The 107,372-nt window shown below is 39.0% G+C and overlaps 1 protein-coding gene across 3 annotated transcripts; it reads right to left on the bottom strand.

Moving 5' to 3' along the window:
- Window positions 1-614: 614 nt before the first annotated feature.
- Window positions 615-99,240, bottom strand: LOC149822073 (putative acyl-activating enzyme 19). 3 transcript variants are annotated; one of them, XM_089981536.1, is made up of 11 exons: window positions 98,861-99,240; window positions 97,804-98,268; window positions 74,635-74,831; window positions 71,326-71,529; window positions 68,061-68,834; window positions 44,051-44,126; window positions 43,815-43,901; window positions 40,350-40,393; window positions 35,613-35,721; window positions 26,573-26,643; window positions 615-764 (listed from the first exon to the last, which is right to left on the bottom strand). In XM_089981536.1, the coding sequence occupies exons 1-6, from the start codon at window positions 99,189-99,191 to the stop codon at window positions 44,064-44,066; spliced, it is 2,034 nt and encodes a 677-aa protein (XP_089837662.1). In that variant the 5' UTR covers window positions 99,192-99,240; the 3' UTR covers window positions 615-764; window positions 26,573-26,643; window positions 35,613-35,721; window positions 40,350-40,393; window positions 43,815-43,901; window positions 44,051-44,063. The 3 variants fall into 3 exon arrangements, with proteins under 3 accessions (XP_089837662.1, XP_089837661.1, XP_089837663.1); XM_089981535.1 differs by lacking the exon at window positions 615-764 and adding an exon at window positions 899-976 and having other exon boundaries at window positions 26,573-26,632; XM_089981537.1 differs by lacking the exon at window positions 615-764 and adding an exon at window positions 941-976.
- Window positions 99,241-107,372: the final 8,132 nt, after the last annotated feature.

Raw genomic sequence — 107,372 nt, 5'->3', positions numbered from 1 at the left:
TTTATCAATTTATATTGTCTATTTTAAGCTCTTTATCTTAGTTTTCTTTCATTTTTCTATTTTTGTATTTTTAGTTATTTTTTAGAATTTCTATTTTATTTTTACTAACATAGAATATCTAAGGTATTTTACTAACTTAGATATTCCCGAGATTTATCAACTTTTGAAAATCTCTCCGAGAAATACCCTCTCCAAGAAATTACCTTTAATACAGGTGACTATGATATATATACATATGTATATATAATGACTATACAATTTAACAATTTGTATGTGTTTCTTAGGTAATTAGGATGAGTTTCTTAAACATTTGATACTTCTATGGTTTTGAAAACAAGTTTCATACCGGTATCTAGTACTAGCACGCTTGATACACAATATGCTAGGGAACCAATACAACTATGCTATCAGCACTAAGTTACAACATGATTACCTTTGACATCCCCCGTCAATGCCACATCCACTGCTCTTGGAGATCAGTTGCATCTATATACATAGAGGTGCAGTGCTAAACACAAGCATAGAAATGTCTAAACTTTTTTCTGAAATAACTTCATGTTTCAAATAATAATATTGTGGACCACATAATTCACAAGTCGATCAGCAAAGAACTGTTCAAATGTTAAGCTAAAGAAAAGCAAGTTCACTACATGTAACTGGTGCATGACTTACCTTCCACACAATGGCTCCAGTTGAATCCAGTGCAATAATGTTTCCATTCACCAAGCAAAAAATAACTGAATAAAGCATGCCAGACCAGCATACTGACATAAGTTATTTGGTAAGCAATAATCATATATAGAAAAAAATATCTAATAAATTAAAAAAAAAATCTCCAATTGTAACATTAATTTAGCAACCAAATTATCTTTGTTAAATTTATTGTTTGAATACCATTTCCATTCAGAGAGTTGATAGAAGAACCAAAAATTGGTGCTCCTGATTCGTAATGCCATTTTGTATGGAATGGCAAGCCCTGCATCAGTTAAAATGCACCAATAAATGAAAGGAAGGACTAACTGGACCAATCAGAAAAATTATAATCATGATAACAAGATCTATCATCTTTAGTATTATGTATTATTAGGGTTCTGGCCTATCAAAACAACATGCCATTAACTAATGTTACTTTTGTAATACCCAACAAATTTTCAGAGCTTTTTGTTTGAATATAAATATCTAAGGTAATGAATATTTTTGGCAACCTATTTTATGGTTTTTTAATACATTGTTGTGACCGCATCGAAATTCTGAAAAGAACGCAAGTGATTTCGTCGAAATCGGAGCTCGTAAGCTCGCAAAACATGCCCGACAACCTCAAGGGCAAAATCATAATTTTGAAGGTCGATTTTATGAGTTTTGAACACTTGGTTGCATTCGTATCGAAAATCCAAGAAGAACGGTTTTGATTTCATCAAAATCGGAGTTAAAACGCATTCGAAACTTGCTCGGCAAGTTCAAGGGTAAAATTATCATTTTATAAATGTCGCAGTGATATTTATGACCATAAGGTCATTCTTGCTCATCTCCTGGTTGACTAGGCCAGTCAACTATAATTTTATAAATGAAAACATATATATATATATATATATAAGCATGCTTAAGGTATAAACAGTTACCTTAACTAAGTTAAAGTAACTAAGTGGCTGACCAACCAGTTCAGCCAACTGAACTGGTTGGGCCAGCTGGACCTAGGGTTGGATCACCAAGGTCCAACCCAAAGACTTAGGCCCATTTAAACAAGAGGGGGGCGCCCATGGTAGGGAAGCCTCTTCACAAGTGTTGGGTGTACCCAACACTTTTGAGATGGGATTCAACCATGTGGCTCATTGTGTTAGAACTTGAGTTTTGATCTAACCTGATCTGCAACAAGAAGAAAAGGTAGAAGAAGAAGAATACGCTGAGTCGATTTGGGGCTGCACAGGCTTACGTCTAACCCAATGCTTACGTGACCTGATTTCTTATATTTATGTATTACGTTACAAAGGAATTTGTTTATGGACATGACTGTCCTATAACAAAGGTAATATTACAAGTGTGCCCTAGTAAGCACGTCAATCACGCAATCCCAGTTTGGGTCTGGATCAGACCCAAACTGATCCAGCCCATTTCACGACACTTAATACCCTCCCTCAAGCTGTGCATGGTCTTGTACCATGGACAACTTGTTTTTCAATAACCAGAATCTGCTTTTCGTCAAACCCTTTGTAAATAAATCTGTCACCTGGTCTTCCGTAAGGATGAAATGAGGCTCAATCTCTTTGTCTTCAACCTTCTGTCGAATGATCTATCTCAATATGTTTTGTCTTACTGTGAAAAATAGGATTAAAGGATATTTTAATGGCACTTTGATTATCACACAATAAGATAGATTTTGAGATCTGTTCTTCCAATTCATTCAGCAAATGCCTTGTCCAATTGGCTTCAGCAGTTGCAGCAGCCATTGATCGGTATTTAGCCTTAGTACTTGATCTAGCTATTGCCTTTTGTTTTCTACTGCTCCACGATACTATGTTTTCCCCAAGAAACATGCAATACCTGGAAACCGACCTCCTTTCATCAAGATCTCCTGCCCAGTCCGCATCACTGTAGACCGTGACATCATGCATGCCTCCTCTTTTCCAAATTTTCTTATATACCAACCCATCTCCAATGGTGCCTTTAAATACCTCAACACTCTCTTAATTGCATCCATGCGACCTGTTCGCGGTTCATGAATAAACTGCGACACTTGATTAATAGAATAAACGATGTCAGGGCGAGTAAAAGTAAGATATTGAAGCATGCCAACTACACATCGATATCTTGTAGGATCTAGGTACAAATCTCCATCGTGTGAGCTAAGCTTTTGATGTAAGACACTCGGTATAGACAAAGGCTTGCATTCTTGCATACCAAATTTCTTCAACAAATCTAGTGTGTATTTATGTTATGTCAACGTCAGGAGACCATCCTTCCTGTCTACCTCGACTCCAAGGAAATAACGCAAATCTCTTAAGTCTTTCATCTTAAACCTTTGACTTAAGAGTCTCTTTGTTTCTTCAATGTGGCTCATCGAGTTTCCTATAACAATAATATCATCAACATATATCAACAACAGGGTGGTAATGCCTTTACCCTTGAATATAAACAATGAGTGGTCCAAGAGAGATCGACAGAATTCATGTTTTTGTATGTCTAAGAAGAAACTTTCAAACCACGAGCGTGAGGCCTGCTTCAAACCATATATGGCTCTTTTTAGTCTACATACATGTGTGCTTGGGTCTCCCTCAGCATATCCTAGAGGTTGTTCCATGTAAACTTCTTCCTTCAAGTCTCCATGAAGGAATGCATTTTTGACATCTAACTGACTTAATGTCCATTCATGCTTGACAGCTAAAGACAGTATAATTCTTATTGTCCCCATTTTGACCACAGGACTAAAAGTCTCATCATAATCCTGGCCATACTCCTGTGTAAAACCCATTGCAACAAGTATTGTTTTGTATCGTTCTATGGTGCCATCGGGTTTGTACTTAATTTTATAAACTCACTTGGAATCAACAACATTTTTGTTAGGAGGTCTGGAAACAATTTCCTACGTCTGGCATTCATGAAGCGCTTTCACTTCTTCATTCATGGCCTCAATCCATTTGTTTGATTTCACAGCTTGATGAAACCCCACGGGTTCATCGTGCTTATCAACCTGAGATAAAAAGAGTTGAAGATCCATAGAAAAATTGTTGTAACTGACCCACCTGTCAATAGGGTGTCTGATTCTATTTGAACTCCTCAGAAGTCCATCAGGCACATAAGTGTCTGGTTCAATGTGAGGAACAGGAGGAGCACCTTTTTCTTTTCGCACATACACATACCCTTTAAATTTATCAATAGGATGAGGTTGTGAATATGCCCCTTCTTCAGCATATGAATCTCTACTAGCCTGATCTCCAGATTGAGGTAAGCATGTTTGGCCTGAGTCAATGTCATCTTGGTCAACCGACTGTGTTTCCTGAGTACACTGAGGTGAGCAATCACCATAAACACTTGCAAATAATTTTGCACTCATCCATGGATGATAAACCTCTTCTCTGGGAATTCTTTGACAGGTATTAAATGATACATCTCCAAAATTATTCTCATCAAACACAACATTCCTAGAAATTTTAACATGTTTAGTCATAGGGTCATAACACCGATAACCTTTGTAATCATCGGCATATCCCACGAATCTACACTTGGAAGCCTTTGGTTGAAATTTATTCCTGAGAGAATCATCAATATGAACATAGCAAGCGCATCCAAACACAAGCAGAGCATCATAATCAGGTTGAATGCCGAAAAGAGAAAAATATGGTGAACTATTTTGTAAAACTGTCATAGGCAGACGATTTATAATATAAACTGCCAAATGGAATGCTTCTGTCCACAGACTAATGGGAAGATTACTATCATGCATCATGCATCATGCATCATGCTCATGGACATTTCAACAATATGCCTATGCTTTCTCTCAGCAATCCCATTTTGTTGTGGTATATGTGAACAAGACACTCTATGCTTTATTCCGTTACTTTGGAGAAAATCAATAAAATCCTTCGATGTATACTCACCACCTCCATTACAATGAAAATGCAGAATATTGGTAGATAAATGGTTTCAAACAAAAGCATGAAAGTTGCGAAATATGTGAAAAGTTTCAGATTTATGCTTCATAAAGAATATCCAAGTATAACAAGAATAATTGTCAATAAAGACGAGATGATATTTGCTGCCAGAAGAAGAACAGACAGGTGCAGGACCCCAAACATCTGAATGAATAATTTCAAAAGGTCTTGAAGCTCTTTTATTTATAGAATCAAAAGGAAGAACATGACTATTACGCATTTGACAACTGGAGCACTTTTTATTATTTTCCTCAAGAGTCAAACTTGATTTAAGAATTAATTTACTTGATACAAGTTTCTCAAGAAAAGAATAACTGTAGTGACCAAGACGATCATGCCAAAGACTTGGCTTATTACATTTAGAAATACTAAAAATAGACTCAGGACCTGACATAGATAACTCAGACTGAAAAAACTTAGACTTCAATAAGGGCTTCAAGACGGAACTAGTATGCGCAAATGGATCTTCCTTGAAGATGTACATATTTCATTTTCGTTCCCCTTCAGCGAATGTCTCCCTCGTTTGAAGATCCTTGACATATACAGAAGAGAGAGTGAATTCAACATAAGAATGTGTATCATCAACAAGTTTAGAGACAGAAATAATGTTCTTTTTATGTTAGGAGCATGAATGACATTTGACAAATTGAGAAATGATTTTGACAAAGGAATGATTGCATCACCGATGTGAGAAATATGATGGTGAGATCCATCTCCAGTAACAATACTATTTTTACCAAAGGAACCGAGCTCGAGAGCTTACCAACATCTCCCGTAACATGGGTCGCTGCTCCTGAATCAACATACCATAATCCTTGATCATTCTGCTTTAAGTGCAACCCAGACAATGCTGCCAGCAAAAGTTGTTTCACCTCCCCATCAGTTTTGGTAACATTATCTTCCTTCTTGCTCTTAGTGTTTTGCAACCTTCCTTTATTTTGAAGATTAAACCGACAATTTGCCTTAATATGCCCCTTTTTATTGCACATGTAACATGTAACATGTCGGGACCGCTCTTTGATTTTGATTCTTCACATTGGAGTTGAACGGCATATTGAGTGTGGGAAGCAAACCTGGACCTGCAAATCTACCACGACCTCTTCCTCCTCTGAAGCTACTTCCTTCACGACCACGACCGAAGGAGAACTCAGTAGCTAAAACATCTTGGGAATCAGATTGAGCACCAGAATCTTCAGTAATGCCTTTCAACAACATTTTGTATTGTAGAAGTTTTGCCTGGAGGTCCGCAAATGAGGTAAGCATGGGCAAGCACAACAATGATGTTACCAATACATGGTAATCTGGTCACAAACCATTCAATGTCTGTTGCACTTTATCCTTGTCTGGCACTTCACATCCAATAATGGCAAGTTGATCTGTAATAGTCTTCACCTTATTCAAATAATCCATGATAGATGGGTTGCCTTTCTTGGGAAGCTGAAATTCACGCTTGAGGAACAAAACTCTGGCTTCAGATATCTGAGAGTATGTTTGTGTTAACCTGCTCCACAATTCCATCATTGTGCAGTCGTCGGAAATAGCAACTAGAACTTCCTGAGACAAGGTAGATGTGATGTAGGCAACTAATGCCTGATCTTTTCTCATCCAAGAGACATAATCCGAGTTTCGAACAAGCTTAGTAGATGCAGCCCTTTGTGTGTCTGTTTTCTCCTTTGCAATGAACTCTGGTGGAGCTGGAATTGATCCATCCAGATGACCAAAGAGATCTTGGCTCCTGATAAAAGGAACTATCTGTCTCTTCCAAGTTAGGAAATTGAAATTATATAATTTCTCATAAACAAGTTGGTTAAGGAAGTTTAATGATAGACTGGTCTGAGTTGAAGAAGAATCCATGATTATGAGATACGCGAATATAAAGTGGAAAATATTCTAAGAAAGGAGCAATCGAATGACTAATCAATCTTCGAAATAATGTGACATCAATCCAGAAGTGAACTGGTTATAAGTTATAACAGAATTCGGATCTGCTGCCTTTTTTTTTAACAGATATCAGATCACGAGAATAGTCAAAATAACTATTCAATATTCATGAATCAAGTCACCTGAACATGCCGTGTTCGAATAGCATTAATAGGCTAAAAAAAATTTTGTTGTACAAAGATTACGATGAATCGTGTTTTCAGATTAATCAAGGATCAGTTTTCATATAAGAGAATAAGAAAACAGATTCTAGGATAAAACAAAAAATCACAAGTTTTGCTTGGAATATAGTAGTGATTCAAGAAGGGTTTCAAGAAAGGATTTTGGTGAGTGACGATCTCTGTCACACGGACTCTGCTCCAAGGTCGACGCACCCGCGTCGACACGCACCGACACGGGTGCGGCACGGACTCGGTCAACTCGACCCTGGGTGCGGTCAATGCACCCAAGGTCATTTTGGTCCATTTTTTGGAAAAAAATAAAAATCTAGGCTACAGAATTTAAAAAAAAAATCTTGGGGGGGGGGGGGGGGGGGCTGCTGAAAGTTTTCCTTTGCACCTGTATTGAGAAAGAGAAGAGAGAGAGAGAGAGATTGCGGCTGTCACGATTTCAGTAATACGAAATCGTGACCTAAACTTGTGTATTTAAGTTTACATTATAGTATGGGTCCAGGTCTGGTGTATCCAGACCCGATAAATGCAAATGGGTACATGGTCTTTACATGGATCGGTTACATGGATTGGGTCGGATCCTTTGCACCTTTTTCACCCCCCCCCCCTCAAGTTAATCATGGTTTTGGACCATGAACAACTTGCTTTTAAGCATCCAAAAGTGATCCTTGGTTAACCCTTTGGTAAATATGTCTGCAACCTGTCTTTCAGTGCTGACAAACACAGGCTCAATCTCTTTTTCTTCAACCTTCTGTCTCACAAAGTGTTGGTCGATCTCAATGTGCTTGGCACGACTGTGATGTACTGGATTGAGTGACATGTTGATAGCACTTTGATTGTCACAGAGCAAGGTAGTGTGGGAGATCTTTTCTCCTACTTCAGTTAGAAGATGCCTGATCCATGTGACTTCGGTAGTGGCAGCAGCCATGGATCTATATTCAGCCTCAATGCTTGATCTAGCAATAGCTTTTTGTTTTCTACTGCTCCAAGAGACTAAATGTCTTCCAATGAAGGCACAATATCCTGATGTAGATCTTCGTTCAGGATCTCCTGCCCAGTCTGCATCACAATATACATTAATTTTGTGCTCGTCTTAGCCATATGACTGTGGTAAATATATCAATTCACCCCCAATAATCCCTTTCAGATATCTAAGGATCCTCTTGATCGCTTCCATATGTCCAGTACGTGACGCATGCATAAATTGAGACACTTGATTGACTGAATAAACAATATCAACTCTAGTGAATGTGAGGTATTGTAACATTCTGTGAACACCCCAAATTTTTCAAAGTTTTGTAAAAATAACCTTTTTGCCACTGACCCCATTTTCTGAGAAAATCAAAGCTAATTTTCAGTTGTTCTTCGGATTTTCTGGATCAATTTCCTTTCAAAATCGATTTCGGAGCCAAACCCGGTGTTTAAGGTCAAATTTGAGCCTCGTTACTTAATTTACAAATCGAAATTATAAAATACCAAAAACATTTTCTGAATGGTTCAAACAGCTCATTCGACACCCATTTGGATCCACTATTTCATATTTTCTCGATTCAAGGTCCAAACCTCGAATATCACCCCAAATTTCGGGTCCAAATTCGCTTTCTGAAGAATTTTTCAGAGAAATAGCTTTGAATTTTCAGAAGAACTCTCTTTTGTAAATATTTTTGCAAAAATACAAAAAAATCAATTTTAAATCTTTATTTCCTCGCAAATCTTAGGATTTTATTCTAAAAATACAAAAAAAATTAAAAAATAACACAAAAACCAAAAAAATTGGAAAAACTACGAGAAAAACAAATGGTTTTAAAGCTTTTTTTAGATAATTCTTCTGAAAACCTCATTTCTTAACCATTTTACAAAAAGATTTTTTTAAGAGAATCCTCTTTTTGGAAAAGAGGAAAAATTCCAACGGACTCCTCCCACGGGTTTCCCTCTCCTCTCTCCATCGTTGATCTCAAACAACCCATCTTCACACCATCCATCTTCAACGAACGAGCTCCTGAAGCTTCTTTCCCTTCTTTAAAAGAGGCTTAAAGGAGAAGGGCTCGGCATCCATTACAATCCACCAGCATCAAGTTTTCCCATCATCTTCATTCTTTCCTTTTCCCTTCCTGAGTTCTCTCCTCTGCAAGACACCGAAGAAACAATCTCCCCAAAGCATTTCTTCTATAAGAAGCCGCAATAGAAGGAGTCTTGATCCCCCTCTCAAATCAAGTAAGTGCTCTTTTCCTCTTTTGTAACTCTTTTTTTTCCTTTCTTTCTTTTCTTTAATTTTTTTTCTGTTTTCAGTCTCCTCTATGCATTAGTGGTGGTGTTGAATTGTTTACGCAATATCCACCCGCCTTCATGCATCAACGATGGGAATCTTCAGATTCCAACACTACCATTCCCGGTTATAAGATTTTCTTCAATTTCCGATTTCTCCTTTTCATTACATAATATCTTCTCCATTGTGCTTTCCTTTTTGTTATTTTTTTTTTCTTTTTTTGATTCTCACCCATTTGAAGCACCGTTGGTAACATTGATTTGTCTATGGTAAATCAACGAACCTCTGTGCAATATCCACGAAACGGGTAGTTCCAACATTCTGTTTCTTTTCAATTTTATAATTCATTTCGTCAAATTCCTTTGGCTTATGCAAGTGCAAGTGCTCGTCGGTGTTAGATTTAACATTCCTTTTGCGGTTTATCTTGTCATTTTTTTTTTCTTTCCCAGTATCCATTATTATGGTTGGATTAGGCAATAGATCTACAAATTCCCTAATTTTAGATCTGCATCGAATCAGCATTCAACTTCTTTGATTGAATCTGAACGATGATTAGTTTGATATCCCCTCCCCTGTATTTGTATCTTGTTTCTCTCCTTATTTTAACTTTGATTTCCATGTTTGCATCGGATTACTTTGTTTACGTTCCATCTTCAGTCTTGTTAATTGATCGCATTTTGTTCAATATATATTTGAACTGCAATTTTTTTTTATCTCTGAGCATTTGGCTGATTCATGGCGTTCAGTTTCTTCTAAATTTTTTTTTTTTATTTTACTGTCTTTATTTGATCGGGATTTCCCTGTCAGTTCATTTGCTCATTTGCAACAGTATTGATCATTGGAATGTCATCTATTCATTTGCAATGATATAATCCATTGCTTTTGAATCTGTGTCGAACAACCTATCAGCGCATATGCCTCTACTTTCCATCTTTGCATATCAATAATAGATACTATCAGGTTCAGTAGAACATTTCGCACTCGAATGCATGTTCTGTGTTACATTCTTGCATATCAATTCACGTCATCTTGATCCCCATTGACACCCAATTTCATCTGGTGCCAATATACAAAATAGCAAACTCGACCTCCTGCAATTTCGTAGGGTTCGAAGTGTAGGAGTCGAGTGTCAGTCTCCTGCAAAATTTCATACCTAGAGCAATACATTTCACATCAAGTCTTGCTTCTGAGTGTGTCGCTTTGATGTGGTTTCCAGCCAAGCTCTGAAAAACTAGTTTATTTCCCATGTTTGCTTTTTCCAATTCTTTTAGTCTGCTCGTTGATATCATTCTTTTAAATCACCAACCTCATGTGTTGGTTTCCCCTGTTCAGCATCATTGTGTTAACCTATAACACTGGGTTTCATTCATCGATCCATTTGGGATCAAGCTTGCATCACCTTATATATGCGTCAATTCACTCAAAACGTTAAACTTAACAATTATCTGTTGTTTTGAAGATTGGAATACATGTCTGGGTGAGTTTCAGAGGCTCACTGCCTCACCTGCAAAAGAAAGACCTATGCTGCAATGAGCAATCGTTTTGTGAGCTTATGTACGGGAACAAGCTCACACATATTATCATAAGCAGTTTGCAGTGATGAGAACTAAGACCAAAAGTGTGTGTAATTGAATCTGACCACGAGGATCCTGTTTCTTCAGAGGACTCTGTCACAAGAATTGCATTTTTCTTCTTGCATAATTGCTTATTTTAGTATCTTGAGATTCCATTTGTGGAATCTGTCAAGAGTTTCCTTGGCAACTGTTGGAACAGGTATGTTTTTTTTTTACTGGGAGTGAGGTTTTTATCATTGAACATTTATGAGAGGCTTCTTTACGGATATTTCTATTCTTATGTCAAGTAAATGCCATTCTGAGAATTCTTTCTCAGAGACAAGGAGCTGTGTGGAAATGGATGTGTCCTGTCACTAGTTCTAGCACTTTTTTTTCTGTGAAACAGGAAGTTGAGGTTGCCAATTCCTCAAGGAATAGGCATTTAGCAGAAATCTATCACCTCAAAGGTGTTTTAGAAGACTGCATTTGATAATAAACAGTTCAATGATTCCATCATGAATCAGAAATTGAAGGGTTTCATGTCTCTCAAAACCAATGTCATTTATGTCGATCCAAGTAATAGTTTGTTGTTTCTGTCCATTACATCAAGTTCATACTTAAATCTAAAATGAGTTGGCTCATTGATCAAACCTGGTGATTCACCCTTCATGGAAGAAATCAGGAATTCCCCTAATGAGTTCCTTACCCTTTTTCTTTCTCTCCTGTTTATTCTTTTTTTTAGTTTTACTTTATTGCAGTCTGGTCTCATTGCATTATCCTATCATTTGCATTTTTTTTTAGCATCCCATGCACGTCAGCATACACATTCCTCCTTCTTTGTTCATTATCAACCATGGATCGATATATTTCCACTGTAAATTTGCCCCGTTGTTTCTGAATTCAAGAGGCCCACCTGAGGTTGCAGTCAATCCTGCGTGGATTCATGGACTTTCAATGGTCTTGCCAGGTCAAGGAATCATGGCCTTGCAGGGAATTTTAGTAATGCCTAGAAACATGTCCTGTAGTTACACCCATACAAAAAAATTGGTGGATGCTGCCTCTTCATTTAGGAGATTAGGACCTAAGAGCCTGCTGTCATTATTCAGGATTGAGTCTTCTTGTTCTGGGCCATCGTTTGGTTTCTGGACTCCTGCTGATGATGCCCAGGGCTGTGATGCAGCATTTGTTAGTCAATCTTGCAAGAATGGTAATCCTTTAGTGAGGCAGGCCTCAAGCGCAGGGAGGTTCCTGGTTTGTAATGCCTCCCAATTTGTTGATTAGAGAGTCAAACTCAGGGTAGCCAACTGTGGCTATACCCACCCTTCAGTCACCAAAGTGCTTACAGCAAAAAGAAAAAAAATCTGTGTTGTTGTAAATACTTACGGTAAATGCATTGTGTTGCTGTAAACACGTGGTGTTGCTAAAAATACTTACAGCAAACATTTTATGTTGTCGTAAGTACATACCTTTTCGTCGCCTTAGCAGCACCTTGCTGCAACTTCACCTTCCAGCATTTACCTTGCCACAACATCTTATGTTGTCTTATCCCCATCCCTTCATTTGCACAACGATCCCTTCATTAGCCTTCATTCTCATCTACCTATACTAAGTGCATGATATATATACGTATATATATACATATATATACATATCCGTATATATGTATACATATGTACCCATATATATGTAAGTACATGTATATATGTATACATATATATACATATCAGATCCAATTCCCATTTAGAATTCTAAATCCAGAATTCAATCTCATCTTGGATTTCAACTCTATTTAGAATCCAAACTTATTGATTCAAATTCCATTCTGAACTCCAAAATTTCAAATCAAATTCTATCTCCAAATCTAAATTTCATTCCAAGTTTATCTTGAATCCAAAAACCAATTCTATTTTGATTTCTCAAATCTTATTTTGATTTCAAGCTTTACAACTGAAATTCAAATTACATCCCAACATTTCCATCTTTATCCTGATTCAAAATTCTAAATTCAAAATACATTCATAACTTTGAAATTTCCTTTTCTCCTTCTTTTATCTCAAAATCATTCCTTTCAAAGTCCAGATTTATTTTCTCAAGCTCTGATTATTCCAAAACTTAGAACTTCATATCTTAAAGTTCTAAGTTAGAAATCATTTCTTCACTCAATTTTTATCAGAAACACTTGGAGATTTCCAAAATCAATTTTTTTCAAAAAGAGCATACATCTCTGCATTGCACAAGCATGATTCTTTGTGCATTTAGACTTAGAATAAATTCTTAGATAATTTCTTAGCAAAACAAAATGCATGAATTCGACCCTTGGTTCGATTACCCCCGGTAAAGGCGCCAGGAACGGTCGAACCTCGTACCGACGAGCGGATCCCGTCTCCTAGTTTTCTCGCAAATATTTCAAAACGGAGGAGAGTTATTTTCTAAATATTTTTCAAAATTAAGGTCAAGTGAGACCCCGCAAAAGAATTCGTCTTTCTCTTCTTTCTTTTCTTTTCTCTTCTATCTCCTTTTCTGTCTTTTATCTTCTCCCTTCAAAAAGGAGGAAATAAAGGATAGAAAGGAAAATAGAAGGAAGAGAGAGAAAACACGAGAGGAAAATTTTTGCGATGTTCACACATTCCTATTATGCTGCGATACCTGGTGGGGTCATCACACAGATCTCCATCATGAGAGCTAAGTTTTTGATGAAGTACACTCAGAGTTCCTAGAGGTTTGCAGTCTTTCATGCCTGCCTTGCTGAGAACATCTATAGTGTACTTGTGTTGAGTGAGTGTCAAGCCATGAGCCTGGTTATCAACTTCTACATCAAGGAAATAACGTAGAACTCCAAGATCTTTCATTTTGAACCTTTGACCTAATAAGTCTTTTATTTCTTGGATGTGGTCCGCAGAGTTTCCTGTGATGATAATATCATCGACATAAATTAATAATAGAGTGGTCACAGGCGGGCTTTTAAAAATAAATAATGAGTGGTCCAGCATGGAACGTGAAAATCCATGTTTCTAAATCTCTAGCGAGAAGCTATCAAACCAAGAGTGAGATGCTTGCTTCACGCCGTAGATGGCTCTTTTTAGCTTGCATACATGGGTTTTACAATTTTGTTCTTGATATCCAGGGGGTTGTTCCATGTATACTTCCTCCTTCAAATTCCCATGTAAGAATGCATTTTTTACATCAAGCTGACTTAACTTCCATCCATGTTCAACAGCCAGGGAAATGATAATTCGAATCGTTCTCATTCATACAACCGAACTAAAAGTCTCATCATAGTCTTGCCCTGCTTCTTGAGTGAATCATTTTGCTACAAGCCTTGCCTTATATCGTTCAATGGTTCCATCTAGCTTGTACTTGATTTTATAGACCCATTTGCATCCGACAACATTTTTGGCAGGTGGTCTGGGAACAACTTCCCATGTTCCACATTCATGCAAGGCTTGCATTTCATCATTCATGGCTTCTACCCATTTCATAGAAGCGGTTGCCTGATAATACATGATGGGCTCTTCGTCCTTATTGATGGCAGTTAAAAACAGTTGAAGATCTAAGGAGAAGTTGTTATAACTAACCCACTTGTCAATAGGATGTCGTATGCGGTTTGATTTTCTGGCTGCAAGAGTATGAGAAGGAGCAGGATTGGCGACTGAGACATGATCTGAATGGCTTGATGTTGTCGGTCTCTGTCTAGAATAGACAATGCTTTTGTATCTGCCTAGTACTTCCTCTGCATTTTGTGACCCCGACGTCTCAGTGTTCTCAAACACCTCTTCTTCTTGTTGCATGCAATCTGAGGAACATGCTTCATTGGAGCCAGCAAAAAGTTCTGAGCTCAGCCAAGGATAGTAAATTTCAGTTGGCATATTCGTTGTGTCAGCTCCGTGATCAAAATTTTGTTCATCAAAGACAACATTTCTTGAGGTTCTGATGCGTTTGTTGGTGGGATCATAACACCTATATCCTTTGTAGTCATTTGCATATCCCACAAATCTGCACTTTTGGGCCTTGTCTTGAAACTTGTTTCTCAGGGACTGATCGATATGCACATAGCAGACACATCCAAAAACACGCAGATCATAATAACTAGGATGAGTTCCAAAAAGACAGTGATAAGGAGACTTATTTTCCAGAATAACCATAGGCAGTCTATTTATCACATGCACGGCAGAATGGAAAGCTTTTGTCCATAGGTTGATGGGATGATTGCTGTCATGAAGCATACTCATAGCACTTTCAACGATATGCATGTGTTTTCGTTCAGTAATTCCATTTTGTTGAGGGGTGTGAGGACAGGACACCCTTCTTCCTATTCTGTTATTTTGAAAAAAAGAAATAAAATCACGGGATGAGAATTCCCCACCTCCATCACATTGAAAAAATTCAATGAACTCATAAAATTGATTTTTGACAAGGGAAAGAAAATTTTGAAACAAAGAGAAGACTTCCGACTTATTTTTTATGAAATATATCCAAGTGTATCGAGAATAGTTATCAACAAATATTAGATAGTATTTGCTCCCAAATCTAGAGGCAATTGAAGTGGGTCCCCATACATCAGAAGAGATTATCTCAAAAAGTTTTGAAGCTCTCTTATTAATGGAATGAAAAGGCAATACATGACTCTTGCAGGAAAGACAACTGGAACATTTGTGACTGTTCTCATCCCTATTGAAACTTTCTTTTGGAATGAGATTATTATATACAAGTTTCTCAATAAAATGACTCCCACAATGTGCTAATTGACTATGCCATAAGAATGACTTATTACATTCAGAAATACTAAAAACATTAGCAGAAGAGGATGAACACGACTCTAATGAGGGCTTAGCAGAAGGATGAACACGACTCTAATGAGGGCTTTGAATTCAGGTGGAAAGGGTGAACAGCATGACAATGAGCTTCTTCAAAGACATACATATTGCCTCGTCTCTTCCCTTCAGCGAATGTTTCCCTCGTGCGTAGGTCCTTGACCTGCACAGAGAAGGGAGTGAATTCAACTGAAGCATTATTATCATCAATAAGTTTGGAAACAAAGACAATATTTTTCTTAATGTCAGGAGCATAAAGAACGTCAGAAAGAGTAAGAGTGGAATATGACATGGGAATGACAGTTTTTCCAACATGAGAAACAGGATGGTGGGATCCATCTCCAGTGACAATCTTACTTTTTTCAAAAATAAGGAATGAGATTAGAAATCTTACCTGCATCACCTGTCACATGAGTCCCTGCCCCTGAGTCGACAAACCAAGTGTCTTCATCTCTCTGCTTCAATTTCAACTCTGACAAGGCAGATATCAGCAGATCTTTAATCTCTCCACTATTTGAGAACTTCCTTTTGTTTTCTGTCTGTGGACCCTTTCCTTTATTCTCTGGATTATGCCAACAATTCGCCTTGATATGCCCCTTTTTGTTACAAAGGAAGCAAGTAGGAATGGATCTTGATCTCTGCGCATGAGCTAACATATTTGGAGTGGGAAGCAGACCATGCCCTCCGTGTCCACTTCGCCCTTGTCCTCCTCGTCCTCTACCATAAGTCACTCATGTGGCAAAAACTTCCTAAGAATTTGTGTGAATGGTTGATTCCTCAGAGAACCCTTTCAGAGTCATCTCATACTGAATCAATTTTGCTTGCAACTCATCAAAGGTAGGAAGGGCAGGGAGACACAATAGTGAAGTGACGATCAGTGTTGTGAGAGGCGTACGCCTCAGTACCTGAAGCGTACGCCTCAGAGGCGAGGCGCACGCTCAAGGTACTGAGGCGTGCTGTGATGCGCAAATTGCCGGTGGATCCACCTACTGAAGCCTTCCTTCATCCCCAAGTCTTCCTCCTCCGCCCGATTTGTCGGTTGTGCTAACCCCAAGTGCCGGTGGATCCACCGCCAGGTGCCGGCCAGCTGCTCCACCACCGCTCCCTGCCTCCCATCCCACCGCTTCACTTTCATACCAGTTGTGAGAGGCGTACGCCTCAGTACCTGAGGCGTACGCCTCAGAGGCGAGGCGCAGGCTCAACGCCTCGCTTCGCCTCATCGCATTTAACAACCTTGGTGACGATCATATTGTAGTCGGATCCCAATCCACTCAGAGTCTGTTGTACCATATCACTGTCACTCACCGCGCATCCTATAACTGCAAGTTGGTCGGTGATAGTCTTCATCTTGTTCAAATATTCCATGATGGTTATGGAATCTTTTCTCAACATCTGAAATTCCCTCTTGAGAAAAACCATTCTTGCCTGCGAAACTTGTGAATATGTTTGAACCAATTTTTCCCAAAGTTGCAGAGCAGTACAATAGTCGGGAATTGCAACAAGGACCTCTTGGGACAAGGTAGAAGTGATATATGCAACCACTGACTGATCTTTCATTTCCCAATTGAGGTACTCTACATTCTTGACATACACAATTGAACTTACTCCTTTGTCGTCTTTTTCCTCTCTCGTAACAAATTCGAGTGGAGCGGGAGTGGTTCCATAAAGGTGACCTAAGAGACCTTGACTCCTTATAAAAGGAATGATTTGTCTCTTCCAAATCAAGAACTTTTCATAAACGAGTTGAGTGAGAAAACTTGAAGAAAGATTGGATGAAGAGGAATGAAGATCCATGAAGAAAAGAGTTTTAACAAGAAAGGGAACCTTTTTTTTTTGTTACCAGAGTATTCACAGAGTGCTCAGTCTGCAGCCAGAGAGAGGTTATATTTAAGCAACGAAAAAAAAATCATATTGTATTTTCAATGTGGATCCCACTCGTAACAGTCAAAAGAAATATGATATGAGAAAGGACAAATGAGAGCAAAAGGAATGAGAGTCGAATCAAATAAGAGGATGTCACACAGCAGGCTGGACAGCAAAAAGGTTTAGAATCCCATATTTGATGTCGCAGGTCTGCCCGAAATGCACGATCAGACCTGGAAATCCAGCCCAGTAGAAGAAGGGATACGCAGAAAAAAAAATTTGAATAAAGAATGAAGTGTAGGTTGGGTTATAATTTGATCTTAGTGTTTCACGTGGAACAGGAGATTCACGTGAAACGAGCTTTTCGCTTTCTTTGATGTACAGAGTTATCGTGAACCAGGATTCACGTGAACTCTTCGTGAACAACTTAGGGATTCACGTGAGACGTGAATCCACCAAAAAGAAAAGAAAAGACTGGGAAAACAGAAAAGGGAGAAACGAGAGATGAAGATTGGGAATGGAGGTAGAGAAAGAAGAAATCTGAAGGAGAAAAGAAGATGGGAGATAAACGAATCCTCAAACCTTTGATCTGTCGCACCTTTGGAATCCTCTTCAACCCCTAGATGGATTTATGCTCTGATACCATAAAAGTTTTCCTCTGCACCTGTATTGAGAAAGAGAAGAGAGAGAGAGAGAGAGATCGATTGCGGCTGTCACGATTTCAGTAATACGAAATCGTGACCTAAACTTGTGTATTTAAGTTTACATTACAGTATGGGTCCGGGTCTGGTGTATCCAGACCCGATAAATGCAAAAGGGTACATGGTCTTTACATGGATCGGTTACATGGATCGGGTCGGATCCTTTGCACCTTTTTCAGCTGCCCCCCCTATAACCCCCAGCCAGAGGCGGCCCCCCCTGGACCCCCGCCCGCTGACCGCTCAGTGGGGAACACCCCCCCCCCTCTTGTAAGGAAAAAAAACCCTGAATCAGGCTTCGTAACTCATCACTTGTCCCCTAATGGGCACAACTTTGACTGTGTCTTTTATATATATATATATATAGCCAAGTCCCCGTGTCCAAAATTTTTTAAATTGCGCCGCACCCATGTCGTACCCGCACCCATGTGACATAGGTGACGATTAAAATTTAAAACCAGAATTTACGAGTTTCAAGAAAAGGGTTTCAACAAGATGAGAATGCAATAGATAACAGGATTTTAAGAAGAAGGGACGTGTTTATGATGGAAACACGAAAATACTTTCAAGAAAAGAAGAAGACGTGAAGAAGGAATCGTATTTTTGGGAGAAAATACGATAGCACAGATTGTGGGAGAGGAGAAAGATCAAGAAACAGAGAAAGAAGAATATTTTCTTGACCGAAAACAGATATTCTCAATGGTCATACCTTTTTGGAAGCAATATCGAGCCCTAGAACCAACCTTGCTCTGATACCATGTTAGAACTTGAGTTTTGATCTAACCTGATCTGCAACAAGAAGAAAAGGTAGAAGAAGAAGAATACGCTGAGTCGATTTGGGGCTGCATAGGCTCACGTCTAACCCAATGCTTACGTGACCTGATTTCTTATATTTATGTATTAGGTTACAAAGGAATTTTTTATGGACATGATTGTAATGAAATAAGCGGAAGAAACCAAGAATGCTAAAGCATTCACTATGTCCCACACGGACAAATGCAACAAGCACAAGAGAGAAAATCCACTAAGGGATATACAAAGGGCCTTATAAAAAGGCTACACACATGAAAAATAATATCACTATTATTGAAGAGGAGCTCTCAAGAGCAATACAACATACATGGGGGGTTCCCCCTATTTATAAGAAGAGGAGACCAAAGGGGCTCCCAATAGAGTCGTTGGGAGCCCCCAACGGTCACATATGTGACCGTTGGGGGCCCCAACGACTCCATTGTGGGGCCCCTTTTTGGTATCCAAAAAATACAAAAATAAAAATAAAAAGAAAAAGAAAAAATAGTGAAATACGAGAAACAAAATAAGTACCCCTATGGGGTACTTTGTGAAATGACCATAATACCCCTATCGGGTATTATGGTATTATTACATATGTTTTAACACCCCCCCTCAAACTTTACGGGGGAATGACCGAAAGTTTGCCAAGGAGGAACAAGAAGCGAGGAGCAGGCAGGGCTTTGGTGAAGAAATCAGCAAGTTGATATTCTGAAGTGACATATGGCAGTGTTACTGTCCCACGAAGATATTCATCACGTACATAATGACAGTCCATTTCAATATGTTTCGTCCTCTCATGGAAAGTGTGGTTGCTGGCAAAGTAGATAGCACTTTTGTTGTCGCAACAAAGCTTCGAAGCCCCGGTAATTTCGACTCCCATATCTTGAAGAAGACTTCGAAGCCACATCAGCTCCATTGTAGTGGTTGCCATAGCCCTGTATTCTGCTTCAGTAGAAGACAATGAGACTTTCTGTTGTTTCTTGCACCTCCAAGCAATTAGCGAATCTCCTAGGAACACACAAAAGCTAGTAGTTGAGATTCGATCATTTGGGTTTCCTCCCAAGTCAGCATCAGTATAAGCTAGTAAATCTAAGGAAGAGATTGAGGATAGGAATAGCCCTTTAGTCAAAGTATTTTTAATATATCGAATGATCCGGAGCACAGCACTCATATGCACAGATGTAGGAGCATGCTGAAATTGGCTTGCAGAGTGCACAGCATGAGCAATATCGGGCCTGGTGATAGCCAATGAGTTGCCTGTAGGGCGTAGGATCGTCCAGCAGAACTCCATCCTCCAGTCGTAGTTTAGCATTGATAACCTCGGGAGTCTCCACCTTTTTATCATCTGAAATCCCAGATTTGGAACATATGTCTGCAGCAAGCTTCATTTGTGACAGTATATACCCTCGAGGAGAGTATGCAACTTCTATACCAAGGAAGTACCTGAGAAAACCCAGATCAGACATATCAAAATTATGTTTTAACATATTTTTAACTTTAAGAATACCGCTTTCATCATTGTCAGTGATGATCATATCATCAACATAAAGCAGAAGGATGATGATACTATTACCTGCATTTTTAACAAAAAGAGCAGTGTCAGTATAACATGAGCGAAATCCCAATTGTAACATGATAGCACTAAATCTATCATACCAAGCCTTAGGGGCTTGTTTAAGACCATATAAGGCTTTTAATAACCGAAGGGTTTGACCTTGGTTAACACTGATTCCCGGCGGAGGATCCATATATACTTCTTCATTCAACTGTCCATTAAGAAAGGCATTTTTAACATCTAATTGGAATATAGGTCATTTCTTAGATGATGCTACCGCAATTAAAGTTCTAACGCTTGTCATGCGAGCCACGGGAGCAAAAGTCTCCTCATAATCGATGCCATATTCTTGTGAGTATCCCTTAGCAACTAATCTAGCTTTATAGCGCTCTAGGGAACCATCACTTTTTGTTTTGACTTTGTAGACCCATCGACATCCTATAGCTTTCTTATTTGGAGGAAGGTGAACTATTTCCCAAGTTTTAGCTTTATTTAAAGCATCTAGTTCAACTTTCATTGCTTCAACCCAATGAGGTATACTTTTTGCTTGATTATAATGGGAGGGTTCATAGTAAGAATGCAAGGCTATTAGACAAGCTCTATATTTAGGTGAAAGAGTTTCATATGAGACAAACCTATTAGGTGGAATTGATTCTCTAGAAGAACGCCTAAGAGAGGTTTCTTCTAGGGGTTCATTAAGCCGCAAGAATTTTTCTAAAGCACTAATAGGTTGGGCTTCCTCGCGCCGAGTGTATACTTGGAGATTGTCACCATTAGTTGGTGATACATCATCATCATGAGAATCATGAGTATTTTCTAAAATTTCCGAATGACTCAAAGAGTCATCATTTGAATCTTCTAAAAGATCATTGATAAACATATAATCAATTTCATTTGATTTTTCCAATATGTCAAATCCATTTTCATCTTCTAAAAAGGTTACATCTTTGGAGACAAATAACTTATTGTTTTTATGATCAAAGCATCTATAGCCTTTTTGATTTTCACCATATCCTAAAAATACACATTCTATTGCTTTAGGTGACAATTTATCTCTTTTATGTAAAAGAACAAAGCATTTACACCCAAAAATCCGAAGACGATTGTAGTCGGGTGTCATATTAAAAAGTTTTTCATAAGGAGAGATATTATTCAATTTTGAAGATGGCATCCTATTGATTAAATAGGTGGAGGTTAACACGGCTTCGGCCCAAAAATTTTTAGGAATATTTTTAGAAATGAGTAAGGATCTAATGGTTTCCAAAATATGCCTATGTTTTCTTTCCGCTAGACCGTTTTGTTGAGGAGTTCTTGGGCAAGATTTTTGATGACAAATGCCATGTTGTTTTAGATATGCTTGAAAATCATTTGATAAGTATTCTCCACCCGAATCGGATCTAAGAATGGATATTTGACTTTGAAATTGATTTTGAATTTTTGCATGGAATTCTTTAAAGAAGTTAAAAACTTCCGATTTAAAGTTAAGAAAATAAATCCATACATATCTAGTATAATCATCAATAAAAGTAACATAATATGAATAACCACCTTTAGATAGAACCGGAGATGGCCCCCAAACATCGGAATGCACCAATTCAAAAGGTCTTGTTGTCACAAATGATCTAATAGGAAAAGGAGTAGACTTCATTTTCCCAAAAATGCAATCTTTGCAATTAATATCTTTTTCTTTACAAAACTTGTGTCCAAAAGGAAAAAGATACATTTTAGAGTAACTTGGATGTCCAAGCCTTTTATGCCAAGTTTCAATATTTTTGTCTTGGACATAAGTACAAAATGAGGTATTTGGAAGCATTAAATTATCCATAAAATAAAAGTCTCCCTTCCTATGGCCTTGCCCAATCCGCTTCCCGGACCGGAGATCCTGCACAAAGCACCCTTGGGATGAGAAAGATATTTCACATCCATGGTCGGCTATTTGAGAAACAGAAAAGAGGTTAAGATTTAATTTTGGAACTATTCTAACTTTTGGAACAAGGAAATTTTGAACATTTTTAGAATCAAGAGTTCCAACACCATTTATTTTGAGAAAAGTTCCATCGGCCGTAGAGACACAAGACATTTTTGAATTGGTGTGCACATTGGTTAATGCATTTTCATGAGGGGTCATGTGAAAAGAAGCTCCGGAATCTAAAATCCAAGAGTACGTACCGGGAGGTGATGATGAGGCAATGGCGGCACCGGAGGTGGAAGAAGTGACCTTTAAGATTTGTTGAAGAGCCAAGGAGATTTGTCCAAGAGTGTCTTTGAGATCCCCGTTCTTGCCGTCATCTTCTTTGGTGGTGGATTCTTCAACGGAAGCCACCTTTGGCTTGAATGCCCCATTTAGCTTTGGGCAAACGGGTTTAATATGTCCCGGCTCATAACAATGGTGACATATAATCATTTTTCTTCCACCACTCCCTTGCTTACCAAAATGAGGTGGTTTGTATGTTTTAACATGATTGTCGGGTTTAGATACGGCAAGAACTTCCTCTATGCTTTTACCCATGCTATGCCTAGTCTCTTCTTGAGTAATCTCGGCAATAACTTCTTCTAAGGGAGGAAACGTGGATCTATGGAGAAGTGAGGATCTCACTTGTTCAAATTCGGGACGAAGCCCAAATAAAAATTGAAACAATCTATCTTGTTCCATTTGTTTTTGTCTTAGAACCACATCCTCCATAGATACCCATTTAGGCTCTAAAAGAGCCAATTCATCCCACAAAGGATTTAGAGCACTATAGTAATCTTGTATGCTCATGTCACCTTGTTTTGTGGTTCTTACTTTTTCTTGCAAGAAATAAGCTCTTGCAAGATCCTTTTGGGTAAACATACCCTTCATAAAAAACCAAGCTTCATTTGCCCGGCGGAATTTTGCAATATTTGCACATACCTTAAGTTCGACATTATTCATAAACCATGCAAGGATTTTTGCATGGTTGCTTTCCCAATCTTCCATTTGATGATTATAATCTTCAATGGCCTTGAGACGAGCATCGCCTTCAAGTGCTTTCTCTTGATCTCCTTCCATCTTTGTGAGCTTAAGTTGGGGTTCCGGAACGGTTCCCATTACATAACCCCAAAGCTTCTTGCCTTTGAGATTATTCTCCATTGCGGATGCCCACATCATGTAATTTTTTCCATTGAGTTTGAATGATAGATCGATCTTGACTTCCATTGCTACACAAGGAAGATGTGAGAAAGAAAGGAAGTAGAGAGAGACAAGAGTTTACCTTTAGAAGATCTTATGGCTCTGATACCATGTAATGAAATAAGCGGAAGAAACCAAGAATGCTAAAGCATTCACTATGTCCCACACGGACAAATGCAACAAGCACAAGAGAGAAAATCCACTAAGGGATATACAAAGGGCCTTATAAAAAGGCTACACACATGAAAAATAATATCACTATTATTGAAGAGGAGCTCTCAAGAGCAATACAACATACATGGGGGGTTCCCCCTATTTATAAGAAGAGGAGACCAAAGGGGCTCCCAATAGAGTCGTTGGGAGCCCCCAACGGTCACATATGTGACCGTTGGGGGCCCCAACGACTCCATTGTGGGGCTCCTTTTTGGTATCCAAAAAATACAAAAATAAAAATAAAAAGAAAAATAAAAAATAGTGAAATACGATAAACAAAATAAGTACCCCTATGGGGTACTTTGTGAAATGACCATAATACCCCTATCGGGTATTATGGTATTATTACATATGTTTTAACAATGATTGTCCTACAACAAAGGTAATATTACAAGTGTGCCCTAGTAAGCACGTCAATCACGCAATCCCAGTTTGGGTCTGGATCAGACCCAAACTGGTCCAGCCCATTTCACGACACTTAATACATTGGTGTTGCCATTTGGCAACACCAAAGGAGCTCCTTGGCCCACTTCACTCTCACTTCTTTCTCTACTTCCTCCCTCTCCCATTTCAGCCTCTCTACCCTCCCTCACCACCATACTTCGTGGCTGCCCCAGCCACATCCAGTCCCAACTACACCTTACCCTCAACCGACTTGCACCCCGGTTGAACCGGTGTTTAAGTCAGATGCACCCAATCCGAACCAAGCTCATCGAACCCAGTTCAGTTTGACCCGGGTTCCTCGCGCTAACCAATTCAATCACTATCATCGCTCCAATTCAGTCCACAACGCGATCCGATTTATCTACACGCATAAGAAACTATATTGGAGGAAAATTCCTCCCGGACTTTTGGGAATTCTTCCGTCTCTTACCAACATTATTTACGAGGTAGGTTCTATCCAAATGCGTGTGGATTTTGAATATTTAAATATATTTTGGAAGCATACATGTTCGCTTATATTCAAATTGTTACGCATGACGTATTCATTTTGTCTCATGAATATAATATATATACGCATTAGATTTCGAATAAAGTAGTTTTGATATGTTTCATACTTCGAATAAAATAAATATATTTCAAATAAAATAATAAGTTTTGGTACGTATCCTACTTAGAATAAAATAAGCATACTTCAAATAAAATGATAATTGTTATTTGTACCATACTTTGAGGAAAAGGATTACATCTCAAATAAAATAATATAAGCATATGCATTATGTTTCGAATAAAATAGTAGTTCTTGGTACGCATCATCATCTGAATAAAATATTATAAAGATGCATGCACATATTTTAAATAAAATAATACTTTTTGCTTATATTCCACTTTGCAAAGATAAAATATTAGAAGCATGCATAGAACAACGTGCATCTCTACTTAGCTCAAGAATAGAGCTCTGGGTTTAGAGAACCCTACAGACAATAGAATAGTCTACTCCGAATAAAAAGAAAAAAGAAAAGACCAACGTTCTAGAGAGCTTTCGGATATACAATAGTATGTAGAGCACACTTTCGTTCTAGGATTGGCTCGTATACGAGCTTGAAATAAATTAACTCTCAAAGTGAAAAATAAAGCATTATCTGATAAATAAAATATGCCTATATACAAAACTTAAGATATTGATCTGCCACATTGGTGAAGTGCTCGTACATATTGAGCAAGTACTGGTTGGGTCAGGCGCACATACAAGACTCTGGTTATTACCCTAAAAACGGATACTTGGATTACTGAACCCCCATTTTGGCCTATACAGTGTAAGGTACTTAAAATAATCCATGTAATAAAAATAACCCTTGTAACCCATTCTGTTCTAATCTCTACCTTGGAGAAGGTAGATGGCACAACCTCGAGTGATTCTGTTCTGATTTTTGGGAGTGAATCGTCCCAATGGTCTCCACTCACTCATAGGTCTACGGAGGTCGGGGCTATCCATGTATCATAGGTGATAGATCCCCAACTACTGCAGTAGTCCAAGATGCATCCTACTTTCTGTTCTGCTTTAATGGTGATTCTCTGGATCACGGTCCGCCCGCTTTGGGTCCGTTATAGTCAGGTACCCGAGATTAAAACATCTGAGAATAATACACCCCCGAAATATCTCGGTTGTTTGTGATGGTCTTCCCCCACGTACTAGGGTGGATGGTTAATTATCGAAACAAAGACCCTTTTTAATAACAGTTTAAAATGAAAATATGCCCTAATTATGTAAACAATCATGTTTTGTATTATGTCCTTACTTTTCAGTAAAAACGCTTTATCTGAATTGACTGAATATGTTTAATATTCTGAATTACCGGAATTGGTATGGACTTACCAGATTGTCAGAAGTTTGACCCTTTAGTGGGTTTTTGTTCAAGTACACGTCAGTGAATGCAGCAGGCCAGGAGCGGTATCGAGGAACTAATACTCTCCAGAGGATCCAGGGACCAGCTTGGGACTTTTGTTCATAATATTTTGTATTCTCAAGTTTTGAACTATCTGTACATTTTGTCAAAAAATTATGTAAATAATATTTTGGTTTTCACTCTTATAATAACGGTCTTATTTCACCCATGTGGCTCGTTCAAAAATTTTAAAACCGGACTCAATATTAAATCATTTTTTGCTGCCAATATTTTAAAAAAAATCAAATTTTTTCGTAAAATTTCGAGGCGTCACAACTTCCTTTCAGGAGGTTACATTAATGATATCATCATGGAGATGTAAATAATATGATCTTCAATAAGATATTGGAATAAATTAAGATACACCCTATGTTGCATAGGTATGGGTGTGGGTACGAAGGGTACAAAACAAAATTTTACAAATGTACGGTAACACACACACACATACACACACACATATATATATAGAGAGAGAGAGATTTATTTATTTATTTATGCCTAGATTTGAATAAAATTTCAGCTATACCTGTAATGACACAGCTGTAACTCGTCCACTAGTTGATCCTACATAAAGTAGGCCCCGTACCTACAGCAAAACTGCAAAACAGTCAGTTCCTATAACCAAATTGATACCTGCATCTTTTTTAACAAAAATCTAGTCAACAGATTAGTCAGAATAACTGGAAGCATACAAATGGACATTTTCCTGAACAAAAGATAAATGGAATTCCTTTTTTATGAATACTTCTGCAAAAGAAGATCAGTCCAATTTGAACTGTATTAGAACGGATCCTGGCCCCAAGTTGGATTATTGGATAAAAAAGATTGGACAGTCCAGTGACTAAAGATGGGAAGTCACACACACAAAGTACATGCTGGACCACCCAATCCTACAAGGCCATCTTGGTTAAGCTTAGCCGGGCCGCATCTACCCAATCCACTCGCACCAGGGGTGAGCACCAGCCTGAGCTGCCCATGGGCAACCTGTGGCCCAGCCCATTTAGGTTGGATCTGAGCCAGCTTTTCGGACCCCAGCCTTGTGTGGATCAGGCTTAGGACCTTCCCATTGATGGATCATAAATGGACCTATCAACCTGGTCAAAAAAGGAACAGGCCAGCTCAACCATGTTTTATATTTTTAAACATGGGGAAATCCAGTGGGACACCCATTGTGCGACCTGTCGAGGCCAGGCCATGGATAAGATTTTAACCTGGCCCAGACCAGCCCCTTGCCAACAAATCCATAGCATTGGCCAACCAAAGATATCCAACAGAGAGAGAAATTACAGTTGCATATAATGATATACAGCTATGGGCTGTGTTAAAATATTGTATATATACCTGACTGATATACGTATATCAGTCAGGGGTATTCTGGTCTTTTTACACTTTATATTTAGTACAGTCCATTAGGGTCTGAGATGTATTTTTCTTTTTTTATTTTTTCTACTTTTCTTGTATTAAATACTAGTTGACTGTTGGGAGGCAGTCCAATTGGACTGCCTCCCTTATTCAAGGTGAGGCTCTATAAATACAGCCTCACTCTACTCTTGTAAATGAATGCTCTTAGAAGCATTTCATGTGGAGTCATAAAGATCTTTTTTATATAGGCTTTTTGTGCCTTTGTGTTAGTATCTAGTTCATATTTCTTAACTCTTTTATGAGATTGTGATCGGTCCATTAGAGGCCATGGTTTTGTTGTGCACTTGTGTAGCCCATTGTTGGCATTGTATTCGTACACCACTAATTCATTACATGGCACCAAAGCTTAGCTCTTGAAGGAGTAAAAAGTTATTTTGGGATTATTCTACTTGTGGTGGTGCTCCTCAACTCTTGGTCCTCTTCCAACTCCTCTACTCAAAATTATTATAACTATTATGGGAGAAAGAGAATCTGCCTCCATCATCTCCTACAAGCTAAATGAAAACAATTACATGATGTGGGCGACGGCAATGGAGAATCACATCGAAGGTAAGAAGTGATGGGGTTTTGCTAGTGATACCACTAATGAACCGCAACTCAAATTGACAAGAAGAAAAGAAGATCAAGTCAAAGCTTTGTCCGAAGAATAAAAGGAGAAAGCTTTGCAAGAATATCAAAACAAGTTAGAAGATTGAGAAGCGACCAATGCTCAAATTCTCTCATGGTTTATGAATACCATTGAGTTCAAAATCGCCACCAACATTATCAAGTTTAAAAAAGCATGTGATGTATGAATTTTTCTAAAGAGTACCTTCATCCAAAAAGATATGGCTACGCTATATTATCTCCAAGACAAAAGGTATGTAAAGGCCGTGTTTATGGGCAAAAAAGAATCAATTTGGACATGGGTCGAATCCGGGTCCGAAACCAGGTCCCCCTGTCACCCCCATGCCTTTTTTAAAGAGCACAGGAGGCAAGGTTTCTCGCTCGAGAAACCCTACCGCCCGCTACCTTCTCCCTCCCTTTGCTCTCCCCTCCGGCGACCCACGGTCGAGCTCCACCGTCGCCCGACGTCCCCCTCTCCGACAGCCTCCCCAGCGACCTCGCCCGACACCCCACGTCGCCTTCTCTCTCTCTTTCAGTTTCTCTTCCTCTCTCTCTCGAGCTTCCTCAGCCGTCGAAACCCACCGTATGCCAGCAACCCCGAACCCCCTCCTTCTCGCTCGGGTTTTTTCCCCTTCGGTGTTCGCCTCTCCGGTAATCCCTCACCCTCCCCTCAGTCTCTCTCCTCTGCCATCTGACCTCCAGCCTCCGGCCGACAGCCGTCGGAGTCCCCCCCCCCCCACCGGCGACCCTCGTTGACCTCCTCTTCTTCCTCCCCCTCTCGTCTCCCCCCTCCACAACCTCCTCACTCGCTTCTCCCCTGACCCACGTTGGCGACTTTGTCGTCGGTCGTCCTCCTGTTTCGGTAGCCTCGCTCCGCAGCCGACCCACGATCGGATCCCCTTCGTCGGTGAGTCTGCAGCTTGTGCAACGAAGCTCTCTCGTGCCCTGCGGCCCGAGACGTATATTACTTGTAATACCCGTAAAAAAATGGGTAGTTTTATTCATTATGGGCATAGGATCCATTATCTGGATCCATATAATAGTTGTGGGTGAGTTGGGTTTGGACCCACGTTGGAGCCAAATGGACCCAACCAGTGGATCCTATAGTTCAATGCCGACCCGGATCCACTTGGATCCCTCATTTTAGGCTGACCCGGATCCATATTTTTAAACATACGAATCCAGATCACTCGGATCCAGCATCACGGGTCGCAGGACCCGGACCCGAGCAAAGAGTTTGCATATTTATAAAAGCACGAATCGTGCCTAGGGCACGATTCCTGCAAACAAGATCAAGAAGAGGGGAAGGGAGAGGGTCTCGCCCTCTTTCTCTCACGGTCTCTCATCTCTCTCTCGTTTTCGTGCGTGATTGCAAGGCCACCGGAACCGGCTCCATCACAGTCATCGCACGACCAGGGACGCACAACGCTACTGACCGGCCACCTCCTGTGCTTCTCGAGTCGTCGAAGGCAGGTAGGATCTTGTACCTTTTTTGTAGGTCTTGAATGAAGTCGATCTGCGATTAGGGTTTGTCAAAGAAAGGGAACCGAGGGTTCGATTGAGTCTTGGCTGCCGAAAAACTAGTCGGCGAATTGAGGGGTTTCGGTAACTGCAACATCCGACGAATAAGAACCACCGAAGTATTTCTTGATCGGTGGGTCTTGGGTCGGCAGGTTGTGTTGGATGTCCAAGAAACCCTCGGATCGGTCCTCTAATTTGGGGATTTTTGGTATTGAACAAAGAAACCCTAGATTTAAGGGGGGGGGGGGGGGAAGGGTTCAGTGGCTATTTGTTTTATTCATCCCTATTCTATCTCATGCTTCTATAATGCAAGATTAGTGATCTGGAACTTCATATTATTTTCGTAAAGATGGCTAGTAAGGCAAGGGGCTCTGCACCCCCCCCCCTTGCCTCTTGTGGATTTTCGTGCGGGGGCGGAGCCCCTGCCTCTTTCTTGTTTTCCGGCAGGGGACAAAACCCCTGCCTTTTGCCGTTTTTTCGGTAGGGAGTTTTGCCCCTGCCTCCTATGGTTTTCCGACAGGTGGCTCTGCCCCCGTGCCCCCACTCTGCTTTGTGTTTTTCGGTAGGGGGCTTTGCCCCTCTGCCTTGTGTTTTCCGGTAGAGGGCGAGGCCCCTGCCTCCTGGTGTTTCCCAGCAGGGGGCGATGTCCCTGCCTCCTTGTGTTTCCCGACAGGGGGCGAAGCTCCCCCTGCTCTTCTGTGTTTTGCCGGCAAGGGGCGAGGCTCCTCCTGCCTCCTTTGGTTTTTCGCAGGGGCGAAGCAACCTGCATCTCAATTGTTTTCTGGCAGGGGGCTTCGCCCCCCTGCCTCGATCTTATTGCCGACAGGGGCAGAGCCCCTGCCTTTCTCGTTTTCCACAGGGGGCGCAGTCCTGTTTCCGATTGAGGCAGGTCTGGCAGGGAGCCTCTACTCCCTCCCCTGCCTTTTCTGTCCTAGCAGGCAGGGAGCATGAGCTCCCTGCCTCTCTGGCTTTTTGTCGGCAAGAGTGAGGCCCCTGCCTCCTCGTAGTTCGCTGACAGCAGGTCAGCAACGGCTCGCAGCCCATGCCCCTGTTTCTTGCTCGTAAAGTAGGTTCGTCGGGAGCACACTGCCCCTGCCTCTACTTCTTTCACGTCAGGACAGCGGCAACGGCCCTGTCTACCTTTTTGACTGAGATGGCATGTTGACAGTCGCTTTTGCAGCTCGTATGACGGATCTCGCTCGCGGTCCGTGACCTGAGTCGTCCATCGCTTATACCCACAGACGCCAGCAAGCTCGCAACTCCCCAAGGTAGGAGAAGATTGCACGGACGACTTGGATAATTGAATTAAGTTCAATTAAACTAAAAATGACCATTAAATAAATATATATATTTATACGAATATGCACTTAACTCAAGGACGTGGTTTCACGATCCTTGTCCTTTACTTTTTGTCATGTTTTTACTTGTCGTCGCGCACTGCGTCGAGGCCTTTCGTTGCACTCTTGCTTACAGTCTTTACTTGTCGCCGTGCATTGCGTTGAGGCATTTCGTTGCACTCCTGCTTATAGTGTTTACTTGCCGTCGTGCATTGCATCGAGGCCTTGCGTTGCACTCCTCCTTATAGTTTTTACTTTGTCGTCGCGCTTTGCGCCCAGGCTCTTGCTTTTGCATGTGTTGTTATTGTCTTGCTATTGCAGATGATGCTCAGGTTTTCGCTCATTGCATACGCTTTTGAGGCATCCTCCTGGAGGATGCAAGAGACATCTACCACTCTCCCGAGTTAGCGATACATCCTCGTCTAAGGAGAGGGATACCTCGCAAGGATCCTCGCTCTTCGTGTACACAATTCCTGCATAGTAGACTTGAAATTTAGGGAGTTGTGCAAAAGCATTAAAGACTGCCCAAATCAAAACATTTGGAAGGATGTGATTGGTTGGTTATGTTCGTCTATTCGGCATATCTCGGGTGATCCCGAATTGGGGTTCGAGCGAACTTCTTAGTGGGGGTTCTGTTGAGAAACCTAAATCCCGTCTATCGAGGCTGGTATCGAGTCATGCAAGGCATGTAGATACCCCGATAGCGAATGAGATTCTAGAAAATCGCATGCCAAATGTTGGCACAAGCTGTTGGCTGTTTCAAAAGATAAAGAATATCAAAGTATAGTTTGAGAAGCATTACATCTTTGTGAAACACTTCTGAAGAGGCTCTTATTGAGGAGCTATACCCCTTTCATCGTAGAGTACTTGTAGTCGTGCACTACACGCTAGTACTGCGAGGATCGGATGAGACGGTTGTGCGACATCGAACAGTGCTAAATGAACAATGTTGTAATCACATAAAATGATATTATTCGCCTTCACAGGCAAGATGCTCGAGTGGTTTAAAGACCACAGCATAGAATGGGTCGTTAGTTAAGCAACCCCTAACGCACACATTCGCTTATTGTCTGTCAAGGGAGAAGACAGAGCAGTACAAAACTCCAATGGACAGGTTGTTAACAACCACCCCATGGGCAATGATCCGGCCTCCCCAGTCATTGGAGTTAGGGGAAAGGGGCTACAATAGCCAGCTCAACACTTATACAGAAGTTGGATGCATCTGTGGCACTGCTTACCTGCCTTTGAAGAATCCTCTCTCAGCTAAAGTCGTCCATTTAGGAGTGGACTCAACTAGCTATTCGGGTTATTAAAAATACATAGAATAACAGACGCCCGAACTAGTCTCAGTTGTTTCTACGTTTTGCATGCGCATACCCGCAGGCCATTAATATCGAAACATAAAGTCTGTTCACACTGGTTGATTGCTCGCTTGCTCGATAGTTTAGTATGCTACTCGTTGAGCTATGCACGACTGTCAAGGCATTACTCTATTTTGTTAAATTGCTTACGCAGTTCTTTGCTGAGTAATAACCACCTTCTCATAATAGTTAAGTGTTTATAATAATAGCATTATGACAGTTGCTACATATTAGCATGTGACTTACTTTACCCCTTGGTCGAACTGCTTGGTGTTTGTTGTAGCGTAGCACTTGTTGGCTTGCATCTCTTATGATTGATGTGATTACATACAGCTCGTAATCTATGAACTGGTGGCAACTAGGATTGATTGATGTGGTCGCTTGTCTTATAAGCTGCTTACATATTGTGATATAACTGTTGTCGTATGATTGCTTATCATGTATAGCTTATTAATGGCTTGTGATGCAATGGTTTATGCCTTACGATTAATTTAATTACTTGTCGATGGATTGAGTCATTTGATGGTAATTGTATGTATTGCAAGCATTATTATGAGTGCTTGTCTTATTCAGTTGTTTTGTTTGGCTGTCAGATAGAGTTAGTTACTCTTCGCCTATAGAATCAGCTGGATTGTCATATCTGTGTGTTCTCATGTGTCGTTTATGCATGCTTTGAGGTCCTATTTGAGGATTGCAATGTTCTTTGTGGCAATAATTCGATGTGTAATATTATATGCTTCTGTGTGATATGATTGATGTGCCATGTGATAAGAAATGTTGTGAGTCTGCGATAATATGTTCATGCTTCATGGAACCTTATTGGAGGAATGGGTGATCATGTGTTTTGTTTTACCATGTGAAGTGATACGATACATATTGCTGATATACATGCTTGTGCCCATATTGGTGGCTATTGACCCAAAGAGCGATCGATGGTTCGGAGCAGTCGATTGTATTGATGCATGTATCACTGAGTAGGATGTCTATTGAGGACCAGATCTTCAAAGGATTATCTGCGAGGGTGTGCATGATCAAGACCAGGTAACCGGCTAGAGTGGTAGATTCTCTGTGAGGATGTACACTGTCTACGAATGGGTAGCCGCAAAGAGGGTGAACTCCTGTGAGGAAGTGTATGGTCCAAGACCAAGTATACCATTTAGGACGAAATTTCTTGTGAGGTTATACATTTCCCAGACCACGTGATCCGGCATTGATCTTGTTGATTGTTATAGTGACTATCGACCCTGAGAGCGGTCATTTGTGTTGATGTCTGTATCGCAATAGTTTTCATTGCATATGGCATTTGTTGGGGACAAGGTTCCCAAAGGATTCTCTGTGAGGGTATGTATGATCAAGATCAGGTAACCGGCTAGAGTGGTAGAATCTCTGTGAGGATGTACACTGCCCACAAACAGGTAGCCGCAAAGACGGTGAACTCTTGTTAGGAAGTGTATGGTCCAAGACCAAGTATACCATCTAAGGCGGAATTCCTTGTGAGGTTATACATTTTCAAAACCTGGTAATCCGGCTAGAGCAGTAGAATCTCTGTGAGGAGGTACACTGTCCAAGAGCGGGTAGCCGCAAAGACGGTGAACTCCTGTGAGGAAGTGTGTCATCCAAGACCAGGTATACCCACTAGGGCGGTATTTCCTTGTGAGGTCGTATATTTTTCGGAGCGAGCAATCCGACGTGGAACTTGTGTTTTTGCTTACCATAAAAAGTTATGGTGAGCTATGATGATCTTCTAAGATTGTTTGTCATAGCCAACTATGAATCTATAGTTTTGGCTTTCTGTTTTAGCATGATTTCATGCAGGACTCAGATGTGAGAATCAGATCTTTATTTGATTTTAGATCATGTTTTGGACCTTCTATAGAAGAGTGGGCTTTTTCTGAGAAAGTATGACGCCTTAGTGAGTCATAATTGGTGACAGTTGGCCGCGTAAGGCCTTGAGAGATAGGAATAGTTTAAGGTGGTTCAGGATAAAGCGTTTGTTAAAAGTAGTGAGAGCGACAAACGATGACCTGATAATGATTAGATGCAGAGACCGTTCTAGGAACGAGAACAAGCTTGTTGTGTGGTAGTTCATAGCTTGCGATCAAATGAATCGTCTTGCTACGTTTTGACAGTTGCGCTGCTTACTTGCTTTGAACCACTTACCCTATTGCATCGCTTACCTGCTTGCACCGCTTACTCGTTTGCACTGCTTACCTGTTTAACTGCATATCTGCTTTAAACTACTTAGCATACTGAATTAAATGTACTTAATTTAGTTTCATTTAGTCTCTCTTATGCACCTACTAGTTTTTCGCGAAACTAACACATTCTATAGGTACAGGTGATGATTAGGTACACCATGAGCGATGGCGTGATGACAAGATAGTTTCAAGACTTCTTCTTCCTGCTCTTAGCTCGCGTCCTGGACGTTTTGGGTTTTATAACAGATTTTCCTTGGGATATCTGAATTTTGTGAGTTTTGGTTTTTTTAGCTAACGTGCCCAAAGTTGTCAGCTTTCCTTTCTGAATTTAACAAAATAGTAGTCTTCCGTTGATTTCATAAACAAACTTTGAAGGAAAGAGATTTTTCCTAGTCTCTTGCCTGTTTTCTGAAAGGTTCGCAAGTTTGAAATTTTGGGGCGTTACAGACCGCACCCGCGTCGCGTCGACGCGGGTGCGGCACCCTGCTAGCCGAATCCCTGTGACATAGTTCATGGACGTGAGATGGGTAGTGTATTGAAGAAGTCGGGTGTACTTGCAACTGTCATACGGAACATGATGCAGATATGCTTAGTACGATATGATAATTTTAAAAAATTAGGACGTGGGGAGCACAGCCACACACACACACATAGATGTATGTATGTGTGAGTATGTACAAAACAACAATTTTAAATCACTACAGTTAGGAACATTAAATAGTGAAACTAAGTTGAAATTGAATGTAATGCAATTGATAACAAATTTTAAAAGAAAAAAAAACTCAAGTGAATATGAATAAGTAAATAAGATCATAAAAAAATAGATAAAGTTAATGACAAAATGTTGACTGTGTGAAACTGGTATGACTATATTGCTGCCTTGGTGAAGTGTCGTATCATGTCCGTGAAGTGTTCGAGTGTCGTGTCGTGTCGGTACGAGATACACATGCTAAGTGAAGTGTCCACGACATAGACATGCAACTTGGATAGCATGTGGATTAGTGCAATCATGGATGCATAAATATGTGACACATGAAGTTCATGGGCGCGAAAGAAACTACAAAAGCTATTAAACATAGAGATAGTCTACAGCTCCATCTTATTGATAAACTAACACATACCATATCAATAGAAGGTGATCCGTAAATGCTTCCACCACAGAAAACCTTTGAAAGACAGCAATGATTTTTATAGTCCAGAGCATACAAATTATGATCATATGATCCACACCTGCATATTTAAAATGTACATAGCAACAATGATCATAAAAATCATATTATCATGAAGACAAATGGCAGGAAACTAAAAGACAGTATGGCAACACTTTGCATTAGTTGCATTTATACCTTGTACTCTGTCTTGCTAAAGAAAATTACAAATGAGATGCCTAAGAAAAAAGTTCACAAGTAGCGCACAACACAGAATTGGTCATCCATATGTCCAAGACAGGCAAACAAAAGAAGGAAACATTTTTTATTTTTTCTATACTTAATATTCATTTGGAGCAACTATATTCACTCACTCTCAAACCCATCACACAAAATACCCAGAGCACAAACAAATTTGATATTCAAGAAACAAAAAAAATACAATGGTCAAGAAATGATGAAGCAAATCAATCATGGAAAATATTAATCACATGAATCCCATAAACATGCATGAGAAAGGGAGAAAGAGAGTTATACAAACTAGCTCTTACAATTATAATCCCTTAGGATGCACCCACCACCAACCTTCTCATTAGATTTTAAAATGGTGGTTTTCTAAGAAAACTCTAGGCACATTCACAAAATCAAAAAATAGTAAACCTGAAAGTTTCAGGTGTTCAAGCACAATAAAACGCTAAGTAAAAAGCACCCACTCCTAGAGGTTTTAAAGGACCAAGTTTAAAGCCTTTAGATTGCTGTCCTTAAAGTCATCAAAATTAGGCCTGTAGAGGCACCATTATGGACATGTCAAAACAAACTATAATTATGTTCAGCTTGGAATGGTTTTCTTGCAAGTGTTTAATAACAAAAATGCAAAAAGATGCCCTACAAACACAAGTTTGGTTAACCAAAGTTTTTTGTAGCTGAAGTGCAAAATCCGAGTTTCAAAAAAAAATTATATATATATATAGATATATATATATCGGATCCGACCGGATCCGGTTCCCAGCCCACGCGCCGCGTGGGCTATTTAAACCCCTGCAAAGGGGGTTTCTCTTTACGAAAAGAGGAAACTCTCTCTCTCTCTCGACTTCCCGTCTCCCTCTTCGACCCCTCTCACTCACAGGTGGTTCGCTGAAGCCCCCTTCGCCAGGAGCAGCCGACCCCCCACCCATCGTACGTCTCCCTGCTCCCCTCTCTCTTCTCTCTATTAACCCAGCAAAGGAGGGGTGCCGCCCCTCCCTGCTCCCTCTTTCCCTTTTTTAGCAGGCAGGGGTGATACCCCTTCTGCCTCCCTGTAAACCCAGTAGAGCTGCTACCTCTTTCCCTTTGTTAGCAGGCACGGGCGACGCCCCTCCTGCCTCCCTGTTAACCCAGAAGAGGGGTGCCGCCCCTCCTGCCTTCCTCTTTCCTCTGTTAGCAGGCAAGGTCGACACCCCTCCTGCCCTCCCTTTTTTTTTTCTTAGCAGGCAAGGGAGACGCCCCTCCTGCCCCCTCCCCTTTGTTTCCCCGTTTGCCCAGGAATCGAGCCTGGCTCGACTATGGGCTGGCCACTGCCTGCAGCAGTGCCCCAACCATGCTGAGAAGGCCCGACCGAGTTGAGCTCGGTCACCGAACCCAGCTCGATTCACCCTTGGCATGAGCCCCACTCAGCCCAGTCAGCTTGAACTAGGTTTGGATTCGAGCCCTGTGATACAAGCGTTGCTTACTTCAACAAATTAAAAGGATTTCATCGTTTCTTAAGCAGCATGACAAAATACTTTTTAGCACACCCCATCGGCGCAATGAACGCAGCACAAGCCCTTGATAACCTACGCTCGGAAGCATCAGTGAATCTGACCATCTCCGATGTAGGAGAAAGTTGCATACAATGACAAATGGCAGAACACTTCTAACATATATGTATATGTATATACATATATATACATGCTTTTAACTCAAGAACGCAGTTTTGCGTATTCTTGTCCATTTAAAATTTATGTCATTTACTTTGTTGTGGTGTTGTTACGTGCACAGGCTACTGCTTACACCATTTACTAAGCTGATGTGTGATTTTGTACATCGTGCATCGCTTACGCAGTTTATTTAGCTTGATGTGTGGTTTCGCATATCGAGTCTTGCTTTATGGCATTTACTTGCTGCCACGTTGTTACGTGCACAGACTACTGCTTACGCAATTTATTTGGCCGATGTACGGTTTCGTACATCATGCATTGCTTACACAATTTATTTAACCGATGTACAGTTGCGTACATCGTGCGTCGCTTACGCAGTTTATTTAGCTCGATGTGTGGTTTCGTACATCGAGTCTTACTTTATGTCATTTACATTGTTGTTGTGTTGTAACGTGCACAAGCTTATGTTTTGATATATGTGTATTATATACATATATATAACTTTGTAAGGTATGCAGTTTTGTGTACTCCTACCTACCTTGCATTACGCTTGCATTTAAAGACGCAGATTTGCGCATAATCTTCAAAGAAAGGGAATTTCACGTGCGAGATTTCAAAGCTCATAATATTCGTTGTTTCAAAAAGCAAAAACGAATATTTGGCAGTTGCAAATTCGCAACCAAATCTTTTTCTCAACCTTGCGTAGCCCTAAGTGGTACGTGTGGTCCTTTATGATGTCTGAAATGACTTGGATACTCCCGGTCTAAAACACAAGACTTTGAGATTCATAAATAGTGTTGAGGTTTCTTTCTGAAAAATCGATACCCCTCTCATCATAACGGTACTATCAGATATGCACAGCATGTTAGTATTACGATGATCGGATGAAAGGTTTATGGTAACCTCGTAGCGTACAAATGCACAATGATAACATAGAAATCACATAAATAGTGATAATCGCCTTCACAGGCAAGATGCTCGAGCTAGTTTGAAAGACCAGAGCATGTAGAATGGGTCGTCAGTTAAAATAGAACCTGACATACTCATTCGTCTATTTGGTTCAGTCAAGGAAGAGGATAGGATTGTACAAAAACTCTGATGGACAAGTTGTTAACGACTACGCTCCTTGAACAGCAATTGACTCGGTGTCCCCCGTCATCGGAGTTAGGGGACGGGGCTATCAAATATTATCTTAGGTGATAGACCCCATGGACTTCTGCAAAAGTTGAATGCATCCTTTGCCACGAATGCCTCTGGGGAATTCTCTCTCGGTCACTGGTCGTCCCCCTTGAAACGGACTCAGCTGACTGTCCGGGGTATCAAAATACAAAGAATAACAAACCCTCCGAACAGTTTCAGTTGTTTCTACATTTATCCTGTGCGTACCATCATGACAGTTAATATCGAAACAAAGTTATCATGTTCATTTTATTTATATTAAATTGCATATCACGAATGGAACAATGCATGTGTTAGTCTTGTTCTAAATTGTTATATCTATGCACTTACCAAATTTTCATCAATCTAACCCATTTCATGGGTACAGGTGATTATTAGGTCGGAACGGCAGGCGATGGTGCGATGATGACATCAAGATCCCACTGTTTTTCTGGCATTTTGTTCCTGAATCATGTCCTTATTATAAATTTTGTATAAGGGTTTCCTCAGAAAATTCCGTTTTTGTAGAACTCTAAATTATCAAAAACCTCGTTTTTTGAATCTATATGGTTTCAATGTTTGAACGGAGATGCAAATCCGTTGTGTAAAGGAAGGTTCGCAGTAATGCGCCTAAGGTCCGTCGGCTTGTTATTTCAAATACCATTTCCCACTGAACTGCTATTTTAAAACTCTAAAAAAGGAAGGATTACAAGGCTTTTCAAATTTTTCCTAAAAGTTACAAGTCCGGGATTTTGGGGCATTGCATGAAGTCCCTTGGAACAGGCTCTCTTTTATCTAGAAAAAAGCAAAGAAACAGAGAAATTGTCTCAGTTTATATTCATCATAGTGACTCAAGAATCAAGATTCCAAATTTAATGATAAAAAAGAAAAATCATAGAAAGACCTTTTCTTACTTTAATCCTAGTAATTCCACAAGAAATTAAAAGGTTAACCAATATAGTATGTCAATTGAGCATGTGAAATACATAAGAAAGGGGAGGAACTAGCTCAAGTAACAGAGCCAACTAGAGTATATTGTGAACTCCTAGTCATTGCCACTCATACTAATTAGCTCAAGTCCATGATAACATAAACCAACCTCACCCAGGTTATAACAAGTCAATAAGTCAAGCAACTTTCTACCTGGACACAATTTGAGTGGGACAAGTAGCAAGTATCCAAACCAATTATGAGTAGGTTCAATTGCTCTAGAGTCTATAGACAAATTCAGCAGATCTTAAATTTACCAAAGCATTGTATCATTAACTGTGCAGAAGTTAATATAAAACGTTCATGAATAAAGATATATCTCTAGGACAAATGGGATTTAATACCGACTTTGTTTATGCTGAAAACATCAGGCATAAAATCCTCCTACCGCAACAGAAATCTAACTTGTTAAATAGTTTAACTTTGGGGTTTAGAGAGATAGCTGGATAGCTAGGTCAAACTAACATGACCAAGGGGTCTTGGTTTGAATTCCACATGGGATATCTCCCAGCTTGCCTATAACAAAATATAATACAGTTTCCATAAAATCCTCATTGCTTGCTTCTGGAAAATATGATAAACAATATGATTAACTGGGTCAGAAACCAAATAATTTACCATCAAATTAAGTTCTCAAGTACGAAAAGCATCAGCTTTGGAAAATTACCATACTATACTTCTTGATTTGTCCACAACTGGCTGCGATTTAACCTTCAATTTATGTGGATAAAAATTAGTCAAACATGTTTAAAAGCTAGGGAACCTTAGCTTTTAAAACTGAAACACAAAACAAGGAACAAACACTTGACATATAAGACAATCTCACATTTTTCATCAATAAACAAATATAGAAGTCATATGTACAATCACCAAAATCAACAAGTTCCAAGTCATTTTAGGAATAAGTCTTCCCAATTCCCATAAAACAAGCTTCTATGCTGACATCTCAACACTCAATGGGCATGCTTCTACTCTCAAGAAATATAGCAAAAATCAGTATACTGAATGTTATATTTCTCTAATGGTTTAGGGGATTATACCAAGTATTTATTTAAATTTTTTTTTTCCTTGCCTTTTCTGGTCTTGCATTATTTGTTGCAGCAATGCATTTGTATTAGCTGAATTACCAATCAAGAGTATTACTTTTACCATGTCTAAAAGATGTGCCGACCTGCATCCTATCAAAATCAGAGCTTCAGAATTACCCATCGCTCAAGTCTGACCACTTAACATGTGAAAGTATGTGGTCTTGTAACTATGATATGTCAGCATATCAGAGAAGCTACACTTTTATATTTTCCTTTACTTTGAGCCTTCATGCTTTATTTGAGAGTATTTAGGTAGCCATTGTGCTTTTTATATGCATCCAAGCTGAGGAGAAAGAGTCTCATGTTTTCTGCCATTTCACCATCAAAGTAAACTTCTCGTCATGTTTCCATATGGAACCACTTTGAGCGATTCAACTACAAAATTCCATTGAACTCTGCAGCAATCTTTGATATGTTTGCTTATTTTTAATGAAGCAGAGTGTTGCGGCTAACCTAGGCCTCAACATTTTGAGTTTCCAGGGACCAGATTTGAATTTTTAGTGATTTCTTGCAACTCATAGTGACTTGGTAAGCTTATTTGCTTCAGAGGTTATCATTTCTCGGTAGTGGAAGATGTTGGAATAGCCCAGTGACCTTCCCATGAAGCTTAAATTTAGTCGGCTTAGGTGACGCTGGCTGTTACAAGCGTTTGGCATGTTTTAACTAAGAGATGCTTCCTCAGAACTTGACTCCTTTGAGTTTAACACACACACACACACACCTCTCTCCTTTTTTTTCTGAGAAAGCCATGAGTTTAGTTAAAGTTGTGTGTCAGTCACCTCATGGTGCAAGGTATTTGCATTCTTTGACTTAGTGAAGGTTAATTTGCATGCTGATTTTCTATATCTTTATTTTCCACAAAATTACAAAAAACATGTTTTGATAATTCAAGATTGTCCATAAAATAGAGATCTTCACTTCTATGGCCTCGCCCAATCGGCTTCCTAGACGGTAGATCCTCTACCTCAATCAAATGATTATTATTTTTACTTTTGTGTTCCTTTGTGTATGCACATTGATGTCTCTTGTAATCTTATGTATATGCCATTGATTGGCTTATGTTTTGTCCCGTTATAGACTTGTGCTTATGAACATTTAGGCTCTTTGTAGTACGCACTTATGTGTTTTTATATTGCCTTTGGCATTTGTATTGTCCCTTATTGTAAGAACTTCAAAAAAAATATTGATATGGGCCGGATCCGGACCCGACCCGAGGCCACCGCCCCTCGCTGTCATTAAAAGACAGCGAGGCAGACAGGAGGAGGGTTACAACCCCCCCCCCCCCCACCGCCTCTCGCCCTCTCGTCTCTTTGCAATTTCTCTCTCGCTCTCTCGTCCCCGACTCTTTCCCTCACCGACCCTCTCGTCTCCCTCTGTCTCTCTGTTTCTCTCTCTCTCGCTCGTCCACTGTCACCGACACAGGCGACCCCCGACAACCCGCGGCCACCGGCGACAAGCTCCTCTCCGGCGAGCTTCCTCCGAACCCCCCCCCCCCCCTGGTACATCGGCGCCTCCTCTTTTCCCCGCTTTTCCTTTTCTTCTCCTCTTTCGTCTCTCTCCCTCTCTTTTCCCCACGTTCCTCGGTTACGCAGGGAGGGGAGGGCTGAGCCACCTCCCTGCTGCCCTAGGTTACAGGGGAGGGGTAAAGCCCCCTCCCTGCGAGCCCTTTTAGCAAGGGAGTGAAGCCCCTCCCTGTGTCGTGCTGGGTACGGGAGGGGTCGATTCCCCTCCCGCTGCCCTTCTGGCTGCAGGGGAGGGGCTGAGCCCCCTCCCTGCTTCCGTTACTGCAGGGGAGGGGCTAAGCCCCCTCCCTGCTTCTGTCACGGCAGGAGAGGGGTCGAGCCCCTCTTCCTTGCCCCTTTTTGTTGTTCCAGCAGGGGCCATCGGCCCCTGTCCTGTTTATTTTAGCAGGGGCTGCAGGCCCCTGCCTCTTTTTTATTGTTCTAGTAGGGGCCATCGGCCCCTGCCCTTTTTGCTTGCCAACAGGGGCTAATGGCCCCCTGTCCTTTGTGCACGAGCCTATACCCTTGGCAAACAGGCCCGGGTAATCTTCGGAAACTACATCGCGATGGGGATAGATCATTGCAATCGTTGGTCTTCAATGAGGAATTCCTAGTAAGCGTGAGTCATCAGCTCGCATTGACTACGTCCCTCTTTTGGCGGCAAGGGTCATTTGGCCCTGCCCCATCCTTTTTTCGAGTCAATTGGGACGGTTGGCCCCAGCCCTATGTATCGGAGAAGTCGAGTCTTCTCCTTGCTTTTGCTTTTGTCTGGGTTGCATGTTAATATCGCATATTTACAGCTACGATGGATCTCACTTGCGCTCTGCAACCCGAGCCGTCAATCGTGTACATCCGGAGACGCTAGCAAGCTCGTAACTCTCCAAGGTAGGGGAAGATTGTACGGAAGACTTGGACAATTGAATTAAGTTCAATTAAACTAAAAATGATCATTAAATGAATATATATATATATATACAAATATATATATTTATACGAGTATGCACTTCACTCAAGGACGCGGTTTCGCGATCCTTGCCCTTTACCTTCTATCAGTCTTTACTTGCCCTCCAATGTTTATCATATCTGACACAGGATCAAGTCCATAAATATTTTTCGCTCTTTTAGTTCCAAACATGAATTCACTAATGTAACACAACATGGAACATGGATCACCTGAACTATATATAAGCAGGACTTTGCTTCTAAAAATGTTCATCCACGTAGTAAATTTATTCATATTAATGTCAAATGTTTGGAACTGACGCTATCATCTGAGCAGAAACCAATATTGTCATCATTTATCATGACCATCTAATAAACAATAAAAAAAAGTCTTGTCCATCAGTAGCACATATCCTATATCAATCATGTAGATCAAAGATTCAATTAAAGACTTCAGTATTTGTCAAACATCTGATGAATGAGATACAGAACGAAAATGTGGATAAATCCCATTGCAGATAATCTAAGTGTGAAAAAAAAAACACAATGAAATCAAAACAAAGAACCAAAAGCAATAATCAACAAACTTGTTACTCATACCTCACCTCCGGTTTGGAAGACCCAAGCAATATTTCCTGTCATGAAATCAAGAAAATACACTTTTCCTCTATAACATCCAACAATGACCTGAAAAAAGAAACTATGTTTCAATGAAAAAAGCAAAGCAGCCTTCACTGCAGAAAGATTAGAAAACAGTATCGCAAAACATGAAACAAGATAAATAAAGATAGATAACACAGAAATGGGATGCATCAGAAAGTTTAGCTAAGACAAACCTGAGAAAAATCATCAGTAACCGCAGCAGAGCATTCTACTCTTCCCTCCAAACTGACCTCCCATAGAACCTGACCACTGAACCGATTTCATGGGAATTCATCAAATACCTTCTCAATTGAATAAAAAAGGAACTCCACTTTCAATGATGCCATACACAGACACCTTTATTAAACATGCCTATTACAAATCACAATGAATAAACAAACTGTGATTGTTGGTCTAGTGACCAACTTTCACAGGAATCAAGGAAGAAGTATTCTCAGGTGAGAACCACAAATAACTTGGACTTTCTCATGTTTCACTAAACTTGAGAAAGTGTTGTGATTGTGATTTGCAATCAAAGGAAGCTGAGCAAATCTAAGAATCACTGGTGTTGCAAACGTGTCCTCAGGGTAGTTAATGGTTTTAATTACTCAGCTAGTGTAAAGACACGTGTTTTAAAAAAAAAAGAATTGTTTGGATCCAGGTTGGATGTCGACATCCAGCACCCCCCCCCTCTCGTTAACCTATTTAAACCCCCCAAGGGGGGGGGTCTTTTTTACAAAACCTGACCCCAACCCTTTTGTCTCTCTCTCTCGCACGCCCGACCTCGACCCTCTCGTCTCTCACTCCCTTTTGTTATCTCTCTCCTGCCTCTCTCCCCTTGTCTCCCTCTCTCTCTCACAACGACCCTCCTTTTTTCCCCGACTCTCTTTCCCCCACTCTCACACTAGAGCCTCGTCGTGTCCGGACCCTGACACACCAGCACCCTTGTCTGGAGCCACCCTCTCGCAGGTATGTCGCCCTCCCTCTTTTCTTCTCTGCTTTTTGCTGGCAAACCAGAGCCACCAGCGATGGTGGCTCTGGCTCGCCAGGAGAGAGGGTGTCGAGCACCCTCTCCTTCTTCCCCTGTTTTCTCATAGGAAAGGGGGCTGCTGGCTGCTGTTGTGACCTCTGGGTGCCGACCAGGTGGGGCGGCTGAAGCGCCGCCCACCTTCCTCTCCTGTAACTTCCCTGTTGCATTCGAGCAGTCGACCCCCCCCCACACACACCTCTCTCTCTCTCTCTCTCTCTCTCTCTCTCTCTCTCTCTCTCTCTCTCTCTCTCTCTCTCTCTCGCCCACGACAACTAAGAACCGACCTTTTTTTTCTTCTTTTTCTCGGTGGTGGCGGCAACGCTCAGTGCCGCCACACTACCGGAACCAGGGGCACCACTCGGGTGTCATTGTTCTTCTTTTTTTTTCTTTTTCAAAGGTGGCGACACCACTCGGGTGCCGCCCTCCCCCTTCTTCCCTGATTTTTTTGCTAGCAAACCAAAGCCACTAAAGATGGTGGCTCTAGCTCGCTGGGAGGGAGAGTGCCAAGCACCCTCTCCTTCCTCCTCTTTGGCGAAACCGACAACAGCCTCTGGTTGCTGCTATTTTTTCGAGAAGGGGCAATCGGAGGGAGATGCATCTCCCTCCCGCCCCTCTGACCGAATAGAGGGTAGGCGCCTCCTATGTCTACCTCCTTTTTCTGGAAAGACAATCGGGGTTAGGCAAACCCCTTGTTTGTCTCTCCCCCTCTCACTGGGTTGGCAAGGTGGAGGGACCGAGTCATCTCCACCCGACACCCACCACTTTATTTCGCCGCCCAAGGCTGCAGCGGCGGCAACAAGGTTGTCGTTGTGCCAGCCTCGGTCCAGTTTCCTCCGAGTGCCCCAAATCGGGGTGCACCCTAGGACTCGAAATGGGCTCGACTCAACTCAATCGAGCCACTGAGCTGCCCTGTCTACCCTCCCTATGGCCTGCCTGGTCAAGTATCATGGGGTTGAACTCGGCTAGCACTGAGCCTAGCTCGGTCCAGTCGGCTCGAACTAGGTTCAGGTTTGATCCCTGCGACGCAATCGTCGTCACGATAAGGTTTTAATACCATCCTTTATGCAGCGCAACATAATCCTTTTAGCGCTCTTCACCGACACAACGATGTGACATGCTTACCAAGGCACAAGCCCTTAAAAACCTATACTCTACATCTTCAGCAAGTTCGACCATCTCCGAGGTAGGGGAAGTTTGCATAAGAGAACAAATGACGGGATACTTCTAACTTATACGTATTATATATATATATATGCTTTTAACTCAAGAACACAGTTTTGTGTATTCTTGTCCATTTAAAATTATGTTATTTACTTTATCGTCGTACTGTTATGTGTTAAAATGTATCATATATATATATATATATATAAATATATATTACATCAATACCCGATAAGGGTATTTTTGTAATTTCACATAGTTGTTTTAGAAAACAACTATTTTCGTTTTTTTTATAAAATGTAATTTTATTTTCTTATTTTTTTATTTCTTTTTTTATTTCTTTTGAGGGTTAAAAGGGGATCCAACCTTAGAGTCGTTGGAGCCCCCAACGGTCACAAATGTGACCGTTGGGGGCTCCCAACGACTCTATGGGAGCCCCCTTTTGGCTCTCCTTTTGAGGCCTTTTGGCCATCCCTTTGCTCCTCTCCCTCTTGTATAAATAGGGGTGAACCCCTTGTATATTTCTTATTCTTGAGAGCTTTCTCTCTTCTCAATAAGAGGCTTTTTATATTGTTGCCTTCTTAAGGGCTTGTGCTTGTATTGTCCCTTTGTGGACTTGTGATATTGTCTCTTTTATTCATTGTTGTAAGTGCTTGTATGCACTCTTTATATTTCCGCAATATCTCATTACATGGTATCAGAGCCACTCAATTCTTGAAGGAAAGGTGTGGTTCGTGTATCTCATATTTAGTGGATATCTTCTCACTTCTTGGCAACATCATGGAGGCAAAGATTGACTTATCTTTCAAGCTCAATGGAAAGAATTATATGATGTGGGCATCGGCAATGGAAAATAATCTCAAAGGAAAGAAGCTTTGGGGTTTTGTCATGGGTACCATTCCGGAACCTAAGCTTACGCTTACAAAGGACGAAGAAGGTCAAGAAAATGCTCTTGAAGGAGATGCTCGCCTCAAGGCCATTGAAAATCATCAAAAAGAAGTGGAAGATTGGGAAAGCAATCACGCAAAAATACTTGTGTGGTTTATAAACAATGTTGAGCTTAAGGTATGTACTAATATAGCTAAATTTCGTAGAGCCAATGAGGCTTGGTCCTTTATGAAGGGTATGTATACCCAAAAGGATCTTGCGAGAGCATACTTCTTGCAAGAAAAGATTAGAACCACCAAGCAAGGTTATTCTAGCATTCAAGACTATTATAGTGCCCTAAACCCACTATGAGATGAATTGGCTCTTTTGGAAGCAAAATGGGTTTCTATGAAAGATATTGATTTAAGGCAAAAACAAATGGAACAAGAGCGATTGTTTCAATTCCTTTTTGGGCTACGTCCCGAATTTGAGCAAGTGAGATCCTCACTTCTCCATAGATCTATATGTCCTCCTATTGAGGATGCTATTGCCGAAATCACTCAAGAGGAGACAAGGCTTGGCATGAGTAAGCATGTTGATGAAGTCCTTGCCGTATCAAAATCGGGTAACAATGTTAGCACCTATAAGCCTCCTCATTTTGGGAAACAAGGAAACTACAATGGAGGAAGAAAACTGATTGTTTGTCATTATTGCAATGAGTCGGGTCACATTAAACCCACTTGTCCAAAGCTTATTGGAACCTTCGAGCCTAAGGTGGCCTCTCTTGAAGAAATCACCACCAAAGAAGATGAAGGCAAGAACAATGACATCAAAGAAACTCTTGGACAAATATCTATGGCTCTCCAACAAATACTAAAAGTTTCTTCCTCCACATCGAGTGCGGCTATTGCCTCGACATCATCACCCGGTACGTATTCTTGGATCCTTGACTCCGGAGCTTCTTTTCATATGACCCCTCATGAAAATGCACTTATTGATGTTTGCACCAATTCAAAGGACTCTTGTGTCTCTACGGCCGATGGAACCTTTTGAAAAATTTCAAGTATTGGCTCTTTTAAAGATTCTCAAAAATTTTGTGTTCCAAAAGTAAGAGTTGTTCCCAAACTAAATTTAAACCTATTTTCGGTTTCTCAAATTGCCGACCATGGATGTGAAATATCTTTTTCGTCTAATGGTTGCTTTGTGCAGAATCTCCAGTCCGGGAAACGGATTGGGCAAGGCCATAGAAAGGGAGACCTCTATAATATGGACCATCTCGATCTCCCTACAAATTAGTTTTGTTCTTATGTCCAAGAAAAAAACATGAAAATTTGGCATAAAAGACTTGGTCATCCAAGTTATTCTAAAATGTATCTCTTTCCTTTTGAAAACAAATTTTATAAGGAAAAAGAAATTAATTGCAAAGATTGCATTTTTGGAAAAATGAAGTCTATTCCATTTCCAACTAGAACATTTCTTTCATCAAGACCTTTTGAATTGGTGCATTCGGATGTTTGGGGGCCTTCTCCGGTTGGGGCTATTCATATTATGTTATGTTTATTGATGACTTTACTCGGTATGTTTGGATTTATCTTCTTAGTCATAAATCGGAAGTATTTACTTTCTTTAAAGATTTTCATAAAAAGGTTCAAAATCAATTTCAAAATAACATATCTATTTTAAGATCCGATTCCGGTGGCGAATACTTATCTCACGAATTCCAAAACTATTTGACCCAAAATGGCATTTGCCATGAAAAGTCATGTCCTAGGACTCCCCAACAAAATGGCCTAGCGGAAAGGAAACATAGGCACATTATAGAAACCGCTAGAACATTACTTGATTCTAGGAATATTCCAAAGAAGTTTTGGGCCAAAACCGTTCTAATCTCAACCTATCTAATCAATAGAATGCCCTCTTCTAAGTTAAAAAATGCTTCTCCCTATGAAAAACTCTTTAAATTTTCACCTGATTTCAATCGTCTTCGTATTTTTTGTTGCAAATGTTTTGTCTTATTACATAAAAGAGATAAGTTATCTCCAAAAGCAATTGAATGTGTTTTTCTAGGATATGGTGAAAATCAAAAAGGCTATAGATGTTATGATTTTAAGAATGATAAACTATATGTTTCAAAAGATGTAACATTTCTAGAAAAAGAAAACGGTTTTGATAAAATAGAAGAAACAAATGAAATTGATTATATATTCTTATATGATCTTATTGATGACATACAAGAAGATTTTCTTGAAAACATAGACGATACACGTGAGGTATCCCCTCTTGACATAACACCCTCAAATGATAGTGATCCAAATATAAATGTTCATGATAGTGATATAAATGTTTACTCAATAAGAAATCAAGAAAATCCTATTAGTGCCCTCGAAAAATACTCTCAAATTTCTGAATTCACTGAGGAACCACAAGTTAGGCATTCTTCTAGAATATCAATACCCCCAAATAGGTTTGTATCCTATGATTCCTTAACCCCCAACTATCGGGCATGTATAATAACCCTACATTCTTATTTTGAACTGGCTCACTATAATCAAGCTAAATCTATACCACATTGGGTTGAAGCAATGCAAGTTGAACTAAATGCTTTAAAAAAGGCCAATACTTGGGAAATAGTTAATCTACCCTCACACAAAAAACCTATTGGTTGTCGCTGGGTCTTCAAAGTTAAAACTAAAAGCGATGGATCCTTAGAACGATATAAAGCTAGATTAGTTGCTAAGGGATATTCCCAAGAATATGGCATTGATTATGAAAAAACATTCGCTCCCGTAGCTCGAATGACCAGTGTCAGGACCTTAATAGTTGTCGCATCAACCAAAAAATGGCCTATTTATCAACTTGACGTAAAAAATGCCTTTTTAAATGGAAGCTTAAGTGAAGAAGTTTACATGGATCTGTCACCCGGAATTAATATTAAGCAAGGTCAAACACTTTGGCTTTTAAAGGCATTGTATGGTCTTAAACAAGCTCCTAAGGCTTGGTATGATCGTTTCAGTGATATCATGATAAAGTTAGGATTTCACTCTTGTTATACTGACACTGCTCTTTTTGTTAAACATGCAGGTTCTAGTATCGTAATTTTTTTGCTTTATGTTGATGATATGATTATCACTGAGAATGATCAAAATAGTATTATTGTTGTTAAAAATATGTTAAAAATAATTTTGATATGTCTGATTTAGGTTTTCTCAGATATTTTCTTGGAATTGAATTTGCATATTCTCCTAGAGGATATATTTTGTCACAGATGAAGCTTGCTGCAGATATATGTTCTAAGTCTGGGATTTCTGATGACAACAAAGTAGAGACTCCCGAGGTTATTAATGTCAAATTACGGTTGGAGGATGGGGTTCTTGTGGAAGATCCCACACATTACAGACAACTCATTGGGTCTCTTATCTATTTAACCATCACCAGACCAGATATCACTCATGCGGTTCACTCAGTTAGCCAATTTCAGCATGCTACAATTGTGCATATGAGTGTTGTTCTCTGAATCATCCGCTACATTCGGAATACCATCAATAAAGGGTTATTTCTATCATCCTCTTCTTCCTTGAATCTTCTTGCTTATACTGATGCCAATGGGGAGGTAATCTCAATGATCGAGTCTCAACTACTGGTTTTTATGTCTTTTTAGGGAACTCTTTGATTGCCTGGCGATGCAAGAAGTAGCAGAAAGTTTCACTATCATCCACTGAAGCTGAGTACCGGGCTATGGCAACCACGACAATGGAGCTTGTATGGCTTCGCAGTCTGCTTAAAGACATGGGAGTTGATATTACCGAAGCCTCAAAACTATGTTGTGACAACAAGAGTGTCATCTATATCGCGAGCAATCATACTTTTCATGAGCGTACAAAACATATCGAAATGGATTGCCACTATGTTCGTGACGAATTCTTACGAGTAACCATTGCTCTTCCATATGTCACTTCAGAATATCAGTTGGCGGACTTCTTCACTAAAGCTCTTCCGGCTCCTCGCTTCATGTTTCTTCTTGGCAAACTTCTCGTCATTTCTCCGTAAAGTTTGAGGGGGGTGTTAAAATGTATCTAATATATATATATATATATATATATATATATATATATATATATATATATATATTACATCAATACCCGATAAGGGTATTTTTGTAATTTCACATAGTTGTTTTAGAAAACAACTATTTTCGTTTTTTGATAAAATGTAATTTTATTTTCTTATTTTTTATTTCTTTTTTTATTTCTTTTGAGGGTTAAAAGGGGCTCCAACCTTAGAGTCATTGGAGCCCCCAACGGTCACAAATGTGACCGTTGGGGGCTCCCAACGACTCTATGGGAGCCCCTTTTTTGGCTCTCCTTTTGAGGCCTTTTGGCCATCCCTTTGCTCCTCTCCCTCTTGTATAAATAGGGGTGAACCCCTTGTATATTTCTTATTCTTAAGAGCTATGTCACAGGGATTCGGCTAGCAGGGTGCCGCACCCGCGTCGACGCGACTCGATGCGGGTGCGGCACCGGGTGTGGTCAACCCGATCCTGGGTGCGTTGACCGCACCCAGGATCATTAAGGTCCATTTTTTTTGGATTTTTTATAAAAAAAAAATTGCCCAAATGGGCTTCGAAATTTAAAAAAAAAAAAAAATTATGCTGACAGTCTGTCAGCAGCTGTTCTGTCAGTTGCTGATAGCTGCAGCAGCTGTCTGTCAGCTGCTGACCGCAGCTGACAACTGCAAAATTTGAAAAAAAAAAACCCGCCTATTCCCCCGACCCCCTTTATATATATATATATATATATATATATATATATATATATATATATATATATATATATATATATATATATATATATATATATATATTACATTTTTGCCCCTACCGCACCCCCGCACCCGAGTTTTTTGGAAGTGCCGAATCCCCGCACCCGCACCCATGTGACATAGCTTGAGAGCTTTCTCTCTTCTCAATAAGAGGCTTTGTATATTGTTGCCTTCTTAAAGGCTTGTGCTTGTATTGTCCCTTTGTGGACTTGTGATATTGTCTCTTTTATTCATTGTTGTAAGTGTTTGTATGCACTCTTTATATTTCCACAATATCTCATTATATTATGTGCACAGACTATTGCTTACGCAATTTATTTAGCCGATGTACGGTTTCGTACATCATGCATTGCTTACGCAATTTGTTTAGCCAATATACAGTTTCGTACATCATGCATTGCTTATGCAATTTATTTAACCGATGTATAGTTTCGTACATCATGCATTGCTTATACAATTTATTTAGTCGATGTACGATTTCGTATATCGTGCATCACTTACATAATTTATTTAGCTCAATGTGTGGTTTCGCACATTCAACCTCACTTTATGTCATTTACTTTGTCATCGCGCAGCAATGTAAACAGGCTTATGCTTTACTATATATGTATTCTATATACATATATATAACCTTATAAGGTACACGTACTCCTGCTTACTTCAGATTATGTGTGTATTTAAAGACGCAGATGTACGCATCCTCGTCAAGTCTCTATTTTTAAAAGGGTTTCACATGCAAAATTTCAAGCTTGTCTTATTCGTCGTCTCGAAAAGAAAAACAAGTATTTGCTGTTTGCATTTTCGTAATTGAGTTTATTCCTCAAACCTGCGTAACGGAAAGGCTTCGACTACATAGCCCTAGGCTGGTACGTACGTTTAGCCCTTCTCTTTGGTATCTGAAATGACCCGGATATTCTCCGATCTAAAGTAAGGAACATTGAAATTTCTAAATAAATGTTGGGGTTTCTTTCCGAGAAACCAATATCCCTCTCATTGTAGTGGTACTATCAGACATGCACGGCATGTTAGTACTATGATGATTGGAGGGGAGGCTTAAGGTAACCTCGTAGCATGAAAATGCATGATTATTAGAAAAAAATCACATAAATGGTGTTGATCGCAATCACAGGAAAGATGCTCGATTTGGTTTAAAAGATTAGATCATGTAGAATGGGTCGTCAGTTAAAATAGAACCTAACATACTCATTCGTCTCTGTGGTTCTGTCAAGAGAGAGGATGGGATGATACAAAAACTCTGATCGACACGTTAATAACAACGCTCCTCGAGTAGCAATGGCTCGGTGTCCCCGGTCAGCAGAGTTAGGGGACTGGGATACCAAAAATTATCCTAGGTGGTAGGTCTTAATGACTTCTACAGAAGTTTGGATGCATACCCTTGAACAAGTGACTTCTGAAGAATTCTCTCTCGGTCATTGGTCGTTCCCTTAGGAGTGGACTCAGCTAGTTGTCCGGGGTATTAAAATACATGGAATAACAAATCCTCGGGTAGTCTCATTTGTTTTTACATTTTCCTTGTGTGTATCCTCAGGACAGGTAATTATCGAAACAAGATTATCATGCTCATTTTGCTTATTCTGAATTGCACATCATGAAAGGAACAACGTATATGTTAGTCATGTTCTGAGTTTTGATATTTATGCACCTACCATATTTTTATAAGTCTGGCCCGTTTTGTGGGGTACAGGTGATTATTAGGTTAGTACGACATGCGATGGCGCGATGACTTGATGATATCGAGATTCTACTCTTTCTATGACATTTCATTCCTAAGCACGTTTTTTAATTTTGCATAAGGGTTTTTTTTTTTTAAATTTCTCTTTTGTATAAACTTTAATTATCAAAAACCTTGTTTTGAATCTATGTAGTTTCAATGCTTATACGGAGATACAAGTCTATTGTGTAAAGGAAAGTTTGACTGTAAGGCGCCCAAGGTCCATTGACTTATTATTTTAAACACTTATTTTCCACTGAACTGCCATTTTAAACTCTGAAAGATGATTGATTACAAAGCTTTCAAATTTTTCCTAAAAAGATACAAGTTTGGGATTTTGGGGCGTTACAGCTAGAGCATGAATAAGATGTCAATAATCAAATTGATATATTGATATGATTTAAAAGCAATTCTTTGCACTAATCAGAAACTATTTATTAAATTAACAAGAGGTATTTTCTTCATCAGAGGACTTTCCAATTATTCTTTTTGCTCCCTCAGATGTCGCTTAACAACACTAGAATTTGATTCTTACCCAAAATCCAATTGTATCCTAAAACATACATAAATTGAATTTACATGTTCATTTCCAGTAAGAGTTATTGCAAGCGGATCCAACCATTACATAGAATACATGAGATTCAGAACACTGCAAATATGAAGGCAATGAGTTGACTAGTCTTTATTGTTAAAATATATGTATATCATATATATGCTTACCATATATATATATATATATATATATATATAGAGAGAGAGAGAGAGAGAGAGATTATTTCCTTTAATCCTTTGTAATGCCCACTAGGGGCAATTTAGTTTTTCCCTTTCCATATAAAATATGTGTCCAATAGAGTTATATTTAGTTTATTAATTTTTTTTATTTTATTAAATAATGTAAAAAAGGCCCTTATTAGAGTCGTTGGAGGGGCTCCCAACGACTCTATGGGAGCCCCCTTGGGTCCCTTTTTGTGTATAAAGATGGGGTCTTTACCCCATCTTTCATTATTGCTTTTTCTAGCATTTCAATAATAAATTCTTTATTATTTTTAAGTTCTCTCATCTTCCCTGTGTGTGATTGGTGTTTAACCTTTGTGGCATATTGGTTCTTGTCCATTAGAGACATTGTGCTTATGTGATTGTGGCTTCTTGTAGTCACTTTGTGACATTGTTTTTTAGCACTTGCATTTTATTTCATGGTATTAGAGCCCCTAGGTGTTTAAACTCTTTTAGGACTTCTTTCTTTTGTTTTTTAGTGTGATTAAGCTTCATACTCTTACTCTTGTTCGTCTTTAAATCTTCCGCAATGGCCAACAAAGATGCAAAGATTGACCTCTCATTCAAATTGAATGGAACCAACTATAGAATATGGGTAGCCGCTATGGAAAACAACCTCAAAGGCAAGAAACTTTGGGGATATGTATGTGGCACCGTTCCAGAACCACAATTAAAGCTCACCAAAAAAGAAGGGAATGAAAAAAAAACTTTAGGTGATGAAGAAAAAGTCAAAGCTATTGAAGAATACCAATCAAAAATTGAAGATTGGAAAAGTTAGCATGCCAAAATATTGGCATGGTTCATAAATAATGTGGAGCTTAAGATTTGTGCTAATCTAGCCAAATTTAAGAAGGCAAATAAAACATGATTCATGAAATTTATGTAAACTCAAAAGGATCTTGCTAAGCATTTCTTTTTACAGGATAAGAGGAACTAAGCAAGGGTACATGAGTATTAGAGACTATTATAGTACTCTATCTCATGGGATGAGCTTACTCTCCTTGAGCCACAATGGGAAGAAAGTATTATAGTCATAAGGCAAGAGCAAATGGAGAGAGAAAGATGTTTTCAATTTATTCATGGGCTTCATCCCGAATTTGAACAACAAAGAGCATCCCTTCTTCATAGGGCCTCCACTCCTCTTAATAAGGTTCTTGTCGATTTATGCCAAGAAGAAACATGTTTGGCTCTTAAAAAAAGATGTTGATGAAGTCCATGTGGTATCTAAACCGAGAAATAACATGCAAACATAAAATGTAAAGCCCACAAAAAAACGGTGTCAGACACGTGCTAAGGTTGGTCCGCCATGTCGAACCCGGATCTGAGCCCGACCCGACCCGAGCCCGACCCCGACTTCTCGAAGGATCAAGAGTCTACATCTTTAAAAGATGCAGGTTGGGCAGGCGAGGGGTAAAACCCATGCCTCTTTCTCTCTCCTGTCCACCTCTCTGCCTCCCGTCTTCTACGGCCACCGACGGCCGAAGCCATCGGCGATCGTGTCGGCAACCCACCGGCTTTCCCTGCAGCGAACCCCCCCCCCAACCTCGCCGACCACCTTCCCATCTCTGCCTCCCGCTCCAGCAGCTCGGTCGACGTCCCCGACACCCCCTCCACTCTTTGTCGCCTTCCTTGCAGATGCCGGCAACCCACGACCAGGCTCCCCTGTCGGCCGACGTCCCCCTCTCCGGTAGCCTTGTTGGCAGCCCTGTTCCCCTCTGATAAACCCCCGATGACCCCCGAGCACTCTCCCTCTCGTCGCCTTTCCCGACCCTCCATCATCGGCGAGCACCGCCGCCAGGCGACAGCGCCACCACCATCGCTTCCCACTCCTTCGTCCTCTTCTTCTGTTTACCAGGATCGATGCAGGCAACCCTGTCGGTTGCCTCCTTGCCTCCCTCATGTGCTCTCGTCGGCGACCCTTGCCGGGTAACCCGCATTGTCGGCCGCCACCACAGGTAACCTCTTCCCCCTTTTGCGTATCTTCTCTCTTTTTTGTTTCCCTCGACCTTCCTGTTCTCTGATCGGTGGACCAGAGCCACCATTGTGGTGGCTCTGGGTCTGCCAGGGAGGGAGGTGTTGAGCACCTCCCCTCCTCGTTCTTTCCCCCTCTTCTCTCGTTCGGTCATCGACCTCTGACCGCCGGCAACGCCGATCGGGTACTCAACCCTTATCGGTCCTCTCCCATCCAGCAGACGGCAGGGCTGCCGCCTGCATCACCTCTTTTGTTTGGCAGAGGGCTCCCAGGAGAAGGCTCCCGGGTGGCCCTTGTGTTTTGGTCGGCAGGGTGGTAGGGGGCCCTTGCCTGCCTCTTGTTCGAATAGGCCAGCAGGGGTCAAGCCCTTGTCGCCTCCCTTTCTTTTCCTCAACAAGTGTGCAGGGGTCGATCCCCAGTCACCTCCCTCAGTTCGAATGGGTCGACAGGGGCCAGCCCCTGCCGTCTCCTTGGGTTTCGGTCGGTCGGCAGGGGTCGAGCCCCTGCCACCACCTTGGGCTTTCCAGGTGAGTCGACAGGGCAAGGCTGGGCCGAGCCCTGTCGCCTCCCTATTTGTCTGGGTAGACTAAGTCCCTGCCACCTCCTCGATCATCCGTGGAGCAACAGGGGCTCAGCCCTGTCGCACCTTCTGCTGAGCCAGCAGGGGTCAAGCCCTGCCAACTTAGACCCCCCCCCCCCGCTTCTCTTTGGGCAGATTGGCAGGTTCTAAGCCCTTGCCTGTGTCATTGTTCTTTGGGGGTTAACAGGGTGCCTCGCCCCTGCAAATCTCTGCTTTGCCTGCGTATTGACAGGTAGTCGAGCCCCCTACCCCCCTTTTTTTTGTTCGGGCATGCAGAGAGCAAGGCTCCCAGCCTCTGCCACTGCTTGTCGTCTGCAGCTAGCAAGGCCCTGGCAGGGTGCCTTTGTTGTTCCAGCAGGCAGGGAACTCAGGACTCCCTGCCTCTACTGCTCATTTGGAGGGAGTTGAGCCCCCTGACCTTTCTTGCTTTGTCCTTATTAATTATAACATACTAACGCTTTTACGCTCGCAGCTTGCACAACGGAGCCGGCTCGCTCTCCGTAGCTTGAGCCCATGCTTACCTACGCCGCAGACGTACGAGGACCCGCAACCCCTCAAGGTAGGAGAATGTTGCATAAAAGGACAATGAACGGACAAATGCTAAAATAAGAAAAGATAATTAAAAATATAAAGAAAGAGTTAATTATACATGTATATGTATAAAAATATATACGTATGTCTTTTAACTCAAGGACGCGGTTTCACGATCCTTGTCATCGTTACTTTCCCCGCACTTTACTTTTTTGTTGTCGTCGAGCTATATGTGCCTAGGCTTTTACTTTCTGCTTTTTATTTTAGTACTTTCCTTTATGTTGCCCTGCGCTTTATGCGCCATAGCTTTTTACTTTCTTTCCTGTTGTTGTTGCGCTTTATGTGCCCAGGCTTTTGTTTCGTATTTACTTTCTGCTTTTAATTTCTGTATTTTCCTTTTTGTTGCCCCGCGCTTTATGCGCCACGGCTTTTACTTTTTATCGCTTTTAATTTTTGCACTTTTCTTTTTGTTGCCCCGCGCTTTATGCGCCAAGGCTTTTCTTTCTGACCTTTCTGGTTTTTACATTGTTGATACTCTTCTACTTTGTGTATTACTTGCTTGCATGTTTGTTTAGCCGAGGTACGGTTTCGTACCTCGTGCACTATTTTGCGTATTTGCTTGCTTGTTTAGCTGAGGTACGATTTCGTACATTGTGCAGTGCTTTGGATATTCACTTGCTTGCGTGTTTGTTTGGCATAGGCATGGTTTTGTATCTCGTGCAGTGCCTTGAGTATTCTCGTACTTGCTTGGTTGATTAGCTGAGGTATTGTTTTGTACCTTGTGCACGGCCTACGAGGTTTTGCGCTCGACACACAGTTTTGTACTTTGGGGATCAATCGCACTTTATCGTCGCACTATATTGTGCACGAGTCCGCTTCTGCTGACTTGCACTTAGGTGCAGCTTTAAGTGTATTTCTTTTCGTTCATTTGTGCTAAAAGACATGATGCACAATTATGCACTTTGGTTCTCCAAAAAGGATGAGGTTTAGGCACAAACCTATTTTCAAAATATATAGTTTTGTAAAGCAGATTTCTAAAGTCTTTTGCAAGATAGCGGCTGGATCTCTCAAATCGATGTATTTGAGAGAAGTGTTCTACAGCTTCAGTTCATGTTTTCGATGCAACTCGGATGACCCCGTTTAGAGGCATGTGCATAGGATGGGCGAAGGTTCTACTGAAGAACATGCGTCATCGCTAGGCCGTTGCTACATCACCTCTGATGTGAGACCTAGTTATTGGGTTTTCTGGCCAAACTAAGATAGTTGGCGCATTTCCTTCCTTCGCGAGATTATTGCTGACGGATTTGCTTTGAGAAATCCATGCCCCTCTCCTCATAATCGTACTTTTAGTCATGTACGATATGTTTAGTCTACGAGGACTAGGATGAGAGGTTTGTGGTAACCTCGAAATATGTTTTGGAACTTTATGGTAATCATGTAACCTTGATATTCGCCTAACAGGCAAGAAGCTCGTGACGGTCTAAAGGACCAGAGTATGGCAACTTTGAACTTGAATGGTTACATCGTGTACTTTGGCAAAGCAATGTTGTGGGGATTTTCTTTGAGAAATTCATACCCGTCTCATCGTGGTTGTACTTTTGAACAGGTATGTTGCGTACTACGATGAGTAGGATAAGAGGTCTGTGTCTACCTCGAATGTGCATGGCATGTGTTTGAGACCACAAAATTGTAATATTTTCACCCTCACATTTAGTTGATCCCTTTTATCATGGTTGTACTTTTGAACAAGTACGTTGCGTATTGCGATAAGTAGGATGAGAGGTGTGTGGTTGCCTCGAACGTGCAATGACAAGTATAATTCACATAATGGTGACGTTGTGCCTTCACTGGCAAGATGCTCGAGTGAGTCAAAAGACCAAAGCATGTAGAACGGGACGGCGGTTAAGAAACCCCCGTCGTGCCCGTTCGGAACGGTTCATCAAGAGAGAGGATGGATTGTACAAAACTCTGATGGATATGCCATTAATGGTTATTTCAAGCAAATGACTCGGCTTCCCCAGTCATCAGAGTTAGAGAAAATGCTACAAAAGATAGCTTTCAGGTCACTTCTGTAGAAGTTCGAATGCATCCGCGGGCCACTTATGCCTTAAGGGATTTACTCTCTTGGTCATTGGTCATCCCCTTAGGAGCGGACCCCGTCAGTCATTGAGGATATCATAAAATACATAACATAATAAACCCCTAGATCGATCTCGATTGTTTCTACGTTTTGTGTCTTGTGCGTACCCACAATGGCCAGCTAATAATCAAAACAAAATATAACTTACTCACATTATTATGAGATGTGTGTGTTGTGACGTGAATTGCTTGTTTGCTCTGTAGTTCAACGTACTACTCGTTGAACTATGCACGTCTATTATGGCGTTGCTCTAGTTGGTTGAACTGCTTACGCAGTTCTTTGCTAGTAATAACTAGCTGCTCGTACTAGTTAAATGCTTATGATAATAGTATTATGCTAGTTGCAATATATTAGCATGTGACCTGGTTGAACTACTTGGTGCTTGTTGTAATGTAGCACTTGTTGGCTTGAGTCTCTTATGACGAATGTGATTGCTTACAGCTCGTAATCTACGAACTGTTTACAAATAGGACTAACGTAGTTGTTTGTCTTATAAGTTACCCACATCTTGTGATTAATATATAATTGTTGTTGTGTGATTGCTTATCGCGCGTAGCTTATAAACCGCTTGTGCAATAGCTTGCACCTTATGATTAATGTAGTTATTTGCCGGTAGGCTCAAGAATTCAGTGGTAATTGTATGCATTGTGAGCTCTGTTATGAATGTCTATCTTATTCAGTTACTCGGCTTACTATACTGCTTAGTGGAGTTAGTTACTCTCTACCTGTAGAGTTAGTTAGACTGTTATAGTTGTGTAATTTGCTTGTTTAGCACTTTGGTCATTATTGCTCTCGTATTTAGCTATTTGTTTTACTGAAGTTTTGTTTGTCATACTCGACAGCATGCATGGTTAGTTATGCTAGTTTTGTTTCTCCTGTTTAGTTTAGTAATTATCTTGCTTATTGTAGTCTTTGTTCCTTCTTATCTTTTGCACCCCTACTAGTTTTTCGCGAAACTGACCTATTTCATGGGTAGGTGGTGAACAGAATGATATAGCTTGTGATGGCACGATGACGTGATGAAATCAAGATGAAGCTATTTCCCTGACGTTTTGCTCCTAAAGACATTTTGGTAAAATTGGTAATAAGAGTATCTTTGAAAGTCTCTTTTTAATTAAACTATATTATAAAACCTCCTTTATTTGTTTTAATAAATATAATGAGTTGCAAATCTGTTGTACAATTCCTAATTATTGAAACTGCATTTTGAAACCATCTGCTTTCAATGGTGGTACGGAATTCGAAAATGAAAGTTTGCGTTGTAATGCGCCAAAAGTCAATTGACTTGTTATTTCAAAAACCCTGTTCTTCGCTGAATTATTATCTGATAAACGAATGATTTCAAAGGTTTTCCAAATTCTTCTAAAGGTTACAAGTCCTGGATTTTGGGGCATTACATAAAAACTTTCACACTTTTTAAAAAATAACAATGGTGGAGGAAAAAAAATTGTTTGTCACTATTGTAATAAAACGGGACATCTTAAACCCGATTGTCCTAAGCTTAAAAAGAAGGTGACTTCCATTTGAGATAATTCAATCAATTCAAGTGAAGAATCAAGAAGATATAGAGACATAAAGGACTCCATTGCTTAACTTATGGAAAATCTCTAACAATTCATGAGAAACAACTATTCCACACTTTCTACCTCCGTTGTCGTGGTCTTATCAACTCTCAGTATGTCCTCTTGGATCTTTGATTCGGGTGCCTCATTTCATAAGACTTCAAATGCATCTCTTTTATCTAAACCAAACCTTAATTCTTTTAAATCATTTGTTTTCACGGCCAATAGAACATCATTAGATGTTAAAGAAATGGGAAACCTTTAAAAAAATTAAGCAAACCTAAAGAAATTTATTTTTCAAAAATTAAAATCATTCCAAAACTTAAATTTTTTTCTTTATTTCTCAAATAACCAATTTTGGATGAATTGTCTTTTTTCACCTACCAATTGTTATGTGCAGGATCTACGGTCCGAGAAGCGGATTAGGTAAAGGCCATAGAAGAGGAGACCTATGTTATATAGATTTTTTGTCCTTGTCATCCAAATCATTTTATAATCATGTTCAATATAAAGATGTCACTTGGCAAAAAAAAAGCTTAGTCATCCTAGTGTCTCTAAGTTGTATCTTTTTCATTTTTTGAAAAAATATATAATGAAAAAGAGTTTACATACAATGATTGTATTTTTGAAAAAATGCATTATCTTCCTTATCCACATAGCAACTTTGTTTCTAAGAGACCATTTGAATTAGTGCATTCGGATGTACGGAGACCGACACCCGTTATGTCTAAAGGAGGATATTCATATTATGTTGTCTTTATTGATAATTTCACTAGATACACTTGGGTTTACTTTATTAAAAACAAATATGATGCTTTTTCTATTTTTAGATAATTGCATATCCTTATTCAAAATCAATTTCAAAACAATATACAATTTTTAAATCTGATTCCGAAGGAGAATACATGTCAAATGAATTTCAAAACTACCTTAAATAAAACGGCATTATTCATCAAAGATCTTGTCCTAAAACTCCCCAACAAAATGGCCTTGCCGAAAGAAAACATAGTCATCTTATTGAAACAACAAGAACTCTTCTTATTTCTAAAAATATTCCAAAGAACTTTTGGGCCAAAGTTGTTCTTTCCGCAATTTATAGTATAAATAGGATGTCATCCTCATCCATAAAAATGTTTCTCCCTTTAAAAAAATATTCAAAATATCTTCATATTTCAAAAGATTAAGAATTTTTTGTTGTAAATGCTTTGTTCTTTTTCAAGGACAAGATAAACTTTCACCAAAAGCTCTTAAATGTGCTTTTATTGGCTATGGTAAAAATCAAAAGGGATATAGGTGTTAGGATGTTAAAAATAACAAGCTTTATATCACAAGAAATGTGACTTTTCTTGAAGAACAAAATGGATTTGAATCTCAAAAACCCAAGGAAGATGTTGATTATTCTTTTCTCTTTGATTTATTACCTAGAAATGAGTCTAAAGATTCTAATGATACTATTTATAATAATGTTTGTGAAGACAATTTTCATCAAAATGATGAATTGCTTCATCAAAATGATAATTCTCCTAATGAGAATCCCAATGATATCCATGTGCATACTCGGCGAGAGGGAAATGAACATCAAAATGCTTTTAACATGTACTCACAAAACATTTCCTTAGAAGACCAAGTAAAAGAATCCTTGCCTAGGCGATGTAGGAGTAGTAGACCTAAAAAATTTGTCATATGATTCCTTTTCCCCAAATTATAGAACTTGTCTAATGATAATCAACTTCTATCACGAGCCTTTCAATTTTAAAGAAGCCAAGCAACATCGGCATTGAATTGATGCTATGAAACCTGAATTAGAAACATTCAACAAAGCTAACACTTGGGCAATTATAAGTCTCCCATTATGAAAAAAGGCTATTGGATGTAGATAGGTTTATAAAGTCAAAACTAAGACTCATGAGTCATTAGAAATATACAAAGCTAAGTTAGTTGCTAAAGGATATACACAAGAATATGGATTTGATTATTAGGAAACCTTTATTTCGGTTGCTAGGATGACTAATGTAAGAACTTTAATAGCATTAGCATCTATTAAACAATGGTCTATATACCAATTAGACATCAAAAATGTTTTTTTAGATAGGGACCTATCAAAAGAAGTCTACATGGATCCTCCGCGGAGCCTTGAGATTGAGAAAGAAAAAAAAAATTAAACTTACTAAAGCTCTATATGGTCTTAAACAAGCTTCAAAAACTTGGTATGATCACTTTAGTAAAGTTGTTCTTGATAGTGGTTTTACTTTTTGTTATATTGATAATGTTCTTTTTGTTAAGAATGTAGGTGATCACATAATTATTTTATTGTTATATGTTAATGATATGATCATCACTGGGAATGATAAAAAGGGCATTGAGTTTATTAAAAATGTTTTTAAAATAATTTTGGTGTCTGACATGGGATTTCTAAGGTATTTTTTAGGGATTGAAATTGCATATTCTCCTCGAGGATATGTTATGTCTCAAATGAAGCTTGCATCAAATATTATTGCTAAGTTTGGCTTAACTGATGAAAAGAAAATAAAAACTTCAGAAGTAATCAATGCTAAGATGAGAGTCAATTATGGACCTCCTTTAGAAGATCTCACTCCTTATCGTCAATTAATCGGAACTCTAGCATATTTGTCTATTACCAAGTCATACATTGCTCATGTTGTACACAATGCAAGTCAGTTCCAAAATGCTCTTAACATGGCAGCTGTCATGCAAATTATCAGTTATCTGAAGGAAACCATAACAAAAAGGTTATTCTTATCCTCTTCATCTCTAAATTTAATTGCTTATACTGACTTTGATTTGGGTGGAAACCCCACCACAGGTTGTGTTTTTTTTTGGAGAATCGTTAATTTCTTGGAGATGTAAGCAGCAGAAGGTTTCGCTATCTTCCACAGAAGCCGAGTATAGGGCAATGGCCACCACTACAACTAAACTTTCTTGGTTAAGAAGTTTGCTTAAAGATATAGGAGTTATCGCTATTCCTTCGAAGTTATGTTGTGACAACAAAAGTGTCATCTACATTGCTAGCAAGCATACATTTCATGAACGGACAAAGAACATTGAGATGGATTGGCATTATGTTCAAGATGAGTTTTTACGGGGCACTATTGAACTCTCATACGTCACTTCAAAGTACTAGCTTGTAGATTTTTTTACCAAAGCTTTACCATTCCCTAGATTCTCGTTTCTTCTAAGCAAACTTTCGATGATCTCACCGTCATTTTTTAAGGGGGGGGATGTTAATATATATATATATATATATATATATATATATATATATATATATATATATATATATATATATATATATATATATATTTCCCTTAATCCTTTGTAATCCCCACTAGGGGCAATTTAGTCTTTTCGTTTTCGTATAAAATGTGTCTAATAGAGTTATTTTTTTGTTCTTTTTATTTTTATTTTTTATGATTTCATTAAATAATACAAAAGGGGCCCTCATTAGAGTCGTTGGGATACCCCCAACGGTCACAAAATGTGACCGTTTGGGGGCTCCCAATGACTCTATGGGTCCCTTTTTGTTAATAAAATATGGGGTCTTCGCCCCATCTCTCCTTAATGCTTTTTCAAGAATTTCAATAATAAATTCTTTATTATTTTAAAGTTCTCTCCTCTTCCTTGTGTGTGTGTTTGGTGTTTGCCTTTTGTAGCATATTGTATCTTGTCCATTAGAGACATTGTGTGTAAGATCCGTGAAAAAAAATGGATCTGGATCCAGACCCAACCCCCCCCCCCCCCCCCCCCGGTGCTTCTATTTAAGCACGAAGGGAGGGTTCCCTTTATACGCTCGGGAGCCCCCTCTTTCGTCTCTCTCGTTCTCTCCCTGAGTGACCCCGACCCCGATCCTTACCGACACACCTCACCCGAGCCCCTCCTCACGTCGGCAGTAGCAGACTCTCTCCCCGGTTCCCTCTCTCCCCCTGTGTTTGCCCCCTCTCCTTCCATCTATTGATGTAAATCCTTACCGACACACCTCTAATTTTTGGCTCATAAAAAAATAAGATCTTTATATTTTAGACTTTAGAGATGAAGATTAGCATATAAGAGTCGTAAGACGTTGGTTACATATGATGTTTTTAGTTATCATGAACTTCCAACAGTTTAATTATGACTTATGACATTTTAGTATGACTTGGATATAAACTTAATATTGTTAAGGCTTTAATTGTGTTTAAATTATGTAGTTGCCTATTTGCCTTTTATTTACATTGAGCAGGTTGGTTGGTTTATTCAATTGTTCATTTCTTCTTTTTATTTGGCTATTGCTTATATTATGTCTATTGATGTTAATTTTTTTATATACATGATTTTATTTTTTGTATATTATTTATTCACATTGTTAGTTGTATGGTTTGGTTATTCAATTGTTCATTTATTCTTAGTTTTTTTAGCAGGTTATTAGTTGTATGGTTTGTTTATTCAAATTCAATTGTTCATTTTTTTTTTCATTTGTCTATTGCTTATATTATGTCTATTGTTGACTTGTTAATTTTTTTGTATACATGATTTTATTTTTTGCATATTGTTCATTCACGTTGTTAGTGGTATGGTTTGTTCATTTAATTGTTTATTTATTCTTTATTTTTTTGAGCAGATTATTTAATATAATTGCTTTACAATATTCGCCGACATGTTATGTTTTGTCTATTGCTTATTGTTGATGATTTTAGGTTGTATACATGTTTGTTATTAATTTTAGCAGTTTGTTTACATATTTTGTGTTTTTTTATTTGGGGTACCTCCTAGCCTTTTTAGGGACTTACCACCTAGCACCATTGACAACTAAGGTTTTCAGCATATTTCTCATATGACCGCATGTATCACTTTTCTTGCTAAAGCAATTGATTTAACCTTAGTTGTTCTACAACCACAAAAAGTCACATTCAATCATTTAAAAAACAAGAAATGGTTAAAGTATCATTTTAAAGAGTCGGCAGAACTTGCTAAAGTTACTTATTTAGTCCTAACTATAATACAACTACAAAAAGTGACATTTAGTCATTTGAAAAAAAAAAGAAATGATTAAAATGTCATTTCAATAAGTCAACTGGAGTCAAATGATAAAAAAGTAGCCTAAAGCAGTAGTATGAGCAATATGCTGAAACTTAGGGACCTGTTTGAAAAGTTTTTAAACATAGGCGATTAAACATAATTTTGTCAAAGGTTAGACAATTAAACATAAAATTCCCATATCTATATAGGGTAATACATTTGTGCTAAATGAAACATGCTAAATGGGTTTTTCAGCTTTTCCAGTGTTTTTTTCACGGTTCTAACCCCATAAATGTGTTGGGCATGCTCCATTTACTAGGAATCCACACCTGGATCATGTGTTTCCTATGAAAAAAATGATATTTGGAGCCTCAAAATTTTACAAAGATTTTTGACCTCCGAACCTTATAGAAACCCACCCATGTGTCAGAATCAAGTGCTTCAAGAGTTGATCCCTATAAAATCAAGTACATAGATCACATCTGTACGGTCAGAATTTAAAAATAAAATGAAAAAGGCCTGAAAACCCCATTTAGCATGTTTCATTTAGCATATTTCATTTAGCACAGTTGTATTATCCTATATATATATATATATATAGAGAGAGAGAGAGAGAGTGAGGTGACAGGAGGAGGGAGGAGGAAGAATGAGAAAAGAGAGATGGAGTGCCTCCCCAGAACTCAGGTTGTAATCGTCAGGGCCACCATGGAGGTCAAGACAAGGTGCTCTCTCTCTCTCTCCACGAGCATGTGTTTTTCCTCCCTCACCCCCAACCTCTCCTTTTTAACTTTTCTTCAATGTGGATAAATATGGACCCGGTCAGAGTTGATTGAGTCCAGTTTTAGACCAAAATAGGCCTGGATGTGGTTGATCGCACCCAATATAGTCCATGTCATGTCGTTGTGTCTGGTGTCACACCCACATTGCACCGTCTATTAAGTGCTTCCATCTATGTAACATGGGTACTTTCACAAGGGTGTTGTACCCATGCGTCACCAGTACTAGTACTGGCACTTCATGGTATGCGTCAGACTACTTTCAGATCTGACCCTATCCAGTCCCAACTCATTAACTATTATATATATACAGACACATGCATATGTATGTATGTATGTATGTATACACTCGTATATATACACACACACACACTTTGCAAAAAAAATATGCATATATATAGATGTATGTATATAGTTGTACACCCATACCGATACTTCAGAAATTAATGTGTCATATCCAACATACAACACCTGTATCTATATGACGTAGATTAAATGCCCTTTAAGATAATGGAGGTCAAAAGGTACTAGTTCAAATATTAAAAAGGTACCATATATCAGAATATCTCTTAGGTGCCACCAGAACTTGTGACTAGAGAATAGATGCAAAGTGGATAGGCAGAGCCTTCAGATGCTAATAAGGCACCATAGAACGGAATAGCTACAGGTGCCAACAGAACTTATGACAAGACTTGGTACAAAGCGGATTGGCAGAGTTTTACCATCTTAAATAAGGGTTTTTGTATTGAAATCATTTTGGTTGTCATCCACCAGCTTGCCAATCTATTTAAAAAACAAGGACTTTAAAAATGAATTAAAACTTCCGCAATTAAACTGTGACATGCTCAAAAACAGTATACAAATAGCTGACTTTGGTAAAATGAAGCTAAGAGAAAAACTCTGGTTTCAGTGTGACTCTTTAAGAACAGAGAAATACTAACTCTGGTACTTTAGCATCGCAGTGTCTAATACTGGATGTAAGGTGTCAGCAAGATAGATCATGAATACTCATGAATAATGGGGTACAAGATACAGTTCAAAGACAAAAAATCAACATACAAAACAGAAACAAGTGAATCTCAAATTAATGCAAGTAAAAAAGAATGTAAAAGTCAAGCCCTAAAATTACCTAACCAATAAGGAGCAAATAAACAACAATGTTAACAGTTTTAGACATTCTTTACAAACAAGAAAAGTCAAAATTGTAGACCAGTATCAAATGTGATCAATGAAGAAGCAGGGCAAAACCTCTTTAACAATTTCTAGACCATTATTGTGAAGATCAAGTCCATAATCGGTTCTGTGCCTTTTCTTGCTCAAAGTTGATTCTGACAACAAAGCATAGTCTACTTTTCCAGAAGAAGTCAGAGGAAATGACCTAAGAAATAGAATCTGTGCTGGGATCATTCCTGATGGAAGTCTTTCTGCCAACCAATTTTTGAAGGACAAAGCCAATCTTTCATAACCACCATACTTGTGATCATCATAGAACTGTTGAGCATCTGATATCAAGTCATCTTTTCCTTTCAATATTATGTGAGCTATAAGATGAGACTGCTCTTCATCTCTTGAATGAAAAGTTACAGCTGCATCAGACACATCAGGATGATCCCTCAAATTATCTTCCACCTCTTCCAGAGAAATGCGCTGCCCATGGATTTTTACTAGACGATCTTTTCTTCCCACAAAGACATAATCACCACTCTCAAGTCGTCTAGCAAAATCACCAGTTCTAAAGTAAATTTCTTCTATGATGTTTTGACCATGAACACCATGATAAATTTCATTGACAGGTCGCAAGTTGACAAAATCCAAAGATGTACTGGAAGAATCGAACAAGTATCCAATTGACATACATGCCCCACCAACAAAAATTTCACCTTCATCTGGTACATTTGGTTCTCCAATTAGCATTGTCTTACACCCAGGAATTGGCAGGCCAATGGGTACACTACTCAGCAACTGTGTCTCCAAAAGTTTTGGCAATTTTTTGCAATCAAAAAACATACAGTCACCAGATACCTGAGTTTCACAGCAAGACAAAAGAAAAAGAAAATTATTAATGGATGTCTGACAGTATCATACTAAAAAATATAGATACAACTGAAAGCTTTTCTGGTAACCTTGAATGTCAAGCACAACTGTAACAGCCAGAAGCATGTGTGTGCATGACACAGATCGTTTAGGCTTACGATTTCACAGAAGCACCAAAAGTATATATAGGAAGCTGGAACTTGGTTCTTCATCATCAAGCGATCATGCTACTTATATGAAGCCAACAATTATAACTGAAACTTTAGATTAGGAATAGCATATAACTAGAGCTGCACAACGAGCCGATCTAACTCATATGAGAGAATAAATGAGTAGAGCTTGAGCAAGGGCTCAAGCTCGGTTCACATAAATGAGCCGAGCTTGAACAGGCAATCAAGCTTGGTTAAGCTCAATTAGCTTGATTAAGATCAGTTCATATAGTGATATGAGGCATCAGTTTTCATATATGTACATATTCTATTAACTAAAAGAACAACAAAAAAGTTGCTACCTGACCGTTAAGGCGCTGGCCCTATACATGAGAGGTGGCCAGTTTGAATCCCACCCCTCCCCTGTTGTTTTAAAAAAAATTAAATTAAAGACTTAGTTGCTCACATCAAGCCAAGCCTAGCTCAAGCTCGACACAAGGTGGTTATGGATAAAGGGCATTCAAGCAAATTTTTTTAACGAGCCGAGCCTGGCTCATGTGCAGCCTTACAAATAACTAATTGTTGCAAGACATACAATGAACTTTTAGATGTGCCTTTCTAGGTACAAAGACCTGCTGGTAGCATCGATAAGCCACCTGTGAGACAATAAATGAAGGAAAATTTTCATTTATCGGCCAACCTTTTGCCCTTAATTTCAAATATGGGCCACACGTTTCTGAAATTCTAAATATGGACCAAACTTTTCGTAGAAACGGTCGAACAGGGACCTCATGTCAACATCCATCAAATTGGAAAATGTGAATCCTTTTTGGTTACTTGTATTGACCCTTGAAAATTGAAAAGTACTTGTTCATCCTCATAAAAAAGAAAAAGTACACAGTTTGAACTCTTAATAATGGTCACTATTTTAATTTGACGTATGATTTAATCTGAGCTAAAGGACAACAATAAATGTGGGCCCTTTTTTTACAGTTTTAGAAAAAGTTTGGTCCATATTGGGAATTTAAAAAATGTGTGACCTATATCTGGAATTAGGGGCAAAAGATTGGCCCCTAAATAGAATTTCCCCATAAATAAAACAAAATGCACACTCAACAATCACATCTAAAAAATCTAAAAGTTTGTCGAAAGCATAATGGATGCAAAAGACGATAAAAGAATGATATTTTTTAAAATGCATGCTTACTTTTATGGGCATTATAGGTCTTTTAAACTTGGAGAGAATTGAAAAGTCAAACACCTTTTCCAAAAAAGTAACTTTATGAATCTATCAAAATTACCTTATTGATCTCAAAAAGTAATCATGTATATTTAAAAAGGTCTTCTTTTAAAGGTATTTTAGTCATTTTAATAAGGTTGGATTAATCTAATGTTAAACACAAGTAATTTAATGTTAGATTAACCCTATATATATATAACAGATTTTATATATGTGTGTTCGTGTGTGTGTCAAAAAAACATGAAGACATGTAAACAAAAAAAAAAAAAAGAAGGAAAAAAGATAAAAAGGAAGAAAAAAAAGAAGAGTGGAGGGGCAAGATGAGGAAGAAGAAGAAATAAGAATGAAAAAAGAAAAGGGGAAAAATGAAGAAGAGGAAGAAAAAGAGAAGCCGGAGGGGTGAAAGGAGGGGGAAGAAGAAAAAGAGAAGAGAAAAAAGGTAAAAAAGAAAAACAAAATAAAAAGAAGAAGAAAATGAGAGAACAAAAAAAGAAAACATTTGGGGGCGGGAGGAAGAAGAAAACAAAAGGAGACAAAAAATTGAAAAATGACAATCATGTCCTTGCGGCCTAGGTGGGGACAACCTAGGCAGCCTAGATCGAAAAACAGGGCCCTCCCACCTAGACCCATAAGCCTAGGCGGTGGCCCTGTGCCTAGGCAGCCTAGGCAGAGCCTAGGTGCAGCTTTTTACAACTAAGTTCACTATTAATATTTTACATTAGGGTTAGACAAAAGATAAGTCTACCCTCATCAGAAATACAATATGACTATAATACATAAACCATGACAAATGACTAATATACCCTTTCAATACAAAATAAATGACAACAATACATGAACACGTCATTCCTAACAATATCAACATGATTTCATACGTATTAGATAAAAAAACTTTTTAAGGAAACAATACCAAATGTCTCATATACATATATATACTCGCAGTATCTTTTGAAAATCCATGTCACGTACGTGCGTACCCATATCATTGTGACAGCATGCAAGTTGTGCAGCTTTTCTACAGTTGACATGCTCCAAATATATGACTGCTCAATAGTTTACATAAATGTGACTAAGTGAGGAGGAAGCTCACCTCAGTACTTCCATATAGATTTAAAATTGCAGTAGCTGGCAGCAGACCCTGTAGAATATGCCACAAAGACAAAGGAAAAACTTCTCCACTCAGCACCAAAACTTGTAAACACTTCTTCATCAGCCTCACACATGGACTGTGCAACGCAGGAAGCATTGTGCGGAGCAAGGAAGGAACAGCAGTCAGTCTTGTAACTGAATATGTCTGTAAACACCAGTAAAAAAAAATCTTGACAAGTTGCATGGTGACGCATAAGCAATTTAATGAGTGGATACTGAGGATGGTCCTAACATTCATGGGGAAAAGAGAAACCTCAGCTATTGTTTGTCCTAATTGTGCTCGGTGAAAAAAAACTCATATAAAAGAACAAATTTTTAAGACCATAAAACCAAATGGTTTTGTTCTACTTCATGCCCAAAAGTCTAGAAATTGCTTCATTCTTGCAAAAACATGATAATCTATATGTTCGTTCAGGAACTTGGAGTCAAATTTGTGACATCTTATACTGCTTAGAGAAACCGTCTGCACACAATATCATCAAGGACCAGCAAATATTGATTCACCATTTGGGTGAGCTGCATTACCTTATCTTATTGTAACCAGTGTCACAAGATGTGAAAGCTATACTTGTTTTTTTCTTTCTTGTTTAAATCCTACCCATTAGATCTGTATTTGTATAGTGAAGGCATTTTATAGTTTATACATATAGCTATTTCATTTTGGATATCATAGATTAATAATTTTTGTCCCTAAAATGTTGAGGGCTGAATCTCATGATGTCACATTGCACATGAGCTTCCTTCTGACAACTAAAACACAGTAAATCATTGCAGTTTTTCCAACATCTGTTCATGGTAATTTCAAGTTTTCATAGACTGACCTAGTAATTCTTTAAATAAATATGCATGCGCTGAGAGTTGCACAGCAGAAACCAATGAGAAAGTTCTGTTATGTCAAAACTAAGTGCCAACTAGGCAAAAACTGTTGCAAAGGATTTAAGCACTGGAACTCAAACTGCCCTTTTTGGAGAAGGGTGCAACCAGCAGTTCTACGAAAACTCAAGTAGGACTTCACCAAGACCCTTCCTAACTTGGAGTAGCACCATGTGAACCCATCCACATACGTAGATGACCTATATCATACCTAACTCTGCATGGGCATCTCCATGCCTGGAGTTTCCCCATTGAGAGCAAACACCTCCGTCTGACATTGCACACACCTGTTGTGATCCAGCAATCAGCCACTGAAGCTTTGTCATGTTGAACTGGAGGAAAATCGCTAAGGAGTAGGATTAGGTGAATAGTTAGATCCAGTTAAGTTCACAGGGTTGTCCAAAACCAAATTGAGTTCCATCACCTATTTGGATCTCAGTCCTCTCTTTAAATGTTTGTAATACCTCTACCCCAAGTTGTTAAGATGCTCTACCAACTGACCAAGTTTTAAACCAATTGGATGCTAATCTAACCCAAGAGGCAGTAAGAAATAGTCTGCCACTTAGACTGACCAAATTTATTGTCAAAGGGAAATGTTGTGTTGTTTCATTTGTTTATAGAATAGCACAAATCCCTAATCGTCTCAAAGCTATCAGCAGCAATATTCCTCCACCTATGTCCTTTACTACAGCTGTTAGAGTGCCATAAAACTTCTTGTTAGCAATGTACCTAGGTGTTCAGAAGTTTACTTGTTTTTTTGTTTGGTCACATACTTCTTTGATCTAATTTAGTAATAGGTTGGGTTAGTATAACATTGGGTTTAATCTGGCTAGATCCTTCAGAGTTGTTTGACTGGGATAAGTTATCTACTAGGGTTAGCTTGCTTAGTATTTAAGTGATCATTGTCGGGAGATTAGAGGGTTGTGAATTACTGCCATTGACCTTTGGAGGTTCCATCTCCGCCGAAGAGAAGTTCTAGACCCTAGCCAGCTAAGACGGCCAGATTGCCTAGGTGTGACATGCCTGGGTCGTTTGGAACTGCACCCAGGCAGGGTGTCCTTGGTGGGGCGCAGATTTTTGCAGTCCTAACACTTCCCAATGATCTTTAACTTACAAGCTAAGTCAAAATATCACCGAGATTTTGAAAATATTGCGATATTATCACGAATTAATCACAAAACATGATGAACCTGATAAAATCGCGAGATTTTCAAAATCTTGCTTAATTATTTTCTCTCACAATATTATCGCGATTTTAAGGCAGTCCCCTAAAAGCAACCCAAGGAATAATTTTTAAGGAAGGGTATTCTTGTACCCCTGCCTTTTTTGAAAAATACAATGTGCTGATGACATTGATAGTCCACGTGAACAGCCCGTTTATTGTACCCCTCAAAGAAGAGGGAGGCAAAATTCTTAAATAAAGGTGGGAGGAACGAGTGTTCCTCCCTCCTCTTCGATATGGAACTATCTTCTGTCCCTTTACAAGCCATATACCTCATAACATGCATGTTACTCTCTTACCTTCCACCTTAGAGTGCGATTTTTTTTGCATATTTTGGTGTTTGTATTAATGAAATATTTTATAATCCACCGATAAAGTGCACTTAAATAAATTATTTTAAAAAAGTTTTCATATTATTTTTATGATATATTTTTATAATAATTTTTTAGAACATATGTTTTCCCGACATTTTTCCCAAAAAAACAAAAATTTTCAAATCTCCCGAGAAATTCCTTCACTAAGAAATTGCCAAGAATGACATTTGTGACTATGCTTACAAAGCATGCTAAACACATGGATATAGAAAGGTTGCCTGATATCCCATGACAAGCTAGAAAGGATCAGATTGACAGATTGAATAGGGAAGGGAGAGGAGTAAATTTTATGAACGCAAGAACATGCTTGCTGTTGTCACTTGTGTTCAATGTGAACTACTCAGCACTAAATTGTGTATTTTTGTGCAGTGTAAGGAGCATGAGAATTTGTTTCTTGTGCAGACTTGTCTAATTGCAATAATAGATACCCACCTATACGATGTGCATCGTTCTAGGGTTTAAGTACCAATTAAAATTAATTTTCAAATTCAAGTATTCCCCATACTTTTTCTATCAATGTATCCAAACCCATTTCACAAGAGCCAATCAATAAAATAGCCTCAAGATGACAATCAGGTTGATCATTCTATAATCATTTTGATGATGCATGTTAAAAATGAAGTACTATTAGAATCTTTTTTTAAATGTATTAATTTTAGCCAAATAAACCCTCCAGCACATGCCACATGCTAAGCATGAGATATCAGAAACCAGAAGTGAATGTGGCAAATAAGATGATGGTAATTGAGAAAAAAAAGTATATACAGGATAAAGATAGTACCTTCACAAGACCAATTAGATAGAAAGGATCGGACTTTGACTTGTTTGGAAAAGGTACTATCAATGGGCAAGATGCAAGAACTGCACCCAGAACCTCTTGTAAATGGTCAATAAAACTGATTGAAGTCTTGAACAGTAGGACATCTTTCGAATGTACAGGAACTAATGTGTGCATCCACAAGAAGCGATTTAAAAGGCCTAAACATACCCATCAACATAGTAGAATCAAAATACTATCATCATAGAGTAGCACAAGCTATAAATGATACAAAGATTGATATTACAGAGCACAATGTTAAAATAGCATGTATACATATACGTATATATATAATCTGATTTTGAAGTCAGGAGTATTTTGGTCTTTTTCCCCTTGTAAGAGGCACTGTTCATTAGAAACAGTTTTTCATTTCTTATTTCTTATTTCTTATTTTTATATTTTTGTCATTAATTAAATAGAGCAAGGGCTCTACGGTCATTTGATCATAGAATCGTTGGGGAGTTGAGCTCCCAATGCTCTCTCTCGTGTTTGTGTATAAATAGAGGGGTTTGTCTCCTTTGATTTAATTATTGCTTTTGCTTAAGTATTTGATCAATAAATTAGATTTTTTATATTTGTTGTAGTAATTGTTGGCTTTTGTATTGTCCCATAGTGGACTTGTGCATATGCACCTTGCCTTTATGATCTTATAAGCCCTTAGAGGCTCTTGTTTTGTATTTTCACATATTTCATTACATGGTATCAGAGTTATAGTGTTCTTGGACATTTGAAGTGTGACCATCACGTGATCGTATTCGTGAGGAAGTGCTCGTGTGATTGTGGGGATTGTGGTGCCCAAGAAGACTTGTTTTTCTATATCTTTCTCTCTCTCTTCTAATCTTTCTCATGGAGCACAATTCCAATATTGGTCTATCATTCAAATTAAATGGATCAAACTACATGGTGTGGGCCTCGGTATGTATCTTAAATCTTTATATATATATGATTATTTTTTAGTTGTCTATCTTTAAAAGGTATTTATGATATATTTTTTAAATTTTATTTGAAATATTATGGTTATTTTTTGGGTATGTAAAATGTTTTTTTTTAAATCAATTGGAATTAGAGTTTGTGAAAATTCTTTTAATGAAATATTGTTTCATTGGTTCTTGTGCATGTTTGAATGGCCCTTGTGCTTGTGTTTTGGCATTAACTCATAAGTAATCTATTTTTGATCTCTTTATAGTAAGTTCTTCATTTTATTATTACTCTTTAATACAAAAATATATATTTTTATGCTCTCCTATATGCCCCTTATAGGATTTGTGTACGTGTTCATTCAAAGTATATATATTTATTTTGAGAATTTTTTTAACACCTTATGATTATTGATGACTTTATGCATGTATCAAAGCATGTTATTTGAATTCTATGTGGTGCTTTCATTGAGATGTGCTCCTTAATTTTTTAAAATATTGTATGTTTTATATCTTGAGTCATCATGACTTAGTTCATTAGTCATGCCATGGATGTTTTGTATGCTCTCATGAGATTTCTCTATCAGCATATCATCTACATATTTATGTGTCTTGCACATATATCTATGTATGTTTTATGTGCCATTAATGATTGTGGCATGAACGTTTGACCTTGAGATATTTCTCTATTAAAGAATATATCATGTGTATGTTTTTGGATTTGTATATATGGCTTGTGTTCATTCCTCCTTGTGATTAGTATAATTTTGGATTAATGAGTTGAAAATGCTTCTTGCATATGTTAAACATCAATAAAATATTATTTTTATATTTTGAGTGAGCCTTTTTTGGGGCTTTTTGTGTGTTCACTTTGGTGATTTGGTGGACTTTGTTGTGGCTCTTTTTGTGTGTCCACTTTGGTGATTTGGTGGACTTTGTTGGAGGCTCACATTTCTCATATTATCATCAATGAAATATTATTTTGTTTATGTTCTTGTGACCCCTTGTGTGGGCGTTTGTGATTATACCCCTTTGTGGGTTTGTGAGTGAATCCCATAGTAGGTTCCTTGTTGATGCTTGTCCACTTTTGTATCAATTTGGTGGACTCTTGTTGGTGACCTTTGAAGGCTTCCATATCTTCACTTGTTCTTAATGAAATTTTTTAAATTGTGTTCTTTGGTGTGTTCTCTTAGTGGCTTTGGTATGCCCTTAGTGGCCTTTGTGATTGTCCATTGGTGCACTCTTGTTCGTGACTGAAGACCTATTCATTAAAACATTTTTTTCTTTATTGGATTTAATTTGAAATTTTATTTTCAAATTGGCAAACCTCTTATTTGGAAGTATATTTCCGTAGGTTCTCTTGCCTTATGGTATTTGTCTTGTCTATCATCTTTTTTTTTTGCCTAGTTGTTGTTGGGTCAGAGTTAGCCATTGAGGTGAGTTATGTGTGCACCTCAAGTCATCTTATTATTCTAGACCATCAAGTTTATAAGTGTTGTGTTGACACTTGTATTTGTTAGAATTCTCCAAAATCGATAACCAAGAAGCTAAAGAGAGGAAAGAAAAATGAGGCTGCAACTAATCACGTTTTTCTATAGAGGAAAAATTGTGATCTCTTCCTTTTAATATAAAACACAAAACCTAATACACGGTTTTTACAAGTAACCCTAATAAGTTACAAGCATGTCCAATATATGTTGGACATGTTACACATATGTAGATTGGATCCGGTCCAGATCCGGATCCAATCTCAAATACAAATACAAACACACGGAAGATATCTGCCATGTCTAATAGTCCCCCTCAAGTTGTGTATTGACGTTATCAGTCGTTGATCGATATTAGAGAGACGAGAGTGAGAGAGAGAGAGAGGAGAAGAAGAAAAAAAAGAGAGGGAGAGAGTTCGGTTTATCATTAACCCTAATCACATATCTAAATAGGTGATTAGGTGGAACGAGATTACAAGTAGGCATACGTAATTATGCTAAATTACGTATGACCACCCCCAGATTTATGAATATTACTTTTAACACTCCCCCTCAAGCTGGAACATATATATCTATCATGCTCAGCTTGTTGCAATATCTTGAGAAACCTGCACTTGCGAGAGGCTTGGTAAAGACGTCTGCAACTTGATCTTCAGAAGTCACATGACTAGTAGAAATATGCCCCGCCTGCACTAAGTCACGTATATAGTGACAATCAAATTCAATGTGTTTCGTTCTCTAATGAAAAACTGGATTGTTAGCTATATAGGTGGTTGCTCGACTATCACACATCATCAATATTGGGGATGGGATCATCACTTGTAGATCTTTTAGAATGGACCTAACCCACATCATTTCAGCAGTTGTTTGAGCCATAGCTCTATATTCTGATTCAGCACTGGAACGAGCTATACCACAGTTTGTTTTTTACTTCTCCAAGTAATTAAGTTTCCTCCGACAAACACACAGAACCCTGTGGTGGACTTTCTATCATCGATGGCCCCTGCATAGTCTGCATCTAAGTACGCAATTATATTAAGGTTGGAGCTTTGTTTATATAGCAATCCCTTTCCAGGAGAGGATTTTAAATACTTGAGAATCATCATAGCTGTCTGTCAATGCACTCGAGTAGGTTTATCCATGAATTGGCTGATCTTGCTCACGGCTAAGGAGATATCTGGCCTTGTTACAGTGACATATAAAAGTTTACCAACCAAGGATCTAAAACTTCTACAGTCAATAGGTTCTGCTTTTTCATCATTCATATGCAGTTTAGGATCCATTGGTATATTGGTTCGTTTGGCACCTAACATCCATGTTTCCTGCAGTAGGTCAAGTACATACTTTCTCTGTAATAGAACTAACCCCGCACTGTTTCTGGCCACCTCTATGCCCAAGAAATATCTAAGAGAATAGAGATCTTTTGTGACAAAATGCTTTTGAAGATGAATCTTTGTGTCTGAGATGTCCTTTGCACTACTCCCTGTAAGAATAATATCATCTACATATACAACCATAACCACAATACCAGCGGAGGTTTTCTTGATAAACAAGGAGTGATCTGAAGATGACCTGTTGAAGCCAAATGCAGAGTGATCTGAAGATGACCTGTTGAAGCCAAATGCAGACATAATTTCAAATAACTTCTGAAATCATGCACGGGGACTTTGTTTAAAACCATATATAGCCTTCTTTAGTTTGCACACCTTGCTATACTCCCCTTGAACCTCAAACCCGGGAGGTTGTTGCATGTACACAGTCTCAGACAGATCCCCATATAAGAAGGTGTTTTTCATATCTAACTGATATAAACTCCATCCATAATGAACAGCTACAGATATGACCAATCGAATAGTCCCAAGACGGGCTACTGGATAAAAAGTCTCAAAGAAGTCTCCATTAATGAACATTGTGCATGATTTTGAATCATGGACAACTTGCTTTTTAAGAACCAAAAACGGCATTTTGTGAGCCCCTTAGTGAACAAATCAGCCACCTGGTCTTCTGTTCTAACATAATGAGGCTCAATCTCTTTGTCTTTAATCTTCTGCATGATAAAATGCTGATTAATCTCAACGTGCTTGGTCTTGTTGTAATGAATAGGATTAAGAGATATTTGAATAGCACTTTGGTTGTCACAAAGGAGAATGCAACTAGCAATCGGCTCCTTTAACTCTGTTAACAAATGTCTAGTCCATGTTACTTCTGCCGTAGCAGCAGCCATCGCCCTGTATTCAGCTTCCGTACTAAATCTAGCCACTGCCTTTTGTTTTCTACTATTCTAGGAAACAAGATTGGCGCCAATGAAAATACCATAACCTGAAACTGACTTTCGATCATCAGGGTCTCCGACCCAGTCTACATCTGAGTAAGCAATGATATCATAAGCAGTATTTATGGATCTTCTTTTGGTGTACAAAAGTCCATCTCCAACAGTACTCTTCAAGTATCTCAGTATCCTTTTTACTGCATCCATATGTCTCGTCCTTGGCTCATGCATGAATTGAGAGACTTGATTGACTAAATATGTGATATCGGGCCTGGTAAATGTAAGATACTGAATCATCCCCACTAGACTCCGATATTTGGTGGGATCATGATACAAGTCTCCATCTTGTGTACTTAATTTTTGATTGATCACACTAGAGTAGCAAGAGGTTTGCAACCCTTCATTTCAACCTTTTCCAATAGATCCAGGGTGTATTTATGCTGGGTCAAAGTAAGTTTATTTCCTTGATTATCCACCTCTACTCCAAGAAAGTATCGAAGGACTCCAAGGTCCTTCATTTTGAATCTCTGACTTAGAAGATCTTTAGTCTCTTTAACATGGTTCTTACTATTTCCTGTAATAATTATATCATCAACATATATCAACAAGAAGGTAGTAAACTCCTTACCTCAAAGAATAAAAAGAGAATGATCCAATTGCGATGGATAAAAACCATGTCTTTGAATTTCTAGGGAAAAACATTCAAACCAAGACCGAGATGCATGTTTCAGGTCATAGAGTGCTCAATTTAATTTGCAGACATACTCCTTTGAATCCCCTTCTGTATATCCTGGTGGTTGCTCCATGCATACTTCTCTTTCAAGTCCCCACGAAGAAAAGCATTCTTCACATCTAGCTGACTTATTCTCCAACCACAATCTACCGCCAATGAAAGAACAATGCGAATTGTGCCCATTTTCACGACTGGACTAAAGGTTTCATCATAATCCTGGCCAAATTCTTGCATGAATCCCTTTGCTACGAGGCGAGCTTTGCATCGCTCAACACTCCCAACTGGTTTGTATTTGATCATGTAAACCCATCGCGACCCAACAACATTTTTATCTGAAGGTCGAGGATGAAATGAAATGGGGATCTTCGAAACACGAGCTTTGATTAACAAGAGCAAGTGTCAAGAATGACACTAAAGCATAACCCTTAAAAAGGGTATAATTGGAAACAAAATAAAAATAAAAATGTATTCTTTATTGATATGAAAAACCAATTGCTTAAGAAGCATTGGAGTAAAATACAAGAGGGGCTGCACCCCTTTATATACACAGCTGAAAGAGGACTCAATAGAGCTGTTGGGCACAGTCCAACAGCTCTATTTAGAGCTGTTGGAATGTGTCAGTCCAACAGCTCTATTGCTAGTCAAGTCTGGACAGGACTTGACTAGCAACAGTCATTCTAGTTCAAACTGAACTAGATGACATAAAGACAAAAAATTAAAATAAAGGAAAAAAAATACAGAAAAGAAAGAAATTAAAAATGTATTTATATATATATAATAATATAATATTATTATATATACATATATGTACAGTTTTACATTTTAACACTCCCCCTCAAACTTACGGTACAATGAGCGAAAGTTTGTCTAAGAGAAAGTGAAATCGGGGAGCAGCGAGAGGCTTTGTAAAGAGGTCTGCTAACTGATATTCTGAAGTGACATATGGCAGATCAATTATCCCGTGTAGATATTCCTCTCTGACGTAGTGACAATCCATTTCGATGTGTTTGGTGCATTCGTGGAATGTTCTGTTACTGGCAATGTAGATCGCACTTTTGTTGTCACAACACATTTGTGAAGCCTTTGTTGCTTCAACTCCCATGTCAGCAAGCAGTCGTCGGAGCCAAACTACTTCCATGATCGTGGTTGCCATGGCTCTGTATTCAGCTTCGGTGGATGAGAGAGATACCTTCTGCTGCTTTTTACACCTCCACGAGATTAATGATTCCCCTAAAAAGACACAAAAGCCAGTGGTTGAGTGTCTGTTATTGGGATCACCTCCCCAATCAGCATCAGTATATGCAATTAAATCAAGAGAAGAGGAGGAAGATAAGAAAAGTCCTCGTGAAAGAGAGGACTTGATGTATCTGATAATACGCATGACTGCTCCCATATGAACACAAGTAGGAGCATGTTGAAATTGACTTGCTGTATGAACAGCATGTGCTATATCTGGTCTGGTAATGGATAGATAGGAAAGTGCCCCGACAAGCTGTCTGTAAGGAGTAGGGTCTGCAAGAAGTTCTCCATCATCAATCTTCATTTTAACATTAACAACTTCTGGAGTGTCAACTTTCTTATCATCAGTAATACCAGACCTGAAAACAATATCAAAAGCAAATTTAGTCTGAGATAATAAATATCCTCTAGGATAATAAGCAACTTCAATGCCTAAAAAATATCTCAACAAGCCCAAATCAGTCATTTCAAAATGAGATTTAAGAAGTGTTTTGATTGTTTCAACTCCCTGTTTATCGCTTCCGGTGATGATCATATCATCCACATAGAGAATAAGCACAATGATCCCTGCATCAGAATTCTTAATAAACAAAGCAGTGTCAGTTAAACAGAATTGAAAACCAATATCAATCATAACACGACTAAACCTATCATACCAAGCTTTTGGTGCTTGTTTAAGTCCATAAAGAGCTTTTTCTAAGCGAAGGACTTTACCCTTAGGAATACTTAGACCAGGAGGGGGTTCCATATATACTTCTTCAACTAGCTTTTCATTTAAAAAAGCATTTTTGACATCCATTTGAAAAATAGACCATTTTTTGATAGAAACTAAGGCAATTAAGGTTCGGACAGTAGTCATACGAGCCACCGGAGCAAAGGTTTCTTCATAATCAATCCCATATTCTTGGGCATAACCTTTGGCTACTAAACGGGCTTTATATCTTTCAAGAGTACCATCACTCTTGATTTTAATTTTATAAACCCATCGACATCCTATAGTTTTCTTCCCTGGAGGAAGATCTTGAATATTCCATGTAGAAGCCTTTTCAAGTGCATCTAATTCAACTTTCATGGCTTCTATCCATTTGATATCATTTTTTGCTTGAAAATATGTGGATGGTTCTTCATATGAGTGAATTAATGCAATAACTGCCCTATATGTGGGTGAGAAAGACTCGTATGATACAAACTTTTCTGGAGGCCTCGAGATTCGGGATGATTGTCTAGTTGGAATGTTAGAATATTTCTCAAGTGCACATGGAGTATTAGACTCTTGTCGCCTGGAATATTGAATACTAGTATCTCTATGAACTTCTTCATTTTCAACATTAAGATCAATAATTCTTGGATCATCATCAAAGTTACAATCAAGGTCATATTCATCAGATGTTGATGTTAGATCTAGCAAAAAGGAGTACTCAGTGACGTCTTTTAATTTTCTAAAATCAAAGAAGCTCTCCTTTTCAAGAAAGGAAACATTTCTAGACACATATAGTTTATTATTTTTGAAGTCAAAACATCTATAACCTTTCTGGTTTTCAGCATATCCTAAAAAGGCACAGGGAATCGCACGAGGGGAAAGTTTATCATTTTTGTCAGTAAATATGAAACATTTGCACCCAAATATTCTTAATCTAGAGTAGTCTGGAGAAATGTTCATAAGTTTTTCAATGGGAGTGATATTTTGTAACGAAGAAGATGGCATCCTATTAATGAGATAGGTGGCAGTTAAGGCAGCTTCTGCCCAAAAGTCTTTAGGGACTTGATTTGCTATTAATAAAGTTCTAGTGGTTTCTATAATATGGCGATGTTTTCGTTCTGCCAGTCCATTTTGTTGAGGTGTATAAGGACAAGATCTTTGATGTGTGATGCCATGCAATTTAAGATAATTTTGAAAATCTGTGGATAAAAACTCTCCCCCTGAATCTGTGCGAAAAATAGTAATATCATTTTAAAATTTGTTTTTAACCATATTATGAAAAGTTTGAAAGTATGAAAATACTTCAGACTTATGTTTGAGAAAGTACATCCACGTATGTCGGGAGAAATCATCGACAAAAATAACATAGTAAACAAATCCTCCTTTAGAAATTACTGGTGCAGGACCCCAAACATCCGAGTGTATTAATTCAAGTGGTCTTGAAGAGAAAAAGGTTCTGTTCTGAAATGGTAATCTTTTCATTTTGCCGAGAATACAATCTTTACAATCAAATGATTCAGAGTTACAAAATTTCCCTAGATTTGGAAAATGTTGGATTTTGGCTATATGTGGGTGACCAAGTCTCTTATGCCACAGTTCCAACTCTATTTTTTGAATATTATAACAAAAAGCTTTCTTCGGCATTTCCAAAAAATCCATGTAATAGAGTCCTCCTTCTCTATGGCCTTCCCCAATCAGCTTGCCTGACTGGCGATCCTGTACCCAACAACCATGAGAAGAAAAAGAAATATTACACCCATAATCAGAAATTTGAGATACAGATAAAAGATTTAAATTTAATTTGGGAACATGTCTAATTTCTGGAATAAAAAATTTTTTTGTTTTATAAATTTTTTCAAAATCTCCTATTCCTTCTATTTCAAGAGAAGTCCCATCAGCAGTAAAGACCTTTGACACACTTGTTTTATTTTTAACACATTTGGATAGACTTTGATTATTTGGGGTCATATGAAAAGATGCACCGGAGTCAAGAAGCCAAGAAATTTTACCTAAATCAGAAAAAGATGAGGCTGCTGCGCCGGTTGAAGCTTCAGATGAGGAAGAGGCACCTTTGATGAGAGGCTGAAGGATCTCCATTAGTTGGGCCAGGGAAACTGGTGCATCCTGATCTTTAGGCTCCGATCCAGCAATTGCAGCTCTTTTTTCTCTCAGCTCCCTAAGTTTGGGACATTGTGGCCTGTAGTGTCCCGGTTATGACAGTGATGACAAATAACTTTCTTCTTATCATAGTCACCATTTTGTCGGTTAAAGTGAGGAGGCCTATATGATCGAACATGATTCCCTGGTCTAGACACGGCTAAAACGGAATCATCTTCAATTTTTAAAGAACCTTTCCGGAGACGATTTTCTTCCATTGTTAACTCTTCAATAGTTTCAACAATAGAAGGAATTTTTCCCCGGTGAAGTAGGGCCGATTTAGTGGTTTCAAATTCCGGCCTTAATCCAGTGATAAACTGGTAAAAATGTTCAACATCGAGTTGTTTCTGACGAAGCTCGATGTCTTCGGCACAATGCCACTTTGGTTCTAAAAGGGAAAGTTCTTCCCAAAGTTCGGACAACCCATTGTAATATTCACGAATAGTTTTGTCTCCTTGTGTCATCATTCGAACTTTTTCTTGGAGGTTGCACACGTGTGCAATATCTTTAAGGGAATACATATTCTTAAGGTATTCCCATGCCTTATCGGCATGATCAAATTTGGCAAGACTTGAGCATTTTTTAATGTCAACGCTATTGATAAGCCATGACATTATCTTCGCATGAGATATTCTCCATTCTTTCCATTTCTTCTCGTATGAGGCAATAGCCTTGATTTTCTCTTCTTCCGATAGAGGGACGTCTTTATCTCCCTCCTTTTTAGTAAGAGATAGCTTAGGTTCCGAATCGGAACCATCCACAATCCCCCATAAGCCTTTTCCCCATATATGGTGCTTCATGATTGAAGCCCATGTTACATAGTTCGTATCGCTTAGTTTCATAGGCATGATGGTGACTTTATCATTGTCATCCATCGATTACAAGGAGAGAAAGAATAGGGATAGAAGAGAAACAAGAAGGAAAATGAGAAAGAAAGAAAAAAAAAACAATACAACAAGATGTGAAATCTTCTCCAATGAAGTGATAAAACACTTCTCTTCAAGTGGCGAACACTTTTGCAAACGGGCACGGAAACCGAGGCAGCTTTTCCTCAAGATTTAGTACTTCCGCGGCTCTGATACCATGAAATGAAATGGGGATCTTCGAAACACGAGCTTTGATTAACAAGAGCAAGTGTCAAGAATGACACTAAAGCATAACCCTTAAAAAGGGTATAATTGGAAACAAAATAAAAATAAAAATGTATTCTTTATTGATATGAAAAACCAATTGCTTAAGAAGCATTGGAGTAAAATACAAGAGGGGCTGCACCCCTTTATATACACAGCTGAAAGAGGACTCAATAGAGCTGTTGGGCACAGTCCAACAGCTCTATTTAGAGCTGTTGGAATGTGTCAGTCCAACAGCTCTATTAAGAGCTGTTGGACTGTGTCAGTCCAACAGCTCTATTGCTAGTCAAGTCTGGACAGGACTTGACTAGCAACAGTCATTCTAGTTCAAACTGAACTAGATGACATAAAGACAAAAAATTAAAATAAAGGAAAAAAAATACAGAAAAGAAAGAAATTAAAAATGTATTTATATATATATAATAATATAATATTATTATATATACATATATGTACAGTTTTACATTTTAACAGAGGAACAACTGTCCATGTTTGACATTGATACAAAGCTTCTATCTCTTCATTCATGGCTTGAATCCATTTTTTGGAGTTAAAAGCTTAATGAAAATGCCTAGGCTCGGTCTCTTTCTCAATCTGTGACAAAAATAGCTGAAAAACCATAGTGAAATTCTCATAACTAACCCACCTTTCAATAGGATGCCGGACTCTTTCTGATCGTCTCATCGGAGGTGCCACTGTAGTAGAAACTGGAGAAATGGTGTCATTGGGCGAATAAGAGGTAAGTGTTTCTTGTTCAGTATCATTCGGAGTCAAAAGGGAGCCCCTCTCTCTTCTCCTATAAACCTGCCCCGCAAACTTATTAATCTCTAGAGGATTTTCTATTTCAAATTCCTGCATTCCACTGTTTCCATCTTGACAGAATATCTCTTGAGCACAGGAGGAAGAGCACCCGTTATTTGTATTAGAAAATAGCTCTGCACTGAGCCATGGATCATAAAAGAACGCATTCACATTGGTTTGGGCAGAAACATATTCTCCATCTCCAAAATCATTTTCATCAAAAACTACATTTCTAGATATCTTGATTCGCTTGATGTCAGGATCATAACATCTATACCCTTTATGATGATCTGCATATCCAACAAACCTGCACTTTGATGCCTTAGCCTGAAATTTATTTCACAGAGAAGAGACAATATGAACGTAACACATGCAGTCAAAAGTTTCTAGTTCATAATAATTAGGATGTTTCCCAAATAAAACGAAATAAGGTGATTTATTTTCTAAAATCTTCATGGGCAAGCGATTAATAATATGAACAGCAAAATGAAAAGCCTTTGTCCGTAATCCTATGGGAACATGACTTTCGTGCATCATGCTCATAGCGCTCTCTACAACGTGACAGTGTTTCTGTTCTACAACCCCATTCTGTTGAGGGATATGCGGGCAAGATACTCTATGATTTATTCCACTATCTTGGAGGTAATTGATAAATTCCCTAGAGGAGTATTCCCCCTACCATCACATTGAAAATGTAAAATATTACAAGAAAAATGAGTTTTAATAAACTCATGAAAACAACAGAAAATGGGAAAGACTTCCAATTTATTCTTCATGAAATATATCCAAGTGAAACGAGAGAAATTATCGATAAAAATAACATAATATTTGCTGCCAGAATTAGAAGAATCAGGGGTTGGCCCCCACACAAAAGAACAAACGATTTCAAAAGGCCTTGAAGCTCTCTCATTTATTGAATGGAAAGAAAGAACATGACTTTTACACAATTGACAACTAGAACATATTTTATCATCTGATCTAGGATTCAAGCTAGATTCAGGAATAAGCTCATTAGATACCAGTCATTCAACAAAGACTCGACTACAATGACCAAGACGTGAATACCAAGAATTAGGCTTATTACATTTATTTGAAGGTTCCAGACTAAACACATGAATACTCTTTGACGACATAGACTGAGGAGATGACTTCAAGGTAGGTCGGACACAAGTAGAAGGATCCTCCTGGAAGACATACATATTTTCACGGCGTTCCCCTCTAGCGAATGTCTCCTTCGTTTGTAGATCCTTGACATAAACAAAAGACGGAGTAAATTCAACAGAAGAATTGGTATGATCAACAAGCTTAGCAAGTTAGCAACTGAAACGATATTTTTCTTGATATTTGGGGCATGAAGGACATTTGAAAGATGGAGCGAGAAATTAGGCAAGGGAACAGAAACATTTTCAATGTGAGTAATGGGATGGTGTGACCCATCTCCAGTGACTATGTTACTTTTTCCAAAATAGGGAGTTAAAGTAGAGAATTTACCCGCATTACCTATGACATGAGTAGCTGCCCCTGAATCAATGTACCATACTCCTTTATCATCGTGATTCAGATCAAGTTTAGACAATGTGGCCAAGAGGAGCTCTTTCACATCTCCACCAAACTTTGACGAGTTCTCCTTTCGTCCTAACGAACTCTCTCCCTTTTGAAACTTTCCTTTATTCTGTGGATTATGCCAACAATTGGCTTTGATGTGACCTCACTTGTTACAGAGGTAACATGTGGGTACATTTTTCACATTGAAAATAGGTGTAATATTCGGGGTAGGCAGCAACCCACGCCCCCCTGGAATATCTCGTCCTCGGCCTCTACCACCACCAGAATTGCTATCCCCACGTCCCTGACAAAAAGAAATGTCAGTAGCAAGAACCTGTCCACCAGTCTCATGTGACATCCCCTTCAAAGTCATCTCATATTGAAGTAATTTTGATTGCAAGTCCTCAAATGACGGTAAGTCGGGTAGACATTGCAGTGAGGTCGAAAGGACATAAAATTTCAGCCCCAATCCATTCAAGGTTTGCCTGACTTTGTCTTTATCTGTCACTTCATACCCTACAACGGCTAGTTGATCACTGATGCTCTTGACCTTGTTCAAGTACTCCATGACAGACAATGAACCCTTAGTAAGGAGTTGAAAGTCACGTTGAAGGAATGAAATTTTAGCCTCTCATATCTGAGAATATGTCTTCACTAGCATGTCCCACAGTTCTTTTGTTGAACACTCATTTGGAATTCCCACCAATACCTCTTGAGAGATAGTAGAGATGATAAAAGCAACGAAAGCTTGATCACGCTTTATCCAATTCTCGTATTGGGGATTTGGCACTTGTATAAAATCAACCTCATTTTCATCCTTAGTTTCTTGTATGATAAATTTTGTAGGGGTTGGGATTGATCCATTTAAGTGTCCAAAAAGACCTTGACTCTTAATGAATGGAAGAATTTGTCTTTTCCGGATCAAGAAATTTGAATTAGTAAGTTTTTCATAAATAAGTTGGCCAAGAAAATTAGATGAGAAAAATGATTGAGAAGAAGAATCCATGACTTAAAACAGAAAAACAATATTGGTGTGTGCAATCAGTATGTAAAGTTTCGCAGATCACGATACAACAAAATGAGGCTCGTCTCTTCTTCTTTTTTTAACTAGGAGAAAGCACAAGCCAAAAACAATCTGATCTAATTAGATATATTTAATCTGATTTCATCAAGAGAGTGTAAACTGCGAATTTTTATGTGAAATTGCACACAGCAATAATAAAAACAAATGAATGACAGGTCTACAGGGTTGTATACACAGATGAAGCCGAGTATTATGTAAAGAAAATAGATCTGAAAGTTTCAGACTTCAGATCTGATTATATCAAGTGGCCAGTTGACAAGGCTAATGACATGTATCTGAAAAATAAACAGATTTGTTCATACGTAGATCTGTTATTACAAATGAAAAGAGAGAATATAACCAGGCGTCAAATCTGATGCACAGATCGGACGAACAAATCTGATATGCACAGATCTGCTATTACAGAAAAGAAGAAATAAGAATGTCATAAAAACTGATTTGACACAAACCCAAATCAGTTTCAGAAATATTTAACACAAAATATTTGACGCAAACCCAAAGCAGAAAAGAATACAGAAACGTTAGATCTGAAGAGATTAGATGGATAAGGATCTAGAGAAGAAATAAAAAACAGAAAAATAGAGGCCAGAAGAAAAGGTTTAGAGATAAAATAAAAAGGAAAAAGAGTAAAGGTTTAGAAAAGAGATAAGAAAGAGAAGAAGATCTTTTAGAGACGCACCTGCTGGAAAAACTTTTAGCCCTTGGGTCAGATTTGTTCTGATACCATGTTAGAATTCTCCAAAATCGATAACAAAGAAGCTACAGAGAGGAAAGAGAAATGAGGCTGCAACTAATCACGTTTTCCATAAAGGAAAAATCATGATCTCTTCCTTTTAATATAAAACACAAAACCTAATACACGGTTTTTACAAGTAACCCTAATAAGTTACAAGTATGTCCAATATATGAAGGACATGTTACACATATGTAGATTGGATCTGGTCCAGATCCGGATCTAAACTCAAATACAAATACATGGTAGATATCTGCCCTGTCTAATAGTATTGGGTCTGACTGACTGTTGATTGTCCTCTGGATCCATGAGTTGGTTTACTCTATTGCTTTTTTGGAACCTGAGTTGTTTGTTAGGGTGAATTGTGTGCACCTCAGTTTTGTCAGTTTAGATTGTCGATTTATAGTTCGGACCAAACTGACGGTTATTTGATCTTTGGTTTTGTGAGTGTGTTGTATCACTCATTTGTTTATCTGGCCATTAATATATTGTTGATCTATGTCACATGGGTGCGGGTGCGGGTGCGAGTGCGGGTGAGGGTGCGGGTGCGGGGATTCGGCACTTCCAAAAAACCCGGGTGCGGGGGTGCGGCAGGGGCAAAAATGTCAAATATATATATAGGGGGTCGGGGTTCCCCTCACTTACGAATGTATTTTTTTTTTTAAAAAACAACTGTCTGACAGACAACTGCTTTTAAAAAAAAAATCGAGCAGCTGACAGACAGCTGTTGTCAGCCAGCTGACAGACAGGCTTTTTAAAAAAAAAGAATCTGACAGCTGCTGTCAGCCAGCTGACAGACAGCTGCTGTCAGCTGTTGTCAACAATTTTTTTTTAAAAAAAAAATCGCAGCATAGGGCAAATTTTTAAAAAAAAAATCAAAAAAAAAATGGACTTAAATGATCCTGGGTGCGGTCTGTAATGAAATATGTGGAAAAGCAAAGAGTGCACTAAGCACTTACAACATCTACTAATGAACAAACAAAGAAGGGCTAATACCCAAACTCATAAGAGACAACACAACATAAAATTATAAATGCCTCTTATTGAAAGAGAGAGAGCTCTCAAGAGTGAGAAATACAAGAGGGGTTCACCCCTATTTATACACAAGAGAAGGAGAGGGAGAGGGCCAAGAGGCCTTAAAAGGAGAGCCACCTAAGGGGCTCCCCATGTAGTCGTTGGGAGCCCCCAACGGTCACAAATGTGACCGTTGGCGGCCCCATAGACTACATGGTGGGGCCCCTTTTGTGTGAGCAAAAAACAAAAAATAAGAAATAGTTTTTACAAAAAATAAAGAGAAAAATAAAATAAGAAAAACAAGTACCCCTATCGGGTACTTGTGAAATGACAAAAATACCCCTATCGGGTATTATATATATATATAAATGTATATATATATGAATTACATATATTTTAACACCCTCCCTCAAGCTTTACGGGGATATAACTGAAAGCTTGTTAAGGAGAAACAAAAACCGAGGAGCCGCAAGAGCCTTAGTGAATAAGTCCGCCAACTGGTACTCTGATGTGACGTAAGGTAGTGCTATAGTTCCTCTTAGGTATTCATCCCGAACGTAATGGCAGTCCATCTCAATATGTTTAGTACGCTCATGGAAGGTGTGATTGCTTGCAATATAGATTGCGCTTTTGTTGTCACAACACATCTTCGAAGGAGTAGAGATGACAATGCCCATATCACTGAGGAGGCTTCTTAGCCACACAAGTTCCATGGTTGTAGTGGCCATAGCACGATATTCGGCTTCGGTGGAAGACAATGATACTTTGTGTTGCTTCTTGCATCTCCACGAAATCATAGAGTCACCTAAGAAAACACAAAAACCGGTAGTTGAGACTCGGTCATTGGGATTTCCTCCCCAATCTGCATCAGTATAAGCAATTAAATCAAGTGACGAGGCAGAAGAAAGAAAAACTCCCTTAGTTATGGTATTTTTGATGTATCTGACAATCCTTAAGACTGCACTCATGTGCACGGTTGTAGGTGCATGTTGAAACTGACTGACAGAGTGGACGGCATGAGCAATGTCTAGTCGTGTGATGGATAGGTAGGTTAGAGACCCAACACGTTGCCGGTAGGGAGTAGGATCCTCGAGAGGTGTTTCATTTTCCAACCTTAATTTTGCATTGATGACTTCTGGGGTTTCTGTCTTCTTATCATCGGAGATACCCGATTTGGAACAGATGTCAGCAACAAGTTTCATCTGAGAGAGAATGTACCCTCGAGGAGAGTACGCCACTTCAATTCCTAAAAAATATCTTAAGAAACCAAGGTCAGACATATCAAAATTTTCTTTCAAAACCTTTTTAATATCATTAATGCTTTGCTCATCACTTCCTGTGATGATCATATCATCAACATAAAGTAGTAAAATAACTACAGAAGACCCTACACTTTTCACAAACAAAGCAGTGTCAGTATAACATGAACGAAAATTTAAACTTGTCATTACATTACTAAATCTATCATGCCAAGCCTTTGGAGCTTGTTTTAAACCATATAATGCCTTTTTAAGTTTAAGAATTTTATTTTTACCAATACATACTCCTGGTGGAGGATCCATGTAAACTTCTTCATTTAATTCGCCATTTAGAAATGCATTCTTCACATCAAGTTGATAGATAGGTCATTTCTTCACAGACGCAATAGCAATAAGAGTCCTAACACTAGTCATTCTAGCAACAGGTGCGAAGGTTTCTTCATAATTTATACCATATTCCTGAGCATATCCTTTAGCTACTAATCGTGCTTTATAACGTTCTAACGAACCATCACTCTTGGTTTTAATTTTTAAGACCCATTTACATCCTATTGATTTCTTTCCAGTGGGTAACGAAGTTATTTCCCAAGTTTTTGCTTTTTCAAGGGCACTAAGCTCTAAGTTCATGGCTTCAACCCATTGGGGAATATTTTTGGCCTCATTATAGTGTGAAGGTTCATGAGATGAATGCAATGCAATTAGACATGCTCTATATCTAGGAGTTAGGGACTCATAGGAAACAAACCTATTTGGAGGATTGGAGATCCGACTGGATCTCCTTAAAGATGTTTCTTCAATGTCAGATCCTTGAGAGTATTTTTCTAAGGCACTTATCTGAGTTTGTTGACCACGCCTAACATATGTTTGGATTGGTCTATTATTCTCATCTATAGCATTATCAAGAGGAATTTCCTCTAGGTCATTCAAAGACTCATTAGAGATTTCCTCTTCTTGAGGAGTCTCATCTTCTTGAGATAGAAGATCAAATAAAAAAGTATATTCACTTTCGTCAATATCTTTAGTTTTCACAAAACCATTTTCATTTTCCAAAAATGTTACATCTTTGGATATATAGAGTTTGTTATTTTAAGTCAAAACATCTAAACCCTTTTGATTTTCTCCATAACCCAAGAAAACGCATTCAATAGCTTTAGGAGATAATTTGTGCCGTTTATGAGTAAGGACAAAACATTTACATCCAAAAACTCTTAATCTATTGAAGTCTGGTGTTCTTTCAAATAGTTTTTCGTATGGAGATGTATTTTGTAAAGATGAAGATATCATTCTATTTATTAAATAAGTTGAGGTTAAGGCCGCTTCGGCCCAAAAAATCTTTGGAATTTCTTTGGAAATAAGGAGTGTCCTAGTGGTTTCCATGATATGTCTATGCTTTCTTTCGGCCAAGCCGTTTTGTTGGGGAGTCCTAGGACACGATCTTTGATGACAAATCCCATTTACTTCTAAATAGTTTTGAAATTCATTTGATAAATATTCTCCACCCGAATCGGATCTAAGAGTAGAGATATTACTTGAAAATTGATTTTTAACTATCATATGAAATTTTTTGAAAAACTCAAAGACTTCGGATTTTAAATTGAGAAAGTAGATCCATACATACCTAGTGTAGTCATCGATGAAAGTGACATAATAGGAGTACCCTCCTTTAGACATGACGGGGGAAGGACCCCAAACATCCGAATAGACTAACTCAAAAGGTCTTTTGGATACAAAAGTTCGGTTTGGAAAAGGAGTAGATTTCATTTTGCCAAAAATACAATTCTTGCAAACAAAATGTTTCTCATTACAAAATTTCTTTCCAAATGGAAAGGAGTACATTTTTGAGAAACTTGGATGTCCAAGTCTTTGATGCCAAATATCAATATTTTTATCTTGGACATGGTTACAAAAAGAGTTAATGGGGAGTTTCAGGTTGCTCATGTAATAGAGATCTCCCCTTCTATGGCCTTGCCCAATCAGCTTCCCGGACCGGAGATCCTGTATAGAGCAATCCTTAGTTGAGAAGGAGTTTTTACATCCATGATCGCATATTTGAGCAACAGAGAGGAGATTTAAATTAAGTTGAGGTACAACTCTCACGTTTGGCACAAAGAAGTCTTTTGAAAAGTTTAAGGTTCCAAAACTTTTAACTTGTAAAGATGTACCATCGGCAGTTGAAACATAGGAGTTTTTAAAGTTATTACATAAATCGGAAAGCTCATTTTCAAGGGGGGTCATATGAAAGGAAGCTCCAGAGTCAAGGATCCAAGACGACATACCTGAAGGAGAGGAGGAAGCTACGGCGGCACCCGAAGTTGATGGAATCTTGAGTAGAATTTGTAGTGCCTCCGATAGTTGAGCAAGAGAAAAGGAGTCCGTTCCTTTGATTGCTTCCTCTTTCTTTTGAGTAGCTTCTTCAACGGAAGCAACTTTATTTTTTGGTGCTTCATTCAACTTAGGGCAATTAGGTCTTATATGACCCGGTTCTTGACAATGATGGCAAATGGCTTTTCTATAGTTGCCATTATAGTTATTTTGCCTTCCAAAATGTGGAGGTTTGTAGGTTTTCATATGGTTGTCGGGTTTTGATACGGCCAAGACGTCATTTCCTCCTTTAATCATGCCAAGACGGGTTTCTTCTTGGCATATTTCGGCTATGGCATCTTCCAAGGGAAGAGGCTTTGATCTATGTAGGAGGGAGGATCTAACTTGTTCATATTCGGGCCTAAGCCCATGTAAAAATTGGAAAAAGTGTTCTTTTTCCATTTGTTCTCTCCTTAATTCCACATCTATACTAGAAACCCATTTTGGTTCTAGTAAGGATAGCTCATCCCATAGAGGGCCAAGAGTGCTAAAGTAGTCCCTAACACTCATTTCTCCTTGCTTGATAGTCCGGATTTTTTCTTGAAGAAAGAATTGACGAGCAAGGTCTTTTTGTGTAAACATACCTTTCATGAAGAACCATGCTTCATTTGCCATCCTAAATTTGGCAATGTTGGCGCAAATCTTGAGCTCCACATTATTCATGAACCAAGCAAGAATCTTGGCATGCTTACTCTCCCAATCTTCTATTTTAGATTGGTGATCTTCAATGGCCTTCATGCGGGCATCTCCTTCAAGAGCTTTTTCTTGATCGCCTTCCATCTTAGTTAGTTGGAGTTGTGGTTCCGGAATGGTGCCCATAATGTATCCCCAAAGCTTTTTCCCTTTGAGGTTGTTTTCCATGGCGGCGGCCCACATCATGTAGTTGGAACCATTGAGCTTGAAGGAGAGATCAATCTTTTGTTCTCCTTCCATAATAACCACTCACAAGAGAATACCAAGGAGAGAGAAACAAAAAACAAATATAGCTACACCACTAGCTATATTAAAAAGAAGAGCATACACAAGGCTCTGATACCATGTAATGAAATATGCGGAAAAGCAAAGAGTGCACTAAGCACTTACAACATCTACTAATGAACAAACAAAGAAGGGCTAATACCCAAACTCATAAGAGACAACACAACATAAAATTATAAATGCCTCTTATTGAAAGAGAGAGAGCTCTCAAGAGTGAGAAATACAAGAGGGGTTCACCCCTATTTATACACAAGAGAAGGAGAGGGAGAGGGCCAAGAGGCCTTAAAAGGAGAGCCACCTAGGGGGCCCCACCATGTAGTCGATGGGGCCCCCAACGGTCACTGAGCAAAAAACAAAAAATAAAAAATAGTTTTTACAAAAAATAAAGAGAAAAATAAAATAAGAAAAACAAGTACCCCTATCGGGTACTTGTGAAATGACAAAAATACCCCTATCGGGTATTATATATATATAAATATATATATATATATATATGAATTACATATATTTTAACACGGTCAACGCACCCAGGATCGGGTTGACCGCACCCGGTGCCGCACCCGCGTCGAGTCACGTCGACGCAGGTGCGGCACCCTGCTAGCCGAATCCCTGTGACATAGTTGTTGATGCTTGTATTTATGTGTATTTGTGATGGTGATATTCTTCATTGAAAGCTTAATGGTTTACTATATAGTTTATAAAAGTTCATTATCCTTACCTTTATTTCAACTCTTGTTTTCTTGGTGACATTGGTTTGTTTTTATTATAAGTTATCGTTACCTCGATTGTTGCTCCATCCATACCTCTCATTTGAGTAACTGGAATTTTTGTTTATCAATTTTACAACCATAGTTGTGGTGAGTTATGTGCACCCATTGTAGTTGATGTTTTTATTTTCAGTTTTACAATCATTTATGAGGTGAGGGATGTGCACATTTTGTGGTTGTAGTTGGTTTGTATTGTTAGATAGCCAGTATTGTTGGTGCATGGTCACTGATATGGTTATTTCTGACATTTGTGTTTGATCTCTTATCCTTTACGCCAATACACTTGAATTGTGAGGTCTTTTGGGTTGGAGGTCAAAGTGGTGGTTGCTCGTGGTTAGGAAATTAGTGTTGAGATTTGCAAATATCATTCCTTTTGTTATGTGGGATTTTTTTAAATCTCTCTATAAATTTTCTAAACTTTTGCTACTTGTTTGCCCTTGTATAAAAATTGTTTATTCATTAAAATATTTTATGCATGGTTATGTGTATTAAATATGCTTTAATTGCATATATATATATATATATATTGAGGATATTTAGATTTGTTCCATGTTGGTTGTCTTGCATGTTTTGTATGAATTTAATTAATTGCATATATATATATATATATATTGAGGATATTTAGTTTTGTTCCATGTTGGTTGTCTTGCATGTTTTGTATGAATTTAATTAATTCTTCGATTATTGTAAAGTCCTTTGAGTGTTGTGGTAAACAAGAGACGATTACTTGTGGTAAACAAACTATTGTTGCAAAGTATCATTTATCTTGATTTGTTGTATGTGGGTTTTTTTAATTTCCTCATTATTTTCGATATACATTTATATGAAAATGGTTCCTTTTTTGAAAAATCCTTTCCTTGAACATTTAATCTTCTCCTTTAGTGGATTTAACTCCATGGTAAGTTGTGAATTATTCTTTTCAAATCTTGTTCTTGATAGTTAAAGATTCATATATGTGTTAAATATAACTATAATATATATATATGTGTGTGTATGTGTGTTTTCATCATGGATGTGTAAATTTAATCTTCTCCTCTTGTGGGTTGTGTTTGAAGTTTAAAACATTTTGGATGCATGATTGTTGAATTTACATGGTATGATAGATGATTTATGTTCTTAAAACATTTGGATTGTATGCATGCATTATTATCTAAATAAATATGCTTGTTTGAATTTTTGTGGATAAAGCCTCTAATTAAGATTTATGTTTTGTTGAAATATATGTTGTTTATTTTGTTTCTATCTTTTTGTTCCTTTTATCTGTGTTTTGATTTTTCAAAATTAATGATTGTGTTTAATGAAAAAAATTGACTCTTCTTATATATATATATATATATATATATATATATATATATATATATATATATATATATATATATATATATATATATACAACAACAACTACGCCTTCATCCCAAAACAATTGGGGATATATATATATTGTGATTGACCATCCTCTCTCCATAATATATAACTAGTATATCTATAGTTATTTTTGAAATCTCCTTTTATGTTTTATGATATATATCCATGTGCATAGTTGGGATGTTTTGGTAACTCTATCTATAGGTTCTCAAGTATTGAAGATCCTAGAAACTCTTTGTGTAATAGAGCATATGATTGAAGATCCAGATAAATGGAAGAACTTGATGAAGTCAATGAAGACATTTTATGTAATGGGTTTATACTTTTGTAATTGCAAACTTACCCGTAAGTTTGAGGGGATGTTAAAATAGCATATATATATATATATATATATATATATATATATATATATATATATATATATATATATATATATATATATATATATATATATATATATATATATATATATATATATATATATATATATATATAATCTGTTTTTCAAGTCAAGGGTATTTTGGATGTAATAGAGCATGGATGTGAAAAGTAAAGACTCATGCTATCAAAAAAATAATAATAATAACAGCTTACCTTCCTCAGTGCCACATACACCCTTCGGTTTTCCAGTTGATCCAGATGTATACATCACATAACAAAACAAACTCCGGTTTTCTCTTTGACATGGCCACACCAGGTCAGATTTGTATAAATTATCCTCCACCGCTTTAATGAGCATATCTGATAGAAACAAAACAGGAGAGCTGCTTCGGGCTACTAACCATTCTGCCATTTCTTTTTGTTCATCTTTGGAATCAACAGAAGATGGACAAAGAACGATGAGAGCAGACTTTGAAGAAGAAACTATTGACAATATCTTTTGCTTCGGCCAGGAAGGGTCGATAGGAAGGAAGGCATCCCCAATTCTAAGAGTAGCAAGAACGGCCACAATGTAGTATACAGAAGGAGAAACGTATATGCCCACTACCCGTGGGGAATCTTGGAAAGCGCAGGATCTTCTAGTATCTGGTTCCACACTTCCTGATGGAGCATGCGCACCTGAGATTCACCAAGTATCATTGTATGTTTGTGAACATAATAACAAACAAGCATCAATGGATTACTCTTGTGAGGCGCACAAGATTTTAGTGGATGATGGCAGTATCTGCAGCTACTAAACCAACAATAGGTAATTCTCTCCAGTTCCTTGAGCACAAGATTCAATCTACAATACAATTTATCGGGAAAACAAGTCTTTCTGGATATCCAAAGTTGAAATTTAGTGTTTGTAAGCGCACATTCAACCAGGAAACAAAAAAAAAGGCGATAAACCGAGATATGGCATCGTGCTCAACAGTGCAATATTACACTTTACTCCATTTATCTAAACCAACGGGCACATCATCAAAAGATACCATAAACCCTTTGCTACACACTACGATCAGAGTAAGTAAGCTTACAAAACGCTAATTTGGTGACAAGTACATAGGACTAGAAAACCCTACAAATCTAACCAAATTTAAAACCAAATGAGGCAACGAGTTAACCCTAATTTCCCATTGATCGAATTCTTCAAGCCCGATCACAAGCACACTTCCATTAATCAAATAATTATCATGATGAATCATGAATCCAAGAACCGAACCCTTACCGCTCGTTCTGATCAAGGCCGGGTCATCGCCGCCGTCCAGAACGGCCAGGAGGCGAACGCTTAACGCCTTGACGGCGGAAAGGATCTCGGCGTAAGTGAAGGATTCATCGCCTGGGTAAATCGGCGGGGACTGGGAGATGCGGCGGGCGGAGAGGAAGCTCGCCTCGTCGAGATCGGCGTCGTCTACGGGCTGCTCGCTCATGGAGCGGCAGACGCGGGCTCCGCCAATGGCGTGGACGACGGCGACCTTGCTGGGGCAACTGGAGGCCGCTGCGTGGAACAGGTGAGAGATGCAGCAACGCTCCTGCTCCGCCGGAGCGTCCAGCGCCATGAGCGAGCGAGGGAACGCTCGTTTGAGCGGGGAATTTGGCGGGACGATCCGGGGCGATCGTTGGCTTCACATGGCTGTCATGGAAGGGTAGTTTTATCATTTTCAGAAGGATGGCGACCCACGGACTTGACCCATTATCATCGGTTCGGATCTAGCTTGGAACCAGTTAGAAAACCCTAGCGCTGTTAGTGGATCGGGTCTTATCGGATCTGATCCAATATGGTCCTATAGATTCTAGATTCAGTAAAGTAGGTTTATTTAGCTGATCGGGTGGACCTATGAGATCCGAATATTGGTTGGATCAAAGTCCAGTTTGGCAGTTTGTAAACCAACCTAAGGTGCAGGTAGGGGTGGGCAAAGGGTAGGGTTGTGAATGGTTTGGATTTGGGTTGGACGCAACCAATACCAAATTCAACTAATCGGATATTGACTAATCAGACTCAGATTAGGATGAGAAAAAAACTAATATTGAATCTGAAAAATACATGTAATCGTATTTGGTTATGAAATCCTAAACCAAATGCGAATTAGGTTACTAATCGGATTCAGTTTTCTTAACCTAATTTGACTAATCAGGTCGCATATCATATATGTCTGATCCATTCACCTTTCTAGCTGCATGAGCCATGGCTGGGTTTGGGTCACGGATCTGGGACCTAACTCGGTATCTACTATGCCAAAACCCAACCCGTATATAATGGGTCAGGACACGGGTTTTTTATAACAGGGTCAGATGATTGTGTCAGCTCAATTTACCGTGTGTCGAGTCCTCTTATTTAGAATTAATAAAAAATCAAGCATAGATGGTGTGTCCTGTCTCATATATATATATATATATATATATATATATATATATATATATATATATATATATATATATATATATATATATATATATATATATATATATATTTTTTATTATTATTAATAGAAACCACGACCTAGTCGCACTGGTTCCTGGCAGCGTCTAACTCTACGGGGGTATATAGTATATGACATACACCAAACTACTCTCAAAATCCACTAAAACGGAGATGCCAATTTTGTATTGAATTTTTTTTTATTTATTTAGATGACACAAAACTGAACAAAAGTGTTCAAGCTCGGTTGAGTTGAACTTGACCTCATGGCAAGTCCAAGTTAAATGAGCCGAGTTCGAGCTAACTCATTTAGAATAAATCATTTTTAAAATTGAAAAATGATATAATTTAAACTTTAAACCTAACGAACCAAGCTCAATCTGGCTTGTTTACAAAACAAACACATTATTTCAAATAGGCAAGCAATAAGAATTTAACTTTAAACTTATTGCTTGTAAGCCAATTACTTCAACCATGACTTCATGACATGAAATATATGTATTAATAGTTAAAGAGCCTATACAAACCTAGCAATGTCAAATATTTATTTTTGTGTTTGGTTTGCCAAACTTATTTTATGAACTGAACACAAGTGACTCATTTTTATTCTCTCCTAGCAACTTCAATTCCTTTATAGCGTTAACATTACATGAAAACCAAGAGTTCCATATTTCATCGTTAGGTTTAATGAAATTTTAAAAAATGCACCTAAAGTTTGTGCATTAATAAAAAATGCATATAAGTTTTGAAAAAAAATAAACATACACTTAACTTTTTCCTTCGTTAATAAAAAACAAACTTTCGTCCATTTAACCTAGGCTGTCACTAACCCAAGATGGTAGTTAACATAGGTTATCACATTTAACAAGAAACTTGACAGTAGCACACTTTTTGGCAATTCTAATCAACCACGAGGTTTTTTTAGGTGCATTTTTTAAATTTTCAGAACTTAGGTGCCTTTTTTATTAATGCGCAAAGTTTAGGTTCCCTTTAAAAAAATCCTTTTTAAAAAAGATCACACATAAACCACGTTATTTTGGTTGCCGTGTTAAACAGCCAAAATATCATGATATTTTTCATAATATCTTGATATTATTGTTTGTGCCAAAATAAGACGATTTACATTGTATCGCTGTTTAACAGAAAATTGAAAATTTACATGTTTATGCATTTCTATTTTTATATTTTCTATTTGTTATGCAGGTACAAAAAGAAAAAAATGAAAATTTCAAACTTCTTACAAGAATTTGGATGCTGCTACTTTACCGTTATAAACTTTTGTTAATATCGTTAAACCCCCACACCCACTAGTCTTCACTCATGATTCACGTGCAAACCGACACCCCTGTTTTCTCGATTACTTTAAGACTAAGGAGGACCACCTAACGCATTTTGATTTTCAGGTCGCCCACAATTCCAAAATGACAGAAACACCCTCTATGTTTTCCACCTCCAACGGCTCAGATTTCCCACGCCAGCTAAGCTTCCAATCTGCACCAGTGAATGATCCCATTGTTTATTCGATCCCGTCCCTTCGATGAGATTGACAACCACACATTCTCAAGTGTAGTGAGTGGTCGTCCACCGGTAGCACACAAAATGGCCGATCTGAAACTCTTCGGACGGCCAGTGCGCATCCGATCTACATGGCTCGTCGTCTTCATAGCGCTGGCCTTCGCCGTCGAGCCCTCCTCCGGGCTCCTCTCCCGAGAACCCGACCACGCCGTCGCCGAGCGAGTCAACGCCGCTGGGCCTTACATTGGCCTGGTCATGGCGTACCAGGACGAGGCCGACGCCCTACTCTCCACCGGAGCCTTCACCCCTCGATCGGACGTCCCCTTTCTCGACTTCTATGGTGCTACTACTGATCTTCACTTGCAACGACTCCAGGCGTAATTTTGTCATCTTGTGAATGCTAGGCCATTTTTGTCCTTGACTTAGGTTCACTTGCGGTTTTCTGTTAGGTAGGAGATTCAACGTAGGGGACATATCCGGAATTAATGTCATTTACGTTATGTGCGGAGAAAGAAGAGTAAGAGACCCCGAGGCTTTCTCTAATTCTCTTTCCCGCGACTGTTTGCCCTTTTTCGATTTTTAAATTATTAAAATACCCTTTTACTTTCTTAATGTTGAACGCAGGGTTGACCGTGCAGATCCTACTGGACGTCTTTGACGTGAGCGGAATCGTGTACTACGGGACGGCGAGGAGACGTCAGCGTCTCCAAGTTCGTTGTCTTCACGGGATCGTGGAAATGGACGGTAATGATCGCATCCGAGTTTTATCGTTTTTTTATGATTTAACCCCCGAGATGAAGGGCAGTCGGGTGCAGCGGCACGTTCAAAGTATGCAACATGATTGCAGGCAGAATTAGGCACAAGAAAAATGCTAATTAGCGATGAAAATTTATGATGGATTTTTTTATTGTAAATTTGCGATGAATTAACGAGAGAAAACTATTTGTCGCTAACATTGAAAATATTTGTAAAAGTAGCGATGAAAATATTTTCTTCGCTAAATTCGTCACTACTTAGCGATAAAAAAATTTCGTCGTCAAAATACTACAAAAAAATACTAATTAGTGATGGATTAGCGACGGAAAAATTATCTTGTTAATTCCGTCGCTAATTTTCGATTTAAAATATCTCACCTGAGGTACGAAAATTTTCCGCCCTCCATTTTTTCCTCCCCCATTTGATTTAAACTGCCCTTCCTCTGACGACGCGCAACGGCCCCCCAAGTCGTGACACTGGCGTCAACCCTCCTAGCGTCTTCCTCCTCCCGCTACCTCTCCCCCCCGCCATCCTCCTCCTCCCAGCGGTACCCCACGTCGGTCTCCACCACCTGTCCTGCCTCTTCCTCGCCTGAGGCCCTCCGAGTGTGACTGGTGTCGGCCCTCGGACCGTCCTCCTCCTTCCGCTACCTCTCCCCCGTGCAGTCCTCCTCCTCCCGACGATGCCCCTCACCAGTCTCCACCGCCTCTCCCTCGTCGGATCTCGTCTCCACTACGACCTCGAAAAGCTCACAGTCGGTCGAACGACGCCACTCCTCACGCGCGTTTACTCCTTTGTCGGCAGTTTATTCCGTGAAGCGAGCGTCGAAGGTCCTTTGGTCGTCGACACAAAGCTTATCGCTCTCCTTCCAAGGGGAGTAGTTCTCCCTTGTCCGATCGTCCGCCTGCAGCTGCCTGCGTTCCTTCTCCCACCGTGATTGGCTCGCTGCGGAAGAGCGTTCCGACGCCGGAACGCGCCGGTTCTGTGCAAAAAAATTTGTTTTCTGCCGGAGCATGGCTCGACAAAGAGCAATTTTTTATTTTTTTTTTAATTTAACGACGGATATTATCCATCACTAATTTAAAATAGCGAATGACTCGCTATGGATTATGTTGGTCGCTAATCTGTCGCAAATTAGCGACGAAAGTAGCGACAAATAAGTTTTGTCACTACTTAGTGTCAAAAAATTCACGATGAAAGTTATAGCGATGACGTTAATCCGTCGCTAAATCATTTAACGACGAATTAGCATTGGATTAGCGACGAATTTAGGTTGTCGCTAATCCAAAGGTTTCTTGTAGTGTTGGTGCCACAACTGACAAGGTGTATCAAAAAGATGGAAGGTGATTAGGCGCAACAATATGCTAAAATTGTGCAATCATATCCTCTTTTCTTTGGAACTGTGATGCCAGTTGTGGGACTTGTTTCTCAACTCAAACGCAACCTTGAGGTGCATTAGGATGTGAGGATTTGCAGCATCCTTCAACAAAACCGATATAGCTAATATTTTATGAGTATCATGTCAAATTCAGCTCTAACGATAATCCAGCTGCCGCTGACACCGTCAATTCACTTTTTATCTTGGATGGGTATCACAAGTTGTTTTGAGGACTATTGATGCTCTAGATGATGAACAAAATGGACTGCTGAAATTAATCTCAAAACAATGCGTTTGAGTGGCAACTGTGTCAATGACTTGATGCACTCAAATTTTAAGAGAATTTATGTATAGGCACCTGACTTATGCAAAATTGCTCTTACATTTTAAAAGTTTTCAAATAGGCGCTTATCTTTTCAACAAAGTGCCCATATGAGTTGGTTTGTCTGGCCCCAGTAAACATTAAGGACGTTCCAACCACCATGGTTTTATTTTTGTTCATAGCCATCCATTCAAGAGGCGTGTTTCTGTGTTCAGGGAAAACACTGCACGGGAGTTCATATTTTTAATAAGGGGAAGGGGAGCAATCACTACGTGGCTTCCCCTGGTTTGCTTAACACCGGAACAACTGCCTCCATTCAATGTATCATGAAAATGGTTGTTTTCCGCGGAAATGCCTCGACTGGTGTGCATTTTCGCGAGAACCACCCTGACAACACAAACAGCGGAAACCCAACTTTATGCCAAAAACCCTCGATGAGCGTGCTAAAATACGGGTGGGTTTTCTGAGTTTCGTGGGGGGAGTCCGATTCCGTTTCGGCGGCAAGCCTTTTCCACGTGCAAACGCCCCCTAAATGCCATTTATCACACGTATGAAAGCTCTAAGGCTATGTTTGGTGTTTGGATTGAAAGCCGGAAATGAGAGGGAGGTTGATATTTAATGGAGATTTAATAAATACTACCTACCCCGACATGTGATTTAAAACCCAGTTTTGGTTGAAGATAATAGTATTGGAAACAATGTTGACAGTATCGGTATCGGCCCTGAATCGTTGGGCGACCGATTCAGCTGTATCTGCAGATACTCAACTGAATCGTTCAGTATCGGCAATAAAGTAATAAAAAAATTTTTTGTGTCAATCATAACGTGACACATGTTAAAACCATTAAAGTAATATTAAATAATAAATTTACAATAAATGTTAGCATTTTTGCATTTATTTAAAAAATAATTGATTCAAGGTGAAGTGTATCGATTTTCTGCCGATACGAGGGATACTCACTGATACTGGTGACACTTATTGGAAGTAAAAATGAACTATTTTCAACTACATTTTCACAAGGATATTGTTTGTCTCCTATTTTCTTTTCTGCTCTCATCACCCCTCTCATCTCCTCCCCCAATACCGGCTCTCAAACTGACCTAAAAAGTTTTTGTTGTGCCCATCTGAAACATAAGCAATCCGACCATGATAGTTGGATGTTGTTGAGATCATATGTCGCTAACAGTACAGCTTGTCGGCATATGTGCAAAGTGAACAGATTGTGCTTTTTGCAGGTCACCAGTGAAGACGAAAACCAGACTCCGAAACTAGAGTTTGGCGCGTTCAATCTTCCTAAGAAAGGCAACAATTTATTAGGCAAGGTGATATTTTGAACTGAAGAATTCTTCTCAGTTGGCCATGTAATGGAGGATGTTTTCTGTCTTGAGTTGAACGACACTTGGTTCAAGGCTGCTGAGCAGTTTTAGGTGATTCCCCCCCCCCCCCCCCCTTAGCTTGTGAACTACGAAATAACCTTGGGCTCTGTTTGCAAACAAGTAGCTGGGATAGGAGTTACTGCAATTGGTAAAAACTTGGTCTAATTGTAACTGGGATGGGTATTTAACTACTTATGCATTTGAGATGGAAAGTGAGGTCCTTCTCTTTTGTAGGGTTGGGCATCAGGCAGGCCTGGGCCCGTATAGAGCTTGGCTCATTGGGCTTTAAGTGCAGCCCAGCCTCGAGATGGCTTAGCCCGTTTACTAACAGACCCAATTTTGACACGGTTCTTAATGGGCTCGGGTTTGAAGAGCAGCCCATGACCCGGCATTGGGCTAATGTGAAGTCGCAGCCCAAACTCATTTGTAGGTTATTTTTTAATAAAATTAATAAAATAAATTTTAAAATATCAAAAAATAGAAAGTATTAAAAAAAAAAATTTAATAAAATTAATAAATTAACAAGTGCTCATATACCCAACTAATTATCTTTTTAGTTTCTATAAAATTAATGCAACTAATTACTAATTAAGTAACTAATAATAGTTATCAAGTTATTATGCAATTAATTTAATTTTTATATTATTAAAAAATAATAAATAGCTCAGGCCCGTTGGACTGGCCCGAACCCGACCCATGGGTCGGGTTTTGGCCCAATAGGTAGAAAGGATAGGTTTATACCCGATAGCTAACAGGCCCAAGCCTAAAACCTTGACCCGAACCCGGCCCATGTCAGGTCGAGTGGGCTTGGCCGATCGAGCTCGGCCTGTTTCCCACTCTTACTCTTTAGTATTTTTACAAAAAAAATGAAATTGATAGCTACCACTTGTTCAAATACATATAGGGGTGGCAATCGGGTCGGGTTGGCGGGTCAACATACCTCAACACGAACCTGACACATTTATTAAATGGGTCGGCTGTGGCAAACACAAACCCGACCCATTTATTAAATGGGTAATCCGACACGACACGGTTAACCCATTTAATAAATGGATCGGGTCGGGTCGGGTCGGGTAAACGAGTCAGCGGGCGGATTGGCGGGTCAGGTTCGTGTTAGAGGGCGGGTTGGCCGGTCGGGTTCGTGTTAGCAGGCGGGTTGGAGGGTTAGCGGGCAGGTCGGGGTCGGGTAAACGGGTTGGCAGTTCGGGTAAACGGGTTGACCCACCTGCCTAACCCATTTATTAAACGGGTTAGCCGGGTTCGCATACCCCTAACACGAACCCGACCCATTTAATAAACGGGTTAAGCAGGTCGACCATTTTATGACACGAACCCGTTTAAGTCAAACCTGAACCCGCCTAAGAAGCGGGTTAGTAGGACGTGTCAGATTTTGCCACCCCTATATACATAATCTTCATCTTCTTACCAGTTTCCAAGCGGAGCCTTAAATAAACCTACTTAGTTGGTGATTGCAAGAATTTTGTGCCGTCAAAACAAGTTACAAAAATCAAGTCCCTTAATATCTGGTGGCCACGTGTAAAAGATGTGGCTTGATCCGTAGCTATCACAAAGCGCATGCATCGTGTAGATAGAAATCACATTATGGAATCCAACGATAGAGCTAGCACCTGCAATGCGTGTGCAAAAAAACAATGGTTGTTTTGAAATTAATAAAAAAACGGGATGTTCGGTGAAAAAAATAGTGAAACGAGTTACGGCAGGTTCGGTTGCTTCCAAAACATGTTGCTTTCACCGTGTTAGGGCATGTTCCTCAGCCCCAAGCTCCTTCCCCACCGCTCCAGCACCTTATTTGCCCTCGCCACCAATCTCCCGCCTCAACCTCCTCATTGTCGCCGTTCGTGACTCCTCCTTTGTCGCCACCGATGAGCACTCTACCTTTTACGAGCCGTTGTGGCTGTGAAGTTCCTCATGGGTGTGATTTCGAATCATTCTGATTCTAAATCACAAGGCAA

Source organism: Nuphar pumila, chromosome 11, assembly GCF_984573655.1.
Source record: "Nuphar pumila chromosome 11, dmNupPumi1.hap1.1, whole genome shotgun sequence".
Taxonomy (NCBI): Eukaryota; Viridiplantae; Streptophyta; class Magnoliopsida; order Nymphaeales; family Nymphaeaceae; genus Nuphar; species Nuphar pumila.
Note: the sequence above shows the minus strand (reverse complement) of the source record. Positions and strands in the feature narration are given on the sequence as shown.

Excerpts from the sequence above, each read along its gene's own strand:
- LOC149822073 (XM_089981536.1), bottom strand. The coding sequence starts at position 99,191 with ATGGCGCTGGACGCTCCGGCGGAGCAGGAGCGTTGCTGCATCTCTCAC. Across the intron at positions 71,530-74,634 it reads ATCTAATTGGTCTTGTGAAG|ACATATTCAGTTACAAGACT; the intron begins GTACTATCTTTA and ends TGGTGTTTACAG. Across the intron at positions 44,127-68,060 it reads GTCTAGAAATTGTTAAAGAG|TGGTCAGGTTCTATGGGAGG; the intron begins GTTTTGCCCTGC and ends AAATCGGTTCAG.